This window comes from Phyllostomus hastatus, unplaced genomic scaffold (assembly GCF_019186645.2).
Source record: "Phyllostomus hastatus isolate PE091 unplaced genomic scaffold, TTU_PhHast_1.1 phas_contig_159, whole genome shotgun sequence".
In the NCBI taxonomy this organism is placed as follows: domain Eukaryota; kingdom Metazoa; phylum Chordata; class Mammalia; order Chiroptera; family Phyllostomidae; genus Phyllostomus; species Phyllostomus hastatus.
The window spans coordinates 39,567,467-39,707,495 of NW_025333640.1; the positions used below are offsets into that span (position 1 = coordinate 39,567,467).

General features: G+C 58.4%; 1 protein-coding gene across 2 annotated transcripts; it reads left to right on the forward strand.

Moving 5' to 3' along the window:
* The first annotated feature begins 41,076 nt into the window (after window positions 1-41,076).
* PRDM5 (PR/SET domain 5) lies at window positions 41,077-111,736 on the forward strand. Of its 2 annotated transcripts, XM_045831293.1 has the most exons (16): window positions 41,077-41,451; window positions 53,984-54,067; window positions 64,988-65,110; window positions 72,870-73,023; window positions 74,612-74,786; window positions 75,898-75,990; window positions 76,215-76,336; window positions 78,844-78,923; window positions 80,763-80,847; window positions 82,066-82,223; window positions 89,244-89,337; window positions 92,281-92,441; window positions 95,033-95,126; window positions 99,756-99,841; window positions 110,024-110,128; window positions 111,297-111,736. In XM_045831293.1, the coding sequence occupies exons 1-16, from the start codon at window positions 41,359-41,361 to the stop codon at window positions 111,459-111,461; spliced, it is 1,872 nt and encodes a 623-aa protein (XP_045687249.1). In that variant the 5' UTR covers window positions 41,077-41,358; the 3' UTR covers window positions 111,462-111,736. The 2 variants fall into 2 exon arrangements, with proteins under 2 accessions (XP_045687249.1, XP_045687250.1); XM_045831294.1 differs by lacking the exon at window positions 53,984-54,067.
* The last annotated feature ends 28,293 nt before the right edge of the window (window positions 111,737-140,029 follow it).

Genomic DNA, 140,029 nt, shown 5'->3' on the forward strand with positions numbered 1-140,029 from the left:
AGGGACAGGTATAGGCAGGGACTTAACCTCTCCACTGTCCCCCGCATGCCGGCTGCGCCCGTCACCCGGGGCGGGCGCAGGTGGTGCTCCCACGGAGTGCGGGTTGCGACGGCTCAGGCAGGGCCGCGGTGCCACCCCGACAGGTGCCGGGGCCACTGGGGAGAGAACGTCCCCCATAACAGTGCAACACGCAGCTCATCAGGGTTACGAGTCCACGCCAGAGCACGTCACGCCTGTCTGTCCAAAACAGTGGTGAGATCTGGGCTAGCTTTTACAAGAACAGGCAGGTGACTGACCCAGGAGAATGTCGGTTGAAACTGAACCTTTCACACTGATGCCAGCCCAGAGAGGTTCGCTCCGGATTCACCAGCGTGGTGCCGTTGGGGGGAGGGTCCGCCCTCTCCCATGGCTCACAAGCGTGTTACTGCGCAGTAGCTGCCGAGTCCACAGCAGGTTGTTGCCGCTTCCGCAGGGGACGGGGGCTCCACACTCAGAGACCCCGGGGGCCAGGCCACGCCCTGGTCACCGAGCCTTTACTTGCGAGCTGCCTGCGACCGCGGCTTCCACGGAGCCTGGATGAATCCGAGAACCCCTTCAAGGTGCGCTGGGGAAATCCGGCTTTCAAAAATTATAGGAAAACTAAAGACACACTGTGAAAGCACTGTCACTCATAAAGAGAAAAAACCCCATAAAAATAGGTCTCCCTTGTTCACGACTGTGTTCAGGTTCGGGGGGCATTCAGGTGAACGGAGGACAAGGGAGAAGGCGGGTTGCTAGTTCACGAAGGAACCGGGAAGCGGCAGCTGTGAAGAAGCCCCATCTCGTGTCCTTCAAGCTCCGGGGGTCTGAGCCCACAGCGGGGGGTTGGGAGTCCCTGTCGGGACCTCCAGAGCATCACGGAGGGGGAGCAGTTTGAACACACACAGGTCAAGTTCATGATCTTCATTTTTCAGGCGCAAAAATCAGTGGAAGGCCGGAGGAGTGAAAACAGAGTTCTCACAGTTGAAACAGATTAAGTGGGGGGTTTGCCCGGACTCCAACATCCTCGCCTGAGTATAAACCACCAGTTCTCGGGGGGAGGGGTGGGGGGAGTGGCTTGGGGATCATTTCCCAAAAGGAAATAAACGTCCATCGGCGATTTTAAAGCAACTCGTTCTTCAAGACCACTTTTGGATTTCCTTAAGATTCTGTGTATAACCTTCAACCGATCACTCCAAACTCGTAAGATAAAAACCGTACGGCTATTCTTAGAGACACAAAGTATTCCAATCTAGCCTTGCGTGTGCACACACACCAACCTGAGGCTGCAAGATCATTAGTCAGCTGCTTCAATGGCAGCCTTGTATTTCTTAAATAATAGGTTACACTGTTCAGAATCTACAAAAATGCTAGCAGGTGGTTCTCCTGGTTGGGTGACTTTGTCATCGATGCCCGGATGAGCTCTGACGCTGCCTCGAAGGACAGTGCTGTAGAGACGTGAGTGCCCTGTGCGTTTGCTACTCAGGGTGCATTTGAGAAAACTATGACTTCGGAACCTGCAAAGCCACATGAACTGACTGCAGTGAAATCATCGCTCAGATGACCTTCAGGGTCGGACAGATGCTGAATGGTTCTTGACAGTGCGGGGGGCCCAGGCTCCTCCCTGAGACGCACACACAGTTTCGGGTACAACTCTGGGGACCGGACGACCCCGCAGCCCCCCGGCGTCTTATTCAGTATGAACCAGCCCCCCTCGGAGACCGGCCAGGCCATCGCCTCCTTCCCGACATGGGCACCTGAGGCCTGGTGAGACTGGACCCCAGATTTCTGGGTTCCCCGTTCACTTCAGGAAGCCGCCACAGGTCACCCCGAGTGTACCTCTGCCTCTGCTCAGGGGCTGGCGCCCACGCAGAGCAAACAGAACCAGCACGGAACTGGAAGAACTGGGTTATGTGGAGCTCCTGCCACCACCGCCTTCCCTCTGATACGGAGCCATCGGGAGAAGAGGGATCAGCTGGGACCACCTTGGGGTCTGTCCCCAGGCCAGCAGAGTGACCGCTGGCAGGCCTCGGCCGTCCTGGGCGCTCCTCCGGGGGACCTGGGCAGCACCAGGGCACACACTCACCACTGTGTTGTCCCCAGAGAGTGCAGGGCGGAAGACTGGACTGTGGTTTGGGACTCGGGCTTTTTGTTAGTTCGAAGGTGAAACGTGGAAGAAAGAGGGGCACAGAGGGGAGACGGGGAGAAGTTTAGTTTTCTCTCACGTCTTTCTCTAAGGGGCGTTTGAGATCAAACACGGCTTGATTTCACAAAGCTTTGGGAATCTGTCCTGCACGCGGCCCTACCCTGGAAAACGTCACCGTAACCAATCACCGTCTGTTAACATTGTGATAGACACTCGGTTTCCCCGGAACGCAGACCTGCGTCTGGGTCCAATCTTCATTTCTGCTCACGTACCTTCCTCCTCCTCAACCTTTGAGAGACAAACCCAGCCATCAGAGGTTAAAGGGGGAGTTAACTAGAATGGCTTGTCATAACTTCCCTATGCTGCTCTCAAAGACGTTTTAAACTATTTGTTCGAAGGAGGCTACTGGTCGCCGCCACAGAAAAATAACCGGCTCCGAGGTCGGCCAGCGCCGGGCCCTGGGTGGGGCCCGCGGCCCACTCCGTTGCTCAGCCGCTGATGAGGACGAGGGCGGCCGCTTCCCCACCGTGTGGGGGGCGGAGCTTGGTGCAGGGAGGGTCGTCCGAGGAAAAGACCCATCAAAACTGGAAATGGATGGACTAGCCATCATCCCAGTGGGCCTCGGGGAAGGACTTTCAGGAAAATGTGAGGGTTTCTTGGGACTTGTTAGAGAGAGAGAGAGCACATAGAGGCTTTGAGTGGGGGACACGGGGGCCTCCTTGCACATGGGGTGTCCCGAGACTTCAGGTTTTGGAAGGATTATTTCGTGACTGGGGTGTAAAACAGGGAAGTCAGAGCAGATGGGTCCTAGCTGTGGGTGATGAGGTCCGGTCAGAACCGTCTAGAAAAACAACTTCTTACAGCCGAGACGGGACGGACGCGCGGCTTTGTTCTGGAGTCTGGAATCATCGTCCGGGGTGGCGGCTTTTGAGCGGCAACTACAAATGTTTGCCGCCTCTCTCTTCTGGGGCAAGTGACCTGCCACAAGTGACGCCCCCATCCCATGGCCCCAGTTTGCAAATAAGCAAACACCCGTGGCTTGTCTGGAATTAGTTCTTCGTGTAATTCTCCCAAGTTACATAAGTAGGGCAGCACAGGGTCATATGCGCAGCTGTTTAAGTTGTATGTACTTGACAAGACCTCAGAAGGTCCATCTGCAGTCATGACTCCGACAGGGGTTTGCATCTGAGAAAGAAGTGTGTGTGATCAACAGAATCAAGTATGTGAGCAGTAGTAGGGTGAGAGCTTTGGCTGTTCCGTCTCAGCCCTTCCTGTGAAACGACTCAGACCTCTGAAATAAGAGGAGTATGTTAGCGCCTTCCTCACGCAGGCCGGCAGAGTCGCACGCACCCCGTCCACGGGCAGTTTCTAGAAGCAGCCACTTACCCCCGGGAACCACAGACACGTCCCGGCGGCCCCTGGGTCTGCCCCGCCCCGCCCGCGGCCGCCCGCAGACTCCCGGGGCTGGAATTAGCCGGCTGCGGCCGGCTCACTTCAGAGTGACAGCCAGACAGGGCGTGTGCTGCCCTGGGGTTCTCGGACAGCCCAGGGCCGCCCGTCACCGCCACGGCCCGCTTCCAACGTGGGTGTTCGGGTTCACGGCAGCCGCGGTCGCCGTAGCAACACCGAACGCTTCTGGCTCTTGCTGGGTGTGGCAAGAACGCTCCCCAAGCCAGGTAAGGAGGCCAGTGGCCCAGGGAGGGCAAACACCGACTACACGTGCAGTTCTTACACAACCAGATCAAATTCAGCCAGTTTTAAAATGTCATTTAGAAAACACGTTTTTAAAGGAGGCACAGACTCTCGGCCGACTGCGTCACGGGGTGGGACGGAATGCCCGCGTCTGTTTGTAAACAGAACGGAAGAACTTTCCTCCGCCAAAGAGGCCAACATCTAAGTGACAGGTTTCCCGGTGTTGCTTTCTTCCAGTGCGCACGCGGTCACGGGCTCTCGTGGGTAGCCCGGGGTGATCTTCAGGCACGGGGAAAGATGACACAGACGGGAAAGCAGGGAGGGACCACTGCGTCCCCATTTAAGTGACCTGTGTTCTGTCGAGTTCGTCGACTAATGGCGGGGGCTGGGGGCTGAGCCAACCTGGCCGCTCCCAGCGCCGGTTCCGGCCGAGCGTCCGGTGCAGATAAATACTCCGACCGGGACCAGGGCACCAGGGGCCAAAGCACACAGAACGCTCATGCTCTGCCCTGGAGACCTTGGGACCGAGGACGGAACTTCAGTTGTCAGTGTCTCCGGGGACGTCAGGGCGTTCGTAGACTACTCAGCAGCTCTCATGACACTCACTCTCCTTTCAAAGCGTGCTGGCGGCTCACCTGCATCAGAACGAGGAAAAGGATACTCTTTGATGGCACTGAGTCTTCTCTGCTGGAGTTCAACAAGCCCATGCGAGCAAGGGCAGCGGTGGGCAGTGCAGACCCAGGAAGTGGCCGTCGGTGGCTGTGACTCCTGTGACTGGAGCGGCCTCATTTGTAAAGTGGGGAGGGTGAGGAGCGCTGAGATTCTTTATGGAAAAGTCAGGAACTGATGACTTTTGTCAGCTCCTGAGTGCCAGGCGTGAGAAACACGGCCGTCCAGTCCTGACGACTCTGAAATGAAGACATTGCGTTGTCCTCACTGAGCAGACGTGGAACCCACAGAACAATGAAACCCCAGGGGTCGCCAGGTGGGCACGAAGTGGGTGCACCTGGCGCCAAGGTGCGCTTCCCACTTGCCCTCGCGTGGTGTGAGCCTAGTGCTCAGGAGGGAAGCAGGGTTTTGCCGCAGTAGAACACAGGAGGGCAGGCTGGTAAAGGTGGGGGAGTTAAAACACTTCCAACGCTTGGCCCGGACACTTATAAACAAATTATCATTGGCGTGGGCAAATACGGAGGGGCAGAAACAGAAGAGAAATAATTCACATACTATCGCCAAATTCCTCTGATCACGTAGAATTTCGACTTTAATGGTGTCTCATACTCCACCCGACAACTGTGCTTGGTACCGGCTTATCATACAGAGTTTGCTGTGATGTGCCCATGTGATAAGATGCCAATAAACCTTTGTTTAATGCTTTTGTGTTTTAGCATGTTAAGGGTTGTCAGTGGTTATTTCTGGTTTTGTTTCTGTTTTCCGTTCTTTCGTCACAGTTCTTTTTTTTTTATTTGAACAGCAGATGGTTACTGAGCCTTCATCATGTGTCAGGAGGTCAGGCTCTGAGCTGGGGGTCATGTCCTACATGGGGGCCTTATGTGGGTTACGGGACAACCTTATGAGAGAGACACTGTGCTTTCCCACGTGTTACCGATGAGGAAACCAAACATCAGAGAGGTTAGGTAACGTCCCCACAGTCACACAGCTACTTAGAGGTGCAGCCCAGTGTCCAGCCCAGGGTTCAGGGTCAAACCAGAGGTGGGATGGTTCTCCCTCCCTGCCTCTGGGAAAGGCCCCCCGGCCATGCTCCCCACGGAATCTGGGGCACACATTTACTCTGAAAGTTTGTCGGACCTGCACTCTCGCTTGCTGGCAGACTGAGAACCTGCTCTTGATACTTTTCTGGTGCCCTTCACTGCACCTTTGTTCCCACATCCGTTCCTCCTATGTCCTTGGCATTGGGTCGTGCCCACGGCCATGGCCCGAGTCCCGGGGTGCCCAGGGTGTGTCACAGAGAACAGCGTGCCTGGCGTGGGGCAGGCGCAGGGGTGACAGGACTCCGGTGGGGCCCCGGAGGCCGTGAGTCAGCTGACGCGGCCACTTTGGGGGAACTCTTTCCCGGACCGTGGGAAGTGGGGTCAGGGCCCTGGTGGCCCTCCTCCACTTCAGAAATAGTTTCTCCTAATTCCTAAAGGAAACTTAATTTAAAAACTGCATTAGTGGAACACATGACATGAACCTTGAACCTGCACTCTCACTCCCTTCGCCAGAGGAAACTCTCCTTAACAATTCTGTTTACATTCCCGTGCTGCTTCCCTGCGCACGAACTCGTGTTTGTTATTATTCGCCTTGATCAAATATGGAATTATACTAAATACACAGTTCTGCAACTGGCTTTTTCTTTTCCCATTGAACTGGCTGGCGTGGCCCCCATTCCAGGAGAGCTGATCTCATTTTTGAGTCAAACACCGGTCCCCCCTAGACATGCCCCTCAGAAGGAGCGCCGCTGACGCCTCCACTGGGCATACGGGACACCGTCCTCAGGTTCCGGGCTGGGCTGCGCCCCGCCCGCCCCACCTGCACCACTGGCACACGAGCTTTCTCTCCGTGGCCCAGCCCTCGTCAGCCCCTGCTCACCGTCCCCGCCTCGACTGTCGGTGTCTGCCGCGCTGGGCCACAGCCCCATGGGTTCAGCCAGCACCCCCACGACCCCCACCTTGGCGAGCTGGTAACTCCACATCTGACCAAACTGCATCCCCTCCACCCCCAGGTCATTTCTTCCCACTCCGCCTGCCTTCCGCAAGAAGCTGCCGGGCCCCTTTAGCGAGGACACCGCATTCTCCTGGACCCTGTCCCCACCTGTCCTGTGGCCCAAATCCCCGCTGTCCTTTGCTGTGTCTGGGGTTGGGCCTGCCGGGCCCCCTCCTGCAGAGCCCACCACAGGCCCCTCCCCTCCAGCCACCGAGCTCATTCAGTCGCCTCGCCAGGCGGCAGGTGTCAGAACAGCCTTCTCTCTTGCACAGCAGGAAGCTTCCAGGCTGTGTCTGTGGCCGCCTCTGTCTCCGCCCCAGAGGCCTCACCCCGAGATGTGGACTTTTGCTCAGGGGTCAGGGCACCTAGGATTCCAGGGACCAGATAACACTGCTCCAATGCGAGTTCAAAGAAAATGTTCCAGCGCTGGTCACCTTGTATGAGTTGCATCGAACCCGAGCCTTGAACCCAAGTCTGGCTCCAATGCATAGACTGGGCCTCCCCCCGCTTCCCAGGGCCACTGTCCTGAGTGGGGAGCCCTGCAGGGCTGCACAGCCTCGCCACGCATGGGCTGCTGCCTGCCCCCAAGAGAGGAAGGCCCAGAGTGAGTGAGGGGGCCACGCCCACCACACTCCTTACTGGCGAACTAGCTAGCTCGTTCCTTCAACAGGAGTGGCTGTCTTTCCTGTTCAGCGTGTAACAGCACATTCAAGTAGGGGTCAAGTGCATCCCATTATTCACACACACAGTAAACGTCGTAATGCGAGCTCAGGGTTGCCGGGAGTCACGAAAGCGGAACACAGCTTCTCTTTCCCTTTGGGTTTCGTACTGTTTCACCACGTGGAGCCCTTTGGGGAAAACCTGCGATGCCCTTGGCTGACACGGCGGGGTTTCAGGCGCTGGGCTGTGTGTGTCTGGACTTCCTGTGGGTGGGCTGACTCCTCAGGGCACGTTTTAGGTAGTTTATCTAATATTAGAAACTTCCCATGGAAGGGAGCAGGAAGAAAAAAAGACAGGAGCCCCCTTAAGCTGAGAAAAAGTTGCACGTGAAGTATCCTGCATGGATCGAGCTGCACAAAAACACAACGGCACTGAAGAATCATACTTTCCTGCCCTGGCTGGCGTAGCTCAGTGGATGGAGCGCGGGCTGCAAACCAAAGTGTCGCAGGTTCGATTCCCAGTCAGGGTACATGCCTGGGTTGCAGGCTACGGCTCCCAGCAACCGCACATTGGTGTTTCTCTCTCTCTCTCTCCCTCCTTTCCCTCTTTAAAAATAAATAAACAAAATCTTAAAAAAAAAGAAGAATCATCCTTTCCTCTAGTAAGTTGGAGAGCCCAGAGAATGTTTACTTTGATAGTGGGGGAAGCAGGTGACCGCTCACGAGATCCCGGGCTGGCCGTCCCCTTGTCTGCCCTGACCTGGGGCAGGCAGTTTACGGGAAAGTCGATTCTCCCATTCGACCAGGGACCGATCGCCCTGGGGCCGGCCCGTCCCCGGGATCTGCCGCCAGGAAGCCTGGGAACCAGACCAGGTTCTCACTGCAGACCAGAGGCCCCGTGTCTCCCCGCGTGCGTGGTTGCTGAGAGCTCGGAGCGCCAGCATTTCCAGCCCATTCACTCTGAATGCGCCCCCCCCCACCCCCCGCCCCACAAGGTGTCGTTCCACACGGCCAGTACTCCCGAGCAACCCCGCGCACAGCCGCTGGTTCCCCTGTGATTAACCATCCTCGTGGGAAGAGCGGAGAGCCGGCCTGTCCCGTGGTTTTCTCACCAGTCTGGCTCGTCCCCCCTTGCGGGCCACCGTTTAGGGTTGTCACAGGGCAAACTGCCCCGGGGTCCTCTGGCAGCTGCGTTGTTTTAGCAGAGTGAACGGGACTCAGAAACCCACACGCGCATCTCCTCCTCGTCTGTGATGGACAAAAGATGCTGCTGAACACCACAGCCTCTGAAGGGCGTTACTTCTGCCCGATCTAATATGTGACCTTCGAGTTTTGGTAGAGACTATCGTTTAGGAAAATATTACGGATGTTCAGTCAAAAACGTTAAGGGAGTCGGGTGAGCGTTCTGCTGGATTTAGAATCTCGGCACCAGAAACCGCGGAGTGTGGGACCGCCCCCGTTCTGTTGACTTTCTTCCCTGGGTTGGCCGGAGCCTGGGCGGCAGACCCAGCGGCGCAGCTGAAAACTGTGACTCTTTCTGACCTCGGCTGCCTCTTCCCACGTTCCCCTTGCCCGGCGGCGCTTGAGTGCTGGCTGCGGGTCCACACGCAGAGCCGCAAAGTGCACGTCCTGGGACCACCCTTCAGACCTCCCTCTGGGGCAGAGGCCCACTCCCTGCGAGGGCCGGCCCGCGTGCGGGCTGCTGCCCGGCTGTTGCTGGGTCACACGGAGCGGAGTGGAGGCAGCCACCCCCTCCAGGGCTGCGCTGGGCTGACTGTCACCACTGCGGTGCGGTGCGCAGGGCAGCCTGGTACCAGGCTCCCCACGGGGCCGGGGTCCACCGACAGGCCGTAAATAAACCCAAGGTCCTGACGCTGGTGCAAACACCAGGATCAGAAAAGGAAATGGCGCAGAGACGAACCCTGATTTCAGGTAAGAAAACCTTGGCCTTCCCGTGTTTTCCTTGTTGTCGGCTTGAGCTGTTCTCAAGTCTCCTCTGCGGCCACTTGCAAACCAGAGTGGGGTCCCCGGGAAACACAGCTGTGCCGGGGGCTGGGAAAGCGCGTGCCTTCTGTGACTGCAAAGGCTCCACGACTTCCCCTCGCCGGAGCCAGAAAGTGACCGAGGGGGATGCATCACTTCGACAGAGGGAGAAGAGGTGTGTGTTAGTAACAGCCTGTGCACCCGGGGCTGGCAACCCGGCTGTTTAAATGTGTTGTCCAAACGCCGTGCTCGGCCTCCGGCCGACTGTACACGCCCGCTCGTGGGAGAGGGCGAATGCCCCTCCGCTGGGTCTGCTCCCTGTCACGGCCTGCGCTTCTGTGACGGGCTTCTGCGGCACACGCCCGTGCCGAGAGGCTTACGTGACGTCCCGCCGTTTCAGCCCTAGCTGATTACACGCAATCTGTGACCCCGGACATTCGCAGCGTGGGCAAGGGGGGCATGCCTGTGGCAGGGCTGTGACTCGGAGCAGATGGGCTCCGATGACAAGAAGCAGATAATGCGCCTGGTCGGTGGCAGGGCAGCAGCTGGAGGGGAGCCATCTCACCCTCCGCACCGAGTCATTTCTAGCAAATCATAACACTGCAGGGACGGAGACCGTGTGGACAATTAATCTCGGAAGGGCTCTCTCGGCTGGCCCCGCCCAACGCAGTCGGTCGACGGCGAAACAGACAGGCTCCAAGCCAGGCCGCAGGCGGCCTGATTCCCACTCAAAAGCCCTTCCTCTGCAATGTCTTCCTGGTCTCGGCCCCGCTGTTCAATGTCAGACTTCGTTATGAAGTCTGGCCCGACAGCCACACTGACTCTTCTGGAGTACTTTCGAAGATCGGAACTCCACACACACACACACACACACACACACGCTTCGGATTTACACGGTAAAAGTGACCAAGAGCCTGAGCTTCCATTCCTCTACGCATCCCCAACCCGTGGTACCAGGCCATTCAAAGCCCTGACGTGGAGCGTGGCTTCAGAAACCGTACTTACGATCCGCAGTAAAAACGTTAAAACCAGAGGTGGGCCCGTGCATCGGTTTCCCGATGAGCTGCACTTTAAGACACGGCAGGTCTCCGCAGAGACCACACTTTCTTTCGGGGACCAAGCCCTGGCCAGGCCTTCCTCCCCAGGTGCCGCCAGGAGCAGGCGTCACTTATAACAACGGCGTGAAATTACAAGGGGGCCCGGGTGGAATGGGACCGCGGCTAGCGGGAGCTCAAGGCAGAGGGGCCACCCAGCAGGAGCTGGCGCAGACGCAGAGCCCCTCCCTCCCTGCGCGCTCCAGAGGGAGAGCGAGCCACAGGCTGTGCAGCAGGGCCCGGCGGCCTCCCTGGCCAGGGGGCGGCCGCTGGGTCCTGCGCACGTGCAAGAAGGTGGCAGGGGTAGGCGAGGTCGGCTGTCCACTGGCTGTCAGGGGCGTGGCTGTCAGGGGGCGTGGCTGTCATGGGCATGGCTGTCATGGGCGTGGCTGCCAGAGGCGTGGCTGTCAGGGGCGTGGCTATCAGAGACATGTCTGTCAGGGGCGTGGCTGTCAGGGGGCGTGGCTGTCATGGGCGTGGCTGTCAGAGGCGTGGCTGTCGGGGGCGTGGCTGTCATGGGCGTGGCTGTCATGGGCGTGGCTGCCAGAGGCGTGGCTGTCAGGGGCGTGGCTATCAGAGACATGTCTGTCAGGGGCGTGGCTGTCAGGGGCGTGGCTGTCATGGGCGTGGCTGTCAGGGGCGTAGCTGTCAGGGGCGTGGCTGTCAGGGGCGTGGCCGTCAGGGGCGTGGCCGTCAGGGGCGTGGGCGGGCAGGGATTGGGCGGATGTGGACAGGGAATTTGCTCAGTGACACTGGGATATGTTGGCACGGAGGCGGACGATGAGCGGAGCCTGTGGAGCGGTCACACTGCATCGAGCGTGCATTATTGTGCTACGTCGAACCCGCGCCAGAAAACCTGCGACGTCCTGGGCTGGCGCACGGGGGTTTCAGGCGCTCAGCCGCGGATCTTGACTTCTCATGAGCGGGTTGATTGTCAGGGTTTGTGTTAGGTAACTTATCTACATCGAACTGAAATTATTGCTGCACAACCTGCCACTCAAAGAGGAAGGGACTTGGAGGGATTTAAGGATCATTCCCAACCGCACGCCCTGAGTCCGAGAGAAGACGCCGCCGAAGATACCGGTCGTGTTCACCTGCTCAGGCGGGCGGTCTGGTGGACTTTGGGACGAGTGTTTCATCACTTAACCCGTAATAACACGCCTAAACTGGCCATGGCATTGAAGCACCGTTGGCCGGGTGTTTAAGAGTTTTTCCAGGGATGTTTCCAGGGCACGCCTTGGACCCCATCCAGCAACGGGACGTGGGCGGGGTCGAGGCCTCAGCTCCCTCTGAAGGCCTCCGACCCCGCCCCCCACAAGTGGGCGGTGCCCGTCTGCCGGTCGGTCTGTCGGTCCTCGGGGTGCTCTGGCGCTCCGTTGCTGAGGAAGCAGACTGATGGCCTGAGAGTTTGTCCGATACTTTAATTTCCACGACGGGAAAATCTGCCCCATCGCCCCAGCGAGAGGTCACGCCCTTCACCGAGACCCTTATCCCTGAACTCTGCAGAGCCTTGGCTTTTAGGGACCAAGACTCCGGCCTCCATCTTCAGGGAAAGCGGAGCCAGTGAACGATACTGTGCAATGACTGGCGTGGGTTCCCAAGACACCGGCCTCCCTTGGCCTTCCGTGGTCCGTCAGCTTTAACGACGACGAAGTCAGCTACATGGGGCCTCTGTCGGCTTGCGCCTCATGAATTAATTAGTAAGAGGCCACCCACCACCCCACGCAGCTGGGACTTTGCCGTCAGCCCCCGGGGCCGGCTCCTGTAGCCCAGGCCGCTGTGGGAGCCTGTTCAGTCTGTCTCCCGTCGACTCGGCAGCTGCCCCCGAGCACCCTGCTCAGGGCGTCAGACACCAGGAGACCCCATCTGCCAGAGGGAGGCTGCCTCCCGGGTCTGATCCGCTGGCGCTCACAGTGGTGTCGACCCGAGCACCCAGGCGCCGATGCTGGGATTCAGGCTTCCTAATGTAGACCCCACAAGTCATCTTCCCTGGGACCATCGGGCGTCTATTCCTTCAAGAGGCCGTAAACCACGAGTTCTTCAGAGTCCTCCGGAGACAGAAGTGTTCGGAGCAAGGCGGTCAGCCGGAGAAGCTCTGGGTCCAGCTGCTGACGATGCCAAGCGGGCAGCTTCCCTTGTCGGCCAGGCGACCCGGCGGCTTTTCTGCTCTCGGCGCTGTCCCGTGTGCCCTTCCTTTGCGGTTTCTCTTACTGTTGTCACCGCACTCGGTTGACCCCTAGAACTGCCAACAAAGAGAAGAGCTTCATCAATACACCATCATGTCTGGACACCATGTCCAGTCGTCCGAGCCCTGCTCTGCCACCCGGGGAGTGGGGTCTACTGGGTCACCGGGCTGGTCGTCCCCGCCCCGGGTCCCGCCGACAAACACTGAAGAGCCATTCAGGCAACGCCCCAGATGGCCCAGGTCCGTTCCCTGGTCCCTCAGCGGCTTGAAGTCGGCAGACCCAGGCCCTGCTTCTGAGCTCCTGCAGCCCGGGTGCCCGGGCGGAGGAGGGTGTGGGACCCCGCAGTTCGGCTGTGGCCGTCGGTCTGGCGCCTGTTTTGTTTGGACTCCCACATCCCCCAGCCGGCCCTGCCCGAACTATTTAATTCCGCTGGAGGGATCTGCCAGCAGTGACGAGGGTCGGTGACGAGGACCCCTCACGGACCCCCTCTGGCTCCCGTGACCTGGGCCCTCCTCAGCCACCGCCCCTTGTGTGGGCGCCTTCCTCGTAATGACGAGACACGCACAAACGCCTTGGGTTTGCCGCGTGAGGGCTTGCGACTTCCAGAGCCCCTCCCGAATGAGGGACAGAGGGGCCCCTCCGAGAGACAGGGAGGGGCGCCTGCGGGAGCGAGGCCCCCACTCCAAGCCCAGGGCGCGGACTGTAACTCCATCTGTGGGCCTGCGCTGGGGGAAAAGATGGATGAGACGTCTTTCTAACCCAGGAAGAGGTTATTAGTAATGTTGCAAGTTCTCTCGCAGTCGCTCCAGAGCGAATTCACGTGCGTGGGCGAGGATGGCCGCCCATAGTCCCACAGCCCCTGGTTGTGCCGGGCCGGCCGGGCAGCGTGTGTCCCAACGCACGCCCCTGCGGCGCCGGGACAACCGCCGCTCGCTCATAGGGTGGGGGGCCTGTGGCCGGAGGTAAGGACAACCCGCCTGTCTTCCCGGAGCAGCCCCGGCTGTGCCCGAGTCCCCTCCCCGGCTGGAGCCAGCAGCCCTTCCGTGAACGGTGACCGTTCCGGTTCCGGTCATTGTCTGTGCTCAGGTCACTGGGGCACCAGCTGTCCGTTCGCACACCCGGGCTTTCCACACGTGAAAACCTTCTCTTCGAAGCCATTCCCTCAGAGCAGGACTTTAAAAGTCGGTTTAGGATTCAAGAGTCAGCGGCAACTTCCGTTAGTTTGGCTGCTCTCTGTTCTGCCGTAACTCACCTTTCCGGAAGCGTGACCCACCCAACCTGCCCCCGGAGCCGGCCCGCGGAGCGTGGGGGCTGGTTAAACAGGGAGGTCACACGTGCTTCCTCTGGGCGCCTCCGTCCAACAGTCTCAGCACAAGTCGGTGAGGCCGAGCGCGGCTCCACTCGGCGCCAAGTCTTCCCGTGGAGGCGTCCACGGGTGTCGGGGGGGCGAGGTGCCGTTTACGCCGTGGGCACCGAGTCGGGTGTGCAAGGTGCAAAGGCCCTGGCGGCCGGCTGTGCTGCAGTGGGAGTGCGCTCGCCACGCCCGACCTGCACACTCAGAGGTGGGCCGGATGCTCAGTGTGCTGTGTGTTTCACCACAGCTGAAAAATTAAAAGGCACACTCCCTTGGCTGAGGTCCGGGGTCAAGGTCATGGTCATGCCACAGTTCCTACCGTCCCCGAGTCCCTCCAGAAACAAAGTAAGCGACAGGACTCGGCACCTCCAGGGGAGACCAGTCTGGGCTCAAGCTGTGCCTCCGGAAGAGGGGCCGACCGGGGGCAGAAGGCCTCGGCCTGTCTCCCTCCGAAGCCCAGAGTGACTTGTGCTGAGCCCCCAGTCGCCGGCGCCCCAGCGAGGGAGGAGTGAGGAGGGGGCCCAGGAGGAAGCAAGGCGCTGCTGAGTGCCAGTTCACCCCATGCCCCACGGAAAAATAGTTTTATGGAGAAAACATAATTTGAAGGCAGCGAGGGGTGGGTAGTGTCACGCAAACAGAGTAAGAAAAAAAGCAGCAGGGTCCGAGTGCCAGCCTGGGTCACGGCAGCTTAGAGACGGCCTCAAGTCAGTGTCGTGACGACTTTCAAAGGGAGCCTGGAAGTCTGTGGGATCAGGGGCAGCCCCGATTCGGGGGACGGGCCTCGAGTGACAGCCAGGAAAGGTCCCACCTGTCTGCTGCGCTCTCTTCCCTCTGACACAGTGACAGGCTACAGGTGACGGAAGGGAAGAATCCAGGATGTCAGGCTTAGCAGAAAACAGACCCCCAGAGGGGCCGCATGCACAGGGCAGCCCCCGCTGCCTGAGAAGGGCGGGGGAAGCGGAGATGGTGCTGGGATGCCCTGTTTATCCGGCTGTAGGCACAAAGCTGTCTGGTCAAACGTCCAGCCTCTCGTGGGCCACCCCGAAAAGGGACGGGACCTCCTGGGACACAGCCACCGCCTCCTCTCTAGGAGCCGGGCGGGCATCTTTCCTGCAGCATTTCAGAACAGCTCTCTGTTCTGCACAGAAGTCAGAACGGTGTCTCTCTCCCGTGTGTGGCTCAGAATTTGGGTGCCGACAGTGAGCAGATGAAAACACAGCGTTTCGCTTCCTGCGTGGGAGCCAAGGGCCTAATTTCCGGCAAGGGACCGGGTTGCAGAGCCGAGTACCTGCCTTCTCCCGAGTCCCGGCAGCCTCTCGGGGCGCCACCTCATGCGCACGAACCGCAGAACCTCCCAGGACTCAGGTCCAGAAAGCTGAACCAAACGGGGGATGACTTAAGAGAGTATTCGATCCTGAGCTGGAAAGGGGATTTGTTTGTTGGCTGGTTTAATGTTTGTTTTAACTTTGATTTCCTCAAAGATTTTCACAAGGAAGTATCTTCTACCTGTATCTGAAGGAAGGAGCTGGTGGTTTTATTTTTAAATAGTAAGGGTGATTTTAAAAAAAAGATTTTATTTATTTATTTTTTAGAGAGGGAAGGGAGGGAGATAGAGAGAGAGAGAGAGAAACATCAATGTGCAGTGCAGTTGCTGGGGGCCGTGGCCTGCAACCCAGGCATATGCCCTGACTGGGAATCGAACCTGCAACACTTTGGTTCACAGCCCACGCTCAATCCACTGAGCTACGCCAGCCAGGGCTGTGATTTTTTAAAAGAAAAAGAAAAACCCACGTTATTCTGGCTGCATTACTTTGTGCTGGACCCTTCATTGGGGGTTTATGTTACGGTACGGGCCCTAGAAGCCGAGGAAGTGTTTAACCACAAGGCGCCGTACCCAGGTAAGTGTGTGCGCGGCAGCACTCTGGCTTCTATTGCGGGATGGACAGATGGAGGGACACGGGAATGGAAGAAGATGAGGGGACCAGTTAGGGGTCCGACGTGCACTGTGCTTGCGCAGAGGCGGTGGTGGCCCGGGCCTGCGGGGCGTGGGTGAGGTGCGGGGGCGGGGGGGGCCCTCAGCGCTCAGCGGTTTATTTGGCCTGAGGATGGAGGGGGCAGCAGGGGGGTGTGGGTTTCTCCTGCTGTGGTGCCTCAGGAGCATCAGCGAGACCTGAGGAAAACAGAAGGGGGGACCCTGCAGGCCCCCCCTCCATTCCAAAGCGTCAATTTTGCACTAAGTTCACACGCTGGTCGCTTTGTTGTCTGTGATTATTATTATTTTAAACATACAATAATAATTATGAAACAAATTAAAGTTATACTACCAGGCAAATATAATGTAGATGCGTATCAAAGATATTATTTAACTCATTAATACATGAAGCACTGGTAAAATGCTATAATTCGTTCAGAGGACATTTATGCACTAGCTGTCTGAAATTTTTAAAAGAAATGTGAGGGAAATGTTGCTAGATCAGATGCTGACCTGGTCACTGTCTTATGGGGTGATTGACTCTTGCGGTTGTCAGTTCCCCTGGACAGTGCATTTTTACGTCCGATGGACGACGGGCTGTGAGCTGGCCCTCAGTCCGGTGGAGCCGGGGAGTCCCCGAGACGGCACGCATCGGCCTGGTCGCGTCTTCTGTGCCTTTCCAAGTTTCCCGTCGACTTTCTGTTGGGTGCGCGGCAGTGTTCTGTGTCAGCACGCGTGGGGTCGCTCCTTTCGGCACAGCAGAAGTGTTCCGTCACCCTCTTCCCACCCTGGTCCCGGCCACGTTCGGGTCCGACAGAACAACAGCATCAGGTGGAGCGTGAGTTCTCTGTGGAAGGATGGTTAGGAGACTCCTTTCAGACTGTAAGTGTGAGTTTTCTGTTTCTGGGATACTCTCTCAAGTGTAAGTCCCGAAGTCCAACTTTAAATACATAAACTTGAATCTATAGCGGGGGAGGATGCACTCCTTAAACCACGGAGCGAAGCCCGTGGCGGCCACGGCAGCCAGCAGCACGATTTAAGGATGTTTTCCTTGGGTTTCCCTCTGACTCTGGCCTGCCTCGCTGGCAACGTCCAATCTGCACGTGTCCCGCCGGGAGCTGAAAAGCTGGCCAGCGTCCTCGGCGGGGCAGGTTCTAGAACCCGCCCCAGCGTGCTTGCTAGCCTGTCAACCTCCTGTGCTTCAATCTCTCCGTCACACCAATGGACCGATCTCTCGGAGAGGGCTGGTATGAAGCACACACAACGAACTGCTTTAATGCGCCCTATCCGTTCTAAACTGCTCAGTGCTCCTGAAGCGTGCCTTCGCGGCCTGGGACTTGTGTCGTCACCCACCTCGCCTGCCTGAAGTCTGGGCCACCGGAAGCGAGCACCGTTCCTGGACCGCCCCCCAAAATGAGGCGGAGAAAGTGAGAACGGTTCTTCCCGGGGAGCTGAAGGAATCAGATCGCAGGGATTTAATATCGGCCTGGAATTTGGGTTCCTGGAAATGTATTTGAATGTCAAAAATGGCAATTCCGAGATGAGTGATTTTGTAGAGAAATTCTAAGAATCGTTGGCGCTTCCATAGGTGTTGCTCGTGACGAATGAGGTGTTCCGCGGAGAACTTGGACAGGGGGCCTCCCCGGGGTGCTCTCGTGCGCTGGGGCGGGAAGGAGGCCACGCCGCTCCGTGGTGTCGGACCTGGGAAATGAAAACGGAATCGCTCCCTGGGCTGGGATTTGTCTGCCATTTACTACCCAGTAAGCGCAAAGGCCCAAATTCTCTTTCTCTTCTTGGTAAAACGAATGAAGAAGGCAGAAGAAAATTAACTATTTCTTACTGTGTTCAGACGGTTCTAGAAACAATCCGCATGCTCCCCTGATGCCTTTGACCCTGTGTGGTGGCCGGCGTGGTGGTCACCCTCCCGAGTAAGGTCACCGTATCAGTGCGCAGCCTCCCTCCTCTTCCTCGGGCCCTTCGGGAGAACCAGATGCTGTGCCCCGCGGTGGCCTGGGAGACCTGGGCACAGAGCGGTCCGTCCCTGTCGCATTCCACCTGCCTCCAGGGCATGGAGTAGAGCTCTCAGCAATAAACTGAGACAGTCCCAGCGTTCTCGGGGAGTTAGACATCTTCCCTGCTACCACAGAGAGAGGGACAGACAGGGACACCCAGGAAGCAGAGGCCATGTGACCGTAATCCTTGACCACTTTGTACACAAAGGGGGATCCGGAGAATTTCTGTTTTCCGGTCCCTCCTTCCTCCTCGTGCCTCCTCCTCATGGACGGACGGGCAGCGCCGGAGTCCACTGCAAGCCCAGTGGCCGGGCATCTCTGCTGATGGACCTCTGAGAAATGGCGGTGCAGGCTCGACGCAGTGTCTCCTGTCACTGTCCTTCTGGTCTGCCACCCCTGCGGGTGGAACGGTGTTAGTGCTGGCTCGGAACTGCACAGGGTGGACCGGAGGCAAACAGCAGCATGGACTCGCACGGTCAAGGATTTGAAACTGTCCCAGTTGAGGACAGACGCCGTGTCCCCCCAGGGACGCCCCCCAGGGACCCCGAGCCGCGGGTAGCCTGCGTTCATGCGACACAGCTGAGAGGCCCACTTTGTGGTTGCAGCGCTTTTCGGAGGTGTCCCCGCTGCAAGGTCGCTCTGGGGCCTCGTAGTGCTTTCCGAGTATTTCTCCATCAGGATCCGGTGACGCCGCACCTCGTCCATCATCTGAGAGCTCCGTCCTGGGGTCCACTTGGCTCGGTCTTCTCCGCCACGTATGCAGGACGCTGCGAAGGCTTGAGGTCATTTTTTTTATGTAAAGTAAATCCTCGAAATGTTTTTTCCAACGTGCTCATGGTAATGGAAACACCCGGAGTGGGTCGGTCCTTGCTTGTGCCAGTAGGAATGCTCTCTCTCCGGCAGCGGTTGAGCACAGCCTGTCAAGGACTTGCTCTGCCTTGGGGAGCTGTCCATCAACTCCCAAACGTAACTCAATAAGGGACAGGTGACCCAATGTTCATACTTCACCTTGAATGTTGGCTGGTTGGCATCGATCTGTTCGGAAAGCTTCAGCTTTGGGAGAGGCCCACATCTCTGGGAACCCCCCCACCGGGACTGTGAATGTCCGTGTCCCGCTCCGTAGCTCTGCAGAAACACGGGGAACCGTGGAAGTTCCTTCAAGAGCTCATGAGGAATCGAGCGTACAGCCGTCCTGCCAAACGCGGAGCGAGCCGATGGACCAGAGCCGTCCCCCGGCCAGAATCTGACTCACAGAGTTTCCTCCCCAAAGGACACTCCCTGAAGGGGGGAAAACAAGCCGAGGCCTCTGAATCGCGCGGAGGCCACCGATCACCTGGGTAGCTCTTCACTCACTGGGTTTGGGGTCCCACGCGCCTGCCGAGCCTCCGTCCCGCACCTGCATCTCTGCTGTGCTTGGAAGACAGAGCACACGGCGGTGACTCCGGTGACCCAGAGCTCCGCGGGGCGTGTGGATCGCTCTCGTTCTCTCCTGCTCAGCTTTGCGTGGCCTCCGTGACTCCTGGAGGCTGGGCGACATCGAGCTTATGCGCCGCACTCAGTACAACCGCGAGAGGAGCCCCCTCTGTTGGACACGTACAGACTTGTCGAGGGCTCGAGTCACCTCTGATCGCTGCTCTCCATCCTCACGGTTTCCGAGTGCGGACTGTTCCAGCCTCTGCCAGAGCACGGGCTCTCAGATCTGGTTTTGAAATGCCTGCCATCCATCCATCCATCCATCCATCCATCAGTCCATCCATCCATCCATCCATCAGTCCATCCATCCATCCATCCATTCATCCATGCAATTGCCCACCCACCCTGCATTAGCTGGGCACCTCTCAGGTGTGAGCCAGTGCGTCAGGTGTTACGGGTTTTCCCATATTCTAGAAGACAGCCGAAGAGAGTTCTTTGTAGAAATGCAAGTAAGCAAATTGAAAGGTTGTGTTTTTAAATTTTCTTTAAAGCCCACATCCCGTCAGGTAGAAAGATAGTTCAGACTCAGTCGTCACTGGCTACTACACAGAGGAGAAGTTGAGGAGCACATCTTACTTGTGTTTTGTTACATAGCCTCACAGTCTTTTTGTGCCCAAACCTTGTATTATGTTCTGGGACTCTGTACAGAGCGTGAGCAAGTACCAGTTTCAATGTCGCTGGTTGTCCTGCAGAGCCGGATGAAGTGCAGGAGACAAGCACACTCAGAAATCAGATTCGATGGCTCGCCACTCCAGCTGGACAGGCACGGTTCACTTTTTCACCGTTCGCCGGGCAGCTAGCGTGTGCCCAGTTCTGGGTGGGTGCAGAAAACTCGAAGATCCGATAAACACGCCTTCCCCTGAGAACCCACGGCTGCATCCTTCTCACTGACGGCCTCGAACTGGCATAGATACTAAAATATATCCTGTGTATCGCTGTGTGCCTCCTGCGGTTGAACAGATACAAGTGTTTATAAAGGGCGGCAGACTCAAAGCGTGGGACTGCAGTTAAAAGCTTGCATGGACATTCCCTAGTACAACCAGTGGTAAATGGGTTCTTGAATCCCTTTACTCTCAGCTCTAAAACCTAACACGGTTCCAAAAGCTCTGACCACTTCTCAACTATGCAAAACAAAACTAAATTTATGTACAGAAAACATACAACTAGATGCAATTCTGCTAGTGGCTATCTCTGAATGGTGTATAGTTATTACTTTATTGTCTATACATCTCTGAATATTCCGAGTGCTCTACAATGAACATTTATTCTGAAAAAAAAAAACACTTAAAATAAGATTGATCAGCTATGTTTCACTGTTATTTTTGCAGAGGAGAGTCAGCACCTTGAACAACAGGTGCTCTCATGCAGACTATCCGACGGCCATTCCTGTGAGGCGGTGTTTACCGGAGCTCCCAGGCAGCCGCGGGCGCCCCTGTGATTTGCCCCCAGAGCTGGGGTACCCCATCTGGCAGCCTGGGCTCTTCACTGGGCCTTCCAGCTCCCCCTTTGTGGGGGGGTGGAGGGTGCCAGCCATTCTTGGGCATCACAACGGCAAAGGACCTTAGGTTTGTAAAGTGTTTCAGAGATGAGTTCCCGTGTGAAACTGCTTTGCAATTTCCGGTAATGAATTAAAGCAACAATGAGGATGGTGGTTAATGGTCTTAAGTGTTGGTGCGCTCTCGGTAAAAGCCAACAGAGCTCCCTGTGGAGAGTATGAGCTCGCGTGGCAGCCAAGCGGCGCCGTGAGCGAGGGCGGCTCCTTTGGAAACTCGGCAGAGGAAAGCATTGGTGTGCGGATCCCTTCTCCGGGGCCCACGGCGCTGCTTCTTTGAAACATTTTATTTTTTCAATGTATTTTTGAGGTTGAGTGGGAGTTGGGGAATCTTGAACAAAGGACAATATCCTTCACAATATTAATTACAATATAAATAGGATGGAGAAAAAGCCCTAGAAATTTGAGAGATGATTTTTAGCAAAAGCCTCTTTCATTTGAGACAGCAAGCTGACAGCATATTGTCAATTAAGTAAGCATCTTTCTGCAGGTCAGAAATAAAATTCTCCCAAGCTGACTCAACCTAAATGTAATTTAGTGGGGTGCTGGTACTCTGGCAGTTTCTTAGGCTTAAGAAGTTAATGGACGAGATTGAAATGCTGATTCAAGTCCAACGGTTCTGAAATATAACCTCTAGAAGCAAATGTTACCAACTTTTATCTTTAAAAATCGTTTGCTTGTAGGACGTCAAAGTGCGTTAGAGGAGGAAACAGGTGTTTTTTGCATCATCAGAAGAGTAGGCAGAGGAAATATTACGGAACGGGGAGAGGGGGCGCCTTCCCCCCGAGTGCAGGAGGACCTTCCTGGAGGCTGACAAAAGGCCCGTGTAATTGTGTAAGAAAGTGGGTCAGGCCTTTGGCTCCTGTGCAGGAGCCCCGGTTGGAGATCAGCTGCGAACATGTGGTTCCCGTTGCGTTCACGTCAACGCGATCTGTTCCGGGTCTTCTCTCTGCCACTGTCGTCCCGCCAGCAGCACCGGACAGGGAGGAAAACGGGAGTCAGGAGGCCCCATCGTCTTTCAGGAGCGAAATGCGGTGCACGGGGCGTCCTGTGACCTTGGCCGTGTCCCGTGGTGTGACCTCATCCTCACGTTAATCCACACCCCTCCTAAGCTTGCAAGGGGGACTTGTCTCTCTGCATGGAGCTATTGCTGTGCAAGTAGGGGGCTGTCAAAAGCAATCCTTGTAAGGTAGGGTGTCACCTCCCAGACCCAGAAGCCGAGACAGCCCAAGAGCGACCCAGAATCTCCCCAGACGCTCACCTGCGCCCAGGCAAACTGGCTGCCCCTTGTAAAGGATTAGTGGGGGTCTGTCTAGCAATGAGCTTCTGGCGCTGATTTTGTTCCTTTGACCCTTAGCTCAGACCTTCCAGGAGTCCCTTCCAGGTTTACCATTTGCCCCTCTAATGAACGGTGAGTGCACGCATAACTCGGTGTGGGAAGGGTTAGTCACAGGGTTGCTGACGACATTATCTGCAGTGCCCTTTTAGCTACGGCAGAAAAGAACGCGGTTTTTCAAAGGTCACAGACCCGGAGCATTCGCTATGTCCTGGGAGAAATGTACGTATCGGGGGCCTGGGCCTGATTTCAGGAAGAACAGGAACCCCGTGTCTGGTGCGCGCTGTGGACAACGTCCCGGTCACGGAGATAGAAGGAATTTCTGTGTGCAGGAGAGGAGTTTGATCCCAGCGTTTCTTACGGTCCTTGCTGCTGACGGCCTTGAGGCTGGGGCACGGGCGTCTGGCCGGCTGGTCATTCATAAGGGGCGATGTTAATAGTAGTAAGGGTTTCAGGGTTGAGATACTATTGCGGTGCAGCGTAATGTGCGTTCGAACAACCTCACGGTGTTTGTGGTTCGGCTTTAATACCGAAGACCTTGGCCAGCTCAGATTTCTGTCTTTCTTGGGGTATTTTTATGTGTTTTCCATAAGCAAATAAATTTGAATAGCCAGTAAAAACTGCATGGAACTCTGGACATTTTTCACATTTTCTTATCACCAAATCTCATTCACTCACTGATTCCCTAAGAAGCAGGTTGGGAAGTTGAATATAATGGTTTAGTTCCCCTGGTAAAAATCCATGGAGAGGGGGCTCAGGAGCCCTCGGGTTGGACATTAGCTCTCTGCTTGCTGTCACTGGCTCAAGGGTGCCACTTGAGATGCTTTCCTTCTGAGGGTGTGTGCAAGATACCCTACATGTCTCCTTGTACGCGTGTCCATTGGCTGTTGACGGCAAGAGAGTTAAGATGCTGGGGCTTCCATTTAATTCAGCTTCCAGAAACATCTTCTAAAGCCAGACTGTAAGTATTGCCCCTTCTCTGTCCCCAGCACGCTTGCCCACAGGCTGGGAGGCCTCGGGCTGCTTCTGTCTGTCTCCCGCAGAAGAAGGGTGTGCCCACAGCCACCGCACCAGGGTGCGGGCCCCGAGGACAGCTGGCCTTGCCGAGGGACGGTCACACAGTGCTGGACATTTGTCACGTCAGCTTCACGTCTCCACGGAGTCCCAGCAGTGACGCCCCCATCCCCTTCCCTGGGGTGGGTGGTGGACCGGCTGTGAGTGACGTGCCGGGCTGCTCGTGATGGAGTCCTTGGTCCTCGAGATTCTTCTCAAGTCAGCAGCAGGAAACACCTTCGAGGCAAGCACCGCACTTGGGCAATCCTGGGATTCAGAAGGACCCAGGCACCTGCGGTCCCTGCAGTGCTGCTCCCAGCAGCCGAGGCAGAGGGGCACCCTGGGGTCCGTGGACAGATGGCTGGGGAGAGGAGCGGTCCCTATGAACAACGGCACACTACTCAGCCTCAAAAATAAAGAAATCTCGCCTTTTGCGACTACATGGGCGAACTTGGAGGGTGTAACGCTCCGTGGAACAAGTCAGACAGAGAAAGACGAACACCGTATGATTTCACTGACACGTGGGATCTAAAGAACCACCGAGGAATGGAACAGAATGGAAGTGTTCCCACAGATGCAGACAACAATCTGACGGTTGCCAAAGGGAGGGGCTGAGAATTTTTAAAGAAGAGGACAGGCCGTTGAACTGATGCCCTGGGGAACCTCGTAGGAGGAGGTTGTGTGTCAGGTAAACAGCGAACACAACACGACAACAACAACAACAACAACGACAAAACCCCAGATGTGGCCCCGGCCAGGCGGTTCAGTCTGTTGGAGCGTCCGACACCCCAAGGCCGCAGGTCGGATCTCCTGTCCAGGCGCACACAGCGGCCAGCCAAGGAGACGTGGGCGGGGGGGGGCCACAAACCCACCCACATCTCTCTCTCTTCCCCTTTCTCCCTCTAAAATCAATGGATAAAAATTTTTAAAATTATTGTTTAAAAAACCCACGAATGTGGGAAGGAGGCAGCTAGATTAGAACAGGAAACTTCCATGAAAAAAAAAAAGAGGTTAAGAAAAGGAACCAAATTTCAGGTTACAGTGAACCTGACACGTCCAAAATTTATTTCGGAAATGTGGCGCACCAGCTCAATAAATGTGACTTTCGTAACAAAAACGTTGTTTGTCCACGGGAAGCAGTCACCTGCGTTGGAACTGGAGGAGGGACACAGGGTCCATTCTCAGCAGCTGCTTGGACACGGAAGCCACTTGTGCGTGGGAAGGGGCCGTGGGCGGACAGAGGAAGGGGCCTTCGAGGCTCAGACCGCAGAGAAGGGGCGGGGTGTGTCCGGACTGAGCAGGGCAGGTGGGCAGAGGCAAGAACAAGAAGGCCGTGCAAGGACGCGCCCAAGGAAAACCGGAGGGGGAGGGGAGAGAGGTGGTTCAGTGCGAGACAGGCCGTGCCCCCGATCGTAGTGATGCGTGAACCCTTTAAAGGTTACTGCTAACATGGCACTTCCAACCATTTGATTGAAGAAGCAGGGGTTCAGTAAGCGTCTGCCACATATTGAATAAACTGATGGGAAAGATGAGTTCACCTTCACGATGCTTTTTCCCAGTATCCTGACTCTCGGATTGGTGGGAACCGTGTTTTCCTCAGGCTCTGCGAACTGGGATGAGTATCACTGAATGTGAACGCGCCGCCCACTTCCAGAAGACTCGTGCTTTCCGGGGGAGACGCCCTGCTGGGCTCACCCTGCGATGTGAACCTGGCACACCCGTTCCATTAAGGACGGTGTTTGCTGAAATCGCTTCCTATTGCCTGGAGGGGACAGGAGGGAGAGTGTAGTTTGAAAGTGGTAAAAACTTGCCTACGTCTGGTTTAAATGACCTAATCTAATGAGTGAGTTACTTCCGAAAGAAGACCCTCCACCCGTGCTCACTCTAGAATCAAGCAGCACAGGAACCTTAATCGCTGCGTTCTCCCAGGGCCGGCGGTGGTCTCCTCGTTGGGGTAAACACCGAACCACACACATGACTGCAAGGCACGTTCCTTGGGGTGAACGACACCCTGAAGATGAGGAGCTTCCCCAGTCGGACAGTAAGAGACAGTTGACGGTTGTGCTTTTCCAGGCTGTACGGCTGCCGTTTTGTGTTTTAACATTGTCGGTGACAAAAAGTGTGTGAGGACGAGCAGGAGAGAAAGCAAGGAAAATTAGTGGTAGCTTGAACGTAATTAATCGAATTGGTGATCGCTTTTAGGTTATGTCTTAACCAAGGCAGAACGAAAGTGAATTTTGAAATGATTACGCGCGTTCTATATCGAAAGGTTTCAATGAGCAGAGGAAGTCAGCCTCAACACTCTCTTTAGCAAATATACCATTAGCCGAGAACCAGAAAATAGGCGGGTGCAGTGGTTTTAAGCGTCCAGTTGTTACCTTTTTCACGGGTGCTGTGGTTTACGTAATTTCAGATGGAAATGACAGCACGTTTATTGGAAATTCAGCCGTCTGCCTGAGTGACTGCTCTTGTATGCAGTTGTACACTTTCAGCCCCTCCAGGGGTGGGCGACTTTGGACCCGTTAATCCACGTGCACAGACCTGCTGGTGAAACGGAACGCTGGGCTGCGCGCTTGGGCGTGTGAGAGCGTGCACTTCACTTCTGATGAGCGCCGTTGAGTCCAGCGCGATGACGACACAGACAGCCTGCAGGGACACCGGGCCCTTGACCCGCTGGCGGAGAGAGAGGACAGAGCCTCTCAGCCCTCTCGTGAGGGTGAGGAGCGGAGGTGCGGAGATGGGTGGGGGTGGGGGGGGCAGGGGGCAAGGGGGGAGCAGCCCGAGGCTCGGGGGAGACCGTGGGCCTGGGCCACGCCCCCACTGGTGCACGCCGGCACCTGGCACCTGTTTCCACTCCTTCCTCTGACTCCTGAGGGTTCCGGGGGAATTTTATTTTCAGAACCTGGCCGTTTGATGGGGAAGGCAGAACTTTTTCCCGTAAGAGAACACTGACGATTCGTCGAGGCTTCCACAAGAGTTTCCCAGCACTTGCTGAACTTGACACGGAAACGTGCCACGCCTTGACCAGGGTCACGAGCTGCAGCAGGAGCACGGGCAGACGTCTGCATGGGTCTCAGGCCGGCTTTCCTCGGTGCAGAACTCAATGTGGGTTTATTAAATCCGCGAGCTTAGAGACGGGCTCCAGTGATTTAGAGGAGATGAAAGACGGAAATTATAGCGTTCTGACAATAACTTTATTAAAACTCCGTCAATGTTACATTTATGGCATGAGAAATGCACTTGAAGTAGTGCGAGTGTATACGGGCTAAATCCTTTCTCACGTCTTCATCACCAGATTAGCTCCACAAAGATATTGCATTTTGCAAATTCCAAGAGATTAAGAGGAGGCGATCGGGCTGGAGCAAGAGAAAGGCCATACAACTCATTTTTCATGGAGGGTCAGGTTTCCAAAGGGACCTTTTTGGTGAAGTATTATTAGGGGCAGGCTTAATGCTGGGCTCCGTATTACCAGCCACATCATTATGGCCAGAAAGGGTTGACGTCTCTTTGAAAAGCAAATTGTTTCATGCCTACATACTGGCCGGTCCTCATGAATGGTCCCCCATGCACTTTAAAATCTTCTTATTGTATTGCTCTCAGTGCCTTCTTTCGACACGGGATTGCGGCCAGCTGTCACTTATACTTCAGTGACCCAAGGCAAGGGCGGTGGGAGACTGTGGCACTTAGTGATGCGGCCAGCCCTAGCAAAGTACAATGAGTAAAAAATAAAACTGCAATCCAGAAATAGAAATGGACTGATGGCAGGAACTTGCCAGAGTATTAATTTGTTATAATTCAGGGGTATCTTACAGGTGGACGGCTCCCACTCCCTGGTTCTGCCACGGAGGAGAGTGAGTTACAGCGGGAACCGAGTAGCACGCACGGGGTGTGTGGGACAAGACAGGCCCGTCCCGCCAGACGCCCGGTCCTGCTCCTCTTCTCCCATCGGCTACTGCGCTCAGAGAGGGTCCCTGTCGCCAACGTCCAGGAAGGCTCTGAGGAAAGCAGACGACATTGACGCGTGCATCTGACAGTCACACGGGACAAAGACTGTTTCTGGGAAGATCCAGGGGCACCAAAGAGGGAGTAGGGGCTGGGCGTGTGATTTTGCCCGTGTGTTGCTTCAGTTTGTAGGATGAGGAGTTGGTAGGCAGAGTGGCAAAAGGAGCAAGTGTCAGTGCAAGACGGTGGGGCCCTGAGGGGCGTGAAAGCCAGGTGGGAGGGTGGAGAGGGGGAGGGGCAGTGTGATGGACCGAGGGGGCTCCCATGGAGACTTCCGAGTAAGTAGGAGGAAGCGACGCTGGAAAGGTGGCGGAGGCCACGCTGCCCAGGGGCTGAGTCCAGGGGAGGGGCCGTGCCGTGCGAACAAGTGACAGGAGACCTCACCGCAGAGGGACTTGGCTTTGGTTCTGGGCCCAGGTGTCCCTTTTGTCAGGGCTCATTCCTCCCCTCCCTGGCAGGAGGGCTCTGCCGGCGGGTAGTTCAGATTTGGTTGCAACAGCATCTGGGAGCTGCTGTAGTGTTTGGCCTGCCTTTGGTTTCTCAGATGTGGTTATTTAAGTGAGCGCGTGTGCTGTTACACATGCGTGTGCAAGACAGACCCCCAAGCGAAGCCCCCAAATATTGCACATCCGCTCTAAGATGTGTCTCCTCTAGCTGATCTCGTGCCTTTCTGGGCGTCGGAATCCCATGAAAACACCACAAAAAGGGAAGGACAGTCCCTAAGGAGATCACATCCATTTACCCCTGTGCATCTCCAAAGGGAAATATTTCTTAACGTTCTACCGTGTGTAAATGCTCATCAGACGCCATTTTTATTACATGTGCACTAGCAGTTCTTACAAGGTCAATGCCAAATTGTACACTTAGTGTGCCACCTGGCAAGCGTTCCTTACAAGCCACGGAGATCACCGGGCAGCTGCCCTGAAGCGCCGGGTGCCTGGCGTTTTCCTCTCCGTGTGCTTATCCCCAGGGGCGGGGTTAACGACTTTATGGCTCTTTAAGCTGTGGTATGAGGCGAAGACTGAGTTTTCAATCAAGCACGGACGGAACTCCAGGTAAAGCGATAACACCTACTCTTTTTAAATGACCACTCAGGCCTGCCTTCCTGCCCCAACTTGTCAAAGATCTCACAGCTATTTACTGTCATTTCTAAGACTGCTGCTATCTTTATTTTCTTAAAGAAAAGATATGCGTTGACTTAAACCAAAATCATTACTTTTATCTCGCATCCATCACTGCGTCCGGACACGGAGTTCTGAGGGCCCGGCGTCTGCCGGGCCGTGGCGTCTCCGCGCGCCTGCCCATCGGTGCGTGGTGTCTGCGGAGAGGACACGCAGCATCGCGCGGTGGGGGGACGCCCTCAAGAACTCGCATCTCCGTCACATTAACAGTGTTCACAAATGACCGAGAACCCGTGCGGTCCCAAACGTTGATCTCTGAGTTACAGAGGTTTTCTTTCTTCACTTTTCTGCCTTCGATGTATTCGATTCCTTTTCAATGTTACGGTCAGGGTTCAATCAATCACGGTTTCTGTGGGGAAAATCGTGGACTTTCACCAGCCGCAAGCTTCACCGCGCCGGTAAACTGATGTTTATTCTGCAGTAAAGCAGCGATGCAGGGCCCTGGCCTGAATTCACAGAGAGATGTAACCCGTGGAACTGGGCGGGTTCAGCCTGAGGTCCTCCTGTCCCCCATAAAGCTGCTGTACTCCGGTGGTTTACGGGCCCCGCGGGCCACCGAGGGCCAGCCACAGTTTGGGGCTCAGACCGGGAACATGCGCAGGATTCTTCAGAAACCAATACCCCGTTTGGGGGCGCTTTATCTTTTTACAATGGGATGTTTCATTTTACTGAGCTTAGAAATATTGGTCAAAGCAGCAAAAAAAGAAAACTCGTTTCAAAGACCTTTGGTTCTCTGCTCTTGTTTTCCGAGGTAATTAGTGTAATAATGAATGTTTCAGTTCCTTTGACTGGAAACCAGTGATTCAGAGCGGCCAGAGGAGCTACCACGAGAGGTCAGGGCTCTGTCCAGGTTAGTGAGTCATGTCGCGTCTCAGGCGTGGGCCTCTCCGTCCTCCCGGGCAAGCGCTGCCCCGACGGAGGGAGGCGCAGCCTCAGCAAAGGGCTCAGCCGGAACTGTGCGCGTTGGGTTTGCACTGGACAGGGAGAGGACGCTGGCGTGCCGGGCGCTCACTGCCCACGGACACAGTGCGTGGCGTGTCGCCAAGATTGACTCACTCCATTTTCTCTCTCTCTCTGTTATAGTCTGTTATTACAGATCTGGTGCATGGGATGTGTGTGACTATTATTACATGCATGATATGTAATAGATGCGAAATGATATTTTATTGTGTATTATACTATATATTCTAAATTATGCATGCTATTATCACACTGTATAAATTCTGTTATTACACTGTTATCACACTATATAAATTCTGCTATCACTCTGTTAAATTCTGTTAAATTCTATTCTGTCTATGATCTATACTAAACAGAGTTATATTATATATGTAGTTATATATATATATATATATATATATATATATATATATGTATTCCTATTTAGTGAAAGAGGAAACTGGAGTTAACACATTGAATAATTTTTCACCGTGGACCCAGATGATAAAACATGATCTCTGTGACTCCCAAGTCTGTCCTCTTTCTTCCTTCATTTTTATTTTTATTTTTTAAAATTACCTGTGTAATGAAGCACTCATTCTACTTGGAAACATCTAGACTGTTATGGCTAAACTTGGGTCTCCTTTAAAACCCACTCTGATCCTGGTCTCCCCCTCCCCTGGTCCGGTGACGGTCCTGTCCCCAAAACTTGCATTTCCTGGGGACGCTCTCAGGCCCTGCGGATGACGCGGCAGAAGACTTATCTCGAAGGCACACAAAGCGCACGTTCTCCCCAGGGAGCGGTTTCAGGGCACAGTTGGGTGTTATCGGAGAGCCAGGATGATTGCTACGTAAATGTTCCTCCTTTTCCTTCAGTGTGGGCCAGGCCCGGTTCCCACGTCCTGACATTTCGCAGCAGCTGGAGTTGGACACTGCCGCCCAGGGACTGGCTCGTCCTCCCCACCCAGGGACTGGCTCGTCCCCCCCGACACTTGCTTCCATGTCCCGCATCACATCGGGGAGCAGAGCTGCAGCTGAGGTGGAACCAGGAGGTTCCTGTGTTCTAGGTTTAGAGCTGAGTGACTGTGGGACGTCCCAACACATCGTCCCACAAAGGGTCCAGAAGGTTTTCGTTCCTTCTGGGTCCCTGGTTCCCCCTCAGCTTCAGAGAGAGCCCCTCCCCCCACCCCCTCCCTTCTGTCAGGTTCCAAATACCAGCTTCCAATCAGGCCAACTTCTGACCCCAGGGCTCCTGATAAAAAACAGCCTTTCAAGTGTCTCCTCAGGTTCCATCCAGGACGCACAGTAAAGGCTCCTGCAGTGCTGAGCATCATTTCATGTTCAATGGTTTTCCTCCCTTTTCCTTTAAACCAAAGGTGTACCCACCCAGTGGCTTGAAACCCAAACCAGTGATCCTTTTATGAGAACTCTGGATGCAAGAACAGCCCCAAAGAGCCTCAGTTTACCTTTCAGCACCACCAGCAGGCTTCAGAGCAAGAAAGGATACCTTCCTTGTCACCGAAGTTGGAAGGAAGAAAAGATAATATTTCCTCCACCTTTCTGAGTTCTTGGCTGAGACAGATTGGAGAAGAGCAGACGGAAGTTTGTCGACATCCCACTCAGGGACATGTGGGTGGCTCCCAGGAAGATTGGACGACTCTCCAGATGACCCAGGTCTTCCCTGAAACACCACCTTCAGCTGAAGACAGAAGAGAGATGCTGAGGGCGGAAGGGAGAAGCCAGGTACGGGAGGTGCCCCGGAAAAGCAGGGCGGAGAGGAAGGCTCATTGCGCAGACCCAAGTCACTGCCTTGTCCCTACGAAGTGTCTTGTGATGGAGGGTCACCCTTCTCTCCCTCGCACCAAGAGGGAGGCCTCTTGCAGATGGAGGTTTTCTTTATAAACGTGCATTTCCCCCACAGAAGGGGAACTTCCACTAACGACACCTCCGCAGCTTCTCCCGTGTCTGTTGTGGCTCAGAACGACCAGCCCGAAATAGATCTCTGTGCCCAGAAGGTGTATTTTGGGTGGCACATTCTGCTACCCTTCAGTAGTGAAGAGTCCAAGGCAGTTGTGACCTACTGAGAAACCGTTGTTAAAGAACATCAGAGAAATGACACCGGGCAGGGAGGCATCAGGCCTGGGTCCTACGCTGACGCGTCTGCCAGCCGGCTGCCACGGCAGCCTCTTGCGTGCTGTTCGAGCACAGCCCCGGAAGGAGCCCGTCCCGCACGGTGGCGGGGACATGATGCGGGAGCCTGCCTCCCTCCGAACCGCGCCACTGTCTTTGCAGAGGGTCTCCAGGTGAGTGACAGAAAATTAACACAGTGCCTGCCTTCAAAGACCTTAACACCTAATTAGCTAGTCTCAGAAACAAACACGCAGACGTGCACACCCCTAACAGTGTAAGCTAGCGATCGTTACATGCCGCACGACCAGAAAACAGGTATCGAAGGCTACGTGACAGCAGGGGAGATCACTTCCCGTTGTGGGGATGGGACATGGTTTCATGCTAAAGAGGACACGCAGACCGGACTGTGCAGGGTGGTAGGAGTTCAGAACAAAAGGGTGGAGAGGGCATTTCAAGCACTGGGAAAAACCGTACACGCAACCTTGAGCCAGGTATGATACATTCGGGGAGGGAGAGGGGTCAGTGAGTTTGCTTGGCTGGGGGATTCTTAAAGGAGCGAGGAGGGTGGGTTTGGAAGGGTGGGATGGAGCCAGATTGCAGACCGCCCTGTGACTCAGGATGAGGATGCTGGGATACCCAGCAGGTGCGTGGACTCGTTCGAGGTTTGGGAGACAGGGCGTGTCAGACATTATTTAAGGAATGGGGTCTGCCTGTGCTTCCACACTGCGTTCAGGTAGAGAGTCATATCCAACACTGCAATAGTCAGTGCGTGGCTCTGCGGGTCTGAACTCCGGGCGGTACCAGGGGGGACACGAGAGGGGGCAAGACGAGAATGGGGGCCACGTCAGTCCAGGCCCGCTGGGAGGGAGGGGGCGGGGCAGCATTTCAAGAGCAGATGTTGGCACAACAGTTTCTACGGAGGGAAATGCAGAGGGGTTACTCGAATTGGGGTGGTGTCACGGAGGGCCCAGGATGACCTTGGGGCTCATGAATGCAGCGAAAAAGTAATTAAAGCCAGTTTTTCTTTTAGTTGTTTAGTTTTGTTATTTACTATTTTTCCCTGTCTGTTCTTCTTAGAACCAGTGGTGGCAACCACCTGATTGCAACTAGATATGTTGCATGGATCTAAATGGTCCTTCTTAACCCAGGCAGTATGGCTTTTCCAGATTCCACATTGTGGTTGATTGTCACATGGAGTGTTTCATCCTTTGAGAAAAGGGATGTTGGTATGAATACTTATTTTTGAATACATAAAGCATTCTTTATTAGATGTGTTCTTTATATTTATTTATTTTTAATCCTCACCTAAGGATATGTTTTATTGATTTTAGAGAGAGAGGAAGGGAGAGAGAGAAGCATCGATGGGCTTCCTACCGCACACACACCCCGACTGGGTGTCGACCCGGCAACCTGGGTGTGTGCCCCGACCGGGGATCGGACCCTCGACCGTCTGGTGCACAGGATGATGCTCCAACCAGCTGAGCTACCAGCCAGGGCTACTCGACGTGTTCTTTCTAATAAGCTAAAGCACCTCAAGCTATTTAAATTAACCACTTCTTTTAAATTGAATCTTGCTGGGTTTTCATGTCTTTCCTTTGAAAGTCCTACAGCTGCTATATAATCATGAGCGTAAGAAATATTTTACTGACCCTGCAATCATTTTAAACTTCACGGGCCACGTTCTCCCCTCAGATGTGTCTGTGTGGCTCCCGCGGAAGCAAGTGGAAATGCAGTTAGACTATCTGAGGGCAAACGCTGGAATCACATTTGCAAAGATATTGGCTTTTCCTGATTCATGTTTTATTGAGAAATTGGACATTTAAATTGGCTAGGATTATCTGTAATAAAGTATTTGAACATCATGCCCTTTAGACATACTGGGAAAGGAAGAAAAATTACTGCAAGTTGCTACTTTTCAGGTTTTGACTTCCATTTCCCCTGGAAAAAAAAATAGTAAAACTGGAGAATTAAACACCTCCACATTTTTCCCTACTGAGCTTGGAAGTTAAAAGCATTGCAATTGCATGAGTGAACTATTTTTTATAGTATATAATAACACCAAGCTGCAGGAGGCTGGCAGGAAAACGGAAAGAAAATAGAGGCGCATGTGTGTGAAATAGGGGACCCAGGAATCCAAAATAAATGAACCAAATAGTTTTGAGATTAACTCATATATTTTTCTCCTCTACATTCTCATTGTATGAAAACTATTGCAAGGATTTCAAACGGTTCTCTCTTTTTGGTGTTGACTTTAATTATCTTTTCTAAATATTAGCCTACGGTACGTGTGTACCCAGACAAAATTCAGTGCCAGGGGACAGAATTCTGCAAGGGACATGCAGAATTGTTGCGAGGTGAGCCCTGTGGGTGCCAGACTTTTGATGGCAGTGGCAAAGTGCAGGGAGACGTCATTCGGTTCCACTGTTGACATTTAATGAATCTTGAAGGAACTTTTTTTAGTGCCTGGTGAAAGATTTGTCCGAGACAAGGGTGCTCATCCTCTCCATGAGAAAAACCTTCGGTTTATTCCTCATACCAGTTTATAATCAGCCGTGGGTCTGACTCACTGCGTGTCCCCTCCGTGTTGGGTTCTCGTGTTTGTCCCCTGTGTCCCGTGCTCACGTCGCGCGTGAAGAACCGGCTCTGGCCCCTGTGGGTCCTCTGCGGTGTCTGCAGGTTCCAGGCGCTGTTCACAGGCCAGTCTGGTCTGCGCGTGCGCACTTGGCCGAGACGCACCCACCACGAGTGCGGGGCGGTCACAGCGCATGCGCAGGAAGGGCCGTGCGTCCTTCCCGCAGCTCTGCAGGCCGGTTCGGGGCCGTGCGAGACCCCCGGGCGCGTCTGCGGCGTGGCTGCTCCGTGTCCGCGCCCCCTCCGGCCTAGTGAAGCTCATGCTCCGGGGACAGCATGCCGGGGAGCCCGCGCCTGGTCACGAAGACTGTCCTTCCCCGCAAACTCACTCCGCCTTCCGGAGAATTCTCGGAGCCTGGCACGATGCGTTCTCCGCACACTTGTTGCAGGAGTCCGTGATGACGAAGGTGGGTGGCCTTAAAGTGTGCTTTAATCCTCACCCGAGGGTGTGTTCGAGAGAGGAAGGGAGCGACAGAAGCCCGGATGGCGAGAGAGAAGCACCGATCGGCGGCCTCCCGAACGCACCCCTCCCGGGGATCGAACCGCGGCCTTTTGGTGAAAGGGATGACACTCCGACCCACTGAGCCACCCGGCCAGGGGCACGATTTATTCTTTAAAAATAGATGCTCGTGGTTAAAACTTGAAGGACTTCTTGCAAAGTTTCAAATAAACCGGGAGTGCTGTCCCGGACTAGGTACTGACGGGGTACGTCCAGCACCGTTGAACTGCGGGCAGGTGTGGTTTCCCCTTCATCGGGACCCGCGAGCGACCCGCGAGCCCAGAGAACCAAGCTTCCTGCGAGCCGTCGCTGGGATCGGCCGGGGTCCTGCTCGCGTCCTGGCCTCCGTGCACGCGTCACACCGTCTTAGAGTCAGTTCTACGCAGGCGCCACACAGGCTGTTCCTGGCTGCCGTGTGCCTCGGTGCAAGCTAACAGACCCCTTCCGTGTGGCTGCGGGGAGGGAGGCCTAGGTGGCTGGCGAGCGACATGGAAGACGGCTGTGACACCGAGTCCTCGGCCATGGTAGTCATAACAATAACTTCCATGTATGTGGAAACTGTGCTGGGCCTGGGGCTCTGCAAAGGAGGCCTTAGGATCCCCGAAGCACAGACAAAGAAACGGGGCGCCAGAGAGGTCGCTCGCCTTCCCTACGGTCTCATGCAAATACTTCTCAGCTCTGCGTGCGATTCAGACACCGCTCTCCCGGATTCCGGAGTCCTCGCCATCCCCGGGGCGCCTCAGCATCCACTGGAGACCGGGGGCCCTCCACGGACGGGGCTCCCACAGCGGGAACGGGGGGGCGACCACGCTGGCAGCTGCGTCCGGAGGAAGAGGATTCCAGAAGCTATGTCTGTGGGTAGCCTGTATAATTCAGCACAGACTCTGGCATGGTCTGGGTGATTTTTTTAAAGCCTTGTGCTTCCTCTGGTCTGAGGTCCTTTATGGTAATATTTTGCAGAAACGCTCAGAGCTGACGACTTGAGGAATCAGCATGATGCCAATTTTTCCCTCGCAGCTGCATCGTGGCCTCCAATAAAGAGAGACTTATAATAACCGAATTCCTCAAAGAGAGCAGCGGTGCGAAGGCGGCGGCGGGATTATATATAATTCATGGAGGAAACATCTGACCCAGCGGTATAAGAGAATCTGTTATTTTTGCCGTCTTTGATTATTTAACATTTTTTGGTATCTTTTCTCCAGAGAATACACCTGTCACACAGCCAGAAGTCTTCCAATTTGGTTTTCCATATGTTGACAAGTTTCTCGTAACAAAGGATTTAAATTACCTTCAGGGCACACAGCATTGGGAACTTTCGGAATAACTTATTGTTTCTCATTGTGCTCACATGTACACCATTTGAATACCATTCTTCACAAGTTAGGTTTGGATGTAAAAGCTTAGGATCTACAGGCTCATTGCAGGGACAGAAAGTGTTGTGGGTGCGCGTGAAATGAGGGGTGTGTGTACTGCTGCCTGGTCACAAAGACTCTTTCAAACTAAGTGAACCCCTGTTGGTGAACGTAATTTTCTTGAACTCACCGAAGAGGCCAAGTGAAACTAATATTCTTCCTTCATATGTAAAACTAGGTTAATATAGTATTTGCTTACAACTGGAAAACAGAAAAACTCTAAAATTAGTGACCCTCCAGTGGTGTTCCCTGGCTGTGGCCACGCACTCAGCGCGGGATGGGGTCGGAAGCGTCTCATTCTGACCGTGAAGCTTCAGGCTGCCAGGCCGTCAGGAGAGAGAGAACCTTAGGGGGACCCTCATTCCACGAGGAATTACATCATCGGCGCGTACGTGACCCTTTTTATTAGAGGGTCAACGAAACATCAGCACTCAAGTGTTGTATTTATTTGAAGTAACATTTTCTATGAAAAAGTTGGTTCCTCCACTTGTGCTAAATAATCAGTGAGACGTTATTCTAATAGTTATTATTATTTCTATCTGCTACATGACTTCAGAATTTATAAAAAATGCCCACTTACTAAGACTCTTCCTTACTTATTTGGGAGAGCATGTCATAATCGATAAAATATATTTTAAAAAACTAAAAAAAGGCAGGTGAGTTTTTAAGGAAAAACATGTTTGAGCTCTTTAGTCACAATGTTATTTTAATGAGGGAGAACTAGTAAACCAGTAAAACAAATTGGGAGGTTTTGACAAACAGAGGAGCATTGGTATTGCTTTGTTGATTCATTACTAATTGTTTTTAGTGCCATTTCTATAGATTAAAAATCTGTGGATGAGCCAGGGTGTGATGATAAGGAGGCCAAGCCACAGAATCGCTGCCAGCTTCAGAGAAACCTCTGTGAGACGTCTCATCTTACACCCCTCCTCGGGGGAGAGATCCTTGGAGAATCTCAGGACTCGGTCTTCTCTTAGACACAGTTGATTGGACCAAGCTAAAGCATCTGACCATGGCCTTGACCAATCATATTGCCTTCCTGGCTGTAGAGGAGGAGTGGGAGGGGAGTCAGGCGGGGAGATAAAAGAGAGAGAGAGCGAACTGGAGGGTTCCGTCTGTGCCGGAGCCCCTGCTCGGCCTCCAGGGACGTGAACTTGGAGAGAGGGACAGTCTGACTCAGCCGGGTCTAGAATTAAGGGCATTGCCATCAGGCTGTCCTCAGTCCGAGGCACCCCCACCACGTGGTGGGCGTATGAAGTTGCCTGAGATCAGCCCCCGCCCTGAGGTTGTTTCCTCCTGCGTGCACTGGGGCTGAGGGCGTGTGCTCTGTGGGGCTGCTTCGGCAGGGCCGTCGGGGCTCTACGATAATGGCTCCAAGGAACCCTGTCCGGTTTCCGGAGTATGTGAGGCTCAGTACAGGCAGACTAGCCTCCCTCTTGGCCTCCTTCCTTCGCCTTCCTCCAGCTTCCTGCCGCTACCTTCCCCAGCTTCCTGCCGCCACCTTCCCCAGCTTCCTGCCGCCACCTTCCCCAGCTTCCTGCCGCCACCTTCCGCACCTTCCTGCCACCACCTGTCTCCACCTTCCTGCCACCACCTGCCTCCAGCTTCCTGCCACCACCTTCCCCAGCTTCCTGCCACCACCTTCCCCAGCTTTCTGCCACCACCTTCCGCAGCTTCCTGCCACCCCTGTGCACTCTGCTCCAGGGCTGGCGCTGACTTGGGGGTGCCCCGACCACTGACACATGGTCGGGCTTTTCTTTTTATAACACGACTCACTCTCGTTCCGACAGCGTCCAGGCTTCTTCGGATGAAAGGGTGCTGTGGCTCTCTTCTCTGGCTCTGCCTCCCAGCCGCTGGGGTCGTCGCCGCGAACAGCAGATATGAAGCGAGAATGTGCCGACCTCTCCAGCTTCCAGGGGCGCCTGTCCAGGCGCCCTGGCTACTGCGGAATCCCCGCGAAGGGAGGTGGTTTCAGAGCCCTCACCCCAGACGGAATCTTATTTTCAAGGAGTTTCTTTTTCTTCTTTTTGCAAGTCACCCCAAACCAATCTTTGTTCTTTCCTGCTCAGGAAAGTTGGTTTTATATTCATGCACTGCAAAATCCTTCTGACTCTCAGGGAGCCGAAGACAAATGAAGCTCAGTGTCTCCTTCTGCCAGGAGTGTATGCCCCCGTTGCAGCTGGAAAGAGCCATCAACAACCGAGACGCAGTCGAAAGAATGCGACAGTGTGTGGGGCAAAATCATTACCTAATACAGAATTGGAATTCAAGTCCTCCCTGGGATGAACCGCCGGGTTCTGCACCGGTCGGTGCACAGTGTGAGTTCAACAACTAGAGCTTGCGTTAGGCATATCCGTTAAAAAAAGATTTCTGCCGAAAGCAAATGTAAAAGTACCGAGAAATGTGCTGGGAGCCGTTTCTCTGGTGTCAGTGTAGTGAAATAGTCTCTAGAGTAAGGAAACCAGGAGCACGGTAGTACTTTAATGTCAATATTTTGATTTTCTTATTTTTTTTTAAGACTGGATTTAAATGTTTGATATAAAGCAGACTTTTAATTTCCCTTTTTTCAAAGATAATAGTGAAAGGTCACTCTCTGGGTTTTAGAGTTTTAGGAGATGATGACTCATCGTACCACCACCGTCTCGCTGGCTTCAGAATCCAATTTCCGGTCACTGTGGTGCATTTTGATTTGGCAAACATGTATCTGTTTTATGTGCTGTAATAGAGATTATCTTTATTGCTGGCCCCCCCGTTGCTGGTAGTGGGTCTTCAGAACACTCCATCAAAAGGACAAAAAGATAAAAAGGACACTGCAGGCTTTGATGAAGTACGCTGTTCGCCCTGTAACAAAATTCCTGGTGGAGATGGTAAAAGATCTGGAAAGTTTCTCAGCTTATTACTTTCAGATTTATCTTTATGAACACACTTGTTTATTTTACCACTTCCGCACGGGTGCAGATGACCACGGCACATTGCGAAAGGTGAGCATTCTCGAGCTGCTAGCTTGTTCCCCAGACACGCGGCAGGCAGCCAGCAGGGAGGCAGGCCAAAGCCCGGGCAGGGCATCTGTGACCGAGGGCTGTGTCAGGCCGAGGCCTCTCTCTCTCGGGCACCAGACGCTGGGGTGACTCCTGTGCCCACACAGTCGCAGCAGAGCATTCGCCTGGGTGGCCAGTGCGGCTTCGGGGCCGGAGCTGAAGGACAGTCCTCTGATAAGGGGCCATGTCCCGGGGAAAGGCCACGGGCCACCCTCTGCTGTGGTTGCAGCTGGGCCTGGCAGAGCTGGCCTGGCCTGGGCTTAGCACGGGGCTAACGGGGCCCCAGAAAGCCACTCAGTCCGGGTTCTCTGAGCCCCGACCATGACCTCAGATCTGGGCTCGCCATCGACTAGCCTGGAAATCCACGCTTAGCCTCGTGTTCACTTGTAATTAATAAATGTTTGCGAACACCTACTCTGTGTTTCAAGGCCATCTAGCTTCCCCCAACCAAACCTTGGGTTCATGTATTTACTCATTTCCCCAGACAGAAGGTCAGGTGACACCTTCAGCAGCGGGCCAGAAGGGCCCAAATGCAGAGGACGGTTGAGGCGTCCATCCTCCCCCGCCCCCCCCCCCGTAAAGCCTCCCCGAAACTCTTTGTTAGAAACGCCCACTTGTTCTACTCTTTGAAATCTCTGAATGTTGCTATTATTGATTTTCTTCATAATGCTTTAAGAGAAAAAAAACACTTTTTCTAAACGTCGATAAATTCTTCTACTCGGGAAATGAGGAACTGTGCGTGTTCCAAAGCGTTCCGTAGCCCTGCGGACACAGGGACCGTCTCCGTGGTGTTTGTGGTGGGAAACAGGAGGACGGGCTCAACACGGAGTCACTCGCGCTAAGGGCTGCAACCCAACCGAGGCTCGACTCAAGGGTTCTGGCTCTCCTGGACATGGATCTTACGCCTGTCAATCACATGGTGTCTGACTGGCCCTCTGAGGTCATCTGCCTGACAGCGGCCGTGCAGCAACCAGCCGGCCACCGTGTGGCCTACACTTCCTTCTCTCGCTCCCTTCTGCCGACGAAAGTCTCCCCTTCTGCCGACGAAAGTCTCCCCTTCTGCAAAGCTCCCCCGAGGCCCCGTCTGCTGGACTGGATGCTGCCTGGTTCACGGATTGTTAAATGAAGCCACTGAGATCTTTCAAAGGCATTCAGTTGAATTTCGTTTTTTCAAGAGAGTGGTTTTTAATTTCTCCAGAATTATTATTTTATTGGTTGATAAGGAGCAGCAAATGTTTACGGAGACATCCATGGTTTCCCAGGGAAGAACCCGGGTAGAAAATGATCAGGAACGTCAAAGGAGCAGAGAGCTCCTGGCTCGCCTGGAGGGAGGGAGGGATCCATCAGCCTTTTAAGTTCCTTCTCGGCACACTACACTAGCTTTACTGAAAGCACTGGAACGAGACTGGTGGCGTTATTTTGTTGCTGCCATGATGGATTCTACCTTTTGAGTGTTCCCTCCCACAGTCCCCTCCCCCACCGCGGTGCGTTTGGAGGTGCGTGAGGTCAGGTGACTTCAAGCAAGAGAGGGCTCAGGAACAGTGTTTTCTCGGGAAACGTCTAACCAGGAGTTGGCACCGTAAAACACACACACACACACACCCCAAAAAGCTGGTTTCTACTCCATTTAAACATGAGAGAGTTCTCCACAAATTCTGAATTCACTTGATATGGATTGGTTGAGGCGGCGGTGTACACCCCCTCTCTCTGAACGTTAAACAGCATTCTTAGGGGTTCCCTAGGACTTCAAACCTCTCAGACAAGCAGGAGAAAACTAAGTTGCAGAAGTCAGATGGGGGAGGGACCCCTACTTCCCGGCGCCCGGGGGCTGTTGCCAGGGGCCTGTCCTTGGCGGAGCTGCCTCGGGTGCCCGGGCTGGGGCTGCGTCAGGCCCGCGTCCCGGGAGTAAAATCCCCGCCTGGCACTCGCGGTGTTTTCGGAGGGGCAGACCCAGCGCTGGGCGGGGCGCGCGGAGGCCGGCGCCGGTGGAGGCCCCGGGTCGCCCCGTTGCGGGCAACGCTCCCGGGCCCGGGTCGGAGCCACCGCTCGGGGCCAATCAGCGCGCGGCGCCCCGCGCCCCTGCCCGGCCGGCCCGCGCCCCCGCCGGGCCAGCGCCGGCAGCCGCGGCTGGGGCCGAGCCAGGGCCGGGGCGAGGAGGGGCCGAGCCGCGGGGGATCCTGGAATCGGCGGGGAGGTGGGGATTCTGGGAGGAGAGCTCCATTTCCTCCTTCCCGCCGCCTCGCCCCTCCGCCGGCACCCCAAATTTCGATGTGCCGCCTCCCGCGGCGGGAGAATGCTGGGCATGTACGTGCCCGACAGGTTCTCTCTGAAGTCGTCCCGCGTGCAGGACGGGATGGGGCTCTACACGGCCCGCAGAGTCGCAAAGGTGGGTGACCCGGCGGCCCGCGCGCCCCGCCCGCCCCGCGCGCCCTCCGCGGGCCCGGGCCGCCGGCTTCTCGCCCGCGGTGTCGGCCGGGCGGCGGGGGCCCGGGAGCCCGGGGCCCGGGTCCAGCAGGGCGGCCTTGCCCGCCAGCCTCCCGGCGGCAGCGCCACGTCAGTGCGGGCCTCGCTCCGCTGCCCGGGCGGGCGGGGGGCGGCACTGCCCGCGGCCCTGCGGCAGGATGTCTGTCCTCCCCGGCAGGAAGTGTCCTTGTGCAGCCTGCTCTGCCCGGGCGCCCGCGCGACCGCGTCTCCGCGAGGGCTTCGCCCGCGCGGCGGGGGTCCCAGGGCGCACGCGCACCCCCTCCTTCCTCGCTTCCTTTGGGATGAACCCACGCGCGGCCCACACCGACCCGAGTCTCGCTCAGACGCCAGGGGTGCTTTCCCTCCTGCGGATTCTGGGAGGTGCCAAGTACACGGTCTTTCTTCTCTGCCTCTGGGTGTTTCTCCGACGAGGTCTCTCCTTCCAGAAACGGAGAGGCAAGTGAGCCGGGCCAGCACATGGCACCGCATACGCGGGTTGGCCTGGGAACACCGAATCTTGAAAGCAAAGGCCCAGGAGGAGCGAGGACTGGAAAATTCCAAACCTTCGGATTCCCAGACCTGTGTGCAGCCGCCTCTCGGGCAGGGTGAGGGTCGGGAGAGCCGCGTGTCCGGAGCGGATGCTTGGTGCCCCTGCGCACCAGGTGCTCCACCTGCGCGGGAGATGCCACCGGCCCCCGCCGCCCCTGAGAACGTTGCAGTTCTCAAGGAGAGACGCAGAAACGGAAGCAGTTCAGGGTCCGATTTCCTGCCCAGCTACTGCGCCAGGCTTCGAACCCGCGGCTCCTGAGTCCGGAGCTCATGTTCTTTCTGGACGGTTCTCTGTCAGCTTCCCAGCGCCCCCACCCCACCCTCTTACCAGATATGTGTGCTAATGGAAGTTGGGGCAAGAGCGGGCTTGTGGGGTGAGGCGTGCTGTCAGGAGGGCCTCGGGTGCCCCCGAGACGCCAGGGTGCGTTCTCCTGGGTGGGAGTCCCCCCACCCTTCACCTCAGAGCAGGAGAACAGGTGGGCGGGGCCGCCGAGGCGCCCCTATTGGCTGCAGCCGCCAGGGCAGGCTTGGAGCCAAGGAACCCACGATCTGGTTCTCCAGTGGGGGGTCGGAAGGACGCTGGGGGGGGGGCGCCCCAGGAGCAAGCAGCTTCTCCGAGTCCGAGGTGCCCCGAGGGGGCGCGGCTGCCACACGAGCGGGTGTTCACGTCGCCGCTCGGCCGGAGCAGGCATGAAAATCTGCTTTTCGTCCTTGCTCGCCAGGTGGGGAAACTCCCGAGCGGACTTCTCTCGAAGCCCTCAGGCCTCAGTGTAAACACTCGGGAGTTAAACACAGTCCCTAAACGTGGCTCTGTTTAATGTTACTACGAGGAACATACTAAAAAGTTGTGTAAATATTACAATGACTGCAACATGCCTATTTTTTTGCCTTATATTATTACGTAGGGTTTTTAGAAATAGCTGGCCAATGTGCTATCTTTTGATACATTGATCGATTCCAAGTTGTTTGTCCGTGTTGTCCACCATGTGGACGTTTTCGCTATTTGGGGGGCATCTCAGAACAGCTCCCCGAGTGGTCAGGGGACTCCCCTCCACTCCCGCAGCCCGGAACACCCACGCCTGTTTTACCTGCCTCTGGGGACCTCAGCGGGTAAACCACCGAGACTGCCCCCCAGGCACCCCGTCTGGACTGCCTTGCCTGGACTTCGGCGAATCTGCAGATGTCTGCAGAAAGTCCAGTGACGGCCTGCGGGTGACACGGGCCCATTTGGATCACGAGACACGGCACGCTGGGCCGGCGGTCTCAGACAGGCTCCCTGAGGCCGGAGGTGACCTCGGAGCCGGCCTCCGCCCCGCTGCCGCCCCGGGCTGAGGGGGGAGCTGAGGCTGGGTTCCGGTTTCAGGTGAACTGAAGGCTGACGCCGAGTGTCCCTGCACCTTTTCCCGTTTGCCTGTGGTTTCTCGGTCCCTCCGTGTGTCCCGAGTGACCTGCCCAGGCCTGCCCTGGTGGTGGAGGGCTCTGGGAGAGGGTTCCGCTGTTCCGGGAAGGACCCTAATTGGAAGGTTTCATATTCTCCGACCAGGGTTTTGAGTAGGTTGCTCTAGATGCATGGGTTCAGAGACTCCCGTCCAGCCCTGTTCTGGGGTGCTGGGCTCTCGCTGCAGACTCCGCCCGCACTGCATTCGCCGCGGTGACCTGGGGTTCCCTTACCCATGGGACCCCGAATCCCGCTGGACACCCACCCCGCTCTGTGCCGAGTGCCCTGGAGCGGGCTCCCCGCTGCAGCATCGCTCAATTCCGGCTCTGCCTCCGTCCGGCCAGGTTCAGGTTCATCGCCGGCTGTCGGTTTCCCTTCCCTCTGACTTTGTCACCCGCGGCGGGCGGGCCCTTTGCCAGGCTCCGGGGTGCAGGGGAGCCAACGGACAAGGTCTCTGTCCACAGGAGCTTGTCCCGAGCGGGGCGATGGGCGGGGCGCAAGCGGAAGAGGGGAGATCTCCAGGCCCGCCGGCACGTGGTGTGAGGGCCGATCGTGCGCGGCACCGTGCGAGGCCGCGGCACTGCGGCGTTCCAGCCGTGTTTCGTCTGGTCGGGGCGGCGGGCACGCGAATGGCCCCCGCGCAGACCGAGGACCAGACCGAGGACGGGAGGTCGTGAGGCGGTGTTGGGATGAGACAGTGGGGAGGCGTCAGAAAACTGGGGGGGGGCGATTTGCAGAGGCCTTATGGAGGGGTTGAGTCTCACGGGGTGACGCTGTTGCCGTGAATACTGTCTTTATTGTCGGGCACGTTAACTGTGCAGGCGTTATTTCCTTTCCCTCCTCTGCTCACGCTGTGAAGGAGGCACCGGGTCATACCCCTGCCCAGCGGGGGCAGCGGGGGCGGCCGGCGTGGGGCGTTGCGTGCGGCCTGGGGGTCACAGAAGGCGTGGCGGACCGGGCGGTGCGGACTGCAGCGGGTCTGCCCGGGCTGGGGGCTCCCGATGCGAGTGGATGGGCCGAGTGGTGTGTGGGCGGGACTGCCGGAGACGGTGCGGGGCGCCCCCCGAAACTGCTGCGCGCAGTCACCTGTCGTGAAGTCTGCGTTTCCCGTTCCCCCGGCCCTGGCGTGCGCGATCTCCTTTCATTGCGCAGCGGACTGGGAAGGTCTGCTCACCACCCCCGACGCACTGATCACTCACTCGCTCCATTGTTACTTCTCGTCCAGTTTTTTGCAACGGTCCCACGTTGACCTTTAACATTTTATCTGCTTTCCAGTCCATTCCTCATTAGTGGGCTAAAACCTTACCTGGTCTTCAGCTATGTTTAGAAGCCTTTTAAGTTGCATATGCTTAGCATAGCTGAGTTGGGTTTTGGTTTTTTTTTTTTTAATGTTTTTTAAAAAAGAACTAAAGACTCAGAGGGAAACGGAAGGAAAGTGAAAAAGGAAACACCTAAGTATCCGTGAAGTCCAATATGACGCCTCCCCCAGGTTTCTGGCCCCCTCGCGCCCCTGGAAGCGGGGACGGCATTGCGGAGGCCCCGGCGCGCCGCGCTGGGTGCGCGCCAGGTCGGGGAACTGCCGGCCGCTGGGCGGGGGTGGGGGTGGGGGGGGTCCTTCCCTCTCCGCCCCCTGCCGCTCTGCCTGCGGAGCTCCCGTGTCCACGACCCCGGGGGGCTGCCTCCCACTGCGCTCGGCCCTGCTCTGGAACAGACGCAGGTCCGGGTTCAAACTTGCCAGACACCCTCGGTGTTTTCCAGGACAAAACGTATAGCACTCAGGGGCGTCACACAGCGCAAACGTATCGCGCTGTGGTTCCGGGTGATGTAAATGGGAATCGGCGGCAGGCTGCTCCCCCCGGAGCCTCCGGAGAGCCCCCTCCCTGGCCCTCATCGGTGTCCCGGACACTGCCCGTTTCCTCTGCTCAGGGTCCCACAGCCGCCGGCCTCTGCCTCCTCCGCGAGGACCCCTGCGGCTAGGCCCGGCCCAGCCAGAAACCTGGGTCCCCACCGGGGTCGCACCGGCAGAGGCCCTTTCATTAGCGCCGTCGGAGGGGACGCGCTCCCTCCCAGGTTCTCAGGGTGTGGGTGGTAGCGCTTTGCCGGGCTGGTACCCGCCCCACCGCAGCAGCGCCGACGCCCAGCCCTGCCTCTCTTAGCGCACGGGAGCATTTCACAGTGACCGCCGCCGGGGCGAGGCCCTGCGTGCCGGTCCCCACGCACTGTGCCCAGGGCAGGTCTCCTGCGGGGCGGGTGCCCTGCCTCCTTCTCTGACGGGTTCTGGTGGTGGTCTCAGCGGCGGTGGTTCTGGTGGTGGTCTCAGCAGCGGGGGTTCAGTGCACATCCTCCGGCTGTGGATGGAGACGCGGAGCCCAGAGCAGCCCCGCGCAGTCTGCCGCAAACCGCCGCCCCCCGGACCCACGCCTTCCCCAATTCCTGCGCCCTACTGCGCAACGGGGCCAGCGTCTGCATTGGGGCCTTGTGGCTACAGACGGGGTCAGGTAAAGGCTCAGGGAACGACACCTGACATACAGGTTTACATTCGAGCTTTGGAAAATACCGCAAGCTCAACAAGACGCAGGTTGGACGGGGTCAGAGAAACACGGGGGAGAGGAACCCTGAGAGGAAGAGGAAGTAGGCGCTCGGAGGAAGAGCTGCGTGGCGCACCCATGTGCGTGTGGGCCAGAAGGCAGGCTCTGCGGAGCGAGGCCGGCCAGTCTGAAGGTGACTCTGGGGAAGACACGAGGGAGTTCTGCGCCGGGGCGGGACTTCTGCCCGCGGGGGTTTGCTCGGGTCTCCCGGCGGCTGATGATAACTAATCTGGAGACGCCAGCGGAGGGGAAGCTGTGTCCCCAGCCAGGCCTGCCAGGGGGGCTGTCTCCTCTGGGCCCCAAGGTGGTGACTCCATCCAGCTTTGCTCGTCCCGGGGTTATCACAGATAAAAACAACAACAACAAAAAACGGTACCACTAATCCACCTAAACTAAGGTTTCCCGGGAAACTTCCCAGTTTGTTTATTTGTGATAAGAGCAGCTACAGTTAATTCTTTGAGCAAATATTTGTGGAGCCGCTGTCTTGTTTGGCACTGGGCTGCCTGCTAGGGACACAGGGTGAGGAGGGGGTGACAGTCACTGGCTGTGTCTCACGGTTTGAATCTAAGTCCCGCAGCGAGCCTGCGCGGGGGGGGGGGCGGCGCGATGGCTGTCCGTGTTTCACCAGTGGGGGCTGCTGCGCAGGGAGGTAGTGTGGGCAGTGAGAGACTTAGTCAGGATGGGGACTGAGACCGTTCCACAGACCCTCTCCGCTAAAAAACAAAACAAAACAAAGCCCTAAGACTTTTCTTACACCAATAAGAACCTGTCCCACTCACTCAAACGCTTTTAAAACATTATTTTCCAAAAATGAGACAAGAGTCCACTCACTCCACCATCTGGCATTTCTCATGTAAGAGTGTCTGCTGGAAGTCCCTGCAAGTAATCTTCTCTGCTTGAATTTGTTCCTTTTAATGGCTGCATGTATTTCTGGGCTGTGGGTGGTGCCGTCATTTTCATGTATTCGGGTCCTGTTTTGCACGGTTATTCAAGGCGTCTTCATCACCGAGACCCGTCCTGGCCGTTGGGAAGACGCTGGTGACCCAAACAGAGACCCCGGTTCTGTGAGCCGGTGTCCCGGCGAGGGCAGGCAGAGGCACACAGGGACTGCGTGGCCGAGTGCTGTGCCGTGCTGAGACGTGGGCAGCGCCGTGGAGGAAGGGAGACGTGGAGCTGGGCCCGGCCGGCCTGGCGCAGAGCGTGGGTGCGCATGCGGGGTGCTCGAGTGAGCAGGGGGCCCGGCCGGTGCTCCCCACGCAGGGAGATCTGGGCAGTGACCTGCAGGATGGTCGAGGGGAAGGAGCTGGACACATTTCTAGGGGAGAGTGTTCTCGGTGGCAGCCAGAGCAGGGGCTCCCGGGTGGGAGCTGGCCTGTTGCGTCCAGACAAGGAGGCCAGGGAGGCCGGAATGGGCTGAGCCGGGGGCCGAGTCCAGGGAGCAGGCTGGCGGGTCGGTGAAGGGAAGGGTGCCAGCAGCCCTATCTCTTAGGCCCTTCAGGCCCCTGCAACGACATTGGCTTTCCGTGGGGTGAAGGGGGGGCCACTCGCTGTGGGCCTCGGGGCAGAGGAGCCGTTCCTGCTCTGGCTGGAGTTTACGGAGCCCTCGCCTGCTGTTGGGGACGGGTGGGCCCAGGGCGAGTGTGCGGCCTGGCACACTCGTCAGGGTTCTCCCGCGGTCACCCACGTGAGAGGTGGCGGCGGCCTGGACCAGGACGGTGGCGGTGCGTGTGGACGATGGTGACGGAATGTGCTGCAGGGGGCGAAGGAGAGGGAAGGACCAAGAGCATTCTGAGGATTTCAGCTCGAGACGTGGGCAGGGCTGGAGGGTCCCGTTCATTCCTCTGCCCCCTGGAGTTCCGGGCTGGAACCTGGGGCCCCCCCTGCACCCCGCTGCCCGTGCGCGAGAGGAGCAGTGGTTTTGCTTGTGAGAAGCAGGCAGTCCAGGGAAACGGTGGGGCAGGCAGGTCACCGTGGGCCCAGACTCTCTCCTTCCTCATAGCTCTCCTGCACGTCCCATCTCCTATCCCTTCCATCCGTGATGCATCTCTTTAAGAGTAATTCTGGTACCTGAGCATCTGGACTTCTCTTCCCTGGCTTCTCCCATAGCGGCTGAGAGTAACAGAGACAACGGTGGTACCCTAACCCGGGGAATTACCTTCTCCCCGTGACAAGAGGTTGGCAGATGGGCTTGACTATCAGTTCAGCGACTCAAAATGTCAGGGCGGAAGACTTTGCAATTCTCCTGGCCTCAGAATGGCTGCCGTAGCTCCAGCTCTCATGCTCGTACTCCAGGTGGGGAGAAAGAAGAAGTAACCAAGACACACCAGCCGACCCAGCACTCATAGAAGAGCTTTTGTGGTTTCTGCTTCTTAGCTCTCCTCCCTGTCTAAACGGCGGGGGCGGGGGTGGTAAATGTAATTTTTCTACCTGGTCCCATCAGTGCCCTCAACAAGGTGGGCCTTCCGGGACTCAGGAGAGTGCAGGCGGATGGATACAGGGATCCATGCCCCTGCCGGGCGGTCGCAGCAGGGAAAGAAGGCTGGATGTTTTTCAGAACTGCACTCTGTGGAAGGCTTAATTGCCTCACAGGAGTGTGTGCGCGTGCAGTAGTTTAACATTGAAATATAATTATGTTCCAGGTGGGAGCTCCAGGCCCCCTCTGTGAAAAATCATCGTCTCACACGTAAATGATTCAGCTGCAGATTGAGTTCACTCTAATGTGTTTCGGCTATGTGCATACACATTTTTTTATTTGCCGAACCGTTTCAGGGTAAATTACAGACTTTATGACAATTGACTCCTCAATAGTTCAGCATAAGGGCATTCTCCTCAATAGCCATAATATCATTTTCACATCCAACCAAAATAACAAGCAATTTCCTAATGTTGCCTAATTCCAGCCCATATTCAGATTGCTCCAATTACCTCCAAAATGTTTTCAAAGCAGTTTGTTTTCGAACCCGGATCCAATCAAGGTCCACCTATTACCTGTGGGCATGTATGTCTATTACATCTGTCTTAGCAGCCTCCCGGTTTCCGGTCCTTCTCTCTCTCTCCTCCCGCCCCCCTTCCTCCCTCCTTCTCTTTCCACCCAGACCCCTAAGTTCTAGAGGTGAGGAGACTGAGGCGCAGACACCCGTGATGGCCCAGGTCACAGACAACTAACGGCAGTGGGGGAGGGGATTCAGACCCCGGAAGCCCCCGCTTGTGCGGTCCCTGCCCTCCTGAGGGGTAGATCTTGCTTTCAACTTCTTACCGATTATATTAAGCAAAACAACAGAGAATGGCCCACATGTTTGCCATCACACATTTTATAAAAGTTATTGTCTAGCCCGGTGGGTGGCAAATTGGGTGGATAATTATCTGCTTTGTTCGGAAACAGCAGAAGAAGAGCACCCCTGTGGGCTGGGCTTGGGTTGGTCCCAGCGGTGCATTTGACTGGGACGGCGTGGTGTCTGCAGGTTGGTTTCGTCTCGCAGGTGCATTGTGTGGGACCTGCACGGAGTTTTGAAACGTTGGAACTCCTTTCCAATAGAGAAAGGTAGGGGCTTCACCTACACACTCGAGTCAGCAGCATCTGTAAGATGTTTGCAGCTGTCTGGCGACATTCAGCTGTGGAAAAACTGTGGGGGTGGGCGTGCCCTCCCCACGCGCCTCCTGGCCTCTGCCCGACCTGCCCTCGGCACAGTTGCTCTCGGGGCCTGAGGTTGCTCCCTGCCCAGCCCCGGAAGCGCTGGAGATGGTGGCCCTTGAGACAGTTAGAAGCGAAGAACTTTAAGAGGGCTCTTGGGTGAGGTCACCCAGGGCTCTTGGGTGAAGGCCATGCTGATCGTGCAGCACACGGGGACAGCAGGAAGGTGGGAGCGGCGGCCGAGTCCTGCGGCTGCTGCGGGGTCTTCAGCCACTGGGTCGCAGAAGGTGAAGCCGGACATGGCAGAGGGCAGCTGGGAGGTTTTGCCGTTTTCAAGAAGCTAGTCTGAGACATTGGTTTTCTTCCTATTATTAGCATTGCTTATGAACCCCACCTTAGGTGTTTAATGTGCTCAGGCATATGTATATAATTTATGTTGTAACGAATCATAAACATTTTCATTTTTGTAGGTTGAAAATGGTCAGATATTGACAATTTCATATGGTCCAACTAAAAGAAAAAAATAATTGTATATAATATATCTTTATTTTATATAATTACATATATTTTATATATTACTTGAGGTCTGTCCAGAATGCATCCAGCCATGTGATATGAAAAATAGAGACATTTATTGAAGAAGATACAAGAAACATTATACATGGGACAATGACACTTCAGTCCCCTTCAAAGTAGGCACCTTGGGACCTCCCACAGCTCTTCCAGTCACCTTCAGCTGCCCCTTCATATGGTGGTATTTTCCTGAATCTCATTGACGGTCTGAAATCTCTTCCTTTTCAAAGGTGATTTGAGTTTTGGGAAAAGCCAGAAGTCTCAGGACGCCAAATCTGGGCCGTAGCGGGGCTGAGTCACCGGATGATGTGATGTTTCCCTGAAAAACCACATGCAACATGAGGCATGAGCCGGCACGTTGTCGTGATGAAGCTGCTGATCACCAGCTGCCCATAGCTGCGGCCTTCTGAATCACCCAAATAGTTTCTGTGGAGGAATGTTCGAGTTTAACACAAAATCTGATGCAGACTCATGGCTCTACTAGTTCAGTCATTTTGAGTGTGACAGCCACACAGTGCACATGCTCACTCAACGGCATCTACCGCCCCCACTGACTAGTACAGTGAAGTCATCAGTGTTCACACATGTGCATTCCAGTACACCCTCCTTGGCTGCCAGGTGACATCGATGTCACGCAAACCGTTCACGTTATATTAACAATGGCTGGACTTTTTTCTAGACCGACCTTGTATTGTAACATGCCTGTGTTACCCAAACTGGTTTGAAGCCCCTTAGACAGCAGAGGCTTACACCGAGGCTAGAGTTTCCGTAGGAAGAGGTTAGTGAACGAAGCAGTGCATACAGCGAACTTACAACAATAAGAAAGTGCCGTCCCTGGCAGGGCGGCTCAGTGGGTTGGAGTGCTGTCCTGTGCGCCAAAGCTGTGGGTTCGATCTCCAGGCGGGGTGCATACAGAAGGCAACCGATTGACGTCTCTCTCTCTCTCTCTCCCTTCCTTTCTCTCTAAAAATTAATTTTTTAAAAAAGTACTGCTTGTGCAGTGGAAGCCACAGTGACCACTAAAGAGTTAGCGCGGGGGCGGGTAGCAGGTGCGGGGTCCTCAGGGGAAGCTTCAGAGGGAGGGTGGGTCTGCTGGGCTTAAAGTCTTCCTTTGAAGCCGCACATCAACAAGCCGCTTTGATGGTCCACAGCGTCTCTGACCACCAGCACTGCGGGTGGACGCCGAGCTGACCGCTCACGTTTTTGTCATCTCGCAGCCACAGAAGCTCATGTGCCCTTGATCAGATTGTCCTGACGCCGTCACAAGTGGGCGGAGGGCCATCTCCTCGCATCCAGAGAGCTAAATAGTCTCAGATGTTTCCTTCCCCTGTGTTCGCTTTTCTGTCCATGTCTTTCCAGCGGGGATGGCAGCCTGTTGGTGAGTGGTGAAATGAAGTGACTTGGCCAAACCTTGTATTTTGAGAACAAGTGGTTAAAATCGAGCAGACAATATGGGAGTGCATGGTGCAGAGTAGGGGTAGTGCTGTTTCACAGAATTTCCGTCTCAGCTTCACACGCGTGTGTTCCTGCGTGTCCGCATGGATGTGCTCACCTGAGAGGCACGGTGCGTGTCTGGCTGTGGGCCGAGGAGGAGAACCGACAGCCGTGTCTGTCGCAGTGTGGGTTCCCGATGGAGGGGTTGAGTAGCGAGTCTCTCCAGTCCGTTTCCGAGTCTTATTGTGAACAGTCAGACTGCACGTCCTTTCCGGCATTTGTTGGGGCTGCCTTCCTCTTCAGGCCTTTGTGGGACTGGCCGGTTCATTGTTCCCCCCCAGATCCGTACCGACGGTCCTGGGTAGCTCAGCTGCACCGGGAAGTGTGTGTGTACACTGATGACCGCCGTCTGCCGTGGCTGGTCAAGGCCGAGCATGTGGCCAAGCGGGGCGAACAGCTGCACTACGTGCATTCACACGACACCCTCACGTTTGTCCCCAAAACACCCGTTTTGGGTCTGTCTCCAGACTGGCTCTGTCCTCGGTTTCTCCCCTCAGTTCCCCTGTCCCTGTGCTCACCGCCCACTGTGGACGGGCCCCTGGCCGGTGCGGTCATCGGCCAGCGTGTTGCGTGGCGGCCCGGGGACGGTGCCGGAGCCCTCGGCTGAGAAGAGACCGCAGGTGCCCAGGCCTTTTTCTGGCCTTCATCGGGTGACGGAAGCCCTCGGAGTCCCCGCTCCCTTCCCTGCTAGACGGGGACGTGCTCACGTGCCGTCACTTGGCGGGTGGCGCACAGCAGGTCAGGAGGCGTTAGTTCCCTTCCTCGCCTTTCCGTCCTGCGCAGCCAGTCAGCTCTGGGAAGGTCCCCTCCCCAGGGGAAGTCCTCCTGGGGGGGACAAGTCTCCTTTATCGGGGCATCCCTGGGCTGTCGTGCCCACAGAGGAGCGATGCGGAGTGTCCGCTGTCAGCGTGGAGTGGCCGGGACGTGCGGCTCTGAGACCTGCGCCCTGAGCTCCGTGCCAGCGCCTGTGTGCTGCTGTAAATAGCAGCGTCCCCGTGCTGGGCCGTCAGGGTCAGAGTCTCGACTGGAAGGGTCTCTGTGGCATTTCCCGCCCCCGAGGTGACACCAAGGACGGGGTCCTCCGGCTCCGCCGTCGCCCACGGCCCCCCGGGGCCCCATTCCCCTTGTCTGGGAACGGGGGGCTGCTGGTTCGAGGGCGGCGCCTCCTTTGTGCTGCAGCATGGCGCCGCCCCCGGCGGCTGGGTTTCCTGTTGCTCGTTAGGCCGTTGTTTTCCTGCAGATGCTGCTTTGGTGGTGGCTCTTCCCCCAGTTGCGGTCATCCCACGTCCTCCGGACACTTGGGTGGCTTCGTGTCCTCTGCCTCCGTAGGGGGGAAGGGCAGCTCCTTCTGCAGACCGGGGCACAGGCGGGGCCCCTGAGCACGGACGGGTCCCAGAACATCTGGCTGCCACCCGGAGCCCACTCCCTGGGCCTCTCCAGTCCCTGCTTCCTTTCCCTTAGTGAGAAGAGTGTCCCTGAGCGGCTGACCCACCTCCCGGGTCTCTCCAGAGCCACGGCAGCCGCTCCTGCTGCCCGGGGGCCTCTGACCCGGGAGCCGGTCGGGGCGCAGCTCCCACACCCCCCTCCCTCCCGGGACCCCGCAGTCGAGGCTCCCACGCAGGGGGGCTGCAGGCGGGCGCTCGGGCAGCTCTGGTTTCCGGTGTGCCCCCTGGCTGTCTGAGAGACTGGCAGGGTAGTTTAAACTTTATTTACGAAGTCTTCCTCCGAGACTGGCAAGCCATCTTCTTTCTTCGTCATCCTCGGGATGATTTACGGTTTTGATGGAAACCAGGCGACGTGCAGCCCGGTGGGCTTGTCACTCAAGGCAGGCAGAACCCGGGGCCCGGCCTCGGGGGGCCGGGGAGCCGGGGGGCTGGGGGGGGCGGCGTGCGGGCGCAGCCCGTCGGGGCCGGGTCGGGGTTGGAAGGTGCCGCGGTTTGACCCTGTGATCCCGGCTCCTGCGTTTTAGAGTGAGGAGCTTGGGCTAAAACCAGATTAAGCTGGATTTTAAAACATGTCAATGTTTTGTGTTGCATAAATTGGTTAATATTTTAAATGTGTCTCAATCACGGAGCATGGAGACTTAGCAGGAAAAATTTTTCCAGGAGACCAACGATCGTTTATTCTGGCCATCCGAGTGGTTGTACTCACGCTTCTCCAATGCGATCCCCCTCCCCCGCAGGGCGAGAAGTTCGGGCCGTTCGCCGGCGAGAAGAGGATGCCGGAGGACCTGGAGGAGGACACGGACCGCCGGCTGATGTGGGAGGTGAGGCTGGGCCGGGGCCCCCCGGGTGACGCTGGCTCTCCCTCCGCTCTTGCGCGCATCCGCACGGCGGGGCCGTAAACGCTGATTCTCGCTGACTCCCACCGCGCGGCGGCGGTTCTGTTGTAGGGAGCCCGAGTACCTTGCAAGGTCGGCATTCCAGGGAAAATGCTGTTGAAATCTCTTACCGGACAATTTCAGAACTTGGAACTCGACGGAGTTCGCTGCTGACAAAGAAATTTTCCGTGTGTAAGGGTATTTGGAGTTCAAAATAAGCACATTCCTGTGCTGCATGTAGGGTTTGACTTCTGTGCGCGAAGTGACACGTCCCCTTTATTTCCCAGTTGTGGTTCTAACCGCGCAGAATCCACGCTGAGCCCCGCGTCGGAGTGGAAGGTCGCGCCCTCAGAGGCACCTTCCGTTCCAAACGTGACACCGTGTCTGTCTCCATACGGGGGGCATCGGGGGGGACGCAGAGCAGGGGGTAAACTCCGCTTTTCAGACAGGCTGTGCTGACTCCCCCTCTTCAGGGGAGGGGTCTCTCGAGGGTCCCGGAAGGAGCGCAGGTGGGGAGTCACGGAGGCAGGCGGCGTGGGCGGGGGCTCCCCCCCAGCGCCTGTGTGCTGAGTTCACGCCCGGACAGGAGCCAGGGTCTGCAGTGTGGAGAGCAGGCGGGGGGAGGGGGTGGGGGGCGGCCGTCCTTGGGGCCCCAGGCAGGATGGGGTCCGCTCTGTGGCCCAGGAGCCACTGGGTGGTGGCTGGACCGGGTCTTCTCAGTGGGGTTGGCGCCGAGTGGCGGCTCCTGGCTGTATGTGGTCAGAGGCAGCGCCTGCCCGTGGGGGTGCTGATGGAGTGTTGTGTGTCGGAGAGGAGAGTCCACAGTGACTTTGAAGTGCGTGGCCTGAGCCGCACGGGATGGACCGCTGCACCGTGATCCTCTGGACACAGGGCGTTATCACACCGATCTTTCCTCCACGGTTTCTAGGACATCAGTGCCACTGGAGACAAGCACAGTTCATGTCAGAGTCAGTAGGCAGTAGCTCGTTAATACCTAATAAACACATTGAATAAGCGTGTGTTATTTTTACCACCGGCGTCCTGAGACAACATGAAACGTAAAGGTAAAGGAACGGCTCAGCTCCCCTTGGCATTTCACCGGTCTCCTGCGCGGTCTCCTGCCTGCGGCAGGCGGTTTTCTCCGCCGCGGGGACGGCGGTTTGACTGAAGACGGCGTCGGGGAGGCGGTGGGTCGGCTATTGGACTGGACACGCTGTTTAGATGTTTTCCTCGCTCTCTGCAGTTATTTCGTGATTGCAGCTGTCCTGCTGTTTGCGGGACTTGGTTCCGAACCAGGTTTCCAATGTGTTTTCGTTTTCGGAAAAAATGTTTCCAATTGTTAAAAATCTCTTCGTTTTCCCGATTGTTTAGAGTAAAGTCTCTTTAGGTGTTTGGAACGAAGAATGGTCTTCACCAAATGTTTTCATTTTGCAGACGATACCCCTTTGTCTTAGGTTCCAAATGGCACCACTTAGGGTAGGCATCCGTGGTCAGGGCCACCCAGGAAGCCCAGCAGAGTGCCGGGCATCCCAGGACAAATGTCACGGCCACCCCTCCGGACACGGGTCCCCACGTCGGGGTTGAGGCAGAGCAGTGCGAGGTGACGTGTCTTCGGGGAGACCGACACTGGTTCAGTGGCTGTCGCTCTCCGCTTTCCACGAGAAGACCCCCCCCGGGGGTGTCAGCCGACACCCGGCCGTTGGACCAAGCCTGCCGTCCGAGTACAAGAATCCCAGGAACCCAGGCCAGGGTGTTTGGTTTAAGAGAAAAAAACAACAACAACAAGAAACGCAGCCCATCTGCGTTACTGGAGTGCTTGCTCCCTACTTTCTGCCTGCAGCTCGGGGCGGCCAGCTTCTTGGGTGGTGTGGACCCCGGAACACGGCGGTTCCTGGAGGAAGGGGGCGGCGCCCACGGCCGGGCAGTGTTCTCCGCGAGGACCACACGGCTGTGACCGGTTCACGCGGCAGCTTCTGCGTCTGGACAGCCTGCTGTGTGCCTCCCCACGCGTGTGGAAGGCCGACGGGAACGGTGCGAGTCCCCTCTTCCTCCCACGTGGCCATGTTGACATCGCTCACGCAACTGGTGGCCACGGAGCGAGGCTTCCCTTCCTCACCAGTGGTCTCCACCCCAGTGGGGGAGGCGCCTGTGAGTTTTTCATGGCTGCTGTCTCGCCATCATTCACGTACCAGAAGTCTCCTTTCTGAATGTATAATTCAGTAGTTTCCGGCATGTTCGTAGTGTGAAGTCATCACCACTAATTAGGAGTATTTTTATCACTCACAATAGAAACTTTGCACCTATTAGCAAGTGCTTTTGAATATTTTATGAGCATATTATGTTTTGGGGTGATATTTCATGTGAAATTACGTTTCGGAGAGCCGTGTTTCTCTAAGTAATTATGGAACACAATATTCCCATCTTTTCCTGTGGGATCTTATTCAGCTCTGTCTTCCTGCACGGCCACTTTCTCATCGAGACGGCGGGGAGCCCGTGCTGACCTGCCCTGGCCCCCCGGTGACCACCGCGGGCTCTCCCAGTGCCCTGCCCCCTGGGCACCAGGGGACCGAGGGGGTCGGGGCTGCTCTGGGGGGCTTCGATGCAAGTGCCCGGCTAAGCCTGGCTGGGCAGAGCCGCAGCCACGTCCCCTGATTGTCCCCCCCGCCCCCCCCCCCGGTGAGCGCAGCGGCCTCGTGCCGTCGAAGCCTCAGAGCCACGGTCAGCACAGCGCCTGGGCAGCCAGCCCCGAGCCGTCGGAGGGGCACGGCACTCAGCCTTTCCCCGGCTCTGTTCTCCCCGGCTCTCTGTGCCTGTGAGGTGCAGGCTTGGCGTCCAGGGTGGCCTGAGCCAGGGCCCCGGGCGGGCTCACCGGGGCAGGGTCACCGCACGTCATGGGTCATCACGTCCGGCCAGCAGCCCGCTCCATCTGTTCCCGCCGGCTCGTCAGGGAGGCCCAGAGCGGCCCCGCGGGACATCGCCGTGGGCTGAGAAGCCGGGCACCGCTGCCCGGCGGAGGGGCCCCGGCCTGAGGGCCTGCGCTCTGACCCCGCGGACCCGTCTCCCTCATCCTCGCTGTGTCCTCCCTGTGTCCTGCTCCTCACTGGACTCTCCCCCACGTGGGCGCCCCTGCTGCTGCTGCCCCCTCCCTGGGACCGGCCCCCCTTTCCTGCCCGGCCCGCCCGGCCTCTCCCCACTGCTCTGAGCTCCTGACGCAGGTGTGGTGCTGTGGTCACCGCACAGGGCGGGGTCTGTCCCTGCTCGGGGCCTGTGCGAGCTCCTTCGCGGTGACTGAACGGCGTTGCCCTTCGATCTCTTGGTGCCACGGACATGGGCACCCAGTGAAATGGAAAGGGGTGGAGTCTTGGCCTGTGTGGCCCTGGACTTGACCCCCTGTGGTTGCCTATGGCTTTGGAAAGCAGAAGAGTTAGTTGAGTATGTGTATTTGTTTCAGTTTTGGTTCTAACATCGCCAGATGGTTCTGGAGACCTTGATCAGGGCAGGGCGTGCTGCTGATTCTCAGTGGGAGGCCAGCAGGGACCCCTCCCCTTCTCCTCCTCCTCCTCCTCTCCACCTCTTCTCCCTCCCCTTCCTCTCCTCACTCCACCCCCAGCCCCCTCCTTTCACAGAGCTCTCCCGCCGAGTCTGCAGGCCTCTCGGTTTGAATCTCGGGCACTGGCAGGCTCCGCCGGAGTGGCTCCCGAGACCTCAGACACACGCGCCCTGCAGAGACCCCCGGGCTCCCGGGTGTGCTGGCGTGAGGGGTTTTTTTTCTTCTCCAACGTGGCCAATGAGGTTCCAATATACCTTGTTCGGTCTCCACATTTGCCACTTTATTTACTCGTCTTTCCAGTTTTTTTCTTCTTTTTCTTTTTGTGTGTATGCCAGCCTCCTGATGCCCACCATCTGTGCGGCTTCTCTAATGTCACAGCAACAACACGGGCTATGTTTGTGTTCAGGGCAGCTTACACTGTTGTTCGCCAAGACCCTCCGCTGTTACTATGCAGCAAGTTAGACGTGAGAGCGGCGGGCAGGCCGACAGGCCTCCCCCGCTGCCCCTCCCCGCCCCGAGCAGCTGGATTGGTGTGCGCCTGCGTGTGCGAGCACGGGTGCACGCATGCTGCGTTTTCGGTCTGTTTTAGTGACGAACGCCGGTGCTGACTTCTGTTCAGTGTAAGAGGTGGATTCGATGACTTTCTCCAAAGGGAGGGCTGTTGCACAAGTCAGAAGCCGCCAGCACACCTGTCGCTACTCTGCGCACACCGGAGAGACTCTCCAAACCCCGCTGGGCGCCCGCCCCGAACTCCACCTGAGGAATCCCGCGTTTTCATTCCAGGCAGAGAAAATTCATGCTCTTGGACGGGAATAAATTCCCTTTAATGATCTGGGCTGTAATTTCCGTGCCGCATGATAAATGAGTGTTCCGAATGCGCTTTGTTCTCTGGAGAATTTTTCGGACAGCTCGGATAATTAATGTTTTGTTGTGCGTGTTTGTTGCTTGTTAACTTCTGATTAACGAAGCATGGTTTTTCGCAAAGTCTCCCCCTCCGTCAGGCCCCGGAGACCGATGGAGACACACACGCATTCTTTTGTCCTCCTTGAAGATGGTGGTTTCGTGTCTCTCAACCGCAGACACTCCCGCACACGCGAAGGGGGTCGTGGTGACGGACCGCCTGCCGGGGTCTGGTGTGCACGCTGTCTCCCGTGTGGGCGTTCCCGTGTGGTTGCAGGTGGCCGAGGGTGGGGCACGCCCTTTCCCCCCGAAGAGACTGTGGATCTCAGGGGTCTGCGCCCCATGTCTGGTCTTCGGGCTTTGCTGCCTGGTCGGAGGGAGAGGACACGCGGCCTGCCGGACGTAGCAAACACAGCGAGGGGCTCTCTGGAGGTCACCGGGCGTGCTGTCCCTGAATTCCGTGCCACCGCATTCTCCCCGGACGCCACGGCCAGAGCACTGGTCGCCGTCCCCACCCATCTGTCTGGTCTCTGCAGGGTGGACGGCACCCCAGGGGGCCGTCTCCTCACTCGGTTCAAGCCCGAGGGTCGGAGACACTCCCCGGGACCCCGGAACCCAAACGTCTTCTTTTCCAAGGACTCGCCCAGCTGCCAGCCCGGCCTGACCTCCGGTGAGGCCGCTCGGACCCCCCCCTCCCCCTGCTGGGCGCGGCTGTTCGCACGCCGGGTCACCATGGAGACAGGAGTGAGCTTGGCGATGGGGCGGGGCGCCAGCCCTTGGGAGAGCGCTCTGCACGTGATCACGTGTGCGCGCCGTGTCCACCGCGGCTCTCCAACGCGAGCTGTTAGGAAACGCATTTTCTGGAACGAGAGGTTAAGACTGTCGTGCAGGACCATCTCCAGGTCTCCAGCGGGAGACAGCCACGAGCCACAGCCACTCCTGCAGGGGGGAACCGTGAGAGGAGCTGTGACCGGGCGGCAGCCCCCAGGGCAGCCGGAGGGGTCCGAAGGGACGCTTTGTGGGTGGCACTCCACGCCGTCGTGTGCGCGGGACAGACGTGAGAGCAGCCCCGTGTGCGGGTGGCTCGTCTCCCGGGAGTCGGCTGCGAGCGCCACACCAGCGTGGTTCCCACGCGCCCGGGGGTACGGCTGGACGCTGCCCTCGTGGGCCCGGGGAGCCGGGGGTCAGAGCCCAGCACCGGGGCACTTTTCACAAGGTGCACGGCGCACGTTTTCCTCGCCTGGGGGCGCCAGCCGCCAGTGCCGTGTGGCGCCCTGGACCGAGAAGGTGATTTTGTCACTTTGTCATTTCCGATGGCTTATCTTAAAAGGTCATTTGGTGCAAAATTAAAAACACTCTCTCAGGGAAAGCTGGCTTTTAAAAACTCTCACACCAACGCCACCTGATACCTGTGGGGTGTCAGCCCCCCGCCCCTCCCCCTCCACTGGGCTCGGCACCTGTGCTGCGAATGGCTCCCTGTGCCTTTATGGGGTGAAAATGCAACAGAAAAGTATTTACGGTCAACGGTTTCCTCATGGGTCAACGTCCTGGGGTCGGTTTGATGTCTTCCTGCGCACCAGTGAAGGCGTACTCGGGCTCAACGCAAAACCAGCGGAAGATTCGGAGAAAACCGATGGAATGGGTTTGATATAAATATATAATATGTATTAATTTTATAAAAGGAACAGATTATAAAGAATCAGAGTTAACATTGTAAAAGAGTGTGCACTAGGACCCTTTTCTGTTTATTGCCTTCCCTTCATTTCACAGAAGACCAAATCCCTTACGTTAAGTGCATGCTTCTGTTACACTGGGAGGCCTTTGCACTTCTCGCACAACCACGTGACGTGGGGTGTGAAGCCTCTGTTGTCACCTCGGCTGGCGTGGAAGGGGCAGCTCCGGGCGGCTGGAGTGTGCCGTCACCCGAAGGGGTGCAGCCGCAGCCGCCCACACGCGCAGCCTCCCCTGCCCCCTCCCCCCGAAGTGGAGGGTCCGTCCAGCCGCCCAGACTTCGGACCCGCAGGACGGTGGCGGCGTGAGGTCCGCGTTGGTCTGAGCTGCCCCGTTGGCGGTAACTGTGCACCCAGCCCACGCTAACGCTGGTTTGGGTACCAGGCGGGGCGGTGGCTCCTGGGACAGGCACCCCCAGCTCAGCGAGGTCACCAGGCCCAGCGCCAGGCGGGCTTTGGTTTCCCTTCTTGTCCTCGAGGACGGCACAGTGGCCCTCGGGGCTCCCGGGCGAAGCGTGTGGGTGCCAACCGTCTTCCGTTAAAAACACCCTCGATACCGTGGTCTCTGGTGTCTCAGAGACTAGCCTTGTTTTTCGCATGATCAGCTGTTTCTCAGGACTCCACGTCCTGACTCTGGCCTTCAGGAGCTGGAAGGGCTCCGTGTGGAGGGGAGAGGAAAACCACCGAGGGGGCCGGGGCGGCAGGTGGTGGCCGTGGCTGGTCCCAGGGCCCGAGCGAGCGCCCGTCCAGCTGAGGCACCAGGTTCCCGCCTCGTGCGGGCTCCTGCCCTTCCTTCAGGTGTCCAGGCCGAGGCCTTCTGACTGTGCGCCCGGATGTGAACAGTGGCGTTCAGGATATCGTCACATTTGTTCCGAGAAAACGCCAATAGGGCAGAAAAACGGCCCGTGTGTTCCCGGCTGCGCTGTCGGGAGCAGCGTTTGTCCCTACGGTGCGTGTGCGCCCGCGGAGCCCAGTTTCCGCGGTTCACTTGCACGTGTGATCGCAAAGTACCGCCCACCGGGAGAAAGCTGTCGTGCGCCCCATCACATGGGGGCACGCAGGGGTTCCGTGAGGTTGCAGGGTGACACTGCCGTCCCCACCCGAGGGGTCGGGCGAGCCCGGCTGGGCTCCAGGAGAGGAAGCCCCTCGCCCACGGTGGCGGCGCGGTCAGGGCCTGGGCTCCATCCGTCCGGCTGTAGGATCCCAGCCCGGCGTTCTCACTGCTCTGGAGTGCCGGCCGGAGCTGCCTATCAGCCTGAGACGTGCAGGGCACTCATCAGTGCAATGAAAAAAGACTCTGTTTTTCTCATCGGCTTTTGGAGGGATTTGACTTTGTGTGTGTCCTGTTCTGGTGGCTGTTCAGGAGACACCGGGACCCACACAGGCCTGTGTCCTCCCTCCGCCTGCCTTCCCATCCGAAGACGGGGGTCCATGGGCCGGGGCTGTTGGACCGGGCGGGGGCGGGGTGGGGGGGGTTGGCAGACATGCTCAGTGTGCACCTGTTTGTCAGCACCAAGGTGAGCAAGAATTCTGGAGAGAATCCTTCAAAAAACCAGCAGGAACAAAATGACACCCTTTGCTGGGAACGACCGATCACAACAGCTTCCTACGGGCGGTCCTTGCTGGTGGCTGGACGTGCATCTCTTCGGTTCAGGCCTGACCACGGCGCTGGTTGGAATGCCGGCCAGTTGAGCGCCCCCCGTTCCTCGGGCTCCTGGGGGGACCCTGAAGTCTGGTCCACTCAGCGGGGGGCAAGGTGCCGGGCCTCCTCACCGACAATGGCAGCGAGAATGCCTGTCGTTTCCACAAGAAAACGGGGTTTTTCACGCTCCGAGGCCGCCCACACGTGGAGTCTCGGCGCTGGAACCACCTTCTCTGAGGAGCCCTGTGTGGACACAGAGGGAAGCGTCTTCCCTCGTAAATAACTCATAGGACGTGGGGCTCTGCGGCTTCTCCCAAAGGACATCGTCGCCGTATCCTGGGGACCCGAGTCTGCGTCGCCGCCTCTCAGCTTCCCCGTGCGTGAAGTCAGGTGCTCCTGGTTACGTTTTACCGCACCGGGGGTGGGGTGGGGGGCGACCTGTCTGGCGGCTGTGCCCCGGGGCCCTGGACGGCTGGAGGGTCGTCAGGGCCGGCGTCTGAGGCATTCACAACAATGGGAGGGAATATTCAAGGTAGTAACATTTTGTACTTCTCCTGGGAAAACCAACCACCCAGAGAGTAAACACGCTTCTCCGTCTGTCGCCCATGTAACCAAGCTCTGCATGTCAGAGAATCTGTGTGATCACCCGTTTTTAGTCCCCCCCCCCCCCGTTTGGCTGTCAGGGCACCCTCTTCCCGAGCTACATCTTTTTGCGGTTTTTCCATCCGTTGCTGGTCCGGAGGATGGAATCGGCAGTGGCGCAGGGTCAGCACCGGTCGTCTTGGGACTGGACAGGGACAGGCCCAGGGGCCGCTCGTCCTGGGTGCCTGAGAAGTGACCTCGGTGGCGTCCCACAGAAACGGGGTCCCCCGAGTTCCTGGACGGCGATCACCACCGTCAGAGCTTAGAGCAGCGGGGGCGCCGCCGTGCTGACGGGCGAAGGTCTCGCTGTCCCTTGGGGGTCCTTCTGCTGTCCCCCCTGAGCCGGCCGCTCTGCAGACCGGGCCGTGAGACAGAGTCCGGGTGTAGGTGGCTTTGAGGCAGGGGGAGAGTGTTGGCCTGGCCACAGGCCCCGGTGGGCAGAGGACCTGCAGGGCCCCAGCAGGACACCGACTGGCACGGTGCGTTCCCGTGAACGCTCACGTAGGGGAGGACGGTATTTGGGAGACGCGTTCTGATTGGCACAAAACCCAGACCCTGGGCGCAGAGGTCCGTCAGACGCTGGAACGTGATACTAAGAGGAATTTCGAGTCTTCTTCCTTCGAGAGACTTCCAAACTGTTCCGTTTATTACCTCAGGGTTTGGTACCGCATGGAAAGAGATAAGTGGAGACCCTAATGACAGCCATCTGTCTGGAGCTGTGCGCTGGGTGTTTCTGGAAGGAGCAAGGCTGGACTGGGTGTCCTCTGGCTGCCCTGCTAGGCGTTTTCGGGAGGAGAGCGTCGCGGTCGGGCGGGGAGACGCGAGGCCGGTGCGCAGACAGTCCGACGGCTGGAAGGGACCCCCGCCCACGGTCTGCAGCCGGCGCAGGACCCGACCTCCACCGGCCTGTCGGACGTCGCGCCCGCCCTTTCCCTGCGGCCCCTTCTCTCCTGGCCCACGGCCTCCGGCTGCCCTCTGAGGGGACCTGAGCCGTTTCCACTCCGGGCCTCTCCACCTGCCCTACCAGACCGCTGCCCCCCTGCCCGCACGCTGCTCCCCAAGCGCCCCCCTCCCTGTAGAGCTCTTCTTGGGGCCTGCCCAGCGGGCCTCTGCCTGACCGCCCCCTGCGGCCGCGCCCTGTGCCCCCACGCCGTGCCCTCCCGCTCGGCCGTGTCTGTCTGCCAGCGCTTCTCCGCGCCCAAGGCCGTGTCCTGTGCTCCTCCCCCAGGTGCTGGGACCTCGGGCTTCCCCTGCCTTGTCCTCCGAGAGGGTCCCGGGTCGTAAGCAAGTTCCTGGCCCGTAGTAGAGACTCAAATATTTGTCAAATGACGAACGAATGATTGCCTAAATGTATCATGAAAATACATGTATTGGGCTGGCTGTGCTGTATTTTATAGGATAACATCTTAGAAATCTGGAATTTGTTTTTCCTGCCCCAAGTCTGCAGAGGAGAATTGACCGTCTTTCTCTTCGTGTTGCTCGGTGGTGGAGATCTGGAGGGTCTCCACGAGATGAGTGGTCAGCCCCCCACTCTTCCCTGTCCCCGCTCCCCTGGGCTCCAGCGGCACCCCCACAGAAAACGAGCGCGGCAGAGACGGCTGGCATTTCACGAGGCAGAGCCCGGGCCTAGGGCTGACAGGGCCGGGGTGTGCGAGAAGCCGGATTTGGGCAACCTGGATGCCGGGGTGTCAGGGGACTGCCTGCTGCGTCGGCAGGCACCCCCGCCCTCCACGGGAGAGCAGGGTGGACCCGCCCCGGGCAGCTCACGGCAGGACACGGAACCCGGAGAGCCCACCGTCCCCCCCGGCAAGCCGCCGGCAAGCCCAGGAGAGATGGAACGGAACTGGGCTGCTCCCCCGCTCGTTGAAGCTGTGGAATGAGGGGCCGCGGGGGCAGGTTCCCTGGTCCGGCCAGCACGCCCTCCTCGTGGGGACGGGGTTCAGGAAGCAGGCGGAGAGAGAAAAGGAAACTGAAGGGGTCCTCCCCCCCTCGGTCCCCAGGTGGGGAGCTATGTGGTACTGTCCCCTTCCCCTTCCGTGGGACACAGAGGAGGGGCTGCAGCTGGGGGGGTCCCCCTCAACACCTGCAGTTGCCACACGTGCGTTAGGATCTCCCTGCAAGGAAACGCGAAGAGGAGAGCTGTCAGCACAGGGCGTTGCTGAGGGTGGGCTGTGGCCCAGCGTCCTCCGGACCTCAGCCCGGTGGAACGGGGCGGGGGGGGGGGGGGCCCTGTCTGTGCGTGCTCTTCCGGGCCGGGCGGGAGGGGCGTTAGTTAATCCAGCACCTGTCCCACCCGGGTCAGCGAGAAAGGCGTATACTTAGGACAAAGACCGCGTTCTGACCTTGACTCTCGAACGGCCGCCCCCGGCCGTGCGGGTAAACTCGGGCCCTTTGTGTTGCAGGTCCGAGGCAGTAAGGGGGAAGTCCTGTACGTCCTGGACGCCACCAACCCGCGGCACTCCAACTGGCTGCGCTTCGTGCACGAGGCGCCCTCGCAGGAGCAGAAGAACCTGGCTGCCATTCAGGTGAGCAGAGCCGCTTCTCGTTGGCCCTGAGCGCTGGGCGGGGCGTGCACGCACTGCGGCTGCGCTCTGCTGGGTTTCCAACTGATTTCCCGTGACCTGCCCCCACGGCGGTCGCTGCCTTGTAAACGCGGAGATAGCTCATCGCGCGGGCGCAGGCGGGAGAGGGCGGGCCGAGTAGGGGTGGGGCACCGGGTCCCTCGCTTTAGGAGAGTTCCAGGCAGGTTGAGTTGCGTGGGCTGATGCGGTCTTGGGCGGATCATGCCGCTAGCACGTTTAATTGGTGCTGTGAATGCGTATTGGTAGTTTTTTTAAAAAATATCTGATGGCTTATCTGGCGGGTGGCACAGCATTGTGTCATGGTTTGGAAAAGGTGTTCTGGGCAAAGTGGACTCGGGTGTGTCCCTGCAACTAGACTTTGGACTTCTTAAGGACAGGGGGTTAGGGTTCTCCGAAGGAACAGAGCCAGTGGGGACTGTACCTGTCTGTCTGTATGTCTACCCGCCCCCCCCACCCACTCACCTGGGGACAGAGAGAGACACTGAGAGGTGCACGGTGAGGAACTGGCGTGGGCAGTTCAGGAGGCTGGGGGGGGCACCTCTGCAGGGCCAGTGCCCTGCCCTGCTGTGAGCCCGAGGCCCAGGGCTGCTCTACCGCCGGGAGGAGCCGGAGCCCCACCCCAAGGCCGCCAGGCCAGAAGGGCAGATGCTCTGGTGGGAAGGCCGCAGGGCGGGGGGACAATGCTCCTTCTTCCGAGAAAACCAGCCTTTTGCTCCGTCCAGGCCTTTCACGGATGGGAGGGGGCCCGCCTACGCCGTGCAGGGCGGTCTGCTTGTCTCCAGTCCATCTACTTAAATGTCAATCTCATGCAAAAATGACCGCACAGAAACACCCAAAATACCATTTGGACAGCTACCTGGGCACCCGGTGGTCCAGTCAGGTGGGCACCATCCCGGGTGGAACCGTGCTTTGGAATTCCGTGTTCCCGCAGCCCACTGCGGCGCTGCGCACACCACCGGCTCGGACGCCAGCACCGGGCTGAGTCCAGGGGACCCCTCAGTGGGAATTGAAGGAAGGAGGACAGTGAAGGCAAGGAACTGTCACAGGGGCTCTGCCGTGGAAACTCATTAAACAGACGATTAAGAGAAGAAAGATATAGTATGTTCTGCCGAGACATTGACTGACCACTCGTGGGGACCCGGCTCCTGGATTTTCTGCTGCCGGAGAGAGGAGGGGAAAGAATAAGGGAACTCACCTTTTGGGGGGCATTTGCCCTATGCAATGTTCTGGAAGCTTCGCCTACCTTTGTTGGTGGAGACGCAGAGTTTCGTATTCACCGAGTGCTGTGCTGATGTCGCTCAGTTCCACGTGGAACACCGAGAGTGGCGGGAGGGACCACGCACGGAGTTAGGTTTCCACGGAGCCAGGAGGCCCCGTCATTGAGAACACCCCGTGTCCCGGTGTCCTCGGCCGCCCACCCTGTTTTGGCACCAGTAAGCACTGCGTAGCCAACGTGATGTCAAAAACGAGGGGCGACTCTCTCCAAAGGGCCGGGCTGGACGGAGACTTGGACCTTTCGACGGCCAGACACAGGCAAACCACGTTTACCGTCACTCACGGCCCGCTCCGGTCCCAGGGGTCCAGCCGCCCCAGTGACCGGGTCTGCGTTTTAACGTGCAGGCACTCCTCGACGGGGCACCTTGCGTGCTTTCCTGGTCTCCTGAGGCAGACCCGACTCCCAGGGCCTCGGTCCGGTTCTGATTTTCCTTTATGGACTCAGTCTGTGTTTCTTCGTAAACTTACTCATTTCCAAATTGCCTGTGGAGCTAGGACATTTTTTTGCCAAACTGGTTTTTGGTAGGTCCTTTACCGTGGGTTTTTCGGAAGTAGTATTCTTTTCAAACTGGATTCTTTTCTTAGGCGTCTGTCATGATTTGAAGCTTTCCTCAAGCCCCTTCCGCCGAGGAACTTTCCCTGTCCCTGTCCCCTCGCAGCTGTCCTCCAGCCCCAGCCGGAGTGGGAGGAGCCGGGCCTGGAGCCCCGCCCCAGCGTCTCCCGGTCCCTCGTCCCAGCCGTGCCTGCCGCTGAACGTGCAGTCAGTGCGCGCTCTCTCCGCCTTCCACACCCCCCGCCCCCCCCCCCCCGCTCTTTCCATTTATTCCAGGAGGCAGGCCTCTCCTCCAGAGCAGCCGCCGTTTCCAGGCCCACCCAGGCCCGTGCTGCCCCTCCCCTGTATCGGCTGTGTTTCTGTCCTTGGAGCTGCCCGGTATCCAGGGAAGACGGTTCCGGCAGCCCCGGAGCTCCAGGAGACCCCGCGCTCCCTGCCGAGGGCTGAGGTGCAGGGGGACGGAGGCCGTGGGTGGTGTCCCCCCGGAGTCTAATCGGAATCCGTGGGGAGTGTTCACAGGCCCCTCGACACCTCGGGTGCAGACACGGTCACGACGAGGCCTCCCTTCCTTCCCTCCCCGCAATGCCCGGTGCGGGAAGGAGCGGCATGTGCCGTGACCGGGGAGACCAGCGTGGATCTCGTCAGCTCCCCGAGGTCATGTCTGTCCTACCTGAACAGTGGCTGGAGTCGCAGATGGCTCGGGGTCAAACTCACATCTGCCCCCGGGGCAGAGAGCGTCGTACTGGGGCCACTGCGGTCACCCCTCCCCCCACCGTGGGCGGGCCAGGGTCCCGAGGAGGGCACCCGTGTGCTCCGCGCCAGTGGGAGAGGAGCACAGTGTTTCCCCGTGTGACATGATGAACCCCTCGCGTTCCAAATTGCATCTGAAATTTGGGGCATTCAGGAAATTTTTTATTTGAGCTGCATGTCCCGAGAGTGGAGAAAATGAGAACCATTTGCGGCTGTGTGGCTGTCTTGGTGGAAAACGTCAGTACCCGGTCCAATTTCTTTTTTTTTTTTGGACGAGGGATTAAGAATTCGAGGTCTGTCTTGGCAGAGGGTTGGAACTTCTTTTTGGAGACGCGATTATATTTCTTGTTTTGCAATTTATTTAATTTGAGGAAATTTGCTTTGGAAATGACGATGTGAGCATTCGGGTTGTTGAAGAAGGTTCTCATAGGCCAACCGTTCTCCCCACATGCCCACGTTTCAGAGCAGCCAGGTGGGCTGCGTGTGCAGACTCCTGAGCACTATTTCCAGGTAAACCAGGACACTCTCGGGAGGAGAGATGCGGCTAAAACGAACCGAAAGGGTCCTCAGGCTCCATGACAAATGGGTGACTCCTACCAAACGTTATTTTTTTCACACCGAAGGAGAAATGTATATGGAAGATTTGAAAAATATTTGACCTCCGTGTTTCGTAGGCTTTCACAATTTTCCCATCATTGGTGATAGAACACTGTTTAAACACAGAACTGGGCCACTTCGAGTTGAAGCTGGAAGAGAATGTTACATTGCTTGCTCTTGAGGATGTACTTTCCTGCATCTTGTCTGGAGCTTTTTGCAAAACATCTTCAACCTCGGTGAAAGGTGGCTTGGTGTTCTCCGAAAGAGCAGCTCGTGGAAAACCGACCGGGTCCCACCTACCTCAAGGAGGGGGGGGCTGCCGGGCCGGGGGGAGCGGTGGCCTGTGTGAGTTGGGGGGAGCCGGCCCGGGCGGAGCTCCCGGTGTGGACCCAGCTCCAGGCAGTTCCGCCGTGAGTGCGGATCTCTGTCGCCGGGGGGCCTGTCGGGTCCCCTCGGGCGCGACCCGGGGCTGCGGCGGGTCTCCCAGAGTCCTCTCTGGCGGCGTTGCAGCGCGGCAGAGCCGGGGGGTCCGGGGGAGTCTCCAAACACAGCAGCGATCTGGATGTCGCCGAGTGTGGATGGGGCTCTCCCCACGGTCCTCCGGCCTCCGGGGGCCGCAGGCTCGCCACCGGCGGGACGCAGAATTCCGGGTGGCCGCGGGTCCCGCCGCGTCGCCAGGCACCCGACCAAAGGAAGTATCGAAATAGCCCCAAATTTTGGTTTCCTCCAGTTCCGTTTCTTCTCTATTTGTTTCTTCTCAGATTTATGCCAGTAGATGGCTGCAGTATTTTCTAGGCTTTTATAGCACAGTGAGGTGCCACTGCCTAGTGGTGCTCCTCAGTAACACCATAGAAATGTCAGTTCACTGGCCTGCAGGCCTGTCTTTCCATGTTACCATCCGCTGAGGTAGGTGTGTGACTTCCAGGAGGCGACAGTTTACACGGACGTGCAAATACTAGCCCGTGGTGCCGTGAAGTTTGACATTCCAGCCCCGCTGTGGTCTCGTGTTCCCGCGGGGAGCAGGGAACTTGACTACTTATCAACGTATCGTTTCTTTCCGGAAGGCACAGCCGGTTCCCACGCAGAGGGCGAGGGAGCGGTGGCCCGCGCACGGCAATGACGCCGAAACCTTCCGCTTGGACACGGTCCGCTTTGCTTGTAATCACGTTTCATGGGTCAGGGCAGGTCACCTGTGACACCTGACATGTGTGACCCCCCCATCCCCCCGCCCCGGCAGCACTGAGGGCCACAGGGCAGCTGGGCCAGTCCTGCAGGACAGGGGTGAATGCGGGAACGCCCGGGGCTGTGACAGCATTGTGTCATTTGGTCTTGAGAGTCTTGGTCTTGTCCTCAGATTCATATCAGCAGGTGTGCATCCGCCGCACTGTGGAAATGGTCGCTTTTCCCGGTGGCCATTAGCTTCGCCGGTTGAGCTCTCTGGAAGTCGTACTGGGATGCCGGTCGGGGCAGAGGAGGGTTCTGTGGAGAAGAGTTAAGTGAGAGGTTATTAAGTATGAGGTCCTTACGAGCTATTTTGGTACTGTTTTCTTTTCTCCGCCTCCATCCACTGCTCCCTCCTCCTGCTGAGGGCCGAGCAGGGGCCCACGCTGCACGCCCTGGTCCAGGTTGTTTAAACCTGTAAGCCTGGCATTTGTTCCAAAGCTGCCCCCGTGTGCTGACTCCCACTCCCCGTTTCCGGCGGGGAGGCTGAATTCTCTCAACTCGCCCCCGTTCCAGTGCAGTGCGCTGAGCCTCCGCCGGCGCCCCCCGGCCCTGGGTCTCCTTCCGCCGCCCACAGGTGCACGCCAGCCAGCCGGCGAGTCCACAAACGCAGGTGACATCACAGGCAGACGCAGCCGGAACCCCCGCGCGCCCGCGGCCCCCTCCGGGTCGGGTGCCTCTGCACACAGCGGAGACGAGCGTTTCCCGGAAAACCCAGAGGCAGTTCCTTCGGCTGTTTCCAAGCAGCAGAGCTGAGCCCCAGATGCCCGGGTCTGTGGGGTCTGAGCTGAGGAGGCGCGGCAGGAGGTGGGGGGCGTGGGTGGGTGGGCGGAGGAGGCTGAGGTTTGTTTGTAAGTCCAGCCAGAGCTGCACCGCAGAGGGGCAGTTTGGGAAGCAGGTGAGTCCCCCAGAGACCCGGGGCTCCGTGGGGTGAGAGAGTGACGGGACCGGGAAGAATCAGACGAACGGCCTTGGGAGGCCGCTTGGCCCCAACTCTGGCCCCGGGCGGGGCGCACGTGGCCCTGCCCACTTCTCCTTGGGGGGGAGCCCCCGCCCACCCCGTACAAGGTCAAGTACTCCAGCGTGGCGCTGACCCCCGAGGTGAACGTTCCCTTGGGCTCCGCGGTCCCTGTCCGTCGGGGGAGGCCGAGAGGGAGACGCAGCTGTGGCTTCACAGCCTGGGTGCCCTTCCCCTTCCCGTTTGTCACCAGCTGTCCCCTGTGGCTGACTCTGGCGCTGCCGGGGATGAGCTGGTCCAGCCCGGGGTCTCACCACCGTGCAGAGGAAATGAAAGGGTTTCGGAGGCAATAACGGCCTCGCCCGAGGTGACGGAGCCCAGGAAGAGGGGAGGCAAAGCCGGAGGGGCAGACGTCGGCGCCCCCCCCCAGGAAGCCCACGCAGGGTGTCGATGTCCTCGCTGTGAGGGCCTGTCCCCTCTGCCCGTGTTTGGGGCACTGCCCCAACCTCTGCTGCGTTCTTGGAGCCTCGAATGCCGGCGTGACTCTCACTGAACTGAAGTTTCCGCTGCTGCATTAAGATGGCCTTTTACTGCAGGAGCCCCGGATAGGCATGCTGGGTCTCGTGATTGTCGTTTAAATGAATGCATCACGTTTTAAAATTAAAAAATGGCTATCTTTCCCTGGCGCTGGGAAGGCCATCACAGAATTAATGGCTCCCGGGTGAGATAGGCATTTCAATTACCTTCCGAGGGTGCTGGTCAGATAAGCGCTGAGATTGATGACTGTACTCTGAAATCTCCATTAGGCGAGTGCGTCGCTGCTTTGGGTAAGGTAGCAAGGGGTTTCCAGCCCCTGGGGGCGCGGCTGCTGAGCCGGTCTAGCAAGAGGCCTCTCTCTGCTGCTGGGGGGAGGGCCGACGTCGGTTTCTGGCCGCCTTTGCCCCACTGAGAGCAGCGTCGTCGTGTGCGGTCCGTTCCCAGCTCCCAGGCAGACGTAACCTCTGTGCATCGCTTGGTCTGCTCCACGGCGCTGCTACTGCTACCTTGTGTTTGGAGTTACAAAGTCACCTGTGTGTGGGGAAGGGGGAGAAAACAGCCTTGACCGCAGACCACCCCTTCTGCCAACGGAAAACCAGTGGTAACGGCGTCGCCGTCGGATGCGTGTTTCCGCAGCTTTTCAGGGGGTCGTGCCTGCGCACGTGTGCATGCGGACGGACATGCCTACGGACAGACGTGCCTACTACGTGTGTTCCTCTTCCTCCCCGCCCTCTGGGCTCACCTCCTGCTCGCGAGCGCTGTGATGGCCCCAGAGGAGAGAGGCTGCTCCGTGTGCCGGGCTTTACGGCGTTTCTGCCCCCGGGGAGTGCCTGGTGCAGCGCATCGTCCCGTCCCCTCCGCCCCTCGCCCACCGCCACGGTCCAGCAGAGGCGGGCTGTGCGCGCTTGCCTGTGTCCCCAGCCGCCACACCAGGACCCCGCCCGGAACCGGGCCCTGAGGCTGGTAAAAGCCACCGGGGCGCGTCTGCCCCATCCCGGTCTCCCTGGAGACGGGTCCTCCGAGGCTTCGGGCGCCGGCGGATCCCGAGTGCGAGTGTCCCTGGGCTCCCTGCCCGGCTGTCCCGGGCGCGGCTTCCTCCGCGGGAGGGAGTTCTGTGTCGTTCCAGCCCCGCCTGACCTCGGTCTCCTGGGGTTTCCCGAGGAGTGCTGGCACGGCGGTGGGCTTGCTCCTCCCCCTGCCCTCAGTGGAGTGGGATGTCGGTGTCTCGGTGACTCCGTGGTGGGGTCCGCGGGCCTCTCCCCCTCCCTCTCTGCTTCCCGTCCAGCGTTTCGGGGACGCCTACAGGGCCCGTCCGCAGTTCCTCTGGTTTGTGTTGTGGCTCGGAAGGTCCTTTTTCTTCCAGTTTTGCAGTGAGTGTCCTTCACAACGACATCACAGTCACCTCGGTGCTCTCGGGGGTCGGTCTGATGCCTCCGCTTCACAAAGCACCTGCTCCCGAGTCTGGGGGCCGCGCAGCCTGGACCGCGGGAGGCCAGTTAACTGTGCAGGTTCCCTCCAGAAGTTCAGGCGACGCTCTGACTTCATCTGACGGGTCCGAAGGTCACTGTCCCCGATACGTATCCCTGTGATGTTCGAAGGTGGCTGAATATTGTCCGTTTCCTCGTCCCGTGTCCAGGTTAACTGGACGCATAAGAAAAGCAGTAGTGACTTTTTAAGGGGGGGCCTGGCCCCCCAGCACCTGAAAATGACGTCTCCGTCGCCGTTAGGAGCAGGCGGTGGCTCAGCGGCGTTGGTGTTGCCGTGGACACGTGTGTGTCCCACAGCGCCGTGTTTTTCACGTGTGGCCGCAGGAAGGGGAGAACATCTTCTACCTGGCGGTCGAGGACATAGACACGGACACGGAGCTGCTGATCGGCTACCTGGACAGCGACATGGAGGCCGACGAGGACGAGGACGAGGACGAGGACGAGCCGCCGCCGGCCCCGGGGGCGCAGGACAGGGAAGGTACGCACGCTCTGGAGGCGGGCGCCCGGCGGGCCGGTGCCCCCTCCCTCTGGGACCCGAGGGAGCGGGAGTGGGGGGGAGGGCGCTGGGGTGCGGCAGGGTCGCCTGGTCCGGGGTTTGCTCAGCACTGCCCCCCCACCCAAGGGTGAGGCCCCGCGCCTCCTTCCAGCGGGAGGAGCAGGCTGGCGGGTGGGGGTGGGGGTGGGCCCTGCATCGTTGCCAGGGTCCCAGGAAGCTCTGTAGTCGTCCACAGGAATTCCGCAGGAACTCTCCCCGTCGTTGGCTGGGGGCGTGGGCGTGTTCTGGGCTCGGCCGTCCGGTGCTCCTTGTTCTGCCCGGAGAGTTTCGGCGAGGCCGCGGACAGGCCGGCTGCTCCGCCTTGCGGGGACGCACCAGGCCGTGTGGCGTGTCAGGCGCTGAGTGGCGGGAACTCTTTTTGCATCGTTTCGCGTTTTCTTTGTTTTTGCGTTTATTCTCTGCCTCCGCTGTCCCCAAGCATGTTGTTAATTGTGTCCCTTATTTGAACTTACAATCTCCCACCGGCATATCACCACCCTTATGTTTCTTTCGTTAATAGATATCCATTTTCATTGTTTTTTTTTTTTTTTTGGTGTGTGTGTGCGCTTGTGAAAAGAATCAACAGAAAATGCATTTTTGAAACGTATGATTTAGGTCCTTAGAATGCTGCTATTTTTGTTTTAGACTTTGGAGTTTTGTTTAACCAAGCCCAAACTGAAACAACCAAACCACCAGCAAAAGAAACAAAGGAAACCACCCAGATGTCCCACCAGGGAGAGTTTTGTTAAATCAGCTATGGTGCCTCCTCCGTTTAAATTTTTTTTCACTTTTCCATTTTAAACGGGACGAGAGAGCAGCAGGCCACGGTGCGTGTGGCACGTGGCCGTGAGCGTGGCCCTTGTGGATGGTGCGTGGCACAAGGGTGGGCGGAGCCCACACCTGCAGCGTCACGGGACTGTCGGCCACGTTTATCTTCTCTGCGTTTCCCACATCTCGTCTCTGTGATGTGATCGTCGGAAACACGCGTGATGCGAACGAACACGCACCCGGGGGCGCTGGGCAGGGCCGTGGCTGAGGGTCCGAGCAGTCAGCGGTGGTGGGCCGCCGCCTCTGCTGCTGCTGCGTCCCGACCTGCTCTGCGTGTGGGTCACCCCCCGGGGACGGGACGTCCCCCTCGGTGACTCAGCAGTTTCTCTCAGCTGCGTTTGTCTCTCTGTGCCGCTAGCCGTGACCTCAAGACGACCCACTTCAGGGGAAACTTCTGTCTTCTGCAATGGTGCTATAATAGCGCTTTGAAGTGAACAGTCAGGATCGCAGGGAGAATTAAAAACTGTCGACTTGGTAATCCTTTGGTAGAACCCAAGTGAAATGATTAAAAAAACAATGTGTTTCTTTCTAGTAACACTTCCCATTGTTTTTCACGGATAACACGATTAATGTCCCTAGCAATGATAAGACCTTTCAGTGCTGATGCCACGAAACAGAGTTAATGGGGTTTTGAAATGAGGGGGAAACCGAGGGGTGCCCGAGGGGTGTCCGTCCGGTAACCCTGACCCCTCCGCCTGGGCAGATGGCTCCGGCCGCACCGAGGACCACGCCTGCCCGCACTGTGAGTCCAGCTTCGCCAGCGAGGAGGTCCTGGCCGAGCATCTGCTCAGCCTGCACCGGATGCCCGGCGCGGAGAAGGAGGCCAGGTGCAGGGGCTGCGGGAAGACCTTCCCGGTGAAGCAGGCCCTGCAGAGACAGTGCGTACCACGGGGGGGGGGGCCCAACCTGCGTGCGTGTGCGTGTGTGTGCGTGTGCGTGTGTGCATGTGTGTGCCTGTGAGAGGCAGAGGCAGAGGCGGGGGAGGTCAAGCGTTCCGATGTCCCTGCCGTCCACTCGTCTTTCCTTCCCTCGGGAGGTTGACTTCTGAAACATCCTGGTTGGGAATTTAACCAGCCAACGGGGCTTATGCGAATCGGTCCTTCTGTCCACTTCCCGACAGTGAATCATTGGGTCCCTCGTCCGGGATTGGACGTGCAACACGTAGCGAGTGCTCTGAGGCCGCGGGGCGGGTGTCGGCCGCCTGCACCCACACGCCCGCTGAGAGCACCCACAGGAAAGGCGTAGGGGCCGGAGCGGGCTCAGAGCAGAGAGTGAGCGAGTGCAGGGCGGGCAGCGTGGGGGGCAGCGGTGCCTGCTCCCCAGCGCCTTCGGAGGGCCACACGGAGGGACGCACAAGGGTATGTATGAGTGCCCGTGACCCCTTCATCCACGTGGTACCAGCGCGTGAAGCTACTCTTTTCCCGAAGCAGCGTACGGTACCGAGAATTATTGAAAGTGGGACGGTGGGCACACGTATTTGCAAACTTTCATTTTTAACAGAATGTCACGTTGCATATGAGCAAGGAATCTTGAACACGGACTTCACGTTTTGCTTGTTGTTTTAGTCATTAGAGTAAAATTTTGAAATTTGCCACATTTGAAATGTGCCACATTTCTTGGGAAGACTGTCACCATGTGTGTCTACCTCCATTTTGGCTTGGATGAAATTTGAGATGAGAGATTTCTGCTCAAAACTTAAACTGAAATATGTGAAACTTCTGTAATTACAAGAGATTAAACGTTTGGAAGTTCTGTTACAAGCGCTTTTAAAAAAACAAGGGCTGTACACTTTAGGCAGGCTTTAAAACCACATCCCAACCAGCTTTTACTGCATTCGGTGCCGTCTGTCCTTCCACTGAGCGTCCTCCAGGGCACGAGGCAGCGGGGGAGCGAGGTCACTCGCCCGGCTCTGCTCAGAGCACAGGCGTTCCCGTGACCTCCGACCTTGGGCTTGGGTGGTTGTGACTCGTCTTTTCTGCTTCCCCTCAGCGTTCTCCAGTGTCCCGCGAAAAGCAGCCCGAAGGACTCTTCCAGAAGCTTCCAGTGCTCCGTCTGTGACTCCCCCTTCAGTTCGGTGTCCAGGTGTGTGTCTGCGTGGGCGGGGGCTGCCACAGGGCGGTGGGGCACCCCGGGGAGCCCACGTCCAGGGTCTCCGTGAGCGGGCACCGGGGGCTCCAGGCGCGAGCCACTTTTTTCTTACCCGCCCAGGCGACGCGTGCAGGGGCCCTGAGCGCATGCGTGCTGGGGCGTGTGTCACAGCTCCTCCCCCCCCGCCCCCTCCCCACGTCCCTTCCCCCGTCCCGCAGCTGTGAGCGGCACCAGGAGACCTGCCGGAGCAGGGCCAGGTTCGTGTGCAAGGCCGGCAGCTGCGGGAAGAGGCTGAAGAGCAGGGACGCCCTGAGGAGGCACCAGGAGACCGTCCACGCCGGTGAGCTGTGGCGTCGGTCTGCCGTGGCCGCCGTGGAGCAGAGGGCGGGCCTCTCCCTCGAGGAGCGTGTGCAGACGGGGGGCGCTCTGGCCACAGTGGTTTCCTGCCCCCCCTGCCCCGCCCCCACCACTGTTTCCTTGTTGAGCTGGTTTCAGCAGAGTGTGTCGTTTTCCCGTCTGAGTTCGTTGAGACCGGACCCCGCGCTGGAGCCCAGCTGGGCTCGGTCGTCCCATGCTCCCGGAGTTGGTGTCTCTGAGTGGTCTCGGTGCCTCGCCCTGGGGCACCTTCCTTTCAGCAGCCCACACTATCCAGGGGCGCCCCTGCCTCCGTCTGTGCACGGCAGAATTCTGGTTTTACTGCCTCGGCCTCTCCTGGGCTGGGGGATCACCGACTGCATTTTGAGACGGGAGTGGGTGAGCGGAGCAGGCCCTATCGGAGCCCTTTCTCACGGCTGGGTAAACAAGGGAGCCACCGTGAAGGGGACAGTCACTCAGGGGTCGGCTGCTCAGCGCCCGGGGCCGGGCTCTGGTCCAGGGACCGAACCCGCTGTGCCTCGCAGGGTGGGGCGGCTGGTGGCCTCGTCGGGGTGGCCTTCCCTCTCCGGGTCCTGTCCCGGAAGGGGGCGGGGGCCCTCGGGGCCCCTCTTCTGCACCCACACTTTCCTCGCGTGCTTCCTGTCGCCCTTGGCGTCCGTCCGGGAAGAGGGTGGAGTGGTCTTCCCGGACACCAGGGCCCTGGCCGTCTCTTTTCTGGTCCCGGGGTCTCGCATGTGGGAGACAGGGGTCACGGTGTCAGCCTCGGGCCCCCGTGGTGTCCTCGGATGCTGAGGCCCTAGACAACCGTACGAGCATGCGTGCCGGCCTGCGCGTGGCCCCCGGCCTGGGCCGCACAGTGGGTGCACGCGCTCAGTGAGCGCACAGGTGGGAGCAGGGACGGCCTCAGGGAACAGTGGCGGGGTGGCGCCCGTCTGTTGGCTGACTCTCGGGGGGGCCCCGACTTCTTCCCCTTGGAGTGGCGTGGCCCGCTGAAGGGAGCCGGCACTTTTTTCTTTTCTTATTTTTCATTGTCATTCAAGCACAGCTGTCTCCCTGGGCCCACCACCAGCTTCCCCCGCCCCTCCCACCCTTAGTCCTCCCCCCCCCCCGCCCCGTTAGCTTCGTCCGGGGGTCCTTCGCACACGTTCCCGGGCGACCCGTCCCCCTCTGCACTCACCACCCCTGGGCCCCCCTCGGCTGGCACAGGCGAGCCTGGCTCCTCGTCAGACCTGTTTCCATGGGCTTTCGAAGAGCTGCTGTGTTTGAGATGCTGCTCTTAATTTTCCCCGTCCTGGTCTGTAATGTGTCAGAGCAAACCTTTCTCGTTGTTTGCAACGTCGACTCTGCTGGACTGTGAGTGGAAACCAGACGCGCGTGGAAACGGCCTCCGGAGACTCGGGCCCCCGCGTGCTTGCGCCGGCCGTGTGGTCGGGCTTCAGGCTGCCTTACGTAAGCGTCGCCGCTTTGAGGCTTCCTGTGATCGGCCTCGGATGTTATCATGTCGCTCATGCGGGCAACGCATGGAGATTCCGCAGGAAACAGTTTGCAACGTGGCCGAGTTCTGACGGGGCCCTGCTGTGGGTCGCGCAGACCGCGGGCTCTCTGCCCCAGGCAGAGGTCGCTGTGCCCGCCTCTCGATGGGGCGGGCTCACGGGCTGGCTCACCCCCACCCCTCTCTCTGGCCCCCCTCCTCTGGGACCTGTACGGACCCCTGGAGGGAAGAATGTTCCATATTCCGAAGCAGAGAGGGCTCCCGCTCGGGGCTGTAGAACCCTTCACTAGAAAGGCAAGTCTTCTTGGAAAGAGAAGATCTTGCAGCTTCTACCGCTGACAACGACGAATGGTCGTTGTTGGTGATGTGGGCTGAAGCTGCTGAGAAGAGAGAAGCTGAATTCTTGAACGAGCACCACGTGTTTCCATAGAAACTGTGCATGTGGCGGGCAGGCTCTCAGACCGGCCTCTGGAAGCACGCGCAGCCCGCCTGGTGCTGAAACTCGCAGTGACTGAGGGACGGTTTGCAGGTACCGTCCCACTGGTAACTGACCTGCTGTGCAGGTGCCGTGTTCCCGCCAGGTGCATCTGAACACGGGAAACGTAAAGCGGGATCAAGGCCAGTTTGGGCTTGGCAGGGGCTGTGGTCCCTGAGCCCAGGTGCTGGTAGGGAGGCGAGCACCTCCACGCCACCCAGTGGGAAACAGAAGGAAGGGGCTGCACCCCCCACCCCCACCCCTCTCCTGGGCTCCGGTCCTGTGGAGGCCACCTGTGAGGTTCTGTGTTCTCGGAGACAGCGTCTCTCCGTCTGCTCAGGTGGGCCGTCGTCCACGGTGCCCGCACCGCTCCGCAGAGGGGCCGGGGCCCCAGGGCTGGGACGAGGAGCGGGAGGTGTGAGCAGGGGAGACGCAGGAACCCTGCTGCCGCCGGCGCCCTGTCTGTTCCCACGGAAATGGTGACGGCCCCCGGTTTCCATTGCAGGGGACCCCAGGCGAAAGCTGGTCTGCTCCGTGTGCAACAAGAAGTGCTCCTCCGCCTCCAGCCTGCAGGAGCACAGGAAGGTCAGTGGGACGAAAGCGGAGGCCCCCTGGGGGCGGGAGGTTTGTCATTAACAGTCGTTCATGGGGTCGGCCGTGGGTGCCGACGCCGGGTGTCTGTATGGCGAAGACCGAGCTCGCCGTGAACTTAGACACGAAGACGCGGTCGGACCCGCGAGAGTCACCGCGGAAGGCCAGGTGCTTCCCGAGACCGCCCTGAGTTACCGTGCGGGGCTGGCAGAGGCGCTGCTCGAACACGGCGTCCTGCCTGCCGAGTCCTCGCCTGCCGGCCCCGTCGGCTGCTGGCGGTTCCGACCGTGGCGGGTGCCCCCCCTGCCTGGGGGTGGCGGGGTGCAGCGCCCAGGCGGTCTCTGCGGGCTATCAATGACCAGTAGGTGAGCTCGGTGCGGCCTTTCCTCTCACCGGGCCTTTCTGAAGCCGCGGGCAGCTGGGACTGGCCTCCTACGGCCGGGGACATCTCAGGTCTAATAGAGGTTGGTTGCAGTACTTCTCACTGCCAGCGGGTGGTGCTCTAAGGCGATGCCGAATTACATCTTCAGCCAGTGTTGCAGCAAGGTACACAACTATTCTTCCAGCAAATAATTTAATCTGGGACTTGACGTTTAAGGTGTTACCCTCCCTGTCAATTTAGTGCAGCGGACATTTTATGAAATGCAGGTTACTGGGCATCAGGCATAAAGAAATAGCATTACCTATCATTTTCACTCTATATCTGATTGTTTTGTTAAGCATTTTAAGAGTTTTTAAAATAGCTTTGGCCTACATTTTCCACAGTAAGATGTGAAAATGCTTTTGTGCACAGCAAATACTTCTATTTTATAATCGGGGCTCTGTTTGATGTAACTTTTAAAAATGTTTTGTGTTTCAGAAGCCATGAGCATTAAGAAATAAACTATTGTGATTATTATTGCTCTGCAGTATTTTAACAGTTCCCATTTATATATGCATTGATAATTTTTTGCACTTTATGTGCTAGTAAACACTTAGGATTAAAATGAAGATAAAGCAGACGTGGCTGCCTCTGGGTGCGGCTGAAGAGGCGCCTCCCCTTCCGAGGAGGGTCTGGTCGTTAGAGGGTGCTGTGGTGTGGGGAGGAACACGGGGCTGGAGGACAGAAGTCTGCTCCCCCTGTCAGGGCGATAACAACACCGGCAGTAGGGGCGTCCCACTGCAGCCTCAGCCGGGCGCTCTGCGGAGGGAGGGGCTGCCTCTCCGAGGTCTCCGGCCGGAGTCGTCCTTCTGTGCCGGGTGGCGCTCACCCTCCGGCTGCCCAGGCAGACCCCACACTGCTTTCTGAGGGGCCGCAGAGGTCTCCGGACCCCCCACCCCCGCTCCCACCCCCACCCCGGTCAGAGGAGATGCCCCTGGTCTAGGGGTGGGAGCCAGACTCGCGGAGTGGCCTCTTCCTGCCTTTTCCCAGCTTTTCACGACTGAGTTTACAGACTGGCGCAGGGTCGGCTCCGCCCAGAGCAGAGGGTGGGTCGATAGCTTCCCCCCGCCGTGTGGCCGGGCACAAGGAAGACGCAATATAACACACTAGTGTAATTTGTTTCCAGAGAGGGAAGGTTTAATACGAACTGCATAGGTTAAACAGTGTTACACATTCAAGCAGAGTGCACTCGTACGTGCCGTAATGACACGGCCTCACTGGGCCATGACGGTGCTCGTCGCCGTGTCAGCTGATGCCGGGTGGGGGATGCGACGCACGCAGCAGCGCTGAGCTGTACCACGCAGTGTGGTTACAGCGGCCGCGGCTGTCTGCACACGCGCACTTTTATCTGCGCTCCGTGCGCCGTCCTCGGCTTTGGCCGCGGACGCAACTGTCCGTTTAACCTTTTGCAGATTCACGAGGTATTTGAGTGTCAAGAATGCATGAAGAAATTCATCTCGGCGAATCAGCTCAAGCGACACATGATCACTCACTCAGGTAGAGCACGCTTGTTTTATTCACGCGGGAATCGGGACGGACACTCCCCCCCACCATTGTGTGCAGCTCAGAGCGGGGCCCGAGGGAGCCCTGGCTGTTGGTTTGGGCTCAGTCCGGCCCTGCCGGGCGATTTTCAACAGGTGACAAGTTACGTGACTTCCCCAGACCTCAGTGTGTCCGTAGGGCAAAGACGGCTGGGCCGCAGGCCCTGGGAGGTCTTCGGAGCCACCGTTTAACCTGTCCCTCCGTCCCCCTGGAGCCTCGGTGTCTGGGCCGCTGTTCAGGTGTGGAGTGGGCTCCTTCGTGTCGGGGTGGCCGTGAAGGTGGGAGCTCGGGCACGCCCCTCCAGTGGGGCTCTGACGCCGGGCAGCGGGGCAGCGGCTCCGACGCCCGGCTCCTGCTTCTCGGGGCGGGGCTTCGGCCTGCTAACCGCAGCGCTAAGGAGCCTTCGTGGGAGGTGCACAGGTGCGGCGTGAGACTCGTGAGTTTTTAAAGCCGCAGAGCCGTCTTAAGCAAGTTTGCATCATACATGGGTCTGTCACACAGGTGTTTAAAAAAGTCAGCTCTGAAAATAGCTTTTGCTGTAGAAAGCCTCCTTCCAGAGTTTAGGGTGCCCATTGGAGGCCGTCGGAGGAGGCACGGGTGTTTGAGTGTCCCCCGCCGTCTGGAGATGGAGGTGTTTTGGCAAATGCACACGGGAGACCAGGAAGGAGCACCCCGGAGATGTGCTCCGTCTGGAACAAAAGGCGTTCTTTTTATCTCGTCGTCCGCATTCCACGAACACCGTGTCCCTGTGGGTTTCCCACGCCCACCTGAGTGGGTAGTTCCTGCGCAGGTGTGGGAGCCCCGCCCGCGTGCGGTCCGCTGGGCGGAGCCGGGGGCAGGCGCGTCCCCTCTGTCCGTCACCCTCAGGTCCCTCGTCGCCTGGAGCTGGGCCGCTGTGCACTCACGCCTGTGGGTGGGGTTTCATTCGGAAACACTGTTTCCTCACCAAATTCCAATCTTGGTACCCGAGCTGCCTGGGACGTTTAAAAGAGCCAACTGGCCGCGTGACCGCGCACAGGCTCGCGTCGGCGCGGATGGGTCGGTTTTGTTCAGTTGTGCGGGTCCCGCGCTAGCCCCCGCACCCGCGAGGAGCTGGGCGAGGTGAGGCTGTCTCGGTCCCGGTCCCTTCCTCCGCGCGGACCAGACGAGACTGTCTCCGCTCCTCTTCCACAGAGAAGCGGCCCTATACCTGCGAGATTTGCCACAAATCCTTCAAGCGGCTGGACCAGGTGGGCGCCCACAAGGTCATCCACAGCGAAGACAAGCCGTACAAGTGCAAGCTCTGCGGCAAGGGGTTCGCCCACAGGAATGTTTACAAGAATCACAAGAAGGTAAAGGCCTGTTACGGGGTCGCTGGCTTTGCTTGCCGATCTGGTGGGGTGCTTTCCCATGATCTTGGTCTTTCAAAGGGGGTTCTGCGTGTGGGGGGGGGTGGGCTGTCCCTGGGACGACTAGAGAGGATCTTGTGGCGATGTCAGCCCCCCTCGGGCCGTGCCTGTGGGACCCCGTTTCCGCCTTCCGTTCTCTGCTGAAGCCGCTGTCCCCACGGGCGCACTGTCACCCAGCCCCCCCACCCTCCCTGAGGCTTGGGCTGACTATGCAGCTCTGTGACCTTGGCCATGCCTGCTCACCTCCCCTTCCTGGAACAGTCTTCTCTGCGGGGTCCTGCGGTCTCCACTGGTGGGTCTGCCGCCACCCCCACCACCGGTTTCTCTGGGCGTGGGCACACTCCCTGGGAGGGGGGGCTCCTGGGCACTCTGGCGGGACCTCTTCTCTGTCCTCTGTGCCGACGGCAAATTCGACTCCTGCTGTCCGCTCTACACGGATGAACTCCCAGTGATTTGTCCTTTTGACCCCGAGCCGCAGACCCCCACTTACGACTGCCCATGTGGCATGTAGCTGGGCATCCTGTGGACCCAGTGACCGAACCGCGTCCCGGAACGGCCCTGCACCCTTCCTGCCTCCGAGGGCCTCTCCCTCGGGGCTCCCTGTCTCTGCCCGTCCCCGAGGCACAGCCCGGTCCCCGAGTCGCTGTTTGGTCTCAGCCCCGGTGGGCGTCAGAGGCCCTGCTCAGAGTCCTCCCTCTGCTGCACAGTGTCGCCACTGCCACGGTCCCGCGTCGCTGTCATCGCATCGTCGTCACCCTCGCGCCCGTCACTCCCCCCTGCCGCCCCTCCTGCCAGGTGGACCCACCCGGAGCTCACCTGGCTCGGCCCGCACCTGCTCCCGGGGTCTCAGCCGGTTCCCGAAGCCGAGGGAGGCCATGGTGTGCGCTCCCGGTCACCCCCGGTCCCCGCGCCCTGACCGCGGCGAGCCTCTGCGGCTGCCTGGGCTCCGGTCTCCGCGTCCCTGCCCCCAACACAGCCTGACACCTGTCCCCGGCCGGCGTGACCCCTCTGACGTCCCCCCCACCCCCGTCTGAGGGACTCTCTTCACGTCGTCGTCCTGCAGCTTTCCCTGTCGACCTCGGCGTGTGTGGTGATCCGCATGAGTTTCACCTCGCCCCTTTGGGTCTGCGGTGCGTGGCGTGTCACTCGGACTCCCGGCACCTGTCCCACGAGACTCGGCGGCTTAGCATGGTGTGTTAAGATGTGTGTGTGGTGTGGTCAGTATCTGCTTACTGGCTGTGGCCGACAGAAGCACGCTGCTGCTAAGCGACAGGTGCACGCTGTCCGTCTGCGTGGCTGGTTCCTTCCTTCCTTCCGGCGCCCCAAGCGCTTGGGCGCTGGGGGTCCGCCCTTGGCACGGAGCCTCACCGCGGACGTGACGGTCAGCTCATGCGTGTGTTGTAGGTTGTGCGTGTTGTGTGGGGCATTCTCACAGGACATGACAGTCAGCTCACGCGTGTTTTGTAGGTTGTGCGTGTTGTGTGGGGCATTCTCACAATAAAGTAAGAAGAAGAAACGAAAGGAGAACAGACAAGGTTAAGAAGACCATAAGGAAGCACAGATGCATTTACGGTGTTTATGGCATGAAAATCCACGTGTGAGTGGACACGTGGACACACGGAGTTCAAACCTGTGTTGTGCAATGGTCCACTGTAGTCATTCTTATATTTTTGCAGAAACTTTCAAAGCCATCTTTTTTTGAAATCATTTAAAAAGTTATGATTTCAGTTTTAATCTAAAAAGAAGGAAAGGTAGATTTACCAAAGAACAAGCAGGCTGGATTGCGGGGGTCCCAGATTGACTCTGCTGACGTCCTCACCGCCGCTGTCCGCCCACCGCGGCCCCGTATGCTGGGGGCAGCAGCCCCCCCGCCCCCCTCCGGAGCTGCCGCCCTGTCACCCTCCTCCAGCCAGTTTCCTTCTCTGTCTCTGGGGCTCGCTCATGCTCTCTGTGGTGACGCCGACCGACCCACACCCATGAGTGTCTCACGTTTCGGGGGCAGGGGTGGTTCTGTGCCTCAGGGGAGCCTGGCCCGGGGTCTCTGTGGCCCCTCTCCTCCCGTCGGCCGTAGGTCACAGGTCTCGGGAGAGGGCCAGCGACGTCCCGGGAAGGACTGCAACCGCGACGCCCGTCGTTTCCCAGGCGGGAGGCGCACACAGCCCCCGCCGCAGACCCCCGAGCTGCGCCCTGGGCCGGGGCCCCAGCACGTGTCTGCCGGGCTCTCGGGGACTGTCTGGGGGAGTCTCTGGGGTCGTGTGGAAGCAGCGGGTCCACTTTTCTTCTGCGGTTGTCCGGCAGCGGCCGGTGAGGAAACGGAAAATCAGGGACGTGCAAGGAAGCAGGGAAAAACCGTTAGGAGTCAGACCAATCCTCGTGGCTTACTTAGCACGGCCCGAGGCTGTTACTGTGAATCAATGAGCTCGTTCTGGTTTTCGATTATGCAACAACCTTTGCGTCTTTACTGTGCTCATTTGCGTTACTTTGGGGGTTACAATGTTAAACCCCCCAAGTAGGGGGCTAAATGTTAAAATGACATTTGGATTTCCTCGGAAAGGGAATATCCCCTTCCACTGCGATGCTGATGATATGTAGTGAGATTTTGAGGAGGGATCTCTGTGTCTAAGACCGAGTTACTCGCTCCGCCCTCTTGCCAGTCACACGGGTCGGCGTCGGGCTTCCCACCCCCGGCCCTTCCTGGGGTTCCCTGCCTTGATTTGTAGTCGCGTCGTGGGAGCCAGCCCAAGTGAGGGCCGTCTGGACCCAGCGACGCTCCGGTTCCGTGAATCGCGGTTGGAGAGGTGCTTCAGAACCACAGAGAAGAAACGTCTCAGTTTGCCCTCGCCCTCCACTTTGTTCCCTGTCACCCTTGATTCAAGCAAACGTGGGAGGAGGGGGCCCGCCTCCCACGGGCCAGAGGACTGGGCGGCTGGGCCAGCCGAGACTCTGGAACTGGGGGTGCGCGCCTGACGGTGGAGCATGCGCAGGGCGCTGGTCCTGGTGGAGTCGGGACCCAGGCCCTGGGAACAGAGGTGTGTCTCGTGCAACAGAAGCCCCCCTCTCTCAGCCCTTTAACAACCTTCCGGAGGTGGACTTTGAGACGCCCGTGGGGACCTCTGGGCCCGCCCTCTCTTGCAATAACTCCACTGGGGCCTCGGGTGGTGACGGGTGCTGTGGCGGTGGTCCGGGCCGTGACGACTCTGTGGGCCTTGGGACCATTCAGGGGGCCGTGGACAGCCTCTGCACACGGCACAGGACACCTGAGGGAGAGGGTCAGTCAGTGGGAGGATGTGTCCGTGTCTGTGTGTGTGCGCTGGATTTTTGTGGCAGGATGTACGTCCTTGGTCCCCGCCGGGCAGCGTGAGAGAGAGTGCAGGTCAGGCCGGGCTTCCTCTGAGCAGGTCGCGGGTCAGGGCCTAGCGCCGCAGTACGCGCCGTGAGGGCTCCAAAGTAGCAAACGAAGACGGTCCCCGACCCTCTCCTGGGGAGGTGCCCAGTGGGCCGCTGTCCGCTCCGGCCTCACCTCGGGTGCCTCGTCTCCTCGCTCGCCGCCGCAGGAGTCGTGAGTGGTGCTCCACGGGCCCGTGGTGCCCAATCCCCTCCCTCCGCCGCTGGAAACACGGGACGATGCCGGGTGTTACCTGGGCCGCGGGTGAAGGGACACCATTGCTGGGCCCGTGCACGCAGAGAGCTTCGCCGAGCAGGGGAGGGGGAGCTTGGGGGTCGGGGGGTTGATCCGCGGCAGCCGGCGCAGACCCGTGGGCCTGTGAGCCCATGGGCGGCGTGGTGCCCACAGCCTCCGTGGTTGGGACTTCAGGGTCTCCGTGCAGGGCGGGGGGGACGGTCCTGAGTGAGGGTCGGAAGTGCTGTCCGGGAGGAAGGCTTCTTCTGCGAGTCTGAAGTCACCCCTCCTGTGAGCAAACCCCGTGCCCTCACGAGGGTCCGCCTCAGGCCCTGGGGCATCTCGGTAGCCGGCCCCGTGGGTGGCGGCTTTGAGCCCAGGGAGTCGCCTCTGCGAGGCGGTGCCGGGTTGGGCCTGGCCACGCGAGGCCCTGGTTCTGCAAGCACGTCCCCCAGACTTCATCACCGTCATCCTCCGTGCGGGACGGACCGCCTCGTCCCGTGCTGAGTGTAAAGACACGGGTCTCTCTCCCCAATCCCTCCGGTTCCTGTTCGCTGGGAGAGAAGGAGCCTCGTGGAGAAGCTGGCTGTGCGGCCGACCCAGACTGTACGCAGCCGCACGGCACACGCTTCGAGTGGCCCCGGCGTCGTCGTGTGACCCGGCGGGGCGGGGCTGTGCTTATGATGTGCGGGCTGGAGACTTTCATGGCAAAACTCTTAAAAACAAAGAGTAGTTCTAACACATATTTATGGGATACTTTCTCCAAGTTTATTTTTATTGCGATGTGTTTCCCCCGGATTTTATGGACGTTTGCTTGCTTTCTACGTGACCTGAAGAGGAATGCCGCTTCCAGTAAATTCCGTTGCTGTGGAGCCATGGTTATTACCGCTGGTCCGGGTTTTCATTCTTAACGGCGAATGGCCCTCGTGAACCTTTTATTCTGCTCTCGAGACGTTAATGTGTGGTGTGTGTGGCTAGAAGTGTGCTAATTTGGTGGTAATTGTTATACAAGAACCATGCTGCGGACCTGCTGGGGCGTTCTCAGCGCGTTTTATTAGGTGCTATGATACCATTGCAAGCTTGCTCGTGCGTTTCCTGCACCTGCAGCAGCAGCAGCAGCAGCGATCAAACTCGCTGCGCAGAGGGACCCATTGCATCGCCCGAGTCCTAGGACACGTTCGTTTGCTGCTGACAGATATAAACGTCCGTGGCGGCTTGGCATCGACGCAGGGACGTTCTTCTGTAGCTCAAGGGTCATGGCGTTCATGCCCGGGAAGGGCTTGTCTGCCTTCTCCGCCTTCTGGTAAAAAGCTACATTGTATCCGGTCCCTGTGAAATGTGTCCTGGAGACAGAAGCCGTGGACCCACCGACGGCAGCGTTGTTTTTCCTGCGCCTTCCCCAGCTCGGGTGGCCCCCGAGGGTCTTCCCCACCGAGACTCCCACACACGATGTCCTCCCCGTTCACGTGGTGGTGCCCCAGTCTTGTGACCGAGGTGGCTGTTCCCCTGGCCGTGCGCCCACGGGTCCCCACTCCCGACGTGCGATTGGCCTCAGCCGGCGTCTCCACGTGCACGGGCTTTGGTTCCCAGAGCACTTTGCTGCCCCGAATTCTTTCAAAATCACGCTGTCAGTCACACCTCCCAGTTGTTTGGCCCCGGCCTGCGAGACAGACAGGCATGAGTTGGGGGGGGCGTGTAATATTTGTGGAAGCCCAAAGCAACGGGGTGTTTCCAACCTTTCCCCTTGCATTTTAAAGTTTAATTCTTTCTCTCATAGGAATACCTGGGTTTCCGACATGCTTAGAATGCCTTTCCCCACCCAAAATGATATGAAAATCCACTTGTATTTCCTTCTAGTAAGCTTAGGGCTCTACTCCAAACTTTTAAAGACACCTGAATTAAATGGAATTTATCTTATTCCAAGGGGCGTGAAATAAACGGGACTTTCCCCCCCTGAATGTCTGTAGAGTTGCCTAAGAGCCACTTACTAAACATTTTATGCTTTTCCTATCAATTTGAAATGCCATATTTTCCTATGCTAGAAGTTTGTATATTTTACGTGCAATGAAAAAAAAAACCTATTCTTTCCTCTGTGTCACTGACCTGGTTATCCCCACCTGTCACTGCGAGCTCCTGCGGCGTAAACAGCTCGCACCAGAGTGCCCGCAGCTCGCCCTTGTCTCCCGGCACTCGCTCTCCCTCCCTCGCTCCGTGCTCTCAGAGCTGACGCCCGGCGTGAGGCAGCTTCCCCACGGCCCTGGGTTCGTGGGTCACGCTTGCATCCTGGCTGTTACCACGTCCCCTGGGCTGGGAGAGTGCGTGAATCACCACGAGTGTTGTGAATAAAGTGGCTTTCCTCTCGCTCATCCCCCTTACTTTTGTGCCACGTGCATCATAAAGACCCCTTGGTTGTGTGACTTACTTTACTGCCGTAAGAGAGCACACACACTGCGATGTCTGGTACTGGCGTTCCCTTGCCCCCCGCAGCCGAGGGGGCTTTATTCGCTGATTCGCGCCGGGTGGGTGGGGTAGCGCTGGCCGAGAACGGGAAGCCGGTTTCTGCTCTGCGGTTTGCGGTTGTGAGTGTGGGGCCCAGCGGGGGGGGGGGGGTTCCTGCCGTTCCCCGCTCACCAGCAGTTGTGCTGGCTGCGCGTGTCAGGGCACTCGCCGCATCCCGGCTGCCTGGCATCCGGCACATTACCGAAACTGTCTGAGCCTTAGTTTTCCCATCTGTGGATGGGGACAGCGACAGTATTCCGATTCACCGAGTCACGGCCAGAAGTTGGTGAAGTAGTTCATGGAAAGTGTCAGCATCTGGTGGAGAATAAACAGTTAATGCGTGTCCCCTGGTGTGGACCATGACACGACACTCTGGTTTAATTCAGGGGGAGGCGTCCCCTGGGGTGAAAACGGACCTGATGTCACTCACTGATGTCCAGGGGCGGGTGCGGTCCCCTGTGTGGTGACAGGCTGGCCCCGTGCAGCCACAGCCTGTGGTGCGGGGCCACAGAGGGGCTTCGGCCTCGGAGAAATCTCGAGTTTTCTGGGAGGATGGGGGGGCGGTCGCCGTGAGCGTGCAGAGGAGCCGCGTGTGGCTGTGGGCGGGACGGCCCGCGCCCCCGGCCAGCTTCCTCGTCGGCGTGAGGACCTGGAAGTGCAGCCGCTCTGTCCCGTGGCCACAGCGTGTCTGTGCGAATGGCCTCAGGGTGCGAGAAGGTCACCGGAGAAGGGGACATCACCTGCGCTGCCCCCCCCCACACCCTTTCTCCTCTGGAGCCCGCACTCCGGTTCCGGCGAGGACGCCCGGGTCCTGCGCCCCCCTGACTCGGTTTCTCTGCCCGCAGACCCACTCCGAGGAGAGGCCGTTCCAGTGCGAGGAGTGCAAGGCGCTGTTCCGCACGCCGTTCTCCCTGCACCGGCACCTGCTCATCCACAACAGTGAGTCTGCGGGGTGGGGGGGGGGGCAGGGCCCGGGGACAGGCAGGCCCAGGGGTGTCTGCCGTGCGCGTGACGCCGGTCGTCCGCCTGCCGTCTTCTCGTCCCTCTTCCTGCATCTCCCCAGCCGGACCCCTTCGTGAGACATTGTGTGTGATATCACGTCTTCTCATCGGCCGAAGTGCGTACACAGAAGGACATTTCCCGTGCGCGGTGAGGTGTCTTTGGAAGCTGCTCCAAAACAGATGCCTCAGACCCTCGAGAACGGAAGGGCCCACATTCCGGGGGCCGTGGCGTTTTCCGTGTTGCTCCGAGCCGCAGTGACGTGGGTTTACACGCCAACCAGACCCATCGCGATGTGGGCGCTTCCCAGGGAGAAATGCGTGCCTCGATGCAAGGAGCAGGCGGACTCTGGGGTGATTCCACGAGTTCACGGACGGGCGAGGTTGGGAAGGACCGGGGTACAGATCGAACTTGACCTCTTAGTCGGGGGAATTGAGGCTCCGGAGTCGCCGAGCAAGGCGGGGTGTCCTCGGGGCACCTGGTGCCAGGTCTGAAGGCTGCTGCCCATCTTGCCCGCCCTGCAGCTTCCGCTCTGACTTCTCCCTTGTCCTCGGGCTCAGGGGTCTCTTCCCATGTGTCACCCTGAAAGCCTGTTTGGCAGTCGCACATGGCGCCGGGCCCGGATCAGTGGCAAAGGGACGGCTCTGTGGCTGACAGCCCGCGCTCTGCCCCGGGAAGTGAAGTGTTTCTGCCCAGCCCAGCGGGGTGGGGGGCGGGGCTCGCTGGCCCGGCGCTGAAGTCCCCAGAGGCCCCTTCTCGGTGGCATCTGACATCGAAGACAAAACAGTGTGTCCCGGTGATACCTCCATGTCTTGCTTTTCATTGAAGTCGTTCACACAGCAGAACATCCTCTAGAGATGCAACCTGTCCTGCCGACGACACTTCTAGTATTTCCGAGGAAAGCAAAGTAATCGCTCAGTCCCGGCAGTGGACAAGACAGCATCTTGGTAGAAGATTTCTCTGGTCCTCAGCGGCGTCTGAGAACCAACGTGGTAAAGCTGTCGAAGTGTGTATGACCCCGGAGGGCAGCCATGGTGACCAAGTGCATCTGTGCCCATGCAAACGTTGGCGCTGTGGCCCCGGGCTGTCTGCCGTCACCTCCCGGCCTGGGGGACCTTCTCAGCATGACTCGCCATTCTCCTCACACAGGACAGCTGTACCTTTCACAGACACAGCTTGTCACGCAGCCGCAGGAGTCCCCACGCCGCCTCACTGTCCCTGGGTTGAGGAAAGAGACTGCGAAGAGACGGATGGACTTCAGAACAGGGGCTTACGTCAGCGGGCCGTGGGCGCACTGCAGAGACTGGTAAACTCGGCCTGGTGCTCAGGACACTTTTCTCTGGAAAGATGAAATTTTGTTTTTAATACCAGTGAGGAATTTTCTGAAGAAGAAATCCAGAACTTCGGGCTTCAGCCTATTTGGTTCTCTTCAGTTTGAAGCCAAGGATCGAGGTGTCTGAGGATAGACTGTGCTTGTGTGTTTGATACAATGTTGCCCTCCCGGTTTTTAAGTATTTGATACAATGTTGCCCTCATGGTTCTAAGTATTTGATACAATGTCACCCTCACAGCCCTAAGTATTTGATACAATGTTGCCCCACATTTCTAAGTATTTGATGTAATGTTGCCCCCTCATGTTTCTAAGTATTTGACACAATGTTGCCCCTATGCTTCTAAGTATTTGACACAATGTTGCTCTCATGTTTCTAAGCATTTGATACAATGTTGCCCCCACGCTTCTAAGTATTTGACACAATGTTGCCCTCACGTTTCTGCACTTGTGCCGGTTAGAGTGGAGGGGAGTGGGAAGGTCAGTGCTGAGCCATCCCGTTCTGAGACGTGGAGAGTTAGTTACCTGTGTGTCTCATCGCCGTGGGCGTGTGAGTGGGCGCTAACGTGACTGACCTCCGAAAGGGGAAATACGTGCTCGTGCTAGTCTGTCTCACTTGTACGATCGTGGGCCACGTGCACTTGATGACTTCCCGAGAGGGATCGCCGTCTTCTGCTGGCGCTGTTCACCCCTGAAAAACGTAGTGGAAGCGGACCACGACGAGGTGGGTGGTGTCCGCTGGGGAGACAGCGTTCTGTGGAAGCTGGAAAAGCGCCAGGAACGTCCTGCACACAGTCCTGGCGAGGCTTCCCTGCTGGCCCGGGCTGCACCGTGAGAGACCGCACCCAGGACCCAAGGGTGGAGGAGGAGAATTGCCACTCTGGGGTCCCCTGCTTCCTACCCCACAAACTGTCTGAGGCCTGACTAAGGACCTGAGCCAAAACACCTGCGACCAAACACCTGCGACCAAACACCTGAGACCAGGCACCTGAGACTGAGCTCCTCGGACCATGCAGGGGCCAGAAGGGGGCTGCGGCCTCCTCTGTCCCAGAACAGGCAGGCCGCCCTGACCACTCCCGTCCGTCCTGGGGGCCTCCCTCCTGGCTGTCTGTCTGTGGCCAGGCCGGCCTGTACCCCACCCCCCGAAGGCTACAGGAAGGGATTGAGGGAAGAAAGGGGGGCCCCCAGCATGTGTCACCCTGCTTGCAGAGGCCCTTGGTTACCACGAGAACCTGCTTACCTCCAAGCCCAGCCCCTGCCCTGGGAACTTGAAGAAAGCTTGTGGCACCTGCAGAAAATGAGTTCAGTCCCCACCTTTTCCACCTGAAGAGACCGAGACTGTGGGGAGGTTAGAGGCCTCCCACCAGTCACGCGGTGGCCCGGCAAATAGGGACGAGGTCTCTTGCGGAAAACGACCTTCTGTGTTGTGATAGGTGGCCGGGGCTCTGCAGCCGACTCGGGGGCACGGGTCGAACCCTGGGGCGCACAGGGGCGGCTGGCAGGGCCCGGCACCCACGTCTCTTATTTTCCCTCCCGCGACTTTCTGCCCTCAGGTGAGAGGACTTTCAAGTGCCATCACTGCGACGCCACCTTCAAGAGGAAGGACACCTTGAGCGTGCACGTGCAGGTGGTGCACGAGAGGCACAAGAAGTACCGGTGCGAGCTGTGCAACAAGGCCTTCGTGACCCCGTCCGTGCTGAGGAGCCACAAGAAGGTGAGTCGCAGCGGCCGTGGGGCGGGGGGGGGTCGCACGCTGAAGCCGTGTGGGCGCGCGTGTCACGGAGCCCAGACGTTGCGTGTGCACCCGACAGGCAGGCGGGCAGGCAGCCAGGATGACGCGCACGGGACGTGCGGGGAGCGCCAGCTCTGCAGAAGGGCCGCTCCCTTCGCTGGCTCAGAGCAGAGCCCCCCGTGCGCCGTGGGAACCTCGGGCCTGGTGCACGCCACGCAGCCCTGCGCCGCGCCGACGCGGGCCGGGGGCTCGGGGAGCGGAGCTGCTCGGTTCTCGTGGGTGTTTTAGATCAACACGGGTGTTCTAGAAAGAAACGTGTGGTGCCTTAAGAACTGTACTTTTCAAAGCTAACTTGGAAGGGATTGGGTGGCCAAAGAGTCCAGCTCAGGCCGGGGAAGTGAACGACGGAGTGCTGGTGAGGCAGCGGGGGATCCTGTGGGTTTCGTGAAGACAGTGCGAGCGCACCGCCGCCGCCCGGCGGGGAGGGTCCCCGGCACCGTGACAGACGCACACGGCTCCTGCACGGCTCGGCGCGGATCCAGAGGACTGTGCGTGCCCCTGGGGGTCGGGGAGGAGAAGATACGTGGTCTGTGATGCGCTGAAACGTCCCGCTTGCCTGAGACGGAGCACTGAGAGGCCGGGGGCGGGGCCGTCCCGAGCGGTGAAGAACTTGGGGTGAACCTGGGGAGCTCGGGGTGCCCCGTGGGGATTCAGAGCAGTGTCTGCTGTGGGCGGGGCTGCTGGCAGGGGCGGCGGCGGGTGGTCACACTGTGTCCCTCAGACTTGAGGGCAAGGTCAACCCTCCCGGGGGAGGCAGCAGCCGGGGGCCCTGACGCGGACCCAGGCGGATGCAGAGCGCTCTCTGAACACCCCGCGCACAGCGGGGATGCCCACTCCGGGGGTCGTCCCAACAGGAAAACGGACGAAGTGCATGCCGGTGAGGCCGGGTCTCCCGCCGCGTCACACTGCGCACGGGAGCGGGGGTGGGGGACGAGAGCGTGGGGGGCGAGGGGGCAGCCCCTCCCTTTCCTCCTGGGAAACTGTCGCTGCCCAACACGGGCCCCGGTCTTCCTTCAGCTGCCCACGGCGTGTCCAGTGGGAACTCCTGCCCGCCATCTGCAGAAATGCCGCCCCACACCCGGGCCGGGGAGCGCCGTGGTGTGCCCTTGACCCACGTGGCCTGCTCGGTGATGCTTCCATCGTGGGGATGGAGCAGTTCTGAAACAGCCCCCGGGAACCGCGCAGACGCTTGAGGCGGCGGCCGCCTCCTCGCCCTCCCCGCCCCCACCCGGGCCCTGGGCTCCAAGAGGTCCCCCCAGCCCCCACTGAGGGGCGGTGCCTGTTTCAATGTTGGCACAAGGACGGGTCTCCAAATGTCCAAACCGTCTCTTCTTTCTGGAAACGGTCCTTCTTTTCTCTTAGAAACATTCTAGTGAAAACTGCTTTAAAACTTTCTTTCGCTGTGTAAGTTTCAGGCATACAGACTATGATTAGGCATCTGTGTGACACGAAGGGGTCCCCGTGTTGTTGACCCTTCACCCACCCCCCGCCCTCCTGGTGACCGCCCGTCTGTCCTCTGCGTCTGTGGGTTTATTTCCGTTTGGTTTGTTTTGCTTCCTTTGGATTCCACACGGGAATGAAGTCACACGGCTTTTGTTTTTCTCTGTCTGACTTACTGTGGTTAGCGTAATACCCTCAGGGTCCACCCACGTTGTCACAAATGGCACGATTTCATTCTTTTTTATGGCAGAGTAACATGCCCAGAAGTGGGAGCACCGGGCAGTAAGGCAGTTTCGTTTCTGGTTGTGTGAGGACCCCCACCCCGTTTGCCACGGTGGCTGCCGCAGTCCGCGTTCCCACCGACCATGCACGGGGGCCCCCCAAACCCACCCCCTCGCCAGCACGTGCTGGTTCCTTTCTTTGTGATGCCGGCCGTTCTGAGCGGCGCGAGGCATGAAAACTCGCTTCTGATGCTCCTCATCTGCCTTCGTTCAGCGCGCAGATTAGAGCTGTGTGAGGGCAGGAGTGCCCGCCCCTTCAGAGCGACCACTCAGGTAACAGCTGCGGATTTGAAAGGTCGACTCAGATTTACAGTCTTTGTCCTGCGCCCGGTTAGCCCAGCCAGACAAGCAGCGTGCAGGGGGCGTTCCTTTGCTGAGATGAGTCCTCCCCTCGGCAGTTGCTGGCACACAGAGGATGTGGGAACACACCTGTGGGAGGGCCCGTGGCAGCGGGCGGGGCCGTGGCCTCGCTCTGGCCGCGCGCTTCGCTGCGGGCACTGTCCTTGTGGCGCTGCTGCATCACTGGTTTTTTGGGGGGGCCCCATACAGGCTCAGGAAGTCCACCACAGAGCTGTTCTGGAAGGGGCGGGGACGCATGGTTCTAACGGGTCTCCTGCCCCGGGGGGGGTGCGCGTGATAGATAAACGGGTTCAGGTCTCGTGGGGACACGAAATCAGTGCGATGGAACGTAATCCGGGAAAGAGCGGTTCGCCGTGGTCAGAGGCACTCCGTCACCTCCACCCGCCCCCCGCTCCGCACTCACCCTCCGCCCTGTCTTCCCGCCCCGCCCAGACTCACACCGGCGAGAAGGAGAAGGTCTGTCCGTACTGCGGCCAGAAGTTCGCCAGCAGCGGCACGCTGAGGGTGCACGTCCGGAGCCACACAGGTGAGCGGGGGGTGCCCGGAGCCATGCAGGTGAGTGGGCGGTGCCCGGCAGCACACAGGTGAGCGGGGGGTGCCCGGAGCCATGCAGGTGAGCAGGCAGTGCCTACGTCGAAAATCACGGGTGTGCCCTGCACCTGGGTCTTCTCCCCACGCGTGACTCTGTAGCACAGTGCGCAGGTGCGCAACTCCTGCGGAGCTGCAGGGAGTCGTTCGGTCTGTTCAGTGCGTTGCTCCATCTCCTCAGAGCTTCGCGTCCTCCTCTGAAGCCTGGGCCGGGCAGACCCGGCCCCACAGCCTCGTCCCGGGGCCCGGGAGGCGCGTGCGGAGCCCCGTGCTGGGTGCCCGGCGACGGCCACGGGCGCCGCGACCTGTGACCTCGCCGTGCCCGTTCCTGCTGCTCCTGCTGGGTTGCACCCCAGGCGGCACGCTCCCGGGCACACCGTCCGGCCCTCCGTTCAGGGTCCCTGTCACCAGCTCTTTTTGTCACCGTGGGCGGCAGCGTGCAGATCATCTGTGGACACGGCCGAGGGGCTGCTGTCCGTCGGGGCCGCTGTCACTGGCACCCTTGGGCGGGTGCCTGTGGTCGGGTGGGCCAGCGGCTCTGTCACCCATCACGGGTGTCCTGCGCTGGAGTGACGGCGGTGGCCCCGGGGGTCTCCCGCCGCTCAGGGTCCAGGGGAACTGGCGTCAGCCGGCACGGAGCCTGCGGGCGGGGACGGCGGTGCCCTCATTAGTAAATGATGCGGGAGACTCCGGGGCCTGCTCTGGGGGTTTGGCGCCCGGGGCCGGGGGTGAATTACTTGCCCCCGGTTCGGAGCAGCTTTCGGGGTTAAGGGAGATGGGCTGGGCCGCCCTCCCGGTCCAGGCTGGCGTGCCCGCCGTGGCGGGGACGTGGCAGGAAACCACCGTCCCACCGGGGAATCTCCGATTCTTCCGTGAATGCCTGCGGTCAGCTTGCAGGTGCAGCATCGGTGCTGCTCGGACTGTCGCCGCTGGTTCTCTTCCTTCCCTACGACTCTCGCTAAAGGAGTCCAGCCATTCTTCTCAGAACATTTGCCGCTGCTTTGACAAACAGCTATAAATAACTCTGAACGACTGCATGACAGTGTGGCAATTATTGACACACAAAATGGACAACAGAGCAATTATGAACACGGGTGAACATTGAAAGCACGCTTTCCACATTTTGTTTAGGATTAGGTGGCCCTCCCCCGGTGAACGGGAGTTTGTTTTTTGCTGCAGTGATTTCCCATGTGGGCGGTCTCTTCGGGAAACTGTCAGACGGTGCTGGCAGCGGCCTCTGCTGGTCCGGGGCCCTGCCGCTTCCCTCCGGGCCGGAAAGCCCAGGAGACTGGGTCCCGTCCGGGGGTGGGGGGGCTTTCTCTGCCCTGGCCGACGCCCTCCCTGGGGGAGAGCCTGGTGCTGTGTCTCTGGGAGCCTGAGTCCTGCTTCGGGGCCGGGAAGGTTTACCGGGGCTCCAGTCTGTAGCGCAGGGAGCCGGTCTCTGGGTTCTCGCGGCCCCGGGGGACCCAGGCTCGCGGCCTCCTCGCCGGCCCCGTCGGCAGGAAGCCCAGCGGCACGTCTGAGAAGTGAAGTTCCCTCCTTCAGTCACTTCCCAGTTTCCACATTTTGTCGCCCGTTTCCTGACAACAGCGAGCTCTTTAGACTTTTAAAGGCCGAGTGTCCCCGTGAATGTTTCCAGAGCAAACGTCAAGTTCAGATTTTGGTCGTCTTTCTTCCGAGACGCGGTCCTCGGGTCTCGCTTCTTCAGAGCGGGCGAGACCCTGCAGGGCCGGAGGGCACGGGCGTTTGTTCCGAGAGGGGCGGCGTGGGGTGCGGTGCAGTGGGGCCGGGGTCCACGGCTCTGTCCGCCGCAGGGAAAGGGAAGCGTCTCCACCCACAGGAGCGTGCCGAGGGCGGCCGGGAGCGGCCTGCGTCGGTCAGGGCAGCGTCTCGCCCTCCGCAGTCTGCCCTGGGCGGACGCTCCAGGCGCCGGGGTCAGGGGTGCCGCCCCGGTTGGGGGTGCCCTGGTGGAACCAGGGCAGCGATGGGGGGGAGTTTGCACAGTTATGCGTTTGGCTTTAATTTTCATTTAAAATGAGCCAACGTTGATGTTTTGCAACAGTTTCCTTAGTTCACAGAAGCAAAATAAGCCCATCCAACGATACGTGTGGAAAAGAACTATACCGTCCTTCTGAAGAATTCCATACAGCACCTGTGTTTCAGAGTTCGACCACTCGGAAACTTTGTGGAGTGCTTTTTATGGGACATACACTATTGAGGCACTGTTTTTTAAATTTGGAATTTGCCCTCTCCAAGATCGATTTCTGTTAGAAAAGCCAAAAGCAGAATGTGAAACTATAACTCCAAAGCCTTTAAACATTATTTAAATTTAATTACTTAAACATTATTTAGTTTGGATTCCTTGAAAGCAAGAGTTACAACTTTATTGCATCTTAAATTACATTTGCTATGTATGTAAATCTTTTCATCTTTTCAGAGAATTATGAGAGCTCTCTGAAATCCACATAGCTTTTAAAAATATACTGACTGACCAAACAAAAGTTAAAATTATTAAAATGTCTGAAAATGGTCCATTTTTATTTTTGATCAAAATCTCTTGAAATGTTTACATTACATATTAAGCTTTCCTGCTTGTTGAAAATATTTTCAAAGCATAGGGATTATTTTATGTACACTTTCCTTTTTAAGCTTTGGTAGAATATAATTAAAATGAAACATAATTTTTTTTTAACATTTTTCATCTTCAAAGGCGATCATGGCCATTGGTGATTGGTCTGTTGCACTTGATGTGTTTATCAGCAGGAGATGAAATGTGGTCCTCTGGGCCTTCTGGCCAGGTGGTCAAGCGTATCTCTTACATTAAACCCACGATCTGACTTAAGAATGTCAAGATCTCTAATTTAAGATTCTCGGGGTTTGCAAGAGTTGTCTTCATTAATTCTACACTCCGTAGACATGGATCTCCAGGAGGGATTTGTGTCGCGATGTCGCACGTCGAGGTGGCTGTGTGGCTGTCGTCGGGTGGGCAGTCATCGGTGGCTTTTGGCTCCTTGTGTTGGGAACACACCTGTTCCCCTTCGCTGCCTCCCCGAACTCACGACGCTGCCTTGTTGTCAGTACGTGACTCCTGCCCCGAGGGCCAGAGGCCTCCTCACGTCTTTAATGAACTTCACAGCACATGTACTAACGATGACCTGACAAATCATCATCATAATTACCTGCATTAAACTGCAACCCGCTTGTTTCCCCGCTGCATTTGGCCACGTTTGCCAGCGCTTGCTGGCTGTCATCAGTGCGTTTTCTCCGTCAAAGACTCGAGGGGACTTGTTTGGGGACCGGGCCAGGCTCTGGCCCGGTGTTCCACGTGGCACCCAGGTGTCCCTGTGGCAGGCCCAGCCCCCTCCTGAGCGTCCCCCTCCTGTCCCCTAAGCCACGTCCCTCTCAGGCGCATCAGCTGCGAGCGTTTGGGGGCAAACCCCGTGCGATAAAATCGTGCCAAGACGGGGGCCCATCAGACGTGTGCTCGAAGTTCTTGTTCAGCTGGCGTCGGGGGGCTGCTTCCACTCAGCCCTTCGGCCTTTTCTGACGGCCCCGCCAGGCCCCCCTTCAGCCTGCGCCCGCGGGGGTCTCTCCTGGAACTGTCTCTTTGTTTCATTTTAATCATGCAGCTTGTCATACCTGAAATGACTGTGCTCTTTTTAACTTTTCCTCGTCTTCCTGTTTCACTAGTAAAATCGAAGAGACAGTGCTTTTGCGCATGTGTTTCTGACTCCCTTCCCAAAGCCCGGGACGGGAGCTGGAAGGCGGCGGGTGCTCCAAAAAAAACCTATTTAGTGAATGAATGAATGAATTTGCTTCACGGGGTCCCCACTCTGGGGCACCTTTAAAAATCAGCCTAAACTCAGCCCTTTCCAGTTTCCCTCGTGTTTCTGTCCGTCCCCGGCTGGGTGTGTTTGGAGAAAACACCAGTGGATGTTCAGGTTGCCGACGGCCAGCACGTCGTTTAAAGAAAGAAGCGGATACAAAGGACTCCTCTGCGTTTCCTAGTTTAGTGAGAAAATGTTCACGTCAATTTTTTCTTGAACGTCCGAGCTTGTGGGTTCGATCCCTGGTCAGGGCACACACCAGAGCCAACCAATGGTGCACGGAGAAGTGAACCAGCAAATTGATGTCTGTCTGTCTCTCTCTCTCCCCGCCTTTCCCTCCCTCCCCCCACCCTTTCTGAAATCAGTCAATACATAAAAATGGAAGGAAAGTCTCGGTGAAACAATCAAAGACCCTCACAGTGAGCAGCACACCGATTAAATAGCTCGTTAATACCTTGATCCATGTAAAATCTTTTTCATGAATTATTAAAATTAGGAGATTTCATTTCGGCTCGAGTATTGAGAGGAGGATGCGTCAGGCCCGCTGCTGGGGACTGCCACTAGTTTCTGGGTCCTGGCCGGGCCCTGGGCGCGGTCCCCGTCCGCAGGAGGGCAGCCCTTGGTGCGCGGGGGGGCGGGGGGGGCCCTGGATCCCAGAGTGCAGGGAGGGGCGGCGGGGCGCGCCCCCTCCCGGGCCCCCCCACCCCCGGTGTCTGACGCGGCGCCCCCCTGTCCCGCAGGCGAGCGCCCCTACCAGTGCCCGTACTGCGAGAAGGGCTTCAGCAAGAACGACGGGCTGAAGATGCACATCCGGACCCACACGCGGGTAAGGCGGCGCCGGCCGTGCCACGGGGGCAGAGAGCGTTCTCGCCGGAGAAACGTTCACTGTCACTCACCTGAGGGGGAAAAGGTGATGTTCCTGAAAATACGTGTTTGTATCCGTGATGGACATTGTGGGGGAGGGGGAATGCCTTTTTTAAAGGGAAAACAATGAAAAGAAACAAAAATGCACACCCCCTAAGGGTGCCCATTGTTTGAACTGTGACCCAGTTTTCCAGGAGGAGTAGGAGTTACGAGGGACACACTTCGAATAAGTCGATGGTGACATTTTAATACTAAAAAATACCAAGTGGCTGTCTTGCTAAGCACTTGCCAGGAACGTTCTGGAACAGCGGCGTCTGTCGGCCTGGGGCCATTGCCGCAAACGAATGAGTGTGGTTGCAGGGGAGACGTTGAAGTCGGCGTAGATTGTCGGGGGGTGGGGGGCTGGCCGGCAGGGCAGCCGGTGGCTGGTCAGCTGTGCCTGGTGTGGTCTGTTCCTGCCCCAGGCCCTCTGTCCCTCCGCCCAGACTGCTGTCACTGCGGCTTTCCCAGACTCCCCCGTCGGCCCAACACCCTGCTCCGCTCTCCGCCCACCACCTCACTGAGGGCCCGCGGGTCCCGTGCCTGCTGGGGGCTGCTTCCCACAGCTCTGCTGGAACGTGCCCCCCCCCAACCCGTGCCCCCCACCCCCCACCCTCTCTCTCTCACGGCGCCTTTCACGTCCGGCCCTTACGGAGCCCACGGGCCGTGTGTAAATGGCAGACTTCTCACATTTTAAGAGGCTGCTGGGTCCCCTAAGAGCAGTTCGAATTTAGGCCTGTCCTGGGCCTCGAGTTTCACCTCCGCAGTAAAATAAAAACTGGGGAGAAAACACGTGATGGGAGTGACAGCTGTTCCCTGGGCCAGGGTGCTGTGGCCTGGCCCTGCAGCGCCCTGGGCCAGGTGGACACACCTGAGGGTGGGGCGGGGAGGGGGCGCTGGGAGAGCCCCCCCGCCCCCGAGGCTCTGCCAGACTCCTCTGCGCACTGCGGCCGGTCGTCCGTGGGCCTGTCCTTCCGACGTCGGTCGTCGCATCCATCTGGTGTGACTCCAGGAGCCGGAGCGACCCAACTGTGCGCACTCAGAGTGTGGGTCTCACGGTGCGCCCCGCTGGAGAGGTTGAGGCGAGTTTCAGTGCCGTTCACTCGTTTCATGCGTGTGCAGCGGCCACAGACGTGCCAGTAGCGTGTTGTAAAGATGCCCGTGTGCCGGCACAGGGGCCTGGTCCCCCCGGTCGAAGCTGCTGCTGTGCCAGCCCCGGGCAGGTGGGGGCCTTCACCTGGCTTCCATGGTCACCGCACGCAGCCAGGGTCAGACCCCAGCGGGGGCTGTTCAAGTCCCTGCAGGAACAAATGATCTTTGGGGCTCTACCCAAGAAGGTGGGCTGTTTCGAATTCCAATCATTTGTGTTTTTGCTTTTTAATAAAGGCTTATTTAGAAAGGTTTAATGAAAGTTTATGCATGAGAGTAATAAAAGGTAGTTAAAATACATGCAGAGACCACTTCTCACGGGCCGGGGTGGTTCTGGGCCTCCTCACCTGCGAACCCCCGGGACCTCGCGCTGCAGAGCTCGCCGAAGCCCCTGCGGGGCAGGTGTCCTCGTGGCCCCCCCATCAGGGCGGGAGCCCGCGGGAGCCCGAGGCCGGGGCGGGCCAGGAGCAGGGCGAGGTCGCGGCCCGGGCTGACGGGCTGCAGAGGCCGGCCCCGACCTCCTGCACGTGTGCCTCCGGTTCCGTGACACCTCCTCCGTCCCGCCGACCCTGGTCCACCTGCCCGCGTGTGTGCAAGTGGACGGCAGCAATGACGTGTCTGCCTGGTGCTCACTCGCATCTCGGAGCCTTGACTCGAGCTCCCGAGGCTGCCTCCAGGGGCCGGGGGTGGGGGAGGTGGGCAGGCGGTGCGCTCCCTGCAACCACAGGGGATGGGGGGATGGGAGAGGGGGTGCCTGACCCCCCAGGCCGGGAGCCCCGGGGCCTGGACCTCACTGTTAGGGGAGAGGAACCTCGAGGGACACCGGCGACCATACCGGCCCAGCAAGTGCTGCCCGTAACCCTTCTTCCGCTTTCCCTTCCACTTCAGCGTGATCGCAGACGGCTCTGACTTCGAAACCCTGTGTCCCAAGCATCAGATAAAATCCAGAGACCTTTGCCTGGCAGTGCAACTTTTTGAAAGCGTATTAAGATTAGGAGTGGACGAAATCGAACTAATACCAGGAACCAAAAGAGACTCTTAAAAACGTTCTAGAGGCTCAAGCACTGCCAGTTCGTATTCCCCCAGTACACTTTGGGCTTTAACAGACTGCGTTTAGGAAAGATCCCGTTACGTGGGGACGCTAACATGTCGCATCTGCGGGCTCTGACTCCGGATGTTTCCGTCCTAGTTCAAAAGCTCGTTGTAATTCAACATCAAAACTGTGTCACTCAGCAGGTCACCCCTTTAAGAAGTGACGGCACATCCACACAGCGTGCTGCACCCCGAGGTGCATCCCGCGGGCCCTGCCTGGCCGCCTCGGGCGGGGGCGGGGCAGCAGCGGTCCTGCCCTTGTGGGGCTTGTTTCTGGGGGGCGGCCGTGGCCCCGAGAGTTGGGGAGGCCACGCTGCCAAAACCCCAAGAGGCTCAAGAGTCACTTTGTCGTCGCCGGTCCAGGGTTGGTGGTCGATTCGTTTCCTCCCGTGGGTGTTCTTCATTTGCGGTTTTCAGCACGTTGGCTGGGGGCATTTCTTGGTGTTCGTCCTGCCTCGTCGGGGGGGTGTGTGTGTGATCCGTGACCGACCGCGGTTTCACCCGTGTTCTTCCCGCCCGCCTCCGTGGCGCCCGCCTCGCCCTCGAGATCCGCCGGCCCGACGCAGGAGAAGCAGTTCTGGGTCCGTCTCCGGGACCTCAGCCCGCACCGAGTCTCCGGGTGTGCGGTCAGAACGCTGTGCAGCCGTGTTCCCTGATCGGGGTCCCCTGTCGCGCCCCGGCTTCCCCCTGGCCTCGGAGCAGGGGGTGAAGGCTTGCAGTGAGCGGGACTTCGCACTCTTGATGGACCTGTTGGCAGGCGGGTCACCCTGTAGGGGTCCGACCTACGTCCTGTGGGGGGTTCCGTTGTCTCCCTGCGCGCAGGTTACAGGGGCGGGGTCACACTCAGGGGCGGGGCTGAACCAAGTGCTAACCCAGTTGCCCGTCTGTGTCGGTTGCTGTTACCACTGGGTGAGCGACATTTAAGCACTTGCACTAAAATTTCTCCAGAGGTCGGGGGCTACTCTGGGTGTTCGTTGAGCTGACTAGAGAGTGTCAGTTAGTCGTAAGTGGCCCGAGGGGGCTTCAGATCAGCGGTGCTCCAGCCCCAGAGTCATTCCCTGGGGCACCGCCATGGAGACCGCCACGCCGCCGTGGGTCCCGTATCCAGTGGGGCGTGTGGGGCGCGGGCCGGGCACCCTGGGTCAGGGCAGCCCCGCGCCCCGGTGGGCGGCCCGTCTGTCTGCAGTAATCACGTGGCTGTTTCTGTGGTGTCCACGGAACTCCGTCGTGAACTTGGCGTGAACCTGGTGTCTCAACGTGCAGCATGCCTAGAGCAGTTTGCAGATTTAGGGAAAACAGAACTCGGCACACATCAGCGTGTGGGCTGGCGGCGGCTTCGCCACTGCGGTGCTGTTATCTTTAGACTTAATAACACGCTTCGGGGTGGGAGGGAGTGGGGCCGACAGACACGCACGCCGAGCGAGGCTTTGTCTCCGAGACACGCACTGTGCAATTAACTTTTTAAAGCGGGATCGTTATTCTTAGGAAAGTGATCCATTTTCCGTGCTATTTTCTCTCTGAAACAGAACCTTGTATTTGTCTTGTACTCCATTCAAGGGGGTCAATTACTAAAGCATCCTACGAATCGTGAAATAAAGGGCGATCTATTCATACGCAGAGTCTTGAAATATAAAAGACCATCTGTTGACGGCAGCGGATTCCAGGCACGTGGCTGTATTGAGAGACCCACGCATAATTCCCTCTCCTCATAACCTCGCCCCGGTTATAGTTTCGTAAAGTGTGCCCTTTTTAGTGTGAACCTGTTGCTCACGTGCACACTCTGATAACGCAGAGGAGAACGGAGGTTCACGTACTACGTGAAACGCCCCGTCGGATGTTACCATCACGGGCCAAGCGCTGTGATAAGCAGGCCCTTTGGCGCAGCGCAATGCACCGCGTTGCAGACGAGGGAGGCGGGGCTTAGAGAGCGAGGGAGGCGGGGCTTAGAGAGCGGTGGCTCCTCCCCAGTGACCCGACTGGCCACCGGGGCCTCGGAGACGGGAATTGGATCTCTCCGCTGCCCACGGCCGTGTTCACTGTCACTGTGCGAACCTTGGCCACAGTGTCGCCCAGGGTCCTGCTCCCTGCTGCGTGAACCGATCTCGTCCAGAAACGCTGAGAACATGCTGAGCCCCACGCACTCAGAAGCTAGCTGGGGAAAAGGCGCCACTGTTTTCTGTTGGAAAAGGGAGCTCTGGCTTGTTGCTGGGTCCTGTGGGCGATGGCAGCCGTTTCCTTCTGGGGGCCGGGAAGGGATCTTGCAGAAGGCAGCACCGCTGGAAATGGCGGTCTTCACGAAGAGCCGGCCCGTCTGTGCACGCGGATGGAGCTCAGGGTCATGGTGGGGGGAGCGGGGAACCTGGGGCAGCAGCTGCATGAATAAAAGCTCTGCTCTGCGGGGACCTCTGGGGTCGGGACGTGTGGATAGCCATCGGGTTTGGGGAATGAATTCACCCCGCTCCCTCCAGCGGTCCTGTTGGGCTGGCGGCTGCCTTTTGTTCTTTCCTGGCCTTCTGGATGCACTGCCGTTTTGTTAAAACACTTCACACCCTGCGTACGCACACTCCAACCCGGCGTGATCTCCGCCAGGACGGCGGGGGACCCTCGCCCGCGCAGGCCGGGAGCGGGTCTTCCTGGCATCGCTGAGGTGGAAGGGGACACTCGGGGCACTGCGCCGACTCAGAGCCGTGGTTCGTGTCCGTGGCCTGGCTGCTCCGCCCCTGCCCGCTGCGTGACGGCTTCGTCTCACCTGTTGACGGGAACTTGGCTGGAACAAATGCTCTCTCAGCTGTGGGTGAATTAGTTGCATGTGTGATGGTACCTTTCTGCTGTGTTATTGTTTTCGAAGTTGTGTAATGGGACAAGTATGTTGTTTCTTTAGAACGAGAGACCAAGTCTTCTCGGAGGCCTTGCATGTACGTAATCCCTCTCTCCTGCGGACCTCGGCGTCGGCTGGGTGGTTTTGTTCAAGGATGGATGGATTGCGCTCGCCACCGGCACTGTGCCGGGAAGCACGCTTGTTATTTTTGGGATCAGGCGAGCTGCGTCGTTAGTCGACTCTCCGTGGACTGATGGGACCTGCCTCTGCAGTGTAGACTCTGCAGCTGGACCGTGTTCCCCTGGGACCTCAGCCTCTGCACCCCGCTTCTGCACCCCCTGAAGTGGCAGGGGCATTTGACGGGTCCCCCCAGTTCCTGAGTGGCCCCGAAAGCTCAGGTCGGTGGGCAGGTGCCCCTGAGCCCTCCACCTGCTCCTCTGCCTCGGTCTGTGCTCTGCACACCTGGGGGCGCTTCTCAGCACGAGGGGCACGGGGTCAGCTTGTGTTTCCCGCAGATCCCAACGCCCCGTCTGGCTTGGTGCACAGGGCGGCGTGGGCCGGCGAAGTTCCCCTCAGGCACCTGTCTGACAGCAGGGATCCCCCCGCTGCTGCCCGCTCACCTGGCAGCAGAGCCCGAAACCTCGGACTGAATTGGTCTGCGAGCACCAGTACTGGGTCAGGGGCCACGAAGGGCCGTTTCAGGGGATGGGGTTCCGTCCCCTCCGTGAGTCTGCCTCTGCGGATGGGTGACTGTGCCCGAGACGGCACGGGTTCCAGAACCGTCCCCCCAGGGAGCGAGGCTCCCTGGGCTGCAAAGGAAGGACACCTGAGGCCGTCTTGAACCTGCAAGACTGTGCTCTGTGAACGTGAGACTCTGATTTCATTAGCAGGTGTTTAGGACACAACGGACAAACGTGTCGGAGACGGTGGGTGACGAGCGAAGAGGCAGGTGTGACAGCCACCTGTCTGCCTGTTGTCAGGCCGGCTTCCATTCTGACTGTTGTTCGAAACTCGACGTTTTTGCCATGGACACCTGTAGGCAGATGTGTGCGTGTCTGTGTGTGCACCTGCGTAGGTATATTTATCCTGTTCCTGTAGCCTCTGTATTTTTTATTATATTTATTTTTCTTCTACTTCTTTCCCATATACCCTTATATTTTCATGGTAACTTATATTTCAGAGTGTGTTTTATGATTTTTTAAGATGGTAGGCCTAATTTCTTCCTTATAAAATTTCCCTGTTTATCCCCCATTGGTCTTCTTTTGTAAGATTTTTGAGAAAAAAATAATCGGAACCATGAGTTATTATGCAGGGAAAGAAATATCTAAAAGTTTCCCTTCGGATAATTTCGATAATGACCGTCTTCCACTTAACCAGCATTTCCTTTCTTCTGAGGGTTACAAAGAACCCTCCCTACAATGCGCGAGTCTCCCATTGTTCTCAGAACCCTCATCAGCAAACGTGCCTGCAGGTCCCCTGAGGCCCCTGCTGGGGAGGGGGCTGCTGCTGTCCCAGAGCACGCCCCCCCACTACCCTTGCCCCCCACTTCCCCAGGGGGCTCCTTCAAAGGTGTGGCGCGTTATTCCGTCCACAGCCCCCCGACAGGGGGTTCTTATCCCCTGCCGCAGTGTCCTGCTTCAGTCTGAGCGAGAGACGTCTTCCCGGCCCCCCCAGGTGGGGCCAGGCGGAGCTGCCCGCGCCCCTGTAGCCGGAACACCAGGCTCTGAGCTGGCTGGTCAGGGCGCGAGCCTGGGTGGTGGGCCCGGCCCCACTGGGGCCTGTGCGAGTGGCCGCTGATCGGTGTCTCTCTCCCTCTCTTCCTCCCCCCACTTCCCCCCCTCTAAAAAGAAATAATCTATAAAAAATAAAAATTCTTTTAACTTTTGACAAGGAAAATTTCAAACCCACAGAAGCAGAGAGAGTGGGATGATGAACCCCCAGGGGGCCTCGCCCAGACCCACCAAGAATTCACCCCTTTTCCATGTGCAACCTCCCCGTCCCCCGCCGCCCACCATGAATCTTGGGGTTTTATGTATAACATCACAGTGATACTTGATTCAGGGCTCAGGTGCCATTCTGATGGCAGGCATCCTTTTGTGCCAGGGGCATTAGAGAGTTCGTTCTCTGTATCTGGACCTTAAATACCTGTGACCAAAGACATTTTTATTCGAGACTACAAGCGCTCCCCAGAGCGTGGCTGGAAGGCCATCCTGGCGCTTGAGCCCCCTTTCCAGGCCGTGAGGGGACCAGGAGGGTCTGAGACCTTCATGGCGCTTCGGCCTTGCGGCACCTCTGAGGGCATGGTCGGTTTAGGTATTTCATTTTTACTGTATTTTACAAAGTCAGCAACAGGTTGGGGAACCACGGTGTTTCTCTGCAGAGAGTTTGAGGAGCGCTCCTCTGTACGGTTCTGTGACTAGGCCCCACGGGGGACATGTGGCATGACATTGGCAGTATTTTGAGTCATCACAACTTGGGGGGCCGTGGGGTGTGCTGCTGACACCAAGTGAGTGCACGGGGCAGCCCCCCAGAACAGCGGGAGCCAGCCCTGAGTGGGTGGGGCAGGGCTGAGACCCCCGCCCCGAGCCCGGACGAGGCTCAGCTGCTCTGGGCCTGGTTTTGGGAGTTTCTTGTGGGCCTGGCCAGTGTGGGGGGCTAGAGGGCGAGCCGGGGGGGAGGGCTGTACGAGAGCCTTCCCTACGCTGGGAGCCCCACGTTCTGCAGGCGGGAGGGTTGGAGGACTCAGTAAATGGCTTTGCCCCGGACCCTTAAACAACGTGATGGACGCATGGCAGTCACGTGTCGCCCATTCCATCTGTGCCGAGAGGTCTGGCGTGTGTCCGGTGGGCAAGAGCCGGCCGCTGCCCTGGCTGCAGGGAAAGTGCAGAATCGGGCACTTGCAAAATTCCTGCTTCGTCAGAAATTTTATACTTAGGAAATTCTTGCCAAATCTCTGCTTCATGAGGTTTTTAATATTTTTTTAAATTTTTATTTATTTATTTTTAGAGAGGGAAGGAGGGAGAAAGAGAGAGAGACAGAGAGAAACATCAATGTGCAGTTGCTGGGGGCCATGGCCTGCAACCCAGGCATGTGCCCTGACTGGGAATCGAACCTGGGACACTTTGGTTTGCAGCCCGAGCTCAATCCACTGAGCTACGCCAGCCAGGACTTAAGATTTTTTTAAAAAAAATTTACGACTAGGAAATGATTATCTGGCCAAAGCCATCATTGCTGTGAATGCTACCAGGGCACCTACTGCCAGCTGCATCGTACTTTCAGCTGGAAATCAGTGAACCGATGAAACGAGTGTGGGACAGAGATGACGTGTGGGTCCTGCCGCACTTGTGTGTGTGTGTGGGCGGGGGGAGACGAAGACATTTATTCCTACACCTGATTCCTCCGCTGCTTCTCTCTCTGCACGTGACGCCCGCGTGGCTCATGGGGACGCTGGCCCCGTAGCAGTGCGTACACGCCGGCCCGGTGACACGTGGGCCAGGACAGGCAGCGGAAGTGCGTTCACAGAAGATGGCCCCACCAGGAGCCGGGCTTTGCTCACAGACCCAGCCTCCTGCCTGCTGTCGTTCAAGTGCTGAGGCTCCGCCCGCCCTCGCCGCCCTGACCGGGGCCGCCACCTGCTTCCCACGCCTCCCGGTCTTCCTCCCTCAGTTCCATCGGGCACAGGCTGCCACGGGCGCGAACACATACCGCGCATCACTCATCCTGTGCCGTCCTGACGCCCCTGACCTTGACCTCTGACTGCCAGGGGAAAGCTGACGCGCTCGATTTTCCGTTTCTGGTTGACCATGGCCCTGACGTCGTATCGACCGAGGGGATGTCAGGATCCCGTGCCCACACGCATGTGGCTAATCCGCCTGGGATCCGGCCAGCCTTCGGGCGTGGGTGCGGGGGGGACAGGCGTCTCTCCCTCCTGGCGGGGCTCCCTCAGCTTCTAAACAACGAGGAAGCCACCGTCCGAGGAGCTAGTTCAAAGAACCTCACGGTAGCGACCCCTCCACAAGGGATAAAAAATGCGCCCTGGTCTCTGCGGAACCCGCTCAGGTGACGTCGAGATTTACTAATTCAGTTCATGTTGGCAAAAATATAACCTTAGAAGTTCCAGTTCTCTTACATCGATGGGCCCGAACGGCACAAATATATGACTTTTTTTTATTAGTTACACCTCAAGGAGCAGGGCAGAGAGCTCCTTTGGTCCCCCCCCCGCCCCCCCCGGGTGAAATCTGCCCGTGCTGCTGCGTCAGAGCGGGACTCGTTAGACCTGACCATTTGGCCTCTGACAGAGCACAGTTTGACGGGGTGCATGGCCTCCACGAGGTCGCGGTCCCCCAGTCCTGACGACGAAGGACGAGCTATTTGTTGGTGCGACTGTGCAGTCAATCACAAGCAGAGTTGATCAGGACGCTGATTGCGTTGTGTCCGGTTTCCCCCGCTAACGCGTTACCCGTGCAGCGCCTGCTGCGCGTGGACGCAGGCGCAGAGTGGGAGGCCGAGCCGGTCGTGCTCTGCGGGTCCGCCTGGGGCCGTGAGGCAAGGCGGCGTCATGGGGGAGAGGCGGAGGCGGCGGTTAGGTCACGGTGCACGTTGAAGTGCCGATGGCGTTGGGGGGTCTTCAGGAGCTGGGCGGTGGCACCCTGCGGGGTGCTTGCCCGTGTCGGCAGGCACACTCCGGACCTGGTGTTTCCTGGGGACAGGGAGGCCAGGCGTCTGCATTTGGCAGGTGGAGCTGCCCAGGGCCTTGAACTGCTGTGGGGGGATTCCGGGCTGGGAAGCAGTTCTTCCTAGAGTCTAGCCAACCTCCAGCGTGTTTGCAGTTCGGGTGTAAAATGCGGGCTTGACCAGAAAACCCTAAGGCGGGGAATACACTTCAAGGGCCTCTGACCGAGAGGCTCCTCCCGGTGCAGAAGCCAACCCAGGCTGTCGGTGGGGCAGGGGGGTGGGGGGGCCTTCCCTCAGCCTGGGGCCGCAGGACCCCGCCCCCTGGCCAGGGGCCCCGGCCCCGACGAGACTCACGTCTGCCCTTGGCCGCAGGAGAAGCCCTACAAGTGTTCCGAGTGCAGCAAGGCCTTCAGCCAGAAGCGCGGCCTGGACGAGCACCGGAGGACGCACACCGGCGAGAAGCCCTTCCAGTGCGACGTGAGTGGGCCCTCGGCCGCCGGGGGCGGGGCGTGGGTGCTGTGGGCGTGTGCGTGTGTGCACCTGTCAGGGCACGGTGTCACGGGGCCCTCGGACACCATACACCCGACGTCCATGTAATGTCACTCACTCCCTGACGTTCCCCCGACGCATTTGAATAAGTAAGTGCAATTTAACTTCTTTGTAGTGCAATGTGCTGCTGCTTATTTATACTTCCCACTGCGTTCCTATGTATCGGACCCTCCCTCTCCGCACCAGCACCAGGTCGGGGCCTGTGCCTTCCTGTGCTTCCTGCAGGGAGCAGGGGCTCATGCTTCCCCTCCCCGTACACACAGAGCGAGTTTTTCCCCTGCTATGGAGTTTCCCCGGGCCTCTCCTCACGCAGAGCCGCGGCTTTCTCTGCGGCAGGCTTCCCCTCTGCACGTGCGGGACGCCGTTCAGGGTGTTTGCGTGGGAGCCACCCGTGCCCCATGTCACGTGGGAGTCACCCGAGCCTCACGCCCCAGGGGGGTGCTGTGGAGGACTTTCACGTCGATGGGATTTCTGCGAGCACCGCAGACATTCGAAGGAAAATTCGGTGTCATAAGAATTCCATCTCACTTCCCTTTGTGGCCAGAGTGAACACGCCGTGCACGCTCTGTGTGATACATGACATTTCCAGTCGGGCCGTCCGATGCGTGGTGGGCCGGGGGGCGAGGCGGCAGAGCCTGCATGGGCGTGCACAAGCCTTCCTGGAGGAGGGGCACGCGGGGAATCCAAGCGTTGGAAGGAGGGTCAGGATGCCCAGAGCAGGGTCAGCCTCTCACCTCCCGTGCAGGACGAGGGGAGGGGTGGCCAGTGAGACACGTCTCGTGCCGTTAATCCCAGGTAGGAGGTTAAGTAGGAGGCTGCCGATGCAGTCCCTTACGGGGAGAACGACGTCGTTTTCAGGAGTCGTCTCCTTCAGATGTCCACACACGGCGGTGGGGGGAGGGGGCGGTGCAGAGGACCCGCGTGAAGGGCAGGTGACGCTCGGGGCGGTGATTACCTCCCCTCCCCCTGGAGCGGGGCGGCTGAGTCCACGGGCTTCAGGGGCGGCGCCCCCCGTGGGCCCTCCTGATGGCAGGAACGGCCGGTGCCCTGCCCCCGGGCGAGCTGCCGTGTGACCGTGTCCCCGGGTGTCTTCCAGGTGTGCGACCTGGCCTTCAGCCTGAAGAAGATGCTGATCCGGCACAAGATGACCCACAACCCCAACCGCCCGCTGGCCGAGTGCCAGTTCTGCCACAAGAAGTTCACCAGGAACGACTACCTCAAGGTGCACATGGACAACATCCACGGCGAGGCGGACGGCTGAGGCAGCGGCGGCGGCCGCGCGGGGCCCGCGGGAGACGGGGGGGCTCTCGCCCCGCCCGGATGGCAGAGGCGGCCAGCGCCACTGGGCCCCCACCTCCCTCTGGCCGACCTTTGGCGTCTGTAGACACGTACGCAAAACCAAAACAGAACAAAATCCTGCTCCTACCGAGAAACGGTACAAACGCAAAACAGTCACTTCGCAGCCTCACGAAACTCTGCGCATGCTCTGCTCTGAAGACAGTGGGAAGCGCCGGGCGCCCCTCGGCCGCCTCCCCCTCCCCCTCCCCCTCCCCCTCCCCCTCCGTCGTAGTGCGCGCGCGCCTGGGCGCGGCTGGCCCTGGGGGAGGAGCCCGCGCTCCGCCTCCGCAGGTGGGGACGCGGGCAGGGCCGTGTCCACGTGCCCAGCGTGACCAGGTGCTGTGAGGCCGACCCAGGTTGACCTCCCTTGCGCTCTCCCTCCCGCAGGCTAGTTTACAATAAAGAGTATTTAAGGACGGACGCGTCCACGGACATGGTGCTCGTGTCCGGGGGATCGGAGGAGACAGGGCTCGCTCTGGTCGCTCCGACGCAGACACACGGGGCCTGGGACACTTGGTGCGGTCGGCGCGGGAGTGAGTCGTGCTGGACCGTCCAGCAGGCTGGGCCCCCCGGAGTCCACACGCGTCCTCGCTAGAAACCGCCAACACGCCAACACGTGCAGCTCACGTGTTACACCTGCGGGGTGCGGGGGCAGGGGTGGGGCACCCCTGTTCTGAACACACGCACGCAGACACCGGGCAGAGCCCCGAGGCCGCGCTGTGTGCAGCCCAGGGCGTTGTATGTGCGTGTGTGTGTGGGGGGGTGCGCTCTGGATAGGCGCGTGGGCAGCCGTGCACCCGGGGCAGGGCCACGGGGCAGGGCGTCCGTGCTTGTTGGGGCCTCCCATCCCCTCACGAGGACTTGGGTGGCCCAGGGGACTGACTCCGTGGGCGGAGAGGTTTGGCGGCAGGCGGCGAAGAGCGCTCGGTGGCTGAGAGCGCCGCGGGGCTGCGGCGGACGAGCCCCCTGCGCCGCCTGCGGGGCGGCGTGTGGTTTTCCTCCTCCAGGAAGATTGAAGTGAGGAGCTTCCATCGGCAGAGGGTTCACATCGACGTGAACTCCCCGCGCTCCCCCGCCATCCCCCCCCCCACACCACGTTTCCGTTTCCACACGCGTGTTCGCGCTGCTGGCCGACCACCGTCAGCGGCTGTCGGAGGCGAAGCCGGCCCCGTCTCGGGGTCACGGGGCATCTCCCCCGTCTCCGAACAGTCACGTTCCCTGCTGCCTCCCTCCGGCCGGGCCCGCGCCGCAGCTCGTCTCCGCACCAGACGCGGTTGCTGCCACCTGCTCCCACGTAGTTCACTCCGTGCCGTCTTCGGGGTTTCTGTCCAACCGCCAGCCAGGGACACCCCCCCCCGCCCCCGCTCTGACGAGGACCTTGTGGGTCCCCACCTGGGGCAGAACAGATGGGGAAGCGAGGCCAGGTGGGACGCAGGGCGAGCAGCAGCGGGGCCTCTGCCATCAATCACGGTCCACGGGCGAGACAGGAGGGGGACAGTGACGGATGCGGCCCCGCGCGGAGCAATCTGGAGCCGCGCGCCCCGGGAGAGCGCGCTCTCGTGCGCGCGGCCGCTGCCGAACTAATGCGCGCCATCGATCGCCCGCGGGGGGCGGGGGGTGCTTCGCGGGGCCGCAGTTTCTGGGACAAATCCCCCGCCACGCAGCGGCCGCCTCGCAGTCATCCCTTTTCCCGGCTTCTCACCTGCAGAGCCTGTCGCCGACGGTGACAAGCACCGTCCCGGGGGACGCAGGAGGGGGCTGTCTTACCCGCCGTGCGCGGTGCCAGTGGGGGTGGCGCTTCGGGAGTCGGGCAGAGCCCTGGGGCCCATCTGTCCACCTGCACCGTCTCAGCTGGGTGTCTGTTCTGGGAAGATGCTGAGGTGGGTGCGTCCCCTTCGCCCACCGGGGCTGGGGTGGGGCACGCAGCCCCGCCCTTTCAGGGGCAGCCTCTGTGGAGTGCCGCCCCCCCACCCCCAGAAGGTGCTGTGATGCTTGGACCCACATTTTTCTTCCTCTAAGGATGACGGCTCACACCCACGTCCCACCCTGGACTGGGGCGGCGGTCCTGTAGGAGGCAGTGCCACAGCTGTCTCTGGAGCCGGCCCACGTGTAGGAAGCGTGGCCCCCGGGCCTCAGGGGTGGGGGTGCTGCCTCGTCTGCCGACAGTGGACAGTGGGCTCTTCCTGGTGACGCCATCAGCAGGAGCTGACTGCTGGCTCCTGCCACAGGACACAGAGTGCAGGAGAGGGACAGGGGCGTCTCTGTTAAAGGGCGTGAGCCTCGTTGCTGTCCGCACAGGGATCCGCGGCGGTTCCCTCACGCAGTCCGCGCTCCGGGAGGCTGCAGGCAGGCGGCGAGGAGGAGTGAGACGAGCCTCCCCCTGCCCCCACGCCCGGGCAGCGTGTTTGCTCCTGGTGTTTCAGGAGCAAGCCCCCCTCGGGAAGACCCTCATCTCCCAGAGCACCTCCGGGACAGCCGCTAGACCGGTGACTGCCCCCACCTCCTGCTGGAGATCTCAGACGCGTCCCCTCTCTGCGGCAGAGCCGTCCCTTGTGAGGAGGAGGCCCGTGGGTGGGGGGGGGGACCCACAGTGGGACGAGGGCCGGTGGGGGGCTTCCAGACAGTGCACACACAGCAAGTTGCAGGCTATAAAGCCTCTTTCACATTCTGGGGTTGTTGTTTTTTTTTTGAATCTGAAACAGATTCAAGAACAAAAAAGGGCCAATGGTATTTGTTTATGAAAGAGGGAACAAACACCTCATTTGTTCTGTTTCCACTTTAACACCGTCAGACCCCAAAGGGCGGTGTGTTTATTGCTCCGGTAAACTTAGAGTGAGTGGAAACTCGCCGGACAGAAACAGAAACATGTTGTAAATACAGGATATATGGAAGAATATACGACTTCATAAATCAGCAAAAGCCGCTGTGGGGCTCGCATGTCGGTGGTGACCGTGGGGACGTGAGTGTGGGTGAGGTGAGTGTTTCGCATGACGCCTGACCACCGCCCTCGGCCGGCCTGTCCGCGCTCACTCACGCGGACTCTGGCCACGGGACGGGCCCGTGGGAGGAGGGGCCGTGGCAGGAAGAAATGTGACGGCGGAGTCTGCCTGCGGGGGGGCTTACGTCCCAGCAGGAGGGGCCGGCGGGCCCTCGGATGAAACCCGTGAGAGGCTGGGACGAGGGCCTCGGAGGAGCACCGGGGCGTCGGCTAGGGTGCGAGCCGGGAGCGGTGCTTCTGCCAGCACGCCTGTCGCCGGCGGGCTCACCGGTTAGCTTCCGAGCACGGCAGAGTCTCTTCCCAGCCCGGTCGGTTCTCGGCGCCTTCCCCTCCCCCTCCCGCCGGATCTGAAATCTGCCCGTCTCTCCTTTTAATAAATGAGTGAGAGGGTGCTGTGACCCTGGGGAGCCAAGGGCAGGCTTGCGGGAGCAGGTGTTATGTACGGTTCCTGGGCGACTGGGCCGCGGGAGGGAGAGGTGAGTGTCCACCTGCCCTCGGAGACGGCCCCGCTGGGGACTGCCTGCCGGTGGACGGGGGCCCGGGGCTTGGAAAATCGAGATCTGTTTACTTAGCGTTCCAGACACCCACTTTCTTTCCAGCGAGGAGTTTGCGATACAATCACAGTAGGTCATCTTTGCTCTTATAGACGTTATTAAAACGTAATCTCCAGCTCAAGGAAACTGACGGGCAAATGATTTTTTAAACCTCCCAAAATTTAAAATGTAACTCAGTTTATTTTTGTTCGATGGGACCCTGGCTGCTTTCCACTTCCTGAGGCTTTTTATGCTGGGTTTATTTTTAAGAGTAATCATCCTCACCTACATAAACTTCCTGGACCGCAGAATACCTCACCAGCCAGCCGAGGGTCCCTGCCGCCCAGATGACAGGGGGCCTCTCCGGCATGCCCACAGTTCGGCTGCGGGCCGTGAGCCCCAGGGGACAGGAGGAAGCGGGCACGCACGGCGGCAGGGCCAGCCGCCAGCGGTAGCCCGTCGCTGCAAGGCCGTGCTCACCTGCAGGGTGTGCTGTCGCTGTGGCGTCCCTGCGGGAGGCGGTCCAGGCACGACGTGAGCAATCGTGCATGAATACGGAGCAGGGGCTAGGAGGGCGCCGAGGTGGGTGTGTGGACGCACACCTTACTCCAGGTACGCGCTATCCGTGGGAGGCTGGTTTCAACCGGATACGCGAGCAAATTCTTGGCCAAAGAGGCGTACGGGCATTTGGGTTCTCATTATTCAGAAGGTAACCTGGAACTCACACAAAGAAATTGGGCTTCAAGGGCTGTCAGCAATTAACTGTCATGTAAGATTTGCCCTTTTTTAACCCCAGATTCAGAGTTCCAAGGAAGTTCTGTCATTTTCTCCGTGGAGGAGAATGTAGTAGTTTCCCCCCGTAAAGGGAAGAATGACCCTTCACCGCCTGCCCTTGCGCAGCGAGGAGAGGGTGGTCGGGGGGCGGGGGGGGGTGCGCCCGGCGCCCTGCGAGGCCGCTGCGTGTCAGCATCTCGCCTGCTTGTCCATTCCACAGGTTCGGGGAAGGCGCAGTAAGTGACGTGTTCACCTCCGTGTTTTCACGCACAAGACAGGCCCTTTTCGAGGGCAAGTAGCAAGTTTTCCCTCCCTGCCAAAAGCTAGTTTTGCCACTCAGAGGGCAAATAAGGAAACGCGGCGTGTTGGGGCTTTCTACCTGCTGCGGCGCGCACGCAGCGACCCCCACTCCACAGGGGTCTGCACTGGCCCCCGGCCAGGCTCCTGGGTGCCCGGGTGCCGGGAGTTTGGGAACGACCCCTTCCAGCCCGTCTGCCGTGTCCGGGGCCATCAGAAAAGGTGCCAAAACTCGACACGGACGGAGTTCAGTTCTTCACTGAAGTTTTAATTGGCTGAAACGATGCCCTTTGTTTTCAGCTGACCAAGGCACTGTTTTAATTGGGCAACAGTGACGTTGCCCACTCTGGCTGGGACCCTTGGAAAGGAAAGCCGAGGGGATTTTTTTTGCATCTGCGTCCTTTACTTTTTGACAATGAATTCAGAGACGAGTGTCCTGTCAGGGGCTGAGGATGCTGCGTTGCTAAGGATGGCCGTCCTGGGAGGGGGGGGGCGAGGGCCACGGAAGCAGTGACAAAGCGGGCAGGGGCCCGCGGGCTCGGTGCCTGCTGCTGTGTTCTCAGGGCTCACTTGGTCCGTGAAGGAGCGTCGTGTGACCGCAGGAACCTCGGGCCAGCATCCACCTCCTCCCTCACAGCAGGGCGTGGGCACTGCGCCCCCCTTTTCTGGAGAGGGTTGCACCACCCGTGAGAGCCGGCGAGTCCCCTGGCTTCAGGGAAGACGAGGCCTGCGTTTCTTTTCGTCCTGGGAGGGCGGGCTGGCTGCAGCCTGTCCCCCCGCGCCCATGGCCCTGTCTCGTCGGCAGAATTCCCGTCGGCGTGACTCCAGCGCATGCGCCCCCGGATAGAGCAAGAGCCGGGGACTCAGTGTGTGTGTCTCAGGCTCGGGCCGCGCCCTCAGCCCGCACACATGCCCAGTCCTTGTGTAAGGAAACCGTGCAACACCAACGACAGGGTTGAACCAAAAGTCTTCACGTAACTCAGCTGCCAAGTATTTATTTTGCTGACTAGAGAGAGGCAGATACAAACACCGAAAATTAAATTCTGCCCTCAATCTCGCCTGGCCAACACCCAGTTGCTGTTACAGAGCTGAAGAAATACAGATCTGAAGAAATCGGTACACCATTTTTCTAGCTGGTCGTGTGGGCTATGCAAGAAAAAATAATCCGGACTTAGGTTTGCCGACGCATGCACGCCAGATGAGACCAGCTCTCCCCACCGCGCCGCCCTGCCCCCCGGGAAGCCACCGTCGTCTGCCACACGGCCTGCTGGCGGGCCTGCCCCGGCCCACTGGGGTCTGCTGTCAACACCGCAGCCGCCGCCGTCCCTGATGTGGCAAGCCGGATCATGTCGCTCTGGTCAAAACCCTACAGCTCTGCCCCACGTCACTCAGAAGAAAAGTGTCCCCGGGTTCTGTGAGGCCCTGGGCACCTCCCAGCCCAGGACGGCTCAGTCTCGGTCCCGGGTCCCGCTCACCCCCCCGCCCCCGCTCCCAGCCCCCCTGCTGGTCCCTGGAATTCATCAGGCCTGCTGGACTTTTCTGTGGAGGGTCCCACAAGGGTTTCCGGTTTTCTGTTGCCAAGTGGGGTGACCTTTCACCCTTCCTCCCGCAGATGTGAGAGAGTATCGAACGGGAGGGAAAATGACACCCACGGCCTCCAGACCTGGGCCTGATTCCTATAAGCACGTGCAGTGCAACAGACACCCAGGCCTCCACTCTCCCCGAGCTCACCCCCCCGCCCCGGCTCACACGCGTGTTCCGGGGTGGAGTGACGTCATGTAGCCGGAGGGGACGGTGACAGGTGCGCTCCCGGATGCTCAGAGGTGCGAAATGATGAAAAAATAATGAGATGTCAATTCTGTCTTTCGGAGGAGAGCGCTCGCGGAACGAGCGAGGGGAGCAGTGAGATCACCGCCCGCCGTGTCACCCGTGAGAAGCCCCAGCGCTCGCTGCGAACTGGGTGCGCCTCTTTCAGATCCGGGAACGCGGAGAAGGAAAGGGACACCGATGCTTCCACGAGGTCTTGCCACAGAGACCTCCACTGCGTTTCCACAGACAGACACTCAGTGGGGGGCCTGCAGGGCGGGAGACCCCGGGACCGGCAGCGGCCGGCCGGGGCACCGCGACCCGTGGGAGGTGGCTCCGCGCCCTGCGGTCCACGGGCCCCGCGGAGGACGGCGGTGGAAGGAGACCGCTGGGAGGGCTGCCGCCGCTTAGGTTCCGGAGCCTTGGAAGGGGCCTTGGCCGGGAGCCCCGTCCGAACCCCGTGGACGTGGGAGCAGAGTGCCGTGCGCACAGGGTCGGTGTGCTCCTGCGTCCTTGCCGCAGGAGAACGAGGGGGCGCCCTCAGCACGGGGTGCAGGGGCGGGGAGGACGTGGGCTCGGAAGTCTGGAGGGCTTGGCTCGGAGCCCGCGCCCCGCTGTTGTCGGGCTCCCCGCTCTTGGCCGACGGCCAAGACCCCCACGCTCGGAGCGCGGGACGGCTGTGAGCGTGGAATGGGATGGTGCAGGCAGTGCATTGCTCGCCCGGCGCCTGGGAGCCTGGGTGGATGCCGCAGGGATTCAAGCTCACCTCCCTTTGCCTCTGCCCGTCTGCGGCGACCTGTCTGCACCTGGAGCGCGACACCTAACCCATCCGGTGAGGGTCCTGCGTTCCCGAAACACCACGTCCTTGGAGGCGAGGGGTGTGTGTGTGTGTGTGTGTGTGTGTGTGTGTACACACCCACGGCCTCCTCTGACGTCTGTGCGCACTAAGTGCTCAACGTCAGTGCTGTGAGTAGATAATTGTAATCTGCCGCTCACTCACTGGCGTGCAAACATCAGAGCAAAACCACATGTGCGAAATAAATGGGCAGGAAAGCTCCATGTTTTATCTGCCATCATTCCTATGTGCCAGGGAGCCGACGGAAGACTGAGGGGGGACAGGGAAACACCAGATTTGGGGTTACGTGGGCGCTGGGCGAATCGTCTCTCCGCTCTCCGCTCTCCCCACGCACTCGAGGGAAAGCCCCTCCCGGCCGCAGTCAGGCCGGGCCGAAGGGAGGTGAGCCGGTGGGGTCCTGCGTTAGAGACACAGAGCGCGGCTCGCCGACAGGACCGGCGTGCAAGGAGAGAAACCGTTGCTGCCGGGGAAAGCACGCGGCCGTGCACACGACGGGAGCGAGTGTCCCATGCGGGAGACGCCCGGGCAGCCCCGTGCGTCCAGTCTGCCCGCGTGAAACCAAGTTGGGTGGGCGTGAGGGCTGCGACCCCAGGTGCTGTGAGAGCCAGGATGCAGAGCGCACGGGAGACGTCCACGGAGGGGCATCGACGTGAAGACCAAGAATCAGGTCATCGAAACAAACCCATCAGTATTTACCGATCAGCCGCCGCAGTTCAGACGGATGGAGGGGCGGGGGGTGGAGGGACGCCCTCGGGCGGAGGCGGAGATGCAGGCGTGGGTGCAGCGCCCCCCAGAGCCGGAGCCAGGCAGTGCGGACAGACAACCATCCCACAGACACGGGCTCGCGGGCGCCGTAAGAGACCTGCCGTGGCAGATGCTACGTGGAAGGGTCTGTTCCACTGCGGGGCTCTCGGGGAAGCTGACTTGTAAGGTGCTTGAGTGAGCCAGCCCCGACAACTGCGGGGTCCTGGTGGGGGGCTGTCTCACATCTGGGACTCCGGGGGACTAAGGAAGGGAGACTTAGGATGCTGTGTGTGTGTGGGGGGGTGCCGAGGCCAGCGTGCCCGGGAGTGAGGAGCAGCGAGGGCAGGGTGGCGCCAGCGGGGTGGGGAGGTCGGTAAGGCAAAAAACAGGCTCGCTGTGGTTTTTGTGGGTTTTCTTAGGCGCAGGGTAAGAGAGGAATCACTTTGAGCAGAGATGCAGTTTGTTCACTTCCCGTTTCTGAGAGAGAACTCGGGGCTGCGTGCGGGGAATGTGGGGTGCAGGGGTGGAAGCGGGAGGGCGCTGCCCCCTGACCTCAACCCTGCACCCAGCAGAGTGCACGGGCGACTGCTCTGGGGGGTGACCTGGGGGCGGCACAGGAAAGGGGCCCCAGCTGGGGCGGCCAGAGCAGGGCGATGCCCGGGCGGAGGAGAGAGGAGGAGGAGAAGAGCGTTCCTGTGGGAGGTGAGCGAGTCTGAGATGTGCGTGGGTTGTTCACGAGTGTTCACGGCGGCGGCTCAGTTCCGAACTCAGGGTCCCAGGGCAGCGCTTCTGGCTGGGGAGCTGCGGGTGTCCTCAGAGCACCTGTGGAAGTAGGCGGACACCCCAGGAGAGGAGGGAGGAGCGCGGAGGCTTCCAGGGTCCGGGCGGGGAGGAGACCCACTCCAGGGCTCTGAGGAGCAGACAGCCGGGGAGTGTCCTGCGGAGGGAGTGTCCTGCGGAGGCAGAGGGGACTCACTCTTCAAGACAGGAGAGCAAGTGAGGGGCACACAGAGCCCTGTGGTGGCGGAGGGTGCTTGGGGGGGTGGGGGGGGCGGGGGGCGGGGCAGCGGCTGTGGACACCGGGCCCGCGTCTGAGCAGGGCGCAGCCGAGAAGACAGGAGGTGCCGGTGCCGCCGCCTCCGAAAGGAATCTGGGTGAAGAGTGGGAGCTAATTTCTTCCCAGACAATTCCTCGCAGTTCAGAGAAAGAAGGCCCTGTAAATATTTTGCCACATTAGAAATGGTGAGTTAAAATCCATAAACCATAATAATAACAGACACCCTGTGACCTGGTGACCTTGTCACACCATCAGAGACAAGGCCTCTGGACAGGACAGCACTTTTCCGTGTCGAGGGGCGAGGCCAGGTCACCCGGAGCCGTCACCGGCCCCACAGTCCTGCCACCTGATGCCTGGGGGCCCCCCCCCCACCACGGCCAGGCTGCCCGGCGGGCGTCTGAGCCTCCAGAGGCTGCTGTTGTGAGTCTGAGGCCAAACTCCTGGAACTCCAGATGCGGAGTCCGCAGAAAGACAAACGGCATCAAAGCCCACACACCCTGGACTCCGCCGTGGGGACGCCCAGACCCCAAGTCAGGTGACACTGCCGCCGAGGCGCCACTGGCCGGCGACCTGCCCGAGGGGGTGTGCGGACCCCAGGCCCAGGCAGCCCCCGAGTGACTCCGATCCCTCCGCTTACACTGCCGACACCCCATCAGCCGCGTTATTAGAGCACAATTGCTACCACCTGGCAGGGAAGCCCCGAGACAGACCCTCGGCCTGGGGAGTGGGCCGGACAGCGAGCGGTGTGCCTGCCGCCCAGGCCCCGCCGCTCAGGCCTCCGCTTCCCACCAGACGGGGCTGAAACTCCAGCCTGCCTTCCCGGGGCCATTACTCGTGGACACACAGTTCTCCTAAACGGGCACGGCGCGGTCTTCAGGCCCGAGGTGGTAACATTTTTGTCAGCGCACTCGGCAGCTCTCCCCGGGAACACTTAAAAGTTTGCCACGAAAGGCAAGACGTGTTGAAATGAAAGACTCTGCCTCCTTCCCGTGCCAGCAGCCGGCTACTTCACTGGGTGGGGGGAGGGGGGGTTCGAGGTGGGAGAGCGACGCGACTCACAGCGGGGATCTTTAATCCGAGGGTGAACGGAAAATCCTGGACGGGCCGACTCCCCCTCCTGGGACGGGGGACAGCTGGGTGCGGACCGCGGTCCCGTCGGCCTGGAAGGAGTGAGTGGTGGGGGTGGGGGTGGGGGTGGGGGTCACACTTCTCCTGGAGACTGCGGTGGGACAGCCGTGCAGAGTGGGGGGACTCGGCCGTGGGACGCGGCCCGGGTCCACCTGGCGGGACCGGGAGGGTCCGGCCGGCTGCACGAGGCTTCTGGGGGGGGGTGGGGTTGCTCGGCGGGCCCTTGCTCGGGGGCCGAGTGTGGGGCAGAATCCTGCAAGCGTCCTAGTGCTGCTTTCCACCCCACTTCACTCCTCATTTCACTCCGAGCGGAAACTGCAGGCTTGGCTTCGGCTTCTCAAACTCTTGGCGCACGGTGAGGGGGCGCGATCCAGAAGATTCCGGGCCTGCCGGAGCCTTGAATACTCACTTTGGAGTCTTGTCACGTTAACTCTACGATGGGCCGCAGCGGTGTGGACTGCACGGCCCACTCACAGGTAAGGGTGGTTTTCCGGTAAACACTGTCGGTGCACTTTCTCCTCCGTACAGTTTCCCTACCGCATGTTTTCTCCAGCTCGTGTGTGCAACGCGCCACACAGCACACGGGCCGCACAAACCGCCTGCCCGCCCGCCCGCCCGCCTGTGTTACCCGGGAGGTGGGCCGAGCCCGGGGAAAGTTGTTGGATCGGTGTGACTTACTTTCGTGCATTTTCCTCTCGTTGGAATCTAAGAATACTTCCGATTCTTTTTGCTTAAAAATATTTACCCTGCCCTGGCTGGTGTGGCTCCGTGGACTGAAACACGGGCTGTGAACCAAAGGTTGCTGGTTCAATTCCCAGTCAGAGCACATGCCTGGGTTGTGGGCCAGGCCCCCAGTGGGGGCCATGTGACAGGCAAGCGCACAGTGTTTCTCTCCCTCTTTCTCCCTCCCTTCCCTTCTGTCTAAAAATAAATAAATAAAACCTTAAAAAATACTTACCCTTAAATCAATGATTCCTTTAAATCCTGGATCTTAAGTTAAAATACGTACTCATGGCAGATAACAAGTTAAGTTTCTGCACATTCAGAAAGAAATGTGAATGTGGTTGGTGAAGACAAAAAGTATGCAGGTGAGATTTTTACAGTGCTTCAAAATAGTATGTTCTGTGTATTTATTTAACTATTTTATTTTTGGAAATACCCTTAAGATGTGTTGATTGGTCTTTTCTGAATGCATTTGAGATTGTTCAAATTTCAATTATTCAAAAATAGACTGCATTATTCAATTATTTGAAAATAAATTAAATTCATGTTAAAACATCTGTTTCTCCAATACAGAAAATTCACCGTTGAAGAAGTATGCTGTTACTCCTTGCTGAGATAGGTAAGGGAAAGAAAGAACATTATCTTGTTAACTCTATTATTATTATTATTATTATTGTACTTCACATATGGAGTAAGACATTCACAGGAGGAAACACGGAGGATCCTGTTTCTTGTGGATGCCGTGATGGAAATCAGTTGTATTTGCAGACTCAAAGACAAGCCTGAAAACAGCGTCAGCAGCGCAGGGCCGGGGACCCTATAACCCATCTCGCGTGTTAACAGGGGGCGTCTCACTCCACTCCGCAGCTCCGGCTCCGTCACCAAGGAGCTCCCCTTGCGGGGCAAACCGGGAGGGGACTGGACCCCTCGGAGTGACCGGACGCACCCGTCGGTCCAAGGTCTGGGGTGACCAACCAGCAGGGGCTGGCGGACGGCGTGCGGCTCCCGAGCCAGTCGGCGGGCCCGGGCGGCAGGACACTCTCCCGAGGCAGCTCGGTGGACCGAGCCCCGGGGTCGCCGCGCTGCCGCGGGCCTTGGGAGATGATGCGGAATAAAGTCATGTCCGCCCAAGCCCACGTTCACAGATTATCTTCGTGCACCATATGGGGCTGTTGGTCCCCCGTGAGTTCACCGCTGTGCACGTTTTAATGTATTTGAATGCATGTTCTGTGGAAATGTGTTAAACATTCCATTGGCAGAACAAACGTGAATTATGGTACAATACTTCCATAACTCGCGTGAGGGGTGTTCTGTTCACATGATTTTGAACTATTCTAAGAACTGGATTTACATTTCTGTAAGAGAGAGGGAATGTTGCCCCGATGGAACATTTTCTTCTAGTTTAGAATGTTTCACTTTTGTCCTTCATGTCTGACTGTGCCTCCTGCCTTCCGTAAGGAACAGCCACCACGAACCGGGCTGGCCCCCGAAACTCAGCTTAAGGGGATTAGTGAACATACTGTTTTGTTTTATTTTTTACCTTGGGTTCTTATTTTCAACACCTGGCACTCGTGCTGGGGAGTCGGGCAGGGAGGCCGGCCGAGCATTTGGTGTTGCTCACGGACCGGGGCAGCTGCGGGGCTGGTTCTCCTCCCCCGTCTTCATGTTCCGAAGGACGCCTGTGGGACCGTGTTAAAGGCTGTGGTGAGTTCTGCTGGCTTGTTTATATCCATCTTCCCTAAAAAATAATTTTAGGAAACCTGACATTCTTGAAGATGTGTTTTTACCGTCTGATTCTCCATTATTCTGAGAGAATCACAGTCTAAAAAGCATTTTATATTCTAGCCCTAAAATATGTCTTGAAAAATTGTTCTTTTTTTAACTTAGCAGTTTTAACATCCTGTTCCTGTTATATTTTGACAGAAACAGTTAAAATAATTTTTTAAAATTATAATTTTATTAGGAATGCTCTTTTTGAAATGAATAATTAGTGGAAAAAACTTTATATTTTACTAATTCATTATTCACTCCATTGCAGGGTCAACCATTCAATAATATTTTGCATGGTTTTTGTAAGTTTTCAGTTAGATTTTAACTGTTTTCAATATGCTAATTTCAAAAGGAGCATTTTGAGTCTTGAAGTAGATTTTTAAGAAACTATAATTGTGTTGAGAAACTCTGTAAACCAGTCTAATAATTAAAGAGTTTTAAAGGTTTTAAATAAAATTAAAGAAAGTGAGTATGGCATATTGAATATCAAACACTGTCTAATGTGCAAATGCAATAGGACAATCACGGGGATTATTTTGGGGATCAGAATTCTTCATCCACGTGTATTGACAAAGCTAAATAATTGTGTATTTAATGTGACGTGTTCTCTCTTGATGAAAGCTGTTACTCACTGTGACCAAGGACAATGTGTTGGAATGGCTGCAAATACATTCCATCCTAAATCTTGCATTTCTCGTAGGAATACAGTCTCAACAGGCAGCATCACATTCCCATGCCTGGAATTACAGCACCCGGTCTTGCTCTAATAGGTGCTTCTCGGCGAACAGCTACTGCACCGTGATGATGTCATGGGCGTCCATCTGCTTTATACGCAGTATTTCGGACATTGAGGAAAATCACGGTGTTCTTCGTGTGGGACAGGGTGACGGCCGCGGTCCAGGAAATGAGAGGCTGACTCTCGGTCTCATGAGCAGACCAAGTGGCAGGAACCGGCCCCGTGACGAGCATTCAGACCGAACGCCTTCCGAGGTCCCCACCGCTCGTGGCCCGTGAGAAGGCGAGGCCCGCTGCCCTTCCGGTTTCGTGGGATTTATTTCTGATTCCCAGCGTTCCCCAGCTGTTACTACGCTGCTCTTACTTGAGGCTCGTGGTGGGTTTGATTTTTAAAGGTTTTTGCTCCTTGTCACCAACTTCTCAAAAGTCAGGCCGTTAGGTTCCTCCGGTAGATTCCGGAGGAGGGTGGTGGCCATCTGTGGCAAGTCCCCGGGTCACAGGGACCACGCCAGGGGACAATGACTACACCCACATGTGTCAGATGCGGGGTGGGGGGGGAGGCCGGTGTGTAGGGATCACTGCCCGTCCTCCCTCGGAGGCCGCCGCCCGTCCCAGTGCGTGGCACGCTCGCGGGGCCGGCGCCTGCTGTGTCTGTGCTCAGCGCCTATTCAACTAACGACGAGAGACTCGGGTTGTTTCAAACACCCGTTATAATACATTGAGACAATACAGCTTTGAACAGCATTTACCATGGCCATCTTGACAACAAATCGTCTTACAGTTTTTTGAAGAATTTGAAAAGCGGGATTCGTGTCTCCACCTCCACCCAAAGTAGATGACTCTGCCTTTCTGCTGGGTCCTTGCAATGTAACCGTCCCCCCCCACACACACACACACAGAAGGGGTCATGATGCCTGCAGTCCACCCGCAGCTGTGGTCTGCAGATGCATTTCTCATCACGTTCCAGTGTGATAGGTGCAAAAAACCTCATTTCAGGCAATTTGTCATCGGAGAAAGTGAAAACAGTTGGTATTAATAAAAGGAACTACGGGATCCTTCCCACGTGCTGTGCAGACCGCGGAGGGGCCCGAACCCCCCGGCACAGGCAGCGCGAGCGGATCTGGATGTCACCCGGCGGCGGGGCCGCGAGTCTGCAGCCTCCGGGGCCGGTCTGCGCCAGCCGGGCCGAGCCCTGAGCTCGCTCCGCGCTGGGAGGGGCGCCCACGCTCTGGGAGTTCGGGTCCCTTACGGGGAGCACTCACGTGGGACGGTGGACGGAATGCGGAGCAGGGTGGGCGCGGGGGTCCCGAGCCGTCAGTGGCTGGGCTCCTCCTCGGGGTGCGCCTTCCCTGCCCGCCCATCTGAGCGAGGGGACCTGGTGACGTCGTCTCGGAGATGCTCGGACTCTGTGTCCCAGGACCCAGCGCAAGAGGAGGTGACGCTTCCGGGAGGTCTAGCAGGTAGAGATGTTTCTTTTTCATCTTTTTTCCCTTTTTTGAATTTAGGGGCATTAGGAGCAGGAACCGATGAACGCTGCGTCAAGTACGAACATTGAACAAAGCGTGGTTGGAAGCTTTTCCGAGCCTTTGGCCTGACCGCTCCCGGGGCCCTGCGGGGTTGCGTTTCCTTGCATTCTCGTGGAAAGAAAGGGGTGGCAGAATGGGAAGCATGCCATGACGGAGGGACACCGGGTTTATTAGTAAGTTCACATCGGATGGGATTACTCAGTTTAAAAGGAAGAGATGGAAATTCACCGAATGCCGGCATTCTTGACTCAGAACGGCTCTGAACAGAGACAGGGAGTTTTATACTGTGCCCATATTTTTTTCATTGTATAACCAACATTTAAAATGTGTTGATATGCAAATGACTATGAAGGGGCCACTTAATTATAATGGGTAAAAAGCATCACTTACCTTGGAAATACATGTACTTTTTCAGGAAAAAAAGAGGGGTTTAAATAGCTCCTTTTATTCTAATTTTTGCTAAATTAATCACATGCACTTTCCTAGAATATACATATTTAGTGTATGTACTTGTATTGTATATTTACACATATAAATTAAATAATTAAATTAAAGCTTTCTTCAAGTGTTAAATAGACTCGTCATAATTTATGGGGAATAAAGCATAAATGTTTAATCTCAAACTATGTCCTAAAAAGAAAGAAACAAAGAACAATTCATAAACTTCACTCACTTGTTCTAGAAACCAAGTTTCTAAAATTCTTCTCCAGTCTCATCCTTGTGAGAGACTGATGAATTAATGTTCTTTGTTCTTTCCAAAGAGTACTTCCACGCGGGCTAATTTTGATTTTTGCTTCATTTTGTTTTTATTTTTGTTTTCCCTTACCCCTTTTTAATGAGGAAACCACGCGGCAGAAACCCGAGAAACACAGAAATCAGACCTCGGGATTTGTGGAATCTAATATAGCTTCACGGCAGGGGGCTTGACATGTAAATCCTAAACGCGGCGAGGAGGTGACGGGTCCCTGAAGGTTAATATTTGTGTGGTTTCCAATTTTAAAAATACCAGTTTCTCTCCCAAAATCTATAAATGCCTGGGCAGCACCGCAGCCTGTGCTTGGGGACGAATAAAGGGAGACCAAAGAAGAAAAACATACGTGGGGTGTGTACACACTCACATAATTGTCGCTCTCGATCACCGTGGGCGTTTTACAGAGTTGTGGGTGAACCCCCTCTTATCTAACCCCCAGGGCTCCTCCAGGGCTTTGATGCAAAGAGGGGCAAAGAGATCTTTAATGGCGAAACTCGCCCCTAACCCCAGGGTAGCTCCACGGGGCAGCACGGGCCACAGGGACCCCCCCCCCTCTCCCTGCCCCCCCCCACAACAGTCTACTTCGGGCCCCGTCAATGCCTTCCCCTGCAGCTGGGACTGGGCAAGACTTCTTTTCTTTCTCTTTCGTTCTTTCCTTCTCAAATCTTAAACGCAGCACCTGAAGGAATCTTGAGATATGTGAGGAAAGAAAAAGAAGGAAAATAAATCATGTACATTAGCTGAAAGGGAGGAATATACATGTGCAATTATATGATTTGTAGTAAAAAAAAAAGTTGAACAAAGTGAAATTGATCATATTAACAGCTGGTCCGACTGAATATCAGACAAATCGCACCCTGCACCGTGTCGGGTCACCGAACTGTAGAATCACCACCAGCTGGGAGGGGTGGAACCTCGTTACTGAGTTCGTGAAAGCCAGAAAACCCCAGGCAGCGTGCGGGTGAAAAGGCTGACCCAAGGTTTGAAATGTGTGTCTTCTGTGTCTCATGGCGTGCCCTGACCTTCAGTTAAAGAAGGAGAACCGAAAGAGTCTGTGAGAGGTGCACGAATTATAAACCTTCTAAAATATTAAAGGAGAGCCGTCCTTCGAATTTTAGGTCATTCTTTCTCTCCCTGTTGTTACTCTGAGTAACTACTTAAATAGTATAAACAAAATTTAAGGAAAAGAGACGGATAATTCCCACCCCCAATCCATCACTCCCTTTCTATTATTTTCACTTTTAATAGGAAGCAAGGCCCATAGCTCACTGTGACGTCTGTATTTACGGCTGGCAAAACACAAGCCGTGTGGGCCGGGCCCGGGGCCGGGGCCTCGGGGTCGGACTCTCGCAGTGATTCACGGAGGGGTGTCCTGCCTCTGGTGCCCCTTGGACAGTTGGGGGCCAGCACAGCCCCCACAGGAAGGAAGGGCTCCGAGCGGGTCGCCGCTGCACCGAAGTCGTGACCCTAAAAAGTCACCAGTGACCGGGGAGTTTAGGGCTGAAAGCGGGGAAGGCAGAGGAAACGAGAGAGGGCCGGGCCGGGACTCACGCAGGCTGCGCCCGGGTGGCCGCGCGTCCAGTGAGCGGGAGTGGGACAGGGACGGTCCTCCGGTTGTGCGGCCTGCTGACACCGCAGCTGCACGGGTGTCTGATCCGCGCCTCGGTGCGGGGACAAGCGGCCCCGAGGGACGGAGCAATTGGGTGGGACGCCACCGCGGGACGGCCACTTTGGAAAAGGGTTCGGCGGTTCCTCGAAAGGGCAAACACCGCGTCACCGTGTGACGGGGTTTCTGCTCCTTGGCGCTTGTTCTCTCCCGAGGGGACTGAGTGTGTGTGTATGCGAAGGCTTTCCCGTGGGAGTTCACCGCGGCAGTATCTACAATAGCTAAGACACGGAATGACACCCGTGCCCACCAACGGAGGAACGGATAAACGTGGCACCCCGTACGGTGCACGGTTGCTCCGCCGTGAAGAGGAACCCAGTACTGAGCATGCCACAGCCTGGGCGAGCCTGGACAATGTGCCGAGTGAGAGAAGCCCGTGTGTCCCCAAGGACACACACTGTGTGGTTTCACTGACGTGAAAGGTGTCCACACCGGGTAACTTGATGAAGAAACCAGACCAGTGGTTGCCGGGGGCTGCAGAGGCAGGGATACTGGGGACAATGACAACAACCCGAACGTGGACAGCGATGAAGTGTTGCAAAACCGTGAATTCACCGAATATCACTGAGCCGTGCACTTGAACATCACAACAAATACACAGGGAAACGGGAGGAGAAGGTCCCGTAAAATCACAGCGCGAGCTGGTTGCAATAGATCTTTGCACTGGGCCCTTTCATTTTAAAGAAGAGAGGATCGCAGTAAGTAAGTGGTAGTTATATGTCTACTTCCAACACCCCCACATTCTGCTAAGGTTGGTGACATTTTTAAGTGAGCTACAGTTAATGTGGGGGCATGGAGAAAGAATTCCTTGTGAGGGAAAGTATTAAAGGTGCCCTAGGAACAAAAATGCCAACTCTCATAAGCTCACTCTCTAAATATTCTGAGTTTAAGTGAGACAAATGCCCTCACAGGTATGGGCCGGGAGGCATGCGATAAGGCAATGGGTTTAAACGGCACCCAGTGTTGAGAGAAGGAAACATACGTTTTATAATGACCGTAATGCAATACTGCAAAAGCAGAGGTCCAAGGGGAGGTTGGGGCACAATAATCACTTTTTGCAGGGTCAGGGCTGGGGCCGGGGTCAGGTCGTGAGGTGAGGCCACGTGGCACCCACGGTTCTTCGAGTAGGACAACAGGAAGGAGATACTTGGCACGGGGTCTCGCCCTGGTGAGGAGTCGGTAAATATCAGCTGATCGTCCTAGAACTGTCATTTTACACAGGACGGTTGAACAGGTTCCGTCCTAAAATAAAACAGTAATGTCCCCCCCCCCACCCCGCCCGCCCTTGATGAATCGGGAGGAAGAAAAGCCAGTGTGTTGAAATAAAAATCCCTGCAAACCTGCAAACCTGCAAACCCCGGGGAGACAGGCCGCGACTGAGCTGGTGGAGTGCCTCTGTCTGGGGCGCTCTCCCACCGCCGTCTCGCCCTTGCGCGGGACAGGCGTTCAGACAGGGTCCGCAGCCGCAGCCCCCTGGGCGGGAGGCCAGGGCATGTAGGCTCGTCCTTCTAATTCTCACCAGCATTAAAACTACAAAAAACCCCCCAAAATGAACCACCCAAAGGTGAATCCTGTGAGGTGCGTCCTGTCCCCTCCCCAGGCCCCCAGTGGTGTGGAAATCGAGTTGTCTGTGGGAACGACGCAGCAGCAGAGCCCGGGGGCGGCCTCCCTCATCGGCGCACACGGCCCGTCTCTCCTTCCGCCCACGTCCGCCCGGGGCCTGAGTCGTGCGCGACCAGAGCCGCGCTCGCTCTCCACCTGCGGCCGTTCACCTGCAGGCGTCCCGGGCGCTGCGGCTCTGGCTCCCGCGAGGAGCCGGTCGGACGGAGGCCGGTCTTGCTTCCCCAGGACAGCGACACTGGGTGAGGCTCAGTCTGTATGTGGAGCTCGGTCTGTCCGTCCAAGCCCCCTGGTCAGAACAAGGAGGCTCGCCTCCAGAGATGAGTCACAAACGCAGGGGCCAGTCTGGGCACCGCGAGAAGGGGAAGTACAAGCGGAGAGTGAGTGGGAGAAGAAGAAGTTTTTTTAACGCCAGATGCATAAAAACACGGTTTTGGCTGTGCCGCTTTGCTTTGCACATTCGTCCTGGCGTGCCAGGGGGTGCGGGTGAGGTCTGAGGGGGTCAAGCAGGAGCACAAACTGCCCACTCTCTGTGAGTGACCCCTGCTGACCTCTGGGGGCAAAGCTGCAGTCACGGCCGAGCGCACATGCAGCGAGGAGGGTGCAGCCCATCCAGGGGAGAGAAAGGTGCTTTGCTGCCCCCCCGACCCCCCTTTTCTCCGCGGTGGGTCCCCCCGTGCTCCTGTGGAAAAAGAGCCACACCGCCACGCAGGGAGAGCACGTCCACGGGCTGGCACGCTCCTGCCACACACACCCGTGGAGAGCCAGGGCGGGGGAGGGTCCCGGGCAGAGGCAGGCCCGGCTGCCGACGCCACCCCGGCACCTTCTGCCCCGGCAGTGCCCTGAAAAATCGGTGCGTGCGCTCAGTGCTGAGAGCCACGCACCGGGTCGCACTGGTGGCCTGGAAGAGCCCCTCCGTAGGGAATGAGCGTCCCAGCCGTGTGGGGGAGGGGCTGCAGAGGCGGTGAGGTGTCACGCGGGGCAAGGTGCGTGCTGGCTCTGCTCCGAGCACGCCGAGCCCACGCAAGGACCCTCACCAAGCTCCACAACACGGGCGCCCAGAGCTCAGTCGACTGGCCGCACAAATACGAGGTGGGGGAGGGAGACCCACAGCACAGGGGCGAAGTGTTTGACCTTGCTATAAGGTCAAGCTGACGTTTTAGTGGGGCACAGTTTTCTCTCCTGCATCGCAAAAGCCGTTACGATAAACAGAGTTTCAAACGGAATTAACCTGGGGGGTCCCTGAGAAGCCGTCCCGCTGAGCAGCGGGGGGACGAGAGCGCGGGCTCCAAGGGGGCTCTCTGTTCCTGCAGGAGGGGCCGCCCCTGCTCCATCACTGGCGGCGAATGCTCACCGGGGTTCTCACAGAGCCGGCGCCTTCCCTGGCCGGAAGGGAACCTCGGGGCCACAAGGAGACGGGGACCTTCAGTGTTTTGTTTATGCTTTGGATCACTTTCAGGAAGGTCAGGACTCCTTCTTGCCCGAGATCTCCCCCCGCCGAGTGGAGAGGCGCGGCGGAAGTAGCTGGGTCCGGGGCATCTCCAGGAGGTCTCTGCAGAAAACGGGCACTGTCCTCCCTCGCACGCCGGAGGGAGGGGGAATTGGGGGTGGGAGCGCAGGGAGCTGCTCTCTCTCCGGGCCGGAGGGGCCGGGCTGGGCGCCTGTCATCCTCCTCGGCGGTCGAATGAGCCGGTGAGAGCGTGAGACAGCTGAGGACTCCCTGTTTGAATCACACGGGGCAGAGACAACAAGAAGCACATCAAACCTTTCACTCCCTTTCCATTCGCCCGCCTCCTTCGGTGGGAACCCCTCCGACGGGCCGGGGGATGACAAATTGGAGAGGCTGCCCTCGGCCTTGCTCTTTGCCCCCCATTCTCAGGCCCCTTAAAAGGTGCAGCCTCTGGGGCTGGAGCGGAATGGCTGCCCCGCAGGAGCGAGGGAGCGGCCGGGAGGCTATTGTGGGCAGCGGCACTGGAGAACGATCTCCGTTACACAAAGCCCTTCCCCCAGACCCCCGGTCCGACGCTGGCTGCCGCGGGGGTGGGGCGCGGCCTTCCTCGCTCCGTGTCCCTGAAACATCCGGATGGCGGTTTTGTGCTAACGCGCATTTTCGTTCACCATTATTACCATGGAAGTATACGTTTAGGAGATTTGCGTGAAAAAATACAAAGTTGCGTGAACACTCACTGGCATGAAAATGCAGAGTCAGAGCACATGGTCTTTTCCCCCAAACCCCCCGCTTTCTCACCGATGGTAGGGTCACCCCCAAGGTCCTCCCCGGCCCCACGGCCACCAGAACTGTGTCTGCAGGGGGCTCTTGGGCGTGTGGCCCCAGACGTTGAGAAAAACCTCTGTCACATTGCAGCTGAGGGGCGTTCTTCATCACAACCGACCACTGCTTCTCCATCGTCCGAGTCACCAAGGTCGGGGGAAGCCTGGGGGATGGGCTCAGATGACGAGGAAACGTACTGTGGTGACACGGTTGGGGCCCCGAAACAGGAAAAGGGTATGAGGTTAAAAAAACAGAACCTGAGGAAATCTGAATGAAGCGTGGACTTCCGCTAAAAGTGTGTATTATCATCACCTGAAATCAGTTACCGTCTGTGCGTGCATTGTAGTACACGCATCGCACTAACTCCAGAAACTAATGACAGGGAAGCGACGTGTGGGTCACACGGGGACTCTGTGTACTATCCTCCTGATGTTTCCAAAACTTAAAATTGTTCTAAATCTATTTAAGAGAAATACTGCCTGCCCTTGGTTTGTTGCAAGGATGCAAGTGCAGTTCAATGTTAGGGAATCTGTTAACATAATTCATAAGATTAACAGCACACGGAGAAGAAAAATCATGCAGTCACTTCCAAACATGCAGAAAAGCGTACGACCCACCTCAGCATCTGTTTACACTGTAGCATCTAGAAAAATTTTGGATGGAGTCCGGAACCCACAGTACACGGGGAAATGCACAGCTCGACAGAGGAGACAGCCGCCCCAATCAGAACGCAAGCCAAGGGCTGAACAGCCATTTCTGTGAAGCAGGCGTAACGATGGCCAATAGACACATACGACCGTGTCCACCTGCCTACTCGGGGGGCTGTCCACGGGGTGCTGGGGGGACAAGCAGTCCCAACACCGTGACCCAAAGGAAACCGGAGCTCAGAGCACGAGGCACACACTGAGAGACGCCTTAGGGGTGCGTGTGTGTGTGTGTGTGTGCGTGTGTGTGCACGCCTGCCGTGGCTGTGCTTCCTTCCTGAGAGAAGGTGCTGGAGAAGAGGGGGCTCCGGCTCTGGAGTAGGACGCTGACGGGGGTCCCGCCTCCAAGGCCGTGAGCGTCACGGATCTGGCAGTTCGCCCCGAGAGCCGACGGGACCACCTCTCCCCGCCTCCCCGCCCTGACCTGGCTGTGCCCAGCAGCGCCCAGCAGGACGGCCGGGACGCGGTCCCTGTGCCGTCCGAGTGACTTCTCTCCCAAGGGGACGTGTTGGCGTGTGCTGTGTGACTCTGTGGCGCGTGCAGTGGCTTACTCTGTCTCCAGGTGGAGCTGGTGGGAGACCCGAGGGGCCTGTGTGCTGGCTCCCGGCCCCCCGGGGCGGTGTCACCCACCCCCGGCCCCACGCCGAGGGACTCAGCCCCCGTGCCGCACGGTGGCTCGCTGGACTGTCACGGCACTCCCGGGTTCTGCGTGTGTCACCGAAACTTCCTTTGAACCGTATGAGATGATCGGAGTTGGCGACCAAGGAGTAAATGTTAATAAAAGAGGAGCATGAAACATAGATAAAAATAAACCCACTGAAGAGCCAACAAATTAGCTCCGCAGGATTTGACCCAGAACTAAGGCTGATGTTGTGATTAGCCTGTTGGGATGTATTTAATAACTATAATCAAATTCAAGCCCTGGCTGGCGTAGCTCAGTGGATTGAGCTTGGGCTGTGAACCAAAGCATCACAGGTTCGATTCCCAGTCAGGGCACATGCCTGGGTTGCAGGCCATGGCCCCCAGCAACCACACATTGATGTTTCTCTCTCTCTTTCTCCCTCCCTTCCCTCTCTAAAAATAAAATAAAATCTTTAAAAAAAATCAAATTCAGATCATGGTTGCCAAGGCTGCTTTGCATACGGAGTTCCTATTGGTCACCTCCCAGGGTTTGCAGTGCGACGTCATAGGTGGAGTCCACTCCGGGGAAAGCAGAGCCACCGAGGGCCGCTGCGGCGGGAGCCGGAGGGGAGGAGTGGCCGGGACAGCGCCTGGTGCCGCCCCAGGGGGGTTGGCTGCCCCAGGGTAAGTGGGGGGTGGGGATGTCGGACGTCTGACCTGAGACCCCCACTCCGTACAGGTGCATTTCCTCTGCCTCCTTTCTGGGTGCAGACCAGTCTCCCTCGGGGGTTGTTTCTGTGATCTTTGGTTCGGACCCTGCTGCGTGAAACGTAGCAACGGCTCAGGTTCGGTTAGGCTTTCCGGCAGCCGGGCTGCATGAACTTAGTAATGATCCTGGCTGGGGTCGCCGGAACACCGGCCCCACCGAAATATCACCGCCTCAGTTCTGAAGCCCGTGGCCATGCACTGCCTTGCGTGGCAAAGGGACTTGGAGACGGGGACACTGGGGTCAAGGGCCTGGAGACGGGGGACTCTCGGGACCACACGGGGCCCCTAACCCTGCTCCCCCCACAGGAGCGGCCCGCTGGAAAACAGCATCCCCTCCCTCACGTCCTGCCTCTCTGCGGTGGCCCGCCCCCTGAAGGGGCCCCCAGGGACCCGAGCACTTGTCTCAGGTCCGGCCGCCTGCAGCCTTAGGCTCCCCCGGCCTCCAGGCTGGGGCAGGTTGCGTCCCCGCTGTCTGAAGAGTCGCCCCCGGGAAGGCACCGGGCCCTTTGCTGCACCCCCCTGGATGAGGCCTCCCCGGTCGTCCTGGCTGTTTCTCATGCCGTCGCTTCGTTTCGTCCCTGGATTATTTTTCCCGTTAACACACACGCACATCGACTGCAGTAACTGCGGGTGCGCGCAGGCTGGCCGGCCCCCTCGGGTCTCTGGTCTTCCCGACGACGGCCACGTTGTCCTCAGCGTGTTTCAATCTGTATTCCGTGGAGTCCACCCTTTCCTCTTCCTTCGTCTCCTGAAGCCAGTGAGGAAAACAGTAAATACCTCACGGATCAAAGGCATCAGCATAAACACAGAATTCTCGGATAATTAGCAAGCCGGATCCAGACACACAGGCGAGAGAGAATGTAGTTGCCGCATCACGTTTATGGCGGATATGCCAAATTGCTCCAAGTGGGAGATCTATTAATACAATGCACTGCAAGAATACATGAAAAGGGAAATGTGTGTGATTATCTCAATCAATGCAGACAAAAACCTCGGAGAAAATTCAGCTTAAAGCTCCACCGCTGGCCAGGCACGGGGGCTGTCAGCCCAAAACTGCACTCGCCAGCGTCCTGTGTAGGAGGAGGGGACCGCTGGGCTTCTGCCACTCCTGCCGACAGAAGTCACCTGAGGAAGCTCCGGGCCTTGCCCTGGCCGTGAACTTGGACTTCCACTCCCTCCTCCAGCTCTCCTCCTTCGCCTCGGCTCTGCCCAGACCTTCCCTACGCCCAGACGTATCCTTAACATGCCGTAAAATGAGAACCACGCAAAGTAAACGCTCCCTAATGTTGTTTTGTGTCGTTGTGGCTGCTCTTTATCTGCGCTAATAAGTCCCGTGCTTCCTGAAACAGAGTCCTACTTGGTCATCTCCGTGTTCTTTCGGAACCGGACATAGAACTCAGCGCGCAGAAACTCCTTTCCCCCACAAGGTTAATGGCCCTCAACTCCGTCTTCCTGCCCCTGCTGCTCGCCGCACGTGGCACTGGTGTGCGAAGGTGCAGTTTTGAAAATCTGAGCCCACTTAAATCCTCACGTTACCGCTAATTGCAGGCGTTTGAACAACCGTTTGTCTCCCCGGTGGGAGAGAAACAGCCAGGAGCCCGCGGACGCCAGTGCTGGCACGTCAGAGCCCAGGGGTTTTGCGGAGTGGTTGCGAAGTCAGCTCTTCCTCCAGTCTGACGGCACGCCCCAGGCAGACAATGTGTGAATCCTTTGTTTCTTGGCATTCCTGGACTACAGCGTCCGGAGATCATGGACCGGCCCACGCAGGGTGGGTTTTCCTAAGTGTTCTGGAACGTGCAGACACGTAAATACGGTGAGGTGCTTCTCTGCTTCTAGAGTCAAGCAGAGACTCTAGAAGCAGCAACCGCCTTACCCAACAATCACCAGCAGGGACGGACGGGACCTTCGATAATGCTTGAAAGCTCTTCCCACCTGATGTCGTCATCCGCAGAAAGGTTTTGAATTAGATGGCGACTCACATGCTCCCAGCGACAAACGTCCTTTGATTTTGCTTTAGACACTGCCCTGTCACTGGAGAACGTTTGCAGAAAGAGCAGGAGGGCCGGTGTCTTCCGTACAGGTCCCGCCAGAGCCGCGCGGGCCAGCAGGCGTCCGCAGAGTCCAGGTGTGCGAGCCAGCCCGACCGTCGACGGGCCTTCACCGTGGGGGGGGGGGGCGGGGAATGAGCCGGGTGGGTGGAGAGCAGAGATCGGGTCTGGGTTTTGGAAACTTCCCAGCAGTGAAAAAAGACAGTCACGGGAATAAAAAACACACGTAGCCGATTCAGTACAAGTCAGCAAGCGCTCCCTGGGCTCCCACGGCGGGTCACGGCCCCAGGCCGCGCTGGCCAGCAGGCGCAGACCGGCCCCGCTTCCCCGGGGCTCTGCGGGCGGGGCGCCGCCTGGATCTGGCGGGGACGGCGGTTCGATGCCTGACTGAGGGTGGGGGGGGGAGCCGTCACGGGCACCCGCAGGAGGTCTCGGCTTCGGAAGTCGTCACAGGAGAGAGAGTGGGGACAGACGGGGACGAGGAGAGGGGGAGAGGCCAGGTGGCAGGGCGTGAGCCCTGCTGTGCGGGCCTGCAGCACCGACCGGCGTGCACGCACCCCTAACTAACTCCCGCGGGTGCAGGGCTGGAAGGCTTTTGGAAAGAAGGAGGTTTATGGTTTCGGGCCTGGCGGCCCGCTGTTGGGGTCTCGAGGCCATTTTCTCTTCCTCCTGCCTGAGCAGCGGCCCCCCAGGCACCGCCCGTGCCCACCTCAGCCGCAGGCGAGCCGGCTCGGGTCTGGGGCCGGATCTCGTCTGTCCCCTGCGCTGTGCACCGGAGACGGGGTGAAGTGTCCCACCGTGGTGCATGCTTAGTGCCTGGGCCATGTTTATGGGGGAACCTGCCCCTCTCTGTTCGTGGTGGGGTCCTCCAGCGCACCTGGCACCTGGGCCACCTCGGTGGCAACTGGCCTCTGCAGAGATGCGTGGTCACGGGGGCTCTGCGTCCCGGCGACAAACGGAGGCAATGAGGTTGGAAGTGAGGAAGGCCTGACCCTCACCGTCTTCCAGTGCTCGCCTGCCGGGCCTGGGGGGGCCGGGGGGCCACAGCTCACTCCCCGGCCCGTTCCTCAGTGTCTGCGGCCCTGAGCTCCCCAGCGGGGCTCGCGAGGAGGTGACTCTCCACCTGGCACCCACCGAGAGTCTGACCAGGCAGCGCTCCATCCAAACAAACCCGTAAGCCTCCAGCCTCCGTCCAGGGTGCCCCGGGAGCTTCCATGCGCCTCGGCTCTCTGAGCCGCTGCACTCACCCGACGCGTCGCCAAGATTTCCCAGGAGGCATTGCTGGAGCAGAACTGTGTGCGCCCTGTCCTGTCCCGAACTCCCGTCAGGTCTCGGGATCCGGAGGGAGAGCACACGGGAAGCAGCCCTCACGCTGACAGTGCGACAGTGTTTGTGTGGGGCTGGGGGCCGTCTGGGTCTGTCCCGGGAGGGAAAGTTGCATTTCTGCTTTTTTTTAATTTATTTTTCATTTATTTTTTCTGTCTTGTTCCCTTTCCAGCAACTCCTGGCATAGACACCCTAGGAGATCTCCCAATTCCGTTCAGTTTGGGACGTTTCCTGCGCTCCGATTGCCAGATCCCGTTGCCTGACACATCTTTGAACCTGAGCTGAGCCAGAGAACGAGGGTCCGGGGAGCGGGGTCCAAGCGAGGGAACGGGTCCCATCCGGCCTGGCCGGCGTCTCCCCGGCACCCGCGGGGCGTGCGTGGGCCAGCACACCGACCTGCCTGCCTGCCTGCCTGCCAGCACGGGGCCTCCGCAGACGCCAGCTCAACACGGCAACCTGGAGGCAGCTCTTTCGAATGCAAAATGGCCCAACTAATGTGGTGAACAAGGGTGAATAGCACAAATAACGTCCCACGTTGACACAGCACCCGGACTCATGCACGTGTGTTCGTGCGTGCATTTCCGTGTGCTGCCCAAGCGGTTGGTTGTACGTTACAGGTTTACGCTCGGGGGGTTTTCCCCGATTTGGGTTCACGTAATCTACGTACCCAGAGCCCCAGGGGCTTGCCTGGTTCTGCTTGCTCTTGTGCAAGAAGCACCAACAATTACACACGGTTGGAACGTGTCCAAGACAAAAGGTTCGTATACACCAGGGAGCGGAAATCAGTAGAGTCAGAAGGCATGGGCTCTGTCGTTATTATTACCACCAGCTTTATTAACGACTCTCATGGAGGAGCTGCTTAGGGCAATGCCGCACCCAGCAGACCAGGCCAAGTTCACCCACAGGGGCCACGTGGTTGTGGCTTAGGATGCCGCCCACACGGGGTCTCCGACGCTGTTGGCAGGGTGCGCTGTGAGTAGTTTGCGCGACCGACATCCCCGAGGGCTGAGTCGCATCTGGAGCGGGCAGATCTGAGACGCCAGAGGGAGGGCCGGGACCGGGCCAGGCCCGGCCAGCACACTCGGCCCCTCCTCCCAACTTTCCAACAGGTGAGCAGTGCTTGCCTCACAGACAGAGAGGAGTCGGGGGCCGGGAGGAGCCGGGTGGGCTTCTCGCCCACTCTTCCCCCAGCAGAGAGTCCGGAAACTTTCCTCTCTATGGAAGCAGGAGGGGCGGGAAATCCGTGAGCAGCCCTCTGTTTATTTGGGGAACTATGCATGCTGGACTTTACTGCAGCGGGGCTCAGTTTGCTGTACGGTTATGAGTTTCTATTCACTTCAGCAGGGACGTTTGACCTCCTGCCTGCGAGTCACGACAGGAACCCGGGTGCAGTCACGAAGTTTGTGGAGCGCTCCTGGTAATCAGGCCCCAGAGCAGCCACCCGGCACAGAGAGTGGACGACCTTCCACACAGTCTGACCCGCTGCTTGGTTGGCAGAAATTCCACCACGAAAGTCAGTTCTCTTGAAAAACGTACGTAGCAACGCCACTTTGCCTCGGACCTTCATGGTCACACGCTGACGCAGGCTGTAAACGTGCGTTATATACGCTGTATTCTCGGACCCACTGGACGCTCAGTAACGTTCCACTTCTGGAAAACAAGCTGTGTATGCACGAGCGGTTACAATCCTCGGTACCATTCCAGCTGGGACACGAAACGAACACTTTTAGTGGTTTTCCAAAGCTACAGTGAGAACTGAGTTCTTGTA

Bases quoted from the DNA above. Each gene is read 5' to 3' on its own strand.
- PRDM5 (XM_045831293.1), top strand. From the start codon at position 41,359: ATGCTGGGCATGTACGTGCCCGACAGGTTCTCTCTGAAGTCGTCCCGC. The intron at 54,068-64,987 runs GTGAGGCTGGGC...TTTGTGTTGCAG, and splicing joins ACCGCCGGCTGATGTGGGAG to GTCCGAGGCAGTAAGGGGGA. The intron at 95,127-99,755 runs GTGAGCGGGGGG...CCTGTCCCGCAG, and splicing joins GCACGTCCGGAGCCACACAG to GCGAGCGCCCCTACCAGTGC.